The 144,179-nt window shown below is 38.2% G+C and overlaps 7 protein-coding genes and 3 pseudogenes across 20 annotated transcripts; 4 read left to right on the top strand and 6 right to left on the bottom strand.

The window, feature by feature from the left end:
- The window catches only part of LOC121327082, a 2,565-nt pseudogene extending 474 nt beyond the window's left edge, over positions 1-2,091 (bottom strand).
- Positions 2,092-2,366: 275 nt separating this feature from the next.
- LOC121326784 (39S ribosomal protein L37, mitochondrial-like) lies at positions 2,367-12,959 on the top strand. The gene is made up of 7 exons (XM_041270282.1): positions 2,367-2,884; positions 3,691-3,874; positions 4,861-4,976; positions 5,736-5,921; positions 6,217-6,371; positions 8,771-8,974; positions 10,836-12,959. Exons 1-7 carry the CDS (start codon positions 2,491-2,493, stop codon positions 10,848-10,850), a joined length of 1,254 nt encoding a protein of 417 aa, XP_041126216.1. The 5' UTR covers positions 2,367-2,490; the 3' UTR covers positions 10,851-12,959.
- A 45-nt stretch (positions 12,960-13,004) lies between these two features.
- Positions 13,005-51,360, bottom strand: LOC121326783 (single-stranded DNA-binding protein 3). Of its 10 annotated transcripts, none has more exons than XM_041270272.1 (18): positions 51,199-51,360; positions 50,216-50,288; positions 49,939-50,000; positions 48,837-48,921; positions 24,118-24,207; positions 20,149-20,226; positions 19,544-19,603; positions 18,467-18,533; positions 18,203-18,279; positions 17,842-17,930; positions 17,661-17,709; positions 17,478-17,513; positions 16,562-16,616; positions 15,720-15,790; positions 15,184-15,262; positions 14,806-14,834; positions 14,342-14,443; positions 13,012-13,717 (listed from the first exon to the last, which is right to left on the bottom strand). In XM_041270272.1, exons 1-18 carry the CDS (start codon positions 51,252-51,254, stop codon positions 13,607-13,609), a joined length of 1,269 nt encoding a protein of 422 aa, XP_041126206.1. In that variant the 5' UTR covers positions 51,255-51,360; the 3' UTR covers positions 13,012-13,606. The 10 variants fall into 10 exon arrangements, with proteins under 10 accessions (XP_041126210.1, XP_041126208.1, XP_041126214.1 ...); XM_041270273.1 differs by having other exon boundaries at positions 17,842-17,906; XM_041270275.1 differs by having other exon boundaries at positions 13,628-13,777.
- A 12,669-nt stretch (positions 51,361-64,029) lies between these two features.
- LOC121326385 lies at positions 64,030-70,218 on the top strand (annotated as a pseudogene).
- Positions 70,219-70,395: 177 nt separating this feature from the next.
- On the bottom strand, positions 70,396-80,458 carry fam151a (family with sequence similarity 151 member A). Of its 2 annotated transcripts, none has more exons than XM_041269640.1 (8): positions 80,042-80,458; positions 79,267-79,413; positions 78,253-78,402; positions 77,336-77,498; positions 76,367-76,591; positions 75,902-76,041; positions 75,273-75,407; positions 70,396-74,155 (listed from the first exon to the last, which is right to left on the bottom strand). In XM_041269640.1, the coding sequence occupies exons 1-8, from the start codon at positions 80,175-80,177 to the stop codon at positions 73,491-73,493; spliced, it is 1,761 nt and encodes a 586-aa protein (XP_041125574.1). In that variant the 5' UTR covers positions 80,178-80,458; the 3' UTR covers positions 70,396-73,490. The 2 variants fall into 2 exon arrangements, with proteins under 2 accessions (XP_041125574.1, XP_041125575.1); XM_041269641.1 differs by lacking the exon at positions 80,042-80,458 and adding an exon at positions 79,516-79,863 and having other exon boundaries at positions 70,397-74,155.
- Positions 80,459-81,754: 1,296 nt separating this feature from the next.
- On the bottom strand, positions 81,755-87,165 carry lrriq3 (leucine rich repeats and IQ motif containing 3). Its single transcript, XM_041269981.1, has 9 exons — positions 87,102-87,165; positions 86,458-86,767; positions 85,849-86,166; positions 85,520-85,650; positions 84,967-85,114; positions 84,604-84,687; positions 84,186-84,315; positions 82,561-83,284; positions 81,755-82,367 (listed from the first exon to the last, which is right to left on the bottom strand). Exons 2-9 carry the CDS (start codon positions 86,749-86,751, stop codon positions 82,193-82,195), a joined length of 2,004 nt encoding a protein of 667 aa, XP_041125915.1. The 5' UTR covers positions 86,752-86,767; positions 87,102-87,165; the 3' UTR covers positions 81,755-82,192.
- Positions 87,166-87,562: 397 nt separating this feature from the next.
- On the top strand, positions 87,563-105,541 carry LOC121327081 (annotated as a pseudogene).
- A 4,072-nt stretch (positions 105,542-109,613) lies between these two features.
- Positions 109,614-131,483, bottom strand: LOC121326810 (glutamate-rich protein 3-like). 3 transcript variants are annotated; one of them, XM_041270330.1, is made up of 16 exons: positions 130,655-131,482; positions 127,501-127,594; positions 126,918-127,043; positions 126,475-126,546; positions 126,126-126,254; positions 123,049-123,213; positions 122,400-122,609; positions 122,043-122,223; positions 121,516-121,702; positions 120,934-121,202; positions 120,369-120,590; positions 119,438-119,929; positions 118,039-118,179; positions 116,215-116,612; positions 111,009-116,160; positions 109,614-110,793 (listed from the first exon to the last, which is right to left on the bottom strand). In XM_041270330.1, exons 1-15 carry the CDS (start codon positions 130,672-130,674, stop codon positions 111,046-111,048), a joined length of 7,821 nt encoding a protein of 2,606 aa, XP_041126264.1. In that variant the 5' UTR covers positions 130,675-131,482; the 3' UTR covers positions 109,614-110,793; positions 111,009-111,045. The 3 variants fall into 3 exon arrangements, with proteins under 3 accessions (XP_041126264.1, XP_041126265.1, XP_041126263.1); XM_041270331.1 differs by having other exon boundaries at positions 111,009-116,612; positions 120,480-120,590; positions 130,655-131,483; XM_041270329.1 differs by having other exon boundaries at positions 111,009-116,612.
- Positions 131,484-137,712, bottom strand: LOC121326812 (quinone oxidoreductase-like). 2 transcript variants are annotated; one of them, XM_041270334.1, is made up of 8 exons: positions 136,560-137,712; positions 135,890-136,042; positions 135,189-135,352; positions 134,933-134,984; positions 134,710-134,817; positions 133,914-134,015; positions 133,729-133,824; positions 131,484-133,467 (listed from the first exon to the last, which is right to left on the bottom strand). In XM_041270334.1, the coding sequence occupies exons 1-8, from the start codon at positions 136,665-136,667 to the stop codon at positions 133,306-133,308; spliced, it is 945 nt and encodes a 314-aa protein (XP_041126268.1). In that variant the 5' UTR covers positions 136,668-137,712; the 3' UTR covers positions 131,484-133,305. The 2 variants fall into 2 exon arrangements, with proteins under 2 accessions (XP_041126268.1, XP_041126267.1); XM_041270333.1 differs by lacking the exons at positions 135,189-135,352; positions 136,560-137,712 and having other exon boundaries at positions 135,890-136,003.
- Positions 137,713-137,864: 152 nt separating this feature from the next.
- Positions 137,865-143,625, top strand: tyw3 (tRNA-yW synthesizing protein 3 homolog (S. cerevisiae)). The gene is made up of 6 exons (XM_041270332.1): positions 137,865-138,167; positions 138,346-138,422; positions 138,519-138,617; positions 139,028-139,099; positions 139,232-139,365; positions 139,743-143,625. The coding sequence occupies exons 1-6, from the start codon at positions 137,990-137,992 to the stop codon at positions 139,966-139,968; spliced, it is 786 nt and encodes a 261-aa protein (XP_041126266.1). The 5' UTR covers positions 137,865-137,989; the 3' UTR covers positions 139,969-143,625.
- Positions 143,626-144,179: the final 554 nt, after the last annotated feature.

Below are 144,179 nucleotides of genomic sequence, written 5' to 3'. Positions count from 1 at the left end.
CTTATTATGTACTACTGTGTAGGGTTATAAGATTTTGTATTACTCACCTTGCTCAGAACATAGAACGTTTTAACATTCCAGTACAATGACTGCTCTTGAAGAAGTGATTTCACGTAGATGCCTTCATAGGTTCTGAAGCAGCCTGTCAGTGTTACAAAGGTTTCACCTTCTTCATTGTCCGGTCGGTATGGCATAACTTTGTAGCTGTTCTTTTTCACACAACCTCTCAAAGAAGCATTTCTAACATATTTAAAACAAACTGGATGTTCTGATAAAAGTTCCATTTCTACAGTACCTTGATCAAAACCTCAAAGTATCCTTCTGTATTCACTCTGTTAACTGGGGTGTATGCCCGCTGCACTTCCAACCCATCTACAGTGCCTCTGTGAGTACATTTGAAATTATTAGCAAAACAGACACATTGTCACACAGTGTTTTACACTCAGAAAGAGACACAGTACCTCAAGACAAGATGCCGTCCTAAACTCAGCTTCAGGCTGACACCATCTGGCACTCTGAATCTGTAAAGGGAGGCAGCCTCCCTCGGCTTCTTCAAAGACCTGGAAAGCATTGAAACTCTCTGGATTGATCAGTGCGTCATCACTCTTCTGTAAAAATAACTTCTGAAGGTTAGTTCAAGGCTGCTTTCTTTTAAAACACTCGCGTATCCGATTCCGAAGTCTGGGTTTCTTCTGAACGGAAAACAGAAATCAGCACACAAACTAGTCCAGTTATTGTTTTGTTTCTTGGGAGTTTGAGATAAAAACGCTGAAAACCCTTAAAATGATTTGAGCAGTAATTATTTGTACTGGAGGTCCTGCTTTGGTTTTGCGTGCAGTATTTTAAGACTCACAAAGCAGATGGGAATCTATTTTGTCTCCTTTGAAGAACAATCGGCAATATCCATCCTCAGCTTGAGAAGAAAACAATATTATACAGAATAGCATGTTTCCGTTTTTACCATCGGGGTCTTCCTTTTTCCAGCGAGAAGTTCAATGTCCCCCTTCTCTCTTGCTCTGTTCCATTTTTTCCAATTCATGCTCATATATATCAAACACGCAGGGCTTACAGCTGCTGCCACAGCACTGAGAGGGCAAGGGCTCCTTTGGTTTTAATAGAAGCCAGACTTCATCATCACATAATTACAGCTTACAGCAAAGTACACATATGTTGGTTATATGGGGAACAAAATAAATGCACACATTGGTTGATATGATTACAACATTCACTATTGAAAACACTTATGTCCAATAGAAAAAGCAGGGGCCAGTTTTCTGAGCCATAGAGCTCCCATGGGAACTTGCCAGATATAGGCAACCCTTGGGAGACCTAACTTGCTACTAGTATAAAGAACATGGTGTTCATGTTTAGACAGGATCGTACTGTATACCTTAATTCATGCTGTAACAAATCAGACTGTGCGTACAGCTTGTAGCAATAGTTCATATCTTAACAGTGTTTTTTAAATGAAATATTCTTGTTGTCAATCTAAAAACAAAACATAACATTTGAAAAAAAAAATAACATGCAACCTAATAAGTGAGGCTACAAGGACATGTATGCATATATGTATGTATCAACTGAGTTATAATTATCTAAAATGCATTCCATTAAAATACTGTTTTGTACAAGAACATAATTACACAATTCTTGCAACGTTCTAGCAAACCCTTACGGAACGGAAATACATTGTGAATATAATGTAATATATTGATTAACATATTTCAATATATTGAAGATTACAAAATGTATTATAGAATATATGCCTATATAAAACATTATATTGTACAATATATAAATCATGCAAAAAAAAAAAAAAAAAAAAAAAAAAAAAAACAAAACAAAACAAAACAAAAAAACACAAATGAACATTCAAGATTATTAAAAACCTTAAGACTAAAATGATATATGCCAATATATTAACAAAATATATATTTTTTCCGTTAGGGACGACTGAATTTTTTTCATAACACTGTTAAATTATGCATTTACGATGTTGTGGAATTGTATACCTTTTAGCTACATCATCATCATCATCATTGTAGATATATCATTTATACTATAAATAGATGTTTTACCCACTTTTCCCATAGTTCGCAAAACAAGCTTAACAGTGTACAGGTTTCATTACAGTGTTGTGAGGTTTCCTTAGTGGTTAGCTACAGCAGTAGACATTTTCTGTGCATACGTGCATAATACACCCCTCTCTTTTTAGGGTGTTTTATACAAAAAAACCCTCATGATTAATTTTATTTCCCCCAACAAAAATATTTTCCTTCTACAACATAATTTGAATTTCTTCACGGCCCCTTACCTACAATTTGAGTTCAATACCCACAATGCTGAGTGTGATGAAAAATGGTTGCCTCCTGTAGTACATAATGACATTTTGGGGGGTTGGGATAAAGAGGTTTAAGAATAGGTCATTGTGAACACATCAGCTGTCTTCTGATGTGAATTGCTCTGTAATATAAGCGTAACCATTTAAATATGTCCAAAGTCATACAGCACGGGGTTAGGTCTACCGAACCAATGCTGTTAGTGGTTCAAGTAGGTAACGCTGCGAGATCTGCTTTTGGAAACTATTCACACAGTAGAAGATGTGATGTTAGTGGGCGCAGGTTTTTCTCGGTGACATGTGCCTTGTTTGGAAGGGGTCCTCCTTCAAGGATAGAGAAGAAGACCGTTGACATCCCAGGTCTGGAGCGCGTCACTTACGCCGACAGGATGCATTATGTGCCAGGACTGGCAAAACCCGTATTCCCTGACTGGCGAAGAGACTGGCACGACCCCCATCATTATCGGGGACCTAAAAATGAAGAGATGAAGCTGCACAAAGCAAACCCTTGTTACGTATTTAATCAGAGAACAAAAATATTGGAAGGTAACTTTTCAGTAGAGCGGCTTCAAACACTGTATTTGGACTGTCTCCTTCCCAGGAGTACCCATAGTGCAAGAAAATGCCATGTAACCAGATACTGCAGTCATGTCTCGTTTAATTAGGGGAACTTTTTTTTTTTTAATAGTTCTGTTGAAACTTTACCTTTTCAGATAGTTTGGTGAGTAATATATATGTTAAAAGGGGTAACTACTATGCGCCCTATAGACTGGAGATCGCAGGTTTGAATCCAGGCTGTCATTGCCGACCGTGACCGGGAGTTCCTAGGGGGCGGCGTATAATTGGCCAAGCTTCGCCCGGGGAGGGAGGGGTTAAATCGGCAGGGCAATCCATGGTTCACCGCGCACTAGCGACCCCTGTGACATATAGGGCCATTCAGATCCGTGTTGTCCTCCGGCGCTGTAGGTCTGGTGGCATCGCTGTGGATCCGCAGTGCGAAAAATTACGGGTTGGTAGGACCACGTTTCGGAGGACGCGTGCTTTCAGCCTTAGTTACCCGAGTCGCCGGGGTAACTATTACATACTCCTCAGAAATTAACCATGTTCAGTTATTCAGTTTTTTTCTCTCTGGCTGCTAATACAAAACGAACCAATCTACTCATTTAGTTCTAGCAGGTTTAGAAGATGCCGATTTAGACTGTGTTACTTAAACTACAAAAAGTTTGCCCATAGATTTTACTTTATTATTATTATTATTTTTTTACCAGATTAGGCATGTATTCTAAGGATATTGGTAGGGATAGCTAACTTGGCAAGTACAGCACTTACAGGTTTTGTTTGTTCTCATGTAGGTGTCAGACAAGCACTGTGGTTAACCAAGTCCAAACTGATACAGGGTCTTCCTGAACACATCCTGTCATTGGCTGAGGACCCAGCCAATCAGATCGAGGACCAGGGCAAGCGTGTCCAGCAAGCAATCCGCCACTCATGTTTTTGGGACACCACTGCAATAAGACCCAAACGTGACAGATTTTGGTGAGCTCACAAGAAACTGTCTGTAGTGATGTTGAAACTGCGCTCAGCATTACTGTGGTAATGGTTCTGTCCCAATACACAGAAGTTTGATCACCAAGTCTTGCGCTTGTCTGATATTGTTGACTTATCTTGGGTAGCAAACCATTAATTGTGATGTTAAGGTGTTAAATAATCATATATATCCATCTCAGGTGAAATGTACAAGAGAACTAACAATATGGCTTCTACATTGGTTTTCAGGTGAGAAGCTGAGCTTCTTCAAATCAGAGCTTCCCAACCCTGGTCCTGGGTACCCCCTGTGTCTTCTGGTTTTTCATTCCAACTGAGCTCTCAGTTAGTTAACTAGACCCTTAATTGAACTGATAATGTGTTTAGTTAGACCTTTTTAACTGTTATCAGAACCTAAAAAGTTGCACAGTTCAAGTTACTTATAAAATGTTATAGCTAACTTGAAATCACCAGCTTTTTAAAAGCTGAAAACAAATAAAGGTCTACTTAAGCAAATTATTAATTCAATTAAGGGTCTAATTAAGTTCAGTTGGAATCAAAACCAGAAGACATAGGGGGTCCCCAGGAGCAGCATTGGGAAGCCCTGGTCCAAATGCTTTTGGGTATTGGATTACAATTTGGCAGCTGTATTCTATAAGTCTGTTAGCCTTGTTCGGCAGTGGGCATCAACCAAAGAATGGCCTGACTGGCATACAGCCTCTGACGTGTCAGCTTCATAGAGACTGTAGAGACCAAAACCTTCAGTTGTGTGTTTAGATTGATATAATTCTGTCAGAGTCCTTGCCAACATTATCTCCTCAATTTTCAGAAATGGGGAAAGAAAATGATGATGATATAGCATGTTATTGATTAGCAGCTAGCTCAAGACAATCAGTTTTTAGAACAAAAACATTGAAGGAATTATTATTATTATTATTATTATTATTATTATTATTATTATTATTATTATTATTATTATTATTATTAATTTATTTAAGTCCTGTGCTGCTCCGGGATTTGCTGCACTTGTGCGGGACTCTGCAATTAAAACACACATCCCTTTCCAAGAGTATACTGGCTGAAAATTATAGAGTGGCGGCATTGTGGAACCAAGGTTAGACTCCATTTGTTTATTTAAAACTTAATGCAGGGCACAGAGAGGTGAACTAAGTGCAAGGATATGGAAACAGTAGTACACAACACAAGGGAATTACAAATGATTGTGGACTGGTTTGGTCAGTAAGTAATGACGCTTACTTTTGTTTAACCAATAGGAAACCATTGAATATTGTGTTGAACAAACTGACCTACCTTTTATTTTATGCCTTATTAGTTCTGATTCTGCGGCTCGACCTGACTAGGTCAGATTTGACAAATACAAACCAATGCAAGTATTTGCAAAGACCCAGGTCCAGGTAAATACACCTTGCTTACCTGATCGGCTTGTCTAAGTGAAACCTTTACAGCGTACTCAGGTTTCGTTGACATGACCTTACAAGACCGCTCGAAGTGTCTGTGTGTGCAAAGCTATTAAGGGCTGAAGTTTCCAAGTGACTACATGCTCTCGGTTTACAAAAAGGAATGGTGCTTTTTGCAAATAGTAAATAGTTAAAGAGGTAGCTTATTGTAGAACAAATGTTTTATTACTTCATTGAGATGATGGTTGCTGCGTTTAGTATATACAGTATATATTCCTTGGTGTGGTCATTATCTACAAAGCAAACCACCCTAGTTTTCAAGCTGTATCCATAAAGGACCCTCTAAATTATTAGTAGTGACTTACTGCTATTCATTGGAAAATATTTTTTAGCATACAGAATAAATGATCCGACTGTGTATGAGGCAACATGGTTATTTATTTTCTTTACTCTAGAGTCCGATGTTTTCCAAGTACGAGGCCTGATTGGAATGTTGTTGAACATCATGACGCCTTTGCCAGAGGTGATCCAGAGTGGTGAAGTTTTGGCCACCGAAAACCACACTCTGGAGACTTTCTGCCCCATCTCTCCCACCATTGATCTGCAGTCTACATATGTGTACGATCAGAAAAATGACACGGGTAGGCCTTGAAGCTGAATGCTTTCAGAATCAAATTCAATTAAGGATTGTAAAGGCATCATAATATTCTTATTAAGTATCCAATAATTCAGTAGTAAGAACCTCTGTAATTACCGATTATGACATCTCATTGCTATTTAAGACACAAAACATGTTTGGTTCATTACATACTTTGTCCTGTTTGGATTTGCCTTTAGCCCACTGGCAGCAACAAAAAAAGGTTTATACATTTTGCAACCTGCATGAACAAAGCTTATATGATGCACCATTATGTTTTGTACCTACTTGGTTTTCAGGATTCAGAGATGGGTATCCTTATCCACACGCACACACTCTGTTCTTCATTGAGACGGAGGACTCTGCTGCCAAGTTTAAACCCGAGCAACTCCGGGCCAAGATGATCATGTTTGCTTTTGGAAATGCTCTGGCCAGGGCCAAATCTCTCTACGGGGTACGTGGCGACAGCATCTTACTAATGGTCTCAGGACAGTGTAAAATTACAGGTGCAAATGAAGTGTACAGGATATTATTAGTTTTCTGTGTTGTGACTTTTAATCTGTTCCATAATAACTAGGGATGTCACTCGATATAACATTTTCGATTGGTTAATTTTATGGGCATTAGTTGATTAAATTGGTTGATTCATCTGTGCACATTTTTAATAAAAGTAACAGTCTTTTTGCGACTGTTCTGCATAATACTAAAAAATCAATAGAATCTAAAAAAAAAAAAAAAAAAAAAAAAAAGCAGCCTAATGGGAATTTGGTCTTTTTAAAGATGCCTATTGTTATTGTTGGGATTCTTATTCTTTCCACCAAAAGTTACTTTAAAACTGATGAAATTCAGTTGGACGGTAGGTGCTTATGGGAAATGTTAATTGAACATATGTTGTAGGTCACATGGTTTGGCTACCATATTGGATTGAAAAAAAACAATTTTGCCTAAATGTAAAAATTCCTCTTTTGAAAACTGCAGAGTGCTGAAAGTTGGTATACTTTTTGAGGGATAGTCCAAGATTAACAGGTGTTAGTAAGAAGCTGATAGGTTGTGTGGTATGGCGGCCATGCTGCATGATGTACGAAGATATTCTTCTCCCAAACCACTACGCCGATTAAACCAAAAATTGGCACACATTACTCTAGTATAGTTATCTTTTAAGATTTTGTCAAGGAAAGTTGCTACACAAAAAAAACGATGAAAAATCTCTGCTGATTAGTGGTTTTCCACTTTTACTCGGCCTGCTGGGACTATTGATGTGATCAGTGCAGAGACTTGGGGGGGGGGGGGGGGGGGCGCGACACATTTCCTGATTTTTTTAAAAAAAATATTACATTTTTTATTGCGTCGTTTTTTAATTGGTCCGTATGAGTACCTGCGTATGAGTTATGTGAATTATGGAGGTGTTGGAAAGCCATATTCACTGCAGAAAACATGTAGAATACATACTCATCACAGTAACTACAGCCTGTTAGCTGCTTGTTCTTTGTGACCTGATGTCGATGGAGACAAACATGCTGATCGAGTGAATTGTAAAATACACCCCATGATTAAATTAAATGAGCATCTTTTGAAAAACAAGAAGCTGCCCGACATTTGATTCCCATATTAACAGAACGTTAAGTTTAAAAAAAAAAAGTTGTACATGGACCCTTTAAGTTAAAAAAAATAGGCAATTACCCAATTATGCCTCAGCCACATTCCAGGAAAGGACATTATTATTATTAAAGCTCAGAAACAAGGAGAAAGGAAGGTGCCACAAAAATAGAAATTAACAAGAACAATTGAAAGTGTACATAGTTCTTTTTTGACCTTTAACAATTAAAAGGGATTGACTTTCTGATCTAAACAAGTTGCATTTGAGATCCAAAGGAACAAGAACATTAAAAGAAAAGACATGCTGTACAGCATTTATTTCAGCCCTTGTGCACAGGTAAGAAAAAATGGATTTCACTGGAAACTAAATATATCATTTCCCTCAACTTTATTTGACTGGATACTTGCACCAAGTTTCACAGACCCTATTTTGCCATCCTGACAAAAAAAATACCTAATTTTGCTTGGCAGGTGCTGTTTTGTCTCAAGTGTTGGCATCTCTGGGTTTGTGAAAGCAGCAGTTAAAATTCACTTCTTATTTGGTATACATTCTAATTTCAGGTGTAATCTGAATCTAAACTTCGTTCAGTTTGGATTCCTGAGCCACAAATTCCTGCCACTTTTTTTATTTTTTAATTTTTTTTACTTCTACTCACTTTCATCTCTGACCATTACAGCTACGTACTTGGCTTCCTGTAGTTCTGCTTTTATTCGTTCTGAATCTTGTTAGCGGTACCCAAGAATACTGTGGCTATTGACAAGCGATTGCTTAACGTGCTGTCGTACTCCGTGGCAAGTGTGCCTCTTCTCTTCCTGGGTCCTGGTATTTGTCATGTATACCTCCCTTTAACTCTTCAGTTTTCCTGAAAAAGTTCTTGGAAATTGATTCGAAACCAAATCCACTATGATGTCTCTGTTGTCTGATGACATTTGTGGTTTTTAATTTGTAAAAAGCAATTCTAAAAATGACTTCAAAAGTTCAATAATAACGCTCGATAATATTAGCAATATCGCGTTAAATTCAGCTATTCATACACTTACCCTAGCATACTTATGCCCCGCCTCTGCTCACTAATGATTGGACAGCTGTAAAAGCAGGGCAGATCTTTTAAAACAGCATTGCAATGTGAACCACTGACAACAGGAAGCAGACATCTCAGCATCCACACCTCTTTTCTTTGTATGCTGTAGAGCTCCAGTGTCATGTTGTAAGATGAACTCCATTTCCCTCATACAGAGCATTTCTTGTCTCAGCAGGAGCACCCTCAGGTTCTGGAGCAGCCTGTTGTCGTGCAGAGCATTGCCACAGATGGCAGACTGTTCCAGTTCATCGTGCTTCAGCTGAACACCACAGACCTAGGCCCAGACACTGGGGTGAAAAACCTGATTTGGATGGATCAAGATCAGCTCCTGTATGACTATGCAAAATGTCGCCCTTTGATTAAAAAGAAAGCTGTCACAGTAAGTATCTAAAAACACACATTTTTGTTGAGCATAGTTTCTTGAAGTGACTCATGTAAGTCACAAAGTTATCTGAATTAACACTGTGTATTGTTTGAAATTACAAATGGTAGAAACCATTTACAGATGCGTTGCTTTTATTGTAATAGAAATGGGTGGACGGTGAAGTGGAGATGTGAATGATTATTTGTAGGGCTGTGTTCGAAGGTTTGTTTGCTAATTAGGAACTCAAAGGTAGTTTTAAACCTTCGAAGGTTCATCAGGTGGCACACATGCACTGTCCCCCCCCCCCCTTTAACAGAAATCGTTTGACAATGTGTGAGTAAAAATCACACAATAAATGTCAGTCATGCAAAACATTGATCTTTGGATTTGTATAATGCATAAACAATTACATAAACAAAAGCGTTTTTAAAATTCACTACCAAATCGTTATATGTAGCAACTCTACATGGCGCTGCTGCCGTGTATGGCAAGCAGCATCAAGCAGCATCAATTACATGGAAATAAACTGTATTTTTATTCAAATTATATAAACATGTTTGCTGTTTTATGTAACATTTTAAACTACATGTGAATGTTTATATGGATTACCTATAAAATAATAGGACTTTCCATCAACTAGCTCTGGTGAGGTCACCAATACATTATGCAAATTAGTACCATTGAAGGTTCGAACCTTTCTTCGGTAATGTGTTCCGAACCTTCGAAGGTCAAAACGTACCCTTCATTGCCAGAGACATTCAAGAAATTTCTTGCACTGTACTTGGATGGAGCTGTGTGATCCTGTGTGACTTTCTTACCAAAACCAGCTCTGCACCAGGGTGGTGTTGACCTAGCAACAGTGACATTGTGCTTCTCACAATAACCAACCTTCCACCCACCACATTGGAGGATAGAAGAAAATGGATCAGAGCTAAATTGAGATTTTGCACTTGCCATTATTCCTAGAATACTCTGATAATAAAGGCATTACAAAGGGATGCTGTTTCTGCCGTTTTTTTTTTTTTTAACCAATACAGCATCTAAGAAAAAATAAAGTTTATATTTGCAAGTGTTGTGGTTTTAATATCTAAATAAATTTGTATAGTACTGTATGAATTTTATCATAAAAGGTAAATCAAACATCTGTAAATTTACAACAATGAAACATTTGATCCCAGTAGTTAATATAAAATCTTTAGATACATATTTGTTTTTAAGAGCATGAACTGTAAGCTGCACCCTTAAAGTTTACATTATGTAATTAAGCTGCTCTATAACTGTTAACATATAATAGGTTTGTTTGTGTGTACATAAGGACAGCCCCCTATATGTAACCATTTTCTACAGTAAAGTGCTCCCTCATTACTTGACTACAAATTCAGTGAATGCACAGGCCTTGTTGACAGTAAACCGTACATGTAGGTTGCTATAAAAGGGCCCTTCATTAAATCAGTGTTATATGATGAACAAGTCAGACAAAAAACTATTTGGACTTATGAGTGAATTAATCCTACTCTACAATCCCCCCCCCGAGGACACTGTATAACCAGCGCAGAGTGCACTGTAATGGACGGGTTGGCAGTTCATTCCAGGGTCAGTCGGGAGCCAGCCATCCAGGAAGGGGGCGGGGCCACAAAACCAGAAGTCATTGCCTTAATACGGTAGACGATGTGTCAGTCACAGATTGGAGGAGACGTGATTGGCCGCGCCACCGAAAGAGGGTGTGGTGCAGGGTATTATGGTGAAGTGGCCCTAGTGATCTGTTCCTTTGATGTGGTCACAAGATTTGACCAAAAAGGAAACTGACGTAATTATCATGAGTGTTTCGTGTTTTGTTTGCTTGATGTGCTAACTGTTTGTCATTTGTCTTTGTTAGATGGCTAAGCACTAGCCGGGAGCTGTCGCTACAAGCCAGCACTAAACCCGGACTGCAGTGCACCACTTAGTCACAACATGTATGTCTTTCACCACACCTCCACAAGAGCACTCACTAATCGGGAGAAGTGACCGTGCCTGTGATGTGTGTTAAAGCGTCTCGTTTTCGGGACTGTAAACCCTTGTTTTGCACGAAGCGATACACAGGGCTGTGTAGCGCCCGTGCTTATTTAAGTGTTGTTAACACGCATCCCAGCCAAATAAAGGAGCTGTTTTATTGAACTTTAACTGTGTGTTATTATTGCAATACACCAACTACACCTGTGTACAACCAATCACACATACACAGTACTGTACCGCTCTCAGACAATTTGCTGCGTTGATCCTAACAAAGCACTAAGAAATAAGCTGATGTGCCCATGTTCACAGAAGGGACATTGCAAATTACATCTTCTCAAATCATGACTTTCATTTGCTTTGCTTCTCGTTCATGTTACTTTATATCAAGCCATCCCAGCCTGCAATGACCCAAGGATGACCTCCCCCTTTCAATATCTTCCCATATTTCTGCTCAGCCATGATTTGTTGCAAGTTCAAAATCTGCCTGCACACAGCAAATCTGGGGCTACACAAATTTCAGCATTACCTTGAGGCCTGAATGTAGAAGCAGAACACTCTGGTTTGAATGTGTGTGAGCGAGTCCAGCATTAGTCACCCCTGCAACACAGGCAATATCTCAATACAGTATAGAGTCAGCATGTAGTAAACCTGCACAATTGTGGAACAAAAAACAAATGTACATACAGTTACAATAAAACCCTGTGTTCTATAAAAGGTCCTGGAGTAACAAAAACCAGGAACTGGAAGGGTCACCCCTGCTCTTTTCAGATATTACCATGATTCAGGACTGATTTGGCATAACACTGGTCCATAATCAATCCTCGCCAAGACCATTTGAAAAAGAGCATACTGCGAGTCAGACTGAAATCAATTGTCAACTATCTAATCAGCAGCCTGCTAAAAATATTATCCCTACAAAACCAAGGATGATGATATTGAACCCAGTATGCTAAACTGCAATACGCAATTGGAACAACACTGCACATTAGCTATAACCAGACTTAAGATTTCAGTGCCGTGAAAATAAAATAATAATAATAAAAAAACAGGTCTGCAAGAGTTTTTCATCTTTATATTTATTACAGTGTGGGGGAGGGAACAAAAAAAGAAAAAAAAGGTTTCATTCCATCCCAGTCCATTGAAGACAAATAATTTAGCTATTGTAAAATTACATTACCAGGTGATTGTTTCGGTATAAACAAACAAAAAAATAAAAAGCCATAAAAAAATAATAAAAAAGCAACCCATCTTGGAGACCAAGGGTACACAGCAATTCAACAAATCTCATTTTGCATTTTCTAATCCGTCTGAAACGATGAGAATCCCATACTAAAATACCCTCGGCATGTTTAAATGTCCAGTAAAAGCCTACAGACCTAAAACAATAAAATACATTTAAAATCATCCCCCAATTAATAGTATGAAAATTATCTCATAACTTGCACTCAGACACATGGATATAAATTTCTTTGGGGAGGGGGGTGGGAGGGGAGAGGGGGAATGACGACAAAACAATCCCTTGATAAAACATTAACAAATATTGAACAAAACTACAATGTATAATTACTTTCTCTCTCTCTCTCTCTCTCTCTCATTTAACCAGGACGACAAGGTAAGAAACACTGAAACAGCTACAATGTTCAAGAATCAGCACAATGGTATGTCAGGCAGATAATATATTATACACAACAGGATACACTTTATAGAAGTGGACTTTTCTATAGAAAAACAAAACGAGAAAGAAAAAGCCCATCTACAGGCAGTGTACTGTACATAGATTTGCATCTTTCACACTGTGTCAATTTACAGCCGGTTTGTGTTACTGTTCTGTTGAAGTCGATTAACTGTCTGTCTTAACAGCACACCTACAGAACGGCAGTTATAAACAAAATCGGAAATGAAAAAGGACACAAATGCATTACAGGGATATCAGTGTATGAAAAAAAAAGAAATAATAAATGACACAGAAACCCTAAGACAGTAAACATTTTAAATGGTCTCTTAAAATCACTAACTTAAAAAAAAAACAAACACTTATTTAAAAAGATAAATAAAAAGCCAAATAAAAAAGCTTTCAAAATGTATTCATCCCACGTAAAAATGTCCAATGGCTATCACAGGTATGTGACAAACTTAAAACAAAAACAATAAGATTCACCATCCACTTCAAGGCATCTTGAATTTCTGTCCCACAGTTCATTGCAAAGAATTCCATAGGAGGCAGGGTTGTGATGCTTCTTGAAAGAGGAAACCTTGTAGCTAGATGAAGGAGCCAGTTTACCAAAATAAAGACACAATTCAGAATTGCCAACAGTCTGGTTTTTCTTTCTGTATTCAAAAGGAAACCACAGTGCATGTGTAAAACTGTCCAGGTTTTACAAAGTAGCTACAACACTGACAAGGTGATTTCTCATACCTAGACTAGCTTCCCTGCGCGGCACAGCACAGACATACATACAACAGGTTTAAGGACAAAGCAAAGGAGGTCAAGTCAGGTGCTAGAGGCGCTCTGTATTTCGCTTGAAAAGTAAATAATTAAAATAATAAAATGTGTCATGTATATATATAACCCTACCAAATAAGTTTTGTCATATGTCTCGAAAATGTCCTTCATTTTTTATGGAATGCAAGAAGTTCAGCCTTTTGTTTCGTTTATTGCATGAAACTAAATTCGGGGTGTTTCCCCGGTTCCTTGCCAAAATGTTTAGCTGCTTCTTGCGAACTCTCTTTTATCTTCCAGATGATGGCTGACTCATTCTTGTCCTGGGGAGGGGGAGAGGGGTGGGAGGGAAATCACACGCTCATCGTCATGCTGGGAGAATACTGAAAGAAAGCAACACAGGATAACTGGTTTGGAACCAAGCTGCTATACAAATACACAACCACACAGTACAGCAACTCGAGCAGTCTACACAGCAAGAAAGCACACTGGCTTAAAAACACTGATCACTAGCTAAGTCAACCTGCAATAAAACAATTGAACAATACTGGCCCCTGCTTCTTACTAGACTCCCAATCCTTCAACAGATAATATCTGTTCCAATACATGTGAATGACAAAGCCACTTTGAAAAAGCAGCCACACGTGTCCAGTCCCTTAGATCTGTTCATTCAGGTTTTCCTACTACAATTACCATTTACAATGCAGAAACTAGCACTCTTAAGTTGTGCCCCCGCCCCCCGCCCCCCAACACCTGGTAAAATAACTGCTTAGTGCTTGTGGTACAACACCGCCATCTACAGGGTTCAACATTTTGATTAAATGCTAGATTAACTAATACTAGGACAGGTTTACATTAAATATGTACTTGCTGCATTACATTTATTTTACATTTGCCTTTTAATATAAGCACGATGTTTGACAGGAGCGATCTAAGGGTTCACTCACATTGTCGTTTTGGAAGGAGTGGAGAAAGTTGCCTCCAAGCTCGCCATCATCCCTCGGAGTGCCTGGGGGATTGCTAATGCCACTTATGTTGTTTGGAGAATTCTGCAGGGGGCGGAGGAGTGGTGAACACCACAAGAAATCAATACATGCCAACCAAACGAATCAACTGTAGGGTTAATGCAAAATCTTGAACAATTACTGATTGTTCCCATGCATTCATAAATTGTAAATAATCTTGAGTTAATTTAAATAATGTAACCATTTACATTTGACAAAATACAATGGTTGCGACTGGACATCATTAAAGTATTTAAAAATCTAGTACAGCTGTTATTGTTATAATTAAAACAAAATTAGATAAATATAATATTAACAATAAAAACAAAATCCTGATGCTGATCCTCCACTAAACACTGAGAGAAGAAACAGCTTTCAATTGGGGATGAAATAAAAGAAAAGGTTACCTTAGGGAGTCCATCTATATCTCCCGACCCTGAAAAACAATTTAAGCAAAAGGAGTATTTGTTATTAAATACATAACCTTCTGTTTTTTAAAAAACTAAATTTAAAAAAAGGTGACAGGAAAGTGCCCAAATGAAAAACTGCTATAATTAAATGCAGAACTGTAATACTTTGCTTTTCATAGCATTTGTCCTTTCATCTAAATAAAGTAATGATAGCTTTAAAATTAGATAAATTCCTACAATAAACACATCAAGTGCTCTTAGCAAGAACAACTCGCTCCTCATAACAGGCTTCCATTGCAGATCAATAGCACTGATGGTGTGTTGAGCGTCTGCTGTATTAAATTCCGCTCAATCTCACTCGCAGGCTTGGCTTACCTAATGATCCGTTCATGTGGTGTGGCTCCATTCCGCCCATCCCCCCCATGGGGCCGTCGGAGCCGGGGCCCATTGGGAACTGGGAAGGAAGAGAGAGACACGGTCACACAGCCAGCGCAGACGGCAGACAAAGTGACAAATGGCTTGCCAAGAAGAGAGGCCAGGGAGCAACTCAATTAGGTGCAGCTCCCCATGGGGTTAAATTGAGATCACTGTGACCTGAAGGAGTAGGGGTTGCCTTGGATTGAAAACTATTTTTTTGTCACCTTAATGCAAACAGTATTGGTGGATGATGTTTAACACATCGAAGCACTGAAGTGTTAGAAGCCCTGCCCTGTGGTCCAGAAACCAACCAAAGTGGGTGTCAAAAGGCCCTTTACAGCTGAAGGTAACATAACCTTGACTTTACACAGGGTAATGCTTAATTAGCGGCAATTACATTTATGAGTGCAGGGCTTAGCAAGAGTAAAGGAAGTATCTACAGTGGCCATTAAAACTGTTAAAATATTGATTAATAAAGATTAAAAAAAACATACATTTGTTCGGTTTCCTCCTGGTGGTACAGCATTAATCATTGTGTAGATGTTGTCACTGGAATTTGTTGAATCTGTACATCAAAAAGGTGAAGAAACACTGTTAATCTCTTGCTTTAATTAGAACGCTAGAAGCACTTGATCTGAATTGCCTGCATTCCATTCAGCTACCAGAGTACTTGCACGTTCTTGTTAATTAAAACCCAATTGAAAATCCTTTTGATTTGAATAAACTGTACCGCTATTTCAATGTTAAACATACATGCTGTGTTAACATGCATTAAATATTTGGATTGGGGAAACAAAGAAAATAAAAATCTCCCTAAGCCACAGTCCTTAGCACTTCACTCTGTACACAAGGAGCTTTACATCTTCAATGTTCGGACAGTAAACGCTATCGAAAACATTTATTAGAAAATCTCACCCCTCCTCCTATAGAATCGAAAGATTCCATGTTCAAATTTTGATATTTAACGTTTCTAAACTTAACACACACAAGCGGTTATGTTTAACTAAAAACAAAAACACACACATGGTTATTTTTAACTAACATCAATGACTGTCCTAACTGGAATTACCTTTCACATTTGTTTTTAACCTAGGGCATGTGTGTAAAGTGATGGGGTACTAAATCTAAAGAAATAAGAAGTAGAGGCTAAAAATAATGTGCGTTTAAATAAATGGGACCCCTCATTTCCATTACAGTTATTGGGAGAATGAAGTGGCTGCTCTGGGGCATTTGTATTTCAAGTTAACGCAGACCATGTGGCAGCTGCTTGAAAGGAAACGTCTGCATGTAAATCAGAGTACGCTGGCTGGTATAGAGAAAGATTGTAAAGGTGTACCTGCTGGGCTTGGCATTATAGGCGTGCCAGGAGGACCTCCTCCACCAGGGGGACCCTGCAGACAGAGGATTCAAACTACATCAGAAGCGGCTTGGACAAGATTATACACTGCAATAGGTCAGGGGATCGTGCTGCTGTCAGCAACAATGCCTTATCTTGGTTCTCTGCCAACCATTAATCTCTTACCAAAACGCCTGATATGCTACACTACACTGATGCATATTGCATTTAAGCCAATGTGAAAAAATGAGTCTTGTATCCAAACATTATCTCCTGTAACAGACACAACTAAAGAGTTGCACATTCCACATAGACTCTATATAAATACAGGAGAAGCACCGCGGTTGAGATACTGGTCCACATGGGTCAGAGCCTGGCACCTCTGGCATTGGCAGAAACTATCACGTCTCAGCGCCTACTCTTATCAGCATAGCAGTTAATTATCAGCCATCAGTCTCCGGTCTGGTCTACATGTACTGGTGACTTAAAGACTACAATGGTGCAGGAAAAGCATTTTAACCCCATTACCTCCAGTTCTTTCACCAATCAGTCCTTAAATAAGCAGCGATAAAATATAAAAATACAACAGGAGAAGTTTGCATTTGCTGTTTTTGTAATAGATTAGAGATCAAGCAGTTGTGTTTTGGAGTTAGATTATTCCATATTCCAGAGGTGAAAGGGTTAAAGGGTGGTGTTTTTCTATGCTATGGGGTTTTTCCTTTGTAGTGTTGGTTTCTGGGATACTGTAAGAAACTGGAACTCTGCCACTCATTTTTCTCCAGCAGCAGCAGGCTTCTGCAAGTAGTTTTCCCCCCAAATGGGAAAAAAAGTCACTTCCCACAGTAGAGGATATTTTGACTCATTGCCCAGAGAATAGCACATTCTGTCAAAGCAAATAAAAAATTAAAATACTCACCGCGTACGCACCCGGCGATGAAGATGAATATGGGATCTGTAAACAAAGACATATTTTTCACTCTATGACTCTGCATTTAAACTGAAATAAAATCTCACCAAAAGGGTCTACGGAACTGTCTGCAAAATAGAAATTACAAACAGGCTCCAATAGCAAAGATGACCCTAACGCCATTATACTTACTGAATTTGCATTGTTAGGATTGGGCCATGGTCTGCCTGCCCCTGGACCCCTGGGGGAAAAAACCAAAACCAAAAACAAAACAGTCAGTCTGAAAAACACTCCTGCGTTTCAAATTCAGCTTCTAACTGGCGCGGGAATTAGTCGAAAACCGTAATTTGAACACAAAACCTTTGTATCTTACATGTTAATTCCAGGCATGCCAGGGCCTATTGAATTGGGTGGAGGTCTCATTCCGCCGCCATAGTTCTGCAATGATAACCAAGGATCAGACTACCATAACGAGATGAAACCCAAGAAGAGAAGAGAGAAAAAAGAGGGTTAGTCAGGGGGAAATGCATGGGAATGTCAAGATTACAATGCTGATGAATGACTCCTGCAAATAAACCCTGAGAAACCATACAAAGGGATTATGTAGGACTTTTATGAATTTGCATGGAGTCAAAGTTGGTCAGAATCAAGGCTTCTGGTGGTTGATAACTGTAAACTCTACAGTGCTGAACACTGTGTAAATGGATCAGGTTGCACACATGGACATAACATACCTGGGGTCCAGGTCCCATTGGGCCCATTCCTCTTGGTGGATTCATTCTCTGCATTGGTCCTCCCATGTTAGGGTGCCCTGGAAAAAAATATTTCCATCTATTTTTTAAAATGTATTTTATGATACACCCTCCTCAAAAAATAAAACAAAACAAACAAACATTTAGACTACCTACACAAATGCAAAATATGATTTAAAAAAAAAACCAAAAAAAAAAAACCAACATTGACCCAAAAGCAGGAAGCAGCCAGTCTAGGGACCTCACCTTGTTGCCGTGTGGGGTCCATTGTGTTGGGCAGCAGTGGCTGAGCACCAGGGACGCCTCCTGGGGGCTACAAGAGAAAGCAAACAGGTCAGCAACTCTGCGCTTTGTGCCTTGCAGCCTACAAGCCGTTAGGAATCACATACATTGGAAAAAAACACTGATTTTAGCTTTTTAATCCCCACTGCCAAGGGCCAGTATGTCATGTAATAGCTCTGACATTCTACACTATGACCCTTCAGGCAACAAGGTATGTTGCCATAGGCTAGCATTGAGTTTTTAGCTCTGAGCTCAGAGAGTGAGTTTAAACATAAAATCCCAGTAAGGAAAGAGATTCTGATGCTTATTTCCAGCATTCCTTTATGTTATGAAGTACCTCTAGTAGTGTCTTTGGAGTGAACCAATTTAATGTTTAGCAATTTCAGAAGCATTTTTTCATCTCGTAAAGAGGTTTGGTTACAGATAAATAACACTGTCTCAAGGCTCCCACCCTGAAGTAAGGCAAGTTCACATAAGAGGAACAAGCCCCTTTTTGTTTTGCTCTGGATGAGAAAGAGGATAGGTACAAGGACAATTGGAGACTGACCCTTGCAATTTAACCCTAGATTTGATCCAAGAACTCTATGGCTCATTTCTCCACCTAACAGGTGGCAGAAGCTGCACCACCCTTTGCAATTTTAAACAGGTCTCACAATGTTTTGTGGCAGATGAACAACTGTAACTAGCATCAATGTGATTTGTTAAATGGGGTTTAGAAAGTCCTTGAGACTAAATAATGTACAAGAATGGGCTCAGCAGACCTATTAAAAGCTAAATATAACTGTTCTACCAATAATATAAAGTGCTGTGTATAAAGTAAATTATCTGAATTTTGGTAATACAGCCGAAGAAAGCACATGATACTTTAATTACACTGTTGCTTCCCTCGATGCAGAGAAATTAATTGTTTTTCTGCTCCAGTTAGTCTACTTGAAAGTTTGCAGATGGAGATGCAATGTCTTGTTTGCCACTAAGATACTTGGTTTTCACTCATGCATTACTCTAGTCTGTTTTACTGGTTTGATGTACAAAAGACCATACCTGGTTTCCCATTCTGATGGGGGGTCTTGGGCCCCCAGCATATCGTGGGGACATAAAAGGCTACAACAAGAAAGAATAATTATGAATTTTAAAAAAGTCTTGCATGTGTGTAGAGAAGAAAAAAACAAAACCTTCCCATCATTACTTTATTGAGCTCAAACTATGTAGTCTCAGTAAATGGAATCACAACTTAACGTGCTTTCTTAAACACAATTTTTGGCGCAGTGCAATATTATAAGCCTCAGTGCTTACTAGCCACAGCTGGTTACAGAATACACAGTACATTAATCCTGGGCGATGCATACTTTTCATTACTTGGGTCTGAAGAACTCAAACTGAATTGAGATCTTGCTAGATTCTACATTCCAATCCCAGCTTGAAAAAGCATGTTTAATAGAATCCCACTGCAAGCAGAGATCGCCAAACAATAAGCAGTCCCACCTTCCACTGCAAGACAAGTTGAGGTAGTGCATTTATGAACCAGATATGAAGACTGCAACAGTACAAGACAAAAAGATACAGAGAACTCAGACTTTAAAACACACACATTTGAGACGGTGTACTAAATTTGCACAAAGCAAAGCAGGTAGCCTAACCCACATTACCTGGCTGTGGGGTCCCATCATGTTAGGGTTGTGAGGTGGAGGTTGTGAATGTGGCGAGGGCTGAGAGCCAGGAGGTCCCTAAGGGTTAAAAAGCAAGAGGCAGAGTTAAAGCAGACCAACAGGATGGTTTGTCAAAGAAACCGACAGAAGCGAGAAAAGAATAAATTATACTGTAGCTTAAAAGGAAAAAAAAGAAAAAAAAGAAATCCATATTTGGTACAGCTGGTTTGTTTAGTATTTTGCAAGCGTATGCCTTCAATTCTCTGCTTTTTGACAAGCACCTTGAGCTAGACAGAATTTGTGCTGGTCAGTGATGATTAGTAGCTGGAACTCTGAAAACACATTATGAAACACACATTGCACTTCTATGACAAGCCATAGGACAGCAACATTTTCCTTAATTCCTTGAAGTATAAATTAATAGCTGGTCCCTTTCATCTCCCTGGTCGGCTCCCATTTCACTTTTATAGTACAGAAAGCATCCCATATATGGAGACATTTTGACCACTGTGCTGCAATAGAGCAGCAAACCTCTACAGGAGATGCTTTTGTGGTAGTGTATGGCAGGAAGGGTTTAATGTTGAAGGGAAGATTTGAGTTGAATCTTTTGTTTAGCAATAACAACTTATAAAAAAAAAAAAAAAAAAAAAAAAAAACTTCAAAAGATACAGTACCCTCTAGGTCCTATTTTTTTTGTGTGTAACAGTTTTAGATCACCATCATCAGTCCTAATGGCAGGGAAAGCGCATCAGCATCTGCCGTGAACCTGCTATGAAACTGATTTCAACAAGTGCTGGCGCTTAACTGCTGCCAGCTACAAACATGGTTTGTTACCATGAGCAATTTTCTTAATTAACAGACATTAATTAGCCATTTAGCAATTTTGCAGGCATTTGTTTAACAGCTTCAGCAAACATGAATAGCACTGCAATAATGGTACTGATTAGCGGGTACCCTAATTAACAGAACAGGAGCAGAGAAATTGAAATTACGCAAATTAAAAAGGGGGTGGGGGGGTGGGGGGCTAATGAAAGCAGATCCCATTTGCACCTGCAGTTCTTTTGTACTGGTGAGACTCAGCCACAATGAACACTAAGCAGCAAGATGACAATTACAAGATTTGTGGAGAAACAATGGGACACACACACACACACACACACACACCAAGATCTTACTTAAAAATGGGGAAATCCCTACTTAACTTGATCAACAGATTGCTCTGCAGAAAGTAGGTCTGGCAAAGGTAGAAGTGCTCTATAGGGAATGTTTTCTCTTTTCATCTTTCAAGGTTAGTTTATTCTCGCCACACCTTGTTTTAAATTTCATGAAAAATTATACTGATAAGTTATTAATTAAAACACATTACAAGCCAAGAGGTTGGAGATCATGGGTCTATCCCAGGACTTCTCAAACTCGGTCCTGGGGACCCCCTGTGGCTGCTGGTTTTCATTCCAACTGAGCTCTCAGTTACTGAACTAGACCCTCAATTGAACTGAACTGGCTTAGACATTTTTTACTTTTTTCAGACCTTAAACAAATTGCAGATTTCAAGTTAGCTATAACACTTTATAAGTAACTTGAACTCTGCAACGGTTTCAGATTAACAATTAAAAGTCTAGGAGCTAGGGCTGACTGAGAACCCCTGGTCTATCCTAATACACAGAGCTTTGATCAAGAAGTCTTGGGCCTGCCGTTAGTGCAATACGATGAATTGCCCATCACAAACGTTAAATTGACATTATGCAAATTCAGTCAAGGACTGTGTTAGAAAACAAATAAATAATCTGTAAACCCCCCCCCCCCCCCCCCAAAAAAAAAAAAACAGGAAAACCACCACTATGGTAGATCTATATTCCAGTAATAAGCAATGTAAAAACACACAGATCTAAGGATGTTTTTCGCAGAGCCAATATAAAAGCTTCTCATGTTTAGCTAATGTAGAGGTTTTTTTTTTTTTCACATGTTACACACTCCCAGGACACTCAAATATTTGTGAAGCATCATCTTGGCAGGCAACATGCAGCAATGAATCAAGTTCTCCCGGCCGCTTTATCCAGATATGCTAATGCTTATGACAGCTACTTCTGGATAATGTAACTGCAGATGCACGCTTCATGAAAACATTTCTGCACACAGTGGATGTTCTTTCTTTTCATTAGCCAGCCAGGGAGGAGCCCAGTGTTTTCAGAATGTAACAATAACAAGCATCTACAACAAAAATGTAGTAGCTTCCTCTTGTATCCCCGGGGGCCGGGGGCAGAGCCACTGAACTTATAATCAGGATTTTTTAATCTAATCTTCAGTCTAAAAGCACTTCTTTTATATCGTAAAAGGTGTAAGAATAAATAAATAAATACAATTAAAAAAGGAAACTTGAAGTTTGTATTTGCTCTTACATTAGGCATGGGGTCACAAAGAAACACTCATTAGGGTTATCTGCCTTCTTTTACAAGCTCATGAACCAGACCTGGGGTCTAGTACAATTGTTGCTGAGCAATTCTTAATTGCAGTTACAATGTAATTCAAGGTGGTCATTTGTTTGAAAAAAAGTAAGTTCTCTGGTATGTTTCTGTATTTTTCCTGTGACTACTGCTTGGCTATTCAGAATAACCATGTCAATGTGTAGCTGTTTGCTTTATTCAGTGTCACTAATTAATGCAATTACTGCAGTGTAACTAATTGAACAAAATAGCACTGCAATTTCAGCAAACCATTCTGTTGTAATTGTAATTATAAATTAACCCCACGTCTGATATGAATGCTGGCAATTCATTAAAACTGCAGCTTGCATCCCTCCCTTGAATTTCTAACTGTAAAGCAATAGCTGTGCTATTTCATGCACTCAACTCAGGAGGGCAGAACCATAGCTAGTAGAAAAGTAATAAAAAGGTATATTGTGTTACCCCTCTCAATCTTTTTAGATTGCTGATTACACTGCCAATCAGACCGCATGTAATCCTGATAGCAGGTACCATTCTGAAACCAAAAGGGGGCTGGCTGCAAGCTTTTCTAAAGCTAGCAATACACTTGATTGCAAGCATGATGCCCCTCATTGCCCCTCACACCACACCCCATTAATGACTGCCACCAGACTGAGCTTACAGCAGCATTTGAAAATGTACTCCAGAGAGATCCTTTCCTTCATCAAGGTAGCCAATCCAACATGCGTGCATAATAAACAAACAAACAATCTGCTTCTTTTGGTAATATGATAAAAATAATAAATCACCCAGTGCAAAACATTTCTCTATTTACAGGACACTACACTGGAATTATACATTAAAAAGCTTTGTGTTCTATGTTGTGCTAAAGATCTCCGGGTCGATAGATCTGCAAAAGTCAGCTCAGAGAAGCAAGATCTTTGTATCTTTGACCTAAATGTATAAAATACAAACAAATGTACTTCTATACAAAAACACACAATGCCTTTAACTCCACATGCAATTTCTACAGTGAATACAGATGCCCAGTGAAATCACAGCTGACAAATCTGTCCAGGAGGAGGCAGTGGAATTCCACACACACCTACCTTGCATTGTTATTTGAACATATTTCACATTAACTGCTGAGGCATGTCTAAATACAGAGGTAGACATTGATTTATGTGCAAATTTCCATTTCACCGGTGCAAGTAATCCCATTGTGTAAATCATTTAGAAAAGCAAAACATTTGAAGAAAATTGGGTCTATATGACAACATACCCTTTCATACAAAAACATTCTGGCAACTCTGTCGCGGCCCTCTACAGACGGGCAACAAACTCAAAGCGTACAGGCTAATCCAAGGTTATTGTTAGAAGGGTGTTAAGTCTTAAAAGCAAAAATAGCAGAATCAATGGCAATGAACAATCTGGACAAATGTAATAAAACGCAAGTCTTTCATTAAAAGGAGCATGGGGAATGGCAGAGCAGTTTTTCACCTGCTGCTCCACTTTCATTGTGGGGCTTGTACTGTAAAAGAAGGCTTACCTGGAAGAACCCTGGAGGGATCGGACCCCCTGGCATCCCATCGCTGGAAGGAATGTTTCCGAGCACAGGGCTTGGGGCTGCAGCAGCGCTCTGTGAAAGACAAAGACCCAGGTCAGGAGGCATTGCTTCGAATGAGCCAGCGCTTTCCTTTGCAAGACAAGGAAATTGTGCCATTGTGGCACGCCATGTGCATGCTTTCCCCATTAGCCACCATTGACCAAACAGCCACTGCAGGAGATTTGGGGAAACTGCTCTGAAGCAAAATCACAGAATACAGACAGCAGCTCCTTAGAGGTCAGGAGCCAAAGTTTAAATGCTCAGTATACCCCCCTGCTGGGACAGCAAAGTTATTGATGTTGATAGAAAAAAAAAGAAATGAGTTTATGAAAAACTAAACCAAAAACAAAAATTGACCTTTGATGCGTTAATTACTTCCACAGCAGGAAGGCTGTTTGATATCTATAAATAAAAAGAGCACTTGTAAAATCCCCTTGGGCCAACTACAAAGGGGCTATCACCTGAACAAGCATGGTGTACTGTGATGTTACTGATCAATTGTGTAAACCCACACTATCAATTTCCATTTTCACATCAGACACAACCGCAGCCTGGCCCCACTGATCAATCTCATTAATGTACAATTTTTTGGGTTTTCCGCAAAACTGATCGACACAACTGTCAAGAAAGATGATCAGATTTTAAGGAAACAGTACGATTGGGTCACACCAAAAAGGTTCCCCATTGAGAAAAGCAGACATGTAGATTTTAGTCTCTGGAATTAGATTCGGTGCAGCATAGAAACAAACAAACAAACACAAAAATTGTATTCTGATGAGGCCCTCATCACACAACTTGGCAACAGTTGACCTTTGTTAGTAAACTTAATTCAATGCCTTGGGCACATTCTCCAATCTGCTTTCTGTCTGGCATGAAATATTCAGTAAGGTCCTAGTTTGAGAGCAGAAATATTTACCCCAGCATAACTAAACCAAGATAACTCCTGTTTCCAGCAGAGTCATGACTGCAGGCTGTTTTACACCTAGTTGGTACAAAAAAGGTACAAATAAGGAAGTGTAACCATAAATCAAGGTGGGGGGGATGGCAGGGAATTTTAAAGCGTACTTGTCTCATGTATATTAAAATGTGTGTGATTGTTTTAAAAGTAAAAATGAATCTCACCATTTCCGGTCAGTCCTAATGTAAATATTAGAATTTAATATCTTCATTTTCACATTTTAATAAAACTGGATTAAATCTTCTTATGATTTTTGGTGACTGTGTTTAGACATTAATTTACCAAGTAATACTTATTTGAAGCATGCAACAGCTTTTTATTCAGATCAAGCAACATCAGGCAATAACCTCAGATATCTGAACAGGGAGTTAACCTAAATACCCAGGCTCAAGGGAGGTGCTGTCCTTCAGAATAACCTTGCACAAAGACTCCATTGCAGAAAAGATTGTTTGTCAGGGTTCTCAGTCCAATAGGATTCTCTTTCCCTAGAGGTAGCAGATTTTCCTGTCACCTCTCCCTCAACCAAGGTTAGGGTGCTGGTGGCTCAGTGCCCCCCCTGGACCCAGGGCCCGTACGTCACATCAGGTTTGATTAATTCCTGGGGATAACCTGCAGTACTACTCCATCTGCCACCACCTCAGTGAAGTGTGTGTGTGTGTGGGGGGGCTCTTGTGCTGCTACAGGTGCTTTCTCTCACATGAAAAAGATAAAACCAATACCAGAAGACCTTGAGGAAGAGAAGGGGGTAATGACCAAACAAGGGCCTACTTGGACAGAAGCTATTCTATTCTTGCAAACAGTACAAATGAAAACAAAATCTTGCTCTGGTATTCATGTTATTTGTTTTGCTTTCCATTATTAAGAACATACAGTAAGTGGCTAAGTGAATATTTGCAATTGCAAATGTATACCATACACATGACTAAAATGAATGAACAGGTGCGCCTTGTTTTTATTTACCATTTTGTTTTCCAGTTAATCTTTTGCTCCCACTTCCTTCAATGCCCTGCTGTTGGCCTGACAATCTGCAGTTGTGTCGCACATCCTAGCAATGGCAATCTGCCACCAGTTGTGTACACACTAATCTCCCCACTCATTCAACCAGATTTTCAGCAATCAAATCCCCTTACAAAATTGCCCTGATTAAAATGACTGCATAAACTATGAAGGATGCCATCCCACAGTCCATAAAATATTCAAATCTTTCCCCCCCTGTGTTTTGTTTGAAGCAATGTAGAACACTTGGTAACTGCTGGGCAGATAATGTGAAAAGTGCACGTAGAGGAGAATATATAGAAAGAGATACCTCACCACCAACGCCATCAGGTGGGAGTCAGCCACACCTTGGTACCTGTGGGTTTTAGGAGCCAAAACGCAGGTGTCGGAGGGGGGGCTCCACCTTGCTTTCTTTTCATTTGGTGATGAATAGAGTGCAAGTAAATGGTGGCAGATTGATGTTTCTCCAAAGTGCAGCAGGTACTGAATGCATGTGCAGCCGCTCTGTTAACATAAAAACCTGTCCTGGAGGGACCACCCTCTGTTCAAACCCATTGGAAAAACCACGTCTCCACCCATCAATTTCTGACAACTGATCAGAGATCAAAGAGATCCAAATAAAGCTGTCTCAAGTTCCCCTTGTCCACTGCTGTACAGTAAAACCAATCCCCCTTATTTTAAACTCACTTGTACCAAGCAATACAGTTGAACACTTCCAGACTTTAAATCGAAATGCAATTATAGGATGGTCAAGTTGACTTAAACAAAACAAACACAAAAATGCACAACTCAGTACGCAAAAACTGCAAAGGCAGCTTCCGATGGCTCTGACTTATGCAACTGTACACAGCTGTTATATGTAAAAGGGGAGAGGTTAATCAACAGTTTAAAACGGTAAAGTGGTTTAAAAATGAAATTATACCATTACGTGGACGACATTATCAATTAAACAGTATCTATCATTTGCACGTCTTTACATTTTTGTTCTGGAGATACAGAGATCAGCATGTTAAACTAATAAAACACAAAACAAATGGCCTTCCGACTTTTACAACTTCTCAAAGGATTGCGATGCTGAAAATCCAGTAACGGAATGCTTAAAAAATAATAAAAAGGCATGCTTTATTTGTATTCTTTAATTCAATTAAAGTCCAAACTTGGTACGGCAGATGCAAGATTTCCAGATAGATGGCACTGTTGCCTCACATATAACCTTGTCAAAAATGGTTACAGGTTAAGGGTTAACAAAACTGGAGTGAGAAGTCCATTTATCCATAAATGAGGCACTACAAAGTGTAGGGAATAGTGTCGCACACAGCCAGGCCCTAGTATAGTGCCTCAGATCAATTTCTATAGTCACCAGACGTTACTGCCACCATTCAATTCAACTCAAACACATTACTGCTTCCAAAGCAGCCAAGCAGTGCCGGGTGTGGAGCCCTTTCATTTGGCTAAGGATGAAGACCACCAACACATTTCTCAGGTGGACCCATCCTGGACACCCCCTTTAGGGTTTCTGCTTGCCAGCCATGGCCACTGCAGATGGAAGCACCACGGGACTTTTTAAAAATGAATGCAGTGAAAGCTTTTCACAAACTATTTAACAATCAGTCCCAAAAGTCACAAGAGCCAGACAACTGAATCGGTTCGAGCAGCAGTATAATAAATCATTGAATGAAAGTACACAAGAGCGTGGTCGGTAAGGGCAGACCGGATTGAGACACGGGGTGAGGTACAGTGGCAAAGCAATAAACGGCAGGAGATAAGAACCACCCCACCGACGTGGGGAGCCCAGAACACGCTGCGGGCAGCGACGGGGCACGGGGCGACGAAACGGGCACACCGAAAAACCGGAGGACACAACAGGGGCAGCCGGAACCACCGCACAGGTACCCAGCTTTGATAGAGTACAAGCAGGCTGTCACCCGACACTGACAAACTTCAAGTAGTGAGCGGGTACGAGAGGGCCTTGCACCCACGCGGAAAGCTGCGGCCGGACAAAAATGATGGCTATAACGAGCATAACAGGATCGCACATGACGGCCAGGGAGCAACGCACGGGAAAAACGCAGACGGCACGACAAGTGACGGACCGGACCCACGAGGAGGTCACCGGGTGAGGTTCAGAACTAAAAGGAGCCTGTGGGGAGATAGCGCACGACAACACCACATGCGACACACAGTCAACAGCTGGGGCGTGCCAAGCCGGGGCAGAGTGCAGGGGGGGAGACAGAAGGAGAGAAGAGAAGGCGAGCCGACGGGAGTAAACGCGACGACGGCTGCGAAGCACTCCGGACCAAATTACAACCATCCAGGGGACTGGGTAACTCATGGGTTATGAAACCCAGAATGAACAAAGGATCACGCCAAGAGGGCGGGCGGGAGACCACAGCCCAGTCAGCCCACAACACCGGCCACGCAAACCACCAAGACCGGCGAAGCGTCGAAAGTCGGGGAGACCAGCGGCGCCAGACTCCGGGCACGCGCTCCCCCGCGCGCGAGCCACAGGCGCCGGCCCGGAGTGGTCAATACAAGCGCTAAGGCGTTGCGAGGATGACCCCCGCCCGCGGCCAACCCAACGTGATGATCACGGTGGCCTGCGGGAGTTGAGAGCAACGGACAACAAAACCCACAGCACCCACGCCCCCAAAAGGACTCCAACGTCAGCACCCCTCTTGACGATAACGGCTCAAGACAACATGTGCGGGCTGCACAAGAAGCCCGCTCTGGAGGCAGCACAGGGCGGGGACACCGGCGTGAACCGCGGCCGCACACGGGGGCCAAAAACGATGACCACACCTCCCCTAGAATCACGCCGTGAAAGAGCACCAAGCGGGAAACAAAACAAAAATACAAAAACAGATTGCACGAAACGGCGTGTCTAAGACCGGATGTGTAAGACGGTGAACGTTTCCTGAAGCGTTACACTACAGACAGCCCGCCCCCCCCCCCCAGCCCCTTTGTAAAGAGATGGGCGGTCTGGGGATCCGTTGTCGTGTGTAAGAGGTCTACCCACTCCAAGAATCTTACCAGGAAGATATGGATAATCATCCTGAAAACAGTTGAATATTTGTGTAGATGTCACAAGAGACGGGGTGGAAGGGAAGCCCTCCAAAAAAAAAAAACCCTCCGGGGAGAAAAGGGGTGAGTGGGACAGAACAACCAAACAAAAACATAGCACAGGGATAAAGGCAATGAAAAAGAGAAGCAACGGCTGAAAACAGCAATGTTTCCTTCTGCTGGTTTTACGAAGCCCGGTCGTTGGGCTGCGTTAACGTGCGAACAGGAGTAGCAATCCCCTAGTGCTGACCCGGGAATCAGAAAAGCTAGTGTATATGGGAGGCTACTAACGGCCATCACGATCGCGGAGTAAAACAAGGTTGGGTAGGATATGAAAACGCCCCACACACCGGCGGAGTGCACTGTGGCCCCTGCGGCCAACCTACAACGTGGCACAAAGAAGGTAAGTAACAACCGTCGATCAAATAGCAAGCGAGAGGAAGGCCAAACGTCCAAAACACTTGCAGTCGTCATGAGCATGGATAAAAAGACGAGAATAAACAAAAGACACTTTTTCGATGATGTGTAGTGTTGTGCAATCAGGAGCATAAAGGGCCAGGCCAGCAAACAACCATTGTCGACACTAGGGAAGGAGGGGTACCCCCTCCCACTGCACCTTCTCTCCTAAGCATCGCTGGCAGACAACCAGGGTTTATCTGCAGTCTTGTGTTACGCAGCAGGGCATCGGTACACCTCATCAGTCACTTAGGAAAGCAGCACCCACTGTGTGCTGCCAAGCTCTGGAAACTGGCTGCATCATAAGGGGAGTCCAGCTGCCAACCCAACTAGCAGTAATAGGGCAGGGACTCAAAGCATTGTTTTAACTATGAATACTGAATGCTAAATAACTGCTTGCAAAAGGAAGGGGGAACAAAAATAAAGCTTGTGGAAAGTTAATTTTAAAAGGTCAGGTTATACAAGATATTTAGGACTTGTAGTGCACTGGGTATTAACCTCTGAAAGCTTGGGATGAAACGTCCACTGTATCCAAGGTCAGATGGGAAAGGATTGCTGGTTTAAGCTCCCAATAGAAAGTCTCTTCTTAATACCAGCACACAATCTGCTCCAGTGTTTGTTCAAAAGAGACCAAACGTCATTGGAGACAGACCCCAACCCCCAACATCTTCTTCCCCAAAGACAAGGCAAGCACCCTCATGGTTTTGGTTTAACAATTAAAGTACTGCATCAAATGGTTTATATTGAAGGAGACGCCATTCCTCATTTGTTGGTAAGTAAATGGCTTCGATCAAATGATGCAGAATTATTATTTGTAAGCATTCCGAACATTGAAAATACACTATCTACAGAAACGAAGACTATTGTCCTTTCACTGCTTGTCTATGCATTGCTACTATAGACCTAATGATTTTCCCTAACCTGAGCCGAGAGATTTCCACTGCCCATATTAAACTCTGCCCTAATGATGTTAGCCTCAGTTGCTCTGTTACTGCCCTGCTCCCTCTTCCCACATGTGAGCAATAAAAGCCGATTACTGTATAGGTCAGGACTTCAGAGACTAGAAACAGGTAAGACAGTCTTTAATTGGAATCCAGCTAAGCTGTTCATCTTGTTACAGCTGCCCTTATCTCAAGAGACCAAAAGTAACAGTGCTGCCACACCTTAGTGTGGGTACTCAGAGCAACTGATCAAGTGGACTGGCAAGCCAGCTAAATGTGTGCTACTTACATTACAACTCCAGACTGCAGAATCCAACAGGCAGCAGAATCCTGTTGTGTTACAACATTCAGGTCAGAAAGATTATTTTTGGTTTATTGTCCTGTTAGATCCTACAACATGCCCAACCAAATGACAGTTCATTCTAAACAGCAGTGGAACATTGTTGGCCACTGGACAAAGAATTGAAAAAACTATTAAAAAAAAAAAAAAACAGGAGTTACTGGCAACCGGGAAATTAAAAATAAATAACAAATAATTCTTCAAAATAAGAAGCTACTGCAGCAGAGTCGGAAGTTAGTTAGAAAGTAAATGTGAAGATGAATCAATACTTTAAAAAAAAAAAAAAAAAAAAACCTACTCCTGTTTATAAAACCAAGAGCTTCTGCACAAGGCACAGCGTTTAGAATTATGTTATTCGGCTACTTTCCTCAGTACGCCCCCCGCCCCCCGCAGTAGAACGAAGATTGCAGAGAGAACTAAGCAAGAGTGCCACCTAAATCTTACAACAATAGGCCTGAAAGGTTTTAAGAAGCCCCCTTATCTGTGGCTGGGAAATCCCTCCAAATCAGTTACAAGTTAGTAAATAAGGTCTTATGGTTGCATCCCCAGGACATCTGCTCGGCAATCAGGACTGTGAGACTGACTGCGAACATTTACCAACAGCCCCCACACTCACTGCTGCTGATTATGCTTTATCTAAATATATCCTGGTGAGATCATTCAACAGCCTTGTGAAATATCTCAGCAAGTATGTAAAAACAGGGCACGCCACACCGAGTAAATCTTCAGTTCACCCTTTATGAGGGTCTGCCCCTCAAGTAAGCCAACCTTTTCTAGTAGTCATGTACCTTACTTACTTTCATTACTACTAGCCTGGCAGGGAAATAGTTAATCTGTCTATAAAGAGTCTCCGGATTCACTGAATTCATTAACTCATCCCCTCCAGCCCACAGCAAAGAGGGTCCTTTTTCCTTCCCCCCAGCTATTTACAGATGCTCAAGGAGCCACAAGCCTTTAAAAAATGCATCAAAAGGTTAAAATAACCACTGTAAACTGTCAATCTAGAAATGATATGTGCAGCACTATCCCTAGCCGTAGTAGTTGTGAAGAATTGGAATTCAATCTGCATCTCCATAAAGTGAACAGTGTGCAGCTTTGTGACCAACAGCTAGAGATAAATTAATATCATATTGCTGTATGAAACCTTGAATGCACAGCAGTTTGTGCCCATTAACGAACTGGAACCCTCCTTTCTTTAATAGCCCTTCACAGACAGATTGTTGCACCAGCCCCTTTAAAAGGCCCTTGTGACTAGGAGAGATCCATCTTAACCCCTCCCCCCAGGTCCTGGTTCAATATATCTCCACATGCCTGGGTCACTGTGGTAGAGGAATATGAAGCTAAACCCTAGGAGTGCCCCAGGCAGATTTAATCGTACCATTTCCTGCCTGTGAAGTGTCTCTGCAGATTTAATCAGACACTTCAGAGGCGGTGAGACTTTCGCTTTGAAACCAATGGACCTGTAAGAGCTGCAATTTGACAGCATATATAGAAGCTTCCGAACTCTAGTGCTAAGTAAATAGTGGTGCTTAAACGGTTTAATAACTATACTCTTATATACACACACCTTTCTATTATGGACCACTCAAAGAATTTCGCATCTTAGTATTTTGAATGAATAGAAATGTCTGCACATCTAGGTCTGAAAGACAAGATCAAAACCAAATTATGCAAACCCAATGCATTACCAAAACCAAAGATAGTTATTTTTACAGGAAAAAAGAAAAAAAACAAAAGTATAACCAGCGCCACTGCCCACTGGTTTGTTCAGTTTTGTTCTATTGGCTGGACGTGCCAGTCTGCTCTCAATACCTGCTCCCAGGAGTACTCGCCCCTTTAATGTACAGCACAAGGTGCAACATTAGCAACTTGCACAAAAAACATTCAAGTTTTGTGCTCTGCTCTCCTGTCCAACCGAATTGCTTACCGTTTGTCTGACGTGAAAAGGAAATGTGGTAAAGTTGAAAAATTCTTTGGGTCAAAACTGTAAAAATGTAGCAACAACTACATCCGATGGCTAATCTTTGTTCTGCTCATGTCCTGGGTTTTACCCACTTCCTCTCCCCTTAATTCATTTCCTGTAGCTGTCTTCAGATCTGAATGATGGACGAACAAACAAGCCCAGGATAGAAAGAACTTAGAGATGAATAAAGACCAAGTTCCTGTATCAAACTGGCGTATTTATTTCCACAAACTCTTGGTGAGGTAGTACCCCTACCTAAAATTTGAAATTTAGCACAAAGTACACATTTCCAACCATATTTTGAATGACACAATAATCATCAAAAGACTAACGATGCAACAGGGAGGAAAGCTAGTAGTAAATGAAAATGGACCAAAGCCCTTGCAGGAACAGAAGATGGGTTGGGTAAAATCACAGCAGGGGACAAGTGATAAATAGGATACACATTTTTGGCTGGATAACTAATAGTCTTTTTGTCCAGCAAGGAACAGAATACAAGTTTCTTCTGCTGAACAAGCAAAACAACCAATAAATTGTGCAGATTCTCTAAAAGGGGACCCTTCCTAGGTAAAGAACCTCAGAACATTATAGTATTCATCTTCTAAAACACATCCCTGTTGAAATATGTGGTTGGACACTGAACAGTGGAAGGCTACAAAAGTCTTTATAACCAATTCTTTATAACTTGCTTTCATCATTAAAAAAAAAAGTGTTTAGAATTCAGTACTTATATGGCTCATATTTATACAAGTTCAGTTCTGTCTTTAATTCTGAATGTTACTAAACTGTGGTGTGCAAAGCTGCTTCCTAACCCAAGGTCAGCTAGAAAATAGACAACAAATCAATCTGTAGTTGAAGGTATATGCACAGTAGCACCTAAGATTACAACTAACAATATTTAAATTGTGAGATAAGCAATTAATGTTGTTGCTCATGAACATATCACAAATGTTGTATTAAATGAATGATACTGAAGCAGTGAAGAGAACAGCAGTGTTATTATAAACTCTACTAGCTTCCAGAGATATAGGTCACCCACAGCAAAACACTGAAATGAAGCACAGCCTTTATTATGATTCCCAGAAGTGGGGGTTTAATCCATCCCAGCCCCTCCACTACAGGGTAAATGATTTTGCAGAGGAACACCGGTGCGAAATGGCTTACATTTCTGCAAGATTAAACACAATATTTAGAGGATGGAAAACAGTTTATTAACCCTTGATATCACCAACCCCTGTGTTAGCATAATTTTACTGATAATAAAATCCTTCCATCAAACTGACATCTGCAAGTGAAAAAAAAAAAAAAACACTAAAACAAAGCCCTTCTTTGGAAGGAAGTGACTTAACAGTAATCCATCTTCATTTAATTTTTTTGCTGCACCATGCTGTGCTTTACAAACTTTCCAAATGGGTTCTAAAGGTTTTCCGATGGTAAAGAAAGAAAAAGCTTCTATCCTCCCCCCGGCTGCAGCTTTTGTCTTCAGTATGCTACACCAACCCAGACTGGATTTGTTAATGATTGATTTTAGCAGGGCCTCCTTCTACAGACAGCACTGTGTGTTTTGCCTTGAGGCGATAGCAGCGAAATCACTGCTTTTTACAGGGTCATAAATAGGGGGTTGCAAAAGGCCATGTGACAGCAGGGTCTGATACTCCTTTTTATATCAGACAACACAGCACGGGCCTGTTCTGACATTCTAAATCAGCTGAATATTTCATGTTTTGTTCTCATGTTATGTTCTCATGTTTTGTTTTCCTTCCATCTCATATTTTGCAAAAAAAAAAAGAAATAAAAATCACTTCAATAACTTCATTTCTGATTAAAAAAAGATATAAAAGCTTGTGTGGCCAAACTCTGGCATACATTTGATAAACTTTGGAACCACATTTGAAAATTTGTTACAATTACACAGCAAATAGGCTTATCTGAAAAAGATAGGATGCATTGGTAAACTAATTTATATACATTATAAATGTAATATTACACACACAATAATAATAATAATAATAATAATAATAATAATAATAATAATAATAATAATAATAATACAGAATCAAAATCCTGCCAGTTGACCACAGCTTCCAGCTCCAGTGCAGGTGCAAGTGTTTTGTTGCTGCTATGTTTTTGACTCTGCACTAACTGAAAAAAAAGCGCACAACATTATAATCCTTGGAGGCTCTCTGGTTTAGCACACTAGCTAAAGAAAACAGTCAGCTTCAGGGAAATTTTTCCCCATCTGGTACCGTTTTCCAGAGCTACACAGAGCCCCTGCCTCACACCCCTCCCAAGTTGATTGGCATCTGTTCTTCCCCCTCCCCTCACAATCTGCCTTCCTGACAGACATCAACCAAACAGTAACGCGCTAACCACAACACCCAGCGGGAGGCATTTAAGTCAAATGCTGCAGTTACATGAACAAAGCATCGGCCCATGTTTATGATGCTGCCGCAGCCATGCAACAAAATGTAAACAATGGAACTCTGCTGTCCGTAATCGTAAGAATCATCATATTCCTGGATGAAGGCTTTCAATAAATTTTTAAGGGCTGCGAACCCACACTGTGCCAGCTCTCTAGGGGCTTGATGGCGACAGATTGAACATGACTGACAGAGACTTCCATCCTGTCAAATCTAATGCTAAAAATAAAACCCACACACACCCAAAATCTGCCTCCACCACCAGAAGTGACAGCGGGCTTATTTTCTATGTGTTGCTTTTTATCCTTTTACCTGAGGAACAAAAACACTTCATACTTAAATGTGTTTAAAAACACAGTTGTATCCCTTCAGTCACAATTTTTTATTTACTCGAACATTTTAAAACCATTTATTTTAACTGTATGGGTTACGAGAAGATAGGAAACTTAGAGTTATACATGCATTGACTGATGGGGATATGTACTGAACTGAAATACATCTCTGTCCACTCCTTACTATCTAGTGCTGAAATGTTGAAGATTAATGCAAACAAATAAACAGCAGTAATCCCTGTAAACACCCACAGAGGTTCAAAAGATATAGTTCCTGATTCTAACCACCACAGCACCCTTTCAAGTTTACGTTTGTTAAAAGCTTCTAATAATTGGGGCAGAGGCTTTGTGGGCTCAGAAAGCCATGACTCAAGGACAGCATCACCATATAACCATTTCAGTTTACCCCCAAACAAACAAAAAATATACATTTTATAAAGTGGGTTAATTTTTCAATTGCATCCTTAATACTTTACATTTCATTCACATTAAAATAAAAAATAAATGGCTGTTGTCTTAACGCCGACACAAAAGGAGAATTTAGTGCAGCAATGCTGAAAAGAAACAGCAAGTCCCACAGAAGGAGGAGCGTCAGAACATGACCCCTGATAACCACCCTACTGCGATTGCCACAACACTGACCCCAGCCATCTAGAAACCTCTTAAAAGCATCTTACACAAGCAATCGGAAACCAGGCATCCCACCCTGCTAGCTACTTAATGCTTCCCTGCTTGAGTCCCTATTGCATCGCTATAGAAAGATCAGCAACAACAGTAATGGTATACGTACAACGAAGAACAGCAATTTACTAGGAGAGAACATACAATAAATACCACCAGACTGAACTACAAGGCTTCGATCACATCAGGGCTCTGGAAACGCTGTGGACCACGAGAGCGAAGCTATGGAGATTAAGCTGGACTCTTGCTACTATCCATTTCTTCTCTTTACACTGTCATAGCTGGCTCAGTACAACAGACAGAGGTTTTCTTCACTATGAAGCACTGAAGGGGTCATTTTGTGAATGTATTTCTGGTGCTCTTTACTGTAAATTACAACTTTATCTTCACTGTGGCTTTACACTGAAATGTGTTAATTCTGTGTTTGACTGCGGCTTATTGCAGCAAGTATTTGTACACTTGTGTGGGCATCTCTTTGCAAATCTTTGTGTGCATCCAATGCAATAAATAATGGGCAGCCCAGGTATTCAGAGCATAGCAGGTGTAGCAGCAGCAGATCAAAGACGGACAAAAAAAAAAAAGAAAATCGAGGAAAGGTACGAAAGTGTTTAGGATTGACAAAGCTACATTCAATCTTAAAAGGTCTTTATCCTCACTACAGCACCTGTTCAGCAACTACTCAAACTACTGTGCACTGCTAATTATCTCATTAAGATCTATTTATATGTGGCAACATCTTATTATAGGCCTCGTGCTTGTGTCTGCAATTCATCAAGCACACTGGGGTCAATATTTTCTTCTCCTAAAACTCCATACAGAATTGTATTAAATGAATCAAGGTTTGCCTTTACTGCAGGGCAGAGACCAAGTGCCACCTCCATAAGGACTCGGGACTAAACCTGCTACAGAACCAAGGGAGTTTGGTTCGCCAGTATTTGTAGCCACTTAAATACACCTATTGAAAATCAGGTTATACTGCTGCAGAATATTTATCCAGCTTCAAGTCTTTTGACTGTGACATACTGTAGATTACAAGTCCATAAAAGCAAGTATCATTCACCCTGCATTGACACTCAGGATTAACACTTCATGCAGCAAACCCTTGCCAGATTAAACAAACCATATCCTCAGATACAGCGGCTGCCGTTCGAAGGATTCAGAGAGAATTAATCCATCAAGTTTGTAAGTGATCTTTAGGAACGATACGATCGCAATCATGGATTTAACTAGAAGTGCAATTTTGGAAATCATAAATAAATCATATGCCAATTAAGCAGGTAGTTTTTCAATCCATTCTTGACAAAGCATTTACACCTCTAGAGGACAGCCTGGTGTCTGGGATTATGAAGCCAGGTAGTTTACAGTACTTGTAGCCACTGGAATTGGAAGAGGTTTTAGACCAAAAGACTATTACAATAGGATGCGTTCATTATAGCCAGTCAATTAGTGGAAAAGAGTCTGCCTTATTAAACTCTGTTTTACATTTGAACTGCTGTGGGCCAATGGTTAATCAATGCACCAATTATTTGATCAATGCATGCTGTAGTACACTCTTAGTGTCCCGCTGCCTCAGACCGACTGGGAGTCACAGCCCACATATTTTAGTATAAAATGTAAGCATGTATCAAAAAATGAATAAACAAAAAATTAAAACCTTTAAGTCACGCTCTGTAGTGTGCCCGCTTGTATTCAGTTTTAATTGGACTTGCACTGCAATAGTGGGTCAGGCAAAAGTCAACTGATATTTATTAAAAAAAAAAAAAAAAAAACTGAGAGTCAATCAGTGGGAGGGTGTCGATTCAGGGGATCAATTAGCGCTGGATCGCACTGGATCTGATAGGCGAGAAAGAATCTGCAAAATAATAATAAAAAAACACCACAAACCTCTATAACAACCATAACCTATACAATAAAATAAACACTTTCCTATTCCATGAATTGAATGAGAAGTGTACTGTAATTATATATTTCTGGATGTGAAAATTACTAGTTTGTTTGTAACCCACAAAGCAAAGCGTCAAAAAATGAATGCCCTTACCATTAATAGTGTCGTCACTGCGGTTTATCAGATTAGCCTGCCTGCCACTGAAGACTAAAAACATGGCTAGGCAAAGGTTGACACCAAGAGCAAGACATGAAACCCACAAGCAAATTAGAACATAAAGCATATATGGAGGCGACTGCAAATTAAGGTCAGTACATTGGGTCTAGGAAGAAGAATGGTACACCTCTTCTTTAATGACATGTTCCAGAACCTTTTTAAAATTTATAAAATTAACCTAATCCATCAATAAAAATGCACAAAATACTGCTGTTAAGAACAGGTTTTTTTGTTCAAACTAAATACTAGGCTATTTTCAAATGATGTTATTAACCAACTATAATCTTAAAAACATTTCCAGTTGAGTCTCAATGACTGCTCTTTTTTTTTTTTTTACTGTTTACATTACTAGCTGAACACAGCTGCTTTGAACTCTCAAAACAGGCAGCTTAAAAGTAACAGGGTGGGATAATCTATTTGGAATAGTTGCGGTTTCACTGCATTAGACGTTTGTATTATGTTGGTACGTTATTTCAATTGATCTAATTTTTTCAAATCAGGAGATATGTTCATGTTTGAATACTTGTCTGTTTTCATAGCCCTTAAAGTTTCCAAAAAGAGAAGTGGGTTTATAAACTGGCAAGGTGCACTAAAACAGTGTCCGATTTCAACACATATGTAGAAGTCTGTTCAGTCAAGTATGGCCTGTCTAATGGAAACAAGCATTCCTTACGAGTGGCCCCTGGATGCTCATTTTGTATATTCAATACATGAAAAAACAGGACAGTTAAAAGGTCAAGGGGGACTTGGGTCATGACTTGCATCAGGACCTTTCAACAATGCATTCACATGTGAAGGTCACCAACAACACCCAGCTATGCTTGCTATTGGTGGATACCAATGTATGTTATACATGCATCTCTCCCACCTCCCCTCAATTCCACCAGTCTTATGACTAGTTTGTAGTGACAAAGACCAGACATTCTAGCACAGCTAAGTGTGTCAACGCTGGCCGTGCAGGACAGTTACAGTACACTATAGTTACAGGACCCATTATTCTTTGATACAGTAGTTAGAGTGGTACGTTTAAGTGCACGGAGCACACAGCAGGATTAAATGGAAGGATAGTGTCTATGAAAGACGGCTCTGAATTTTTAATTCCTCATTACCAATGTAGAATAAGTTGAAACAATTCCCTGTTACTATGGCTTGTACGTTTTGCAATATTTACACACACAAATTCCTGGAAGGAACTCCTCCATTATTCTGCACGACAAACATTTTTGTAGCTGAATACCGGCAATTCAGCAGACAGAAGCAACAGCTTTAGTTGTAAGAGACCAGCTGGAGAGCCGCAGCCTCTTGAAATAATGAAATGCCAAACCAACCCCTACATCTTCTCCAGTCTCACAGGTCACCTGCCAGATTAAGAGGACTGTTGCTATGGCAACCATATCTTGCAATTGCAAGCAGAACGTTCCCTATTTTAACCCTGCCTTGGTTTCTAATGAAAAAAAAAACACATAATAATAATAACAATAAATAATAATAATAGGATAGATGAACAAAACTACAAACTGTGGTAATATATTGTTTGTTTTTCTTTCAAGATTATTTTAAAAAGGGATGCTTCACAGCATTGTCTTATTAAGTTTGGCAGTTCCAGTGGCAAGATAGTTAAGAATGAACATGAAACATGAGAATCAAAAAGATGCAATAAACATATATTAATCCAAGATATCCAGAAATGACTGTTAAAGTATCCCTCATTTTCCTATCCGCGTGTACTGGGTTTGATTGTAGCTACACAGCTGGAGTAAGTTTGAACTAGAACAGGTGAAATGAATGCAGTGGGTACTGTACCAGGAAGCAGCTAGTCTTTGAAACAGCTCTCATTCAATTTAAAACTGGAAAACACAAATACACAACCAAAAGATAAATCTACAGCAGAAAAAGATGTAAACTAATTCTACCAGAAGAGGCTTACTGAAGCCGTCTGCAACAAGTATAGTTTTCAAGCATTCTTTAAAATGCTGCAGGTAAATGTCAGTTCATCTACATAACAGGGTAAAGAAAGAAAGTTTGCTAAAAGCAATTTGAAACAGGTCTGAAACGAAGTAAGCATCTCAGTTCTGTTCGGCTCATACCCTTGTAGGCAAAACATGTTTATTTTTTTTATTTTTTGCTGACTGGTTTGCTGGTTAGACCAGGCAGTGCCACTGCCTCTAGAGCTTATCAGTGGACTGCACTCAACGCACATTTCACAAAATTGCCAGCTGTTATTATGCAAGGCACACAGATATGGAATACTTGAGAAATTGCCCAGTGGATTCTCAAAAGGGCATACTTAATACACCAATGACAAGTAGTCCAGGCCTGGCAGCTCAGCCAGGTCGACTGGTTGAACTCTTTCTTGCCCTTGTGGTCAGGTTGTATCCTGCCAATGTAAACTTCACAGAGCAATTTGAAATGCAGCCACTCTCCAGGTTAATCTGGTATAGAAATTCCTAATTTAAAAAAAAAAAAAAAAACTTGGGGATTCCAGCCAAGACGGACAAAGACAACCGATTGTAAAACTACTCCTGTGTTAAATTAGGAACGGATTGACCATGAAGTACGAGGTAACTGAAAAGGGGTACAGTCATTTACAGAAATGCAACCCAGGAGACACCAGCTCTCAGTCATACACCCAGAGTGTGCTAATGCAAACAGGGCTTGATCAGAGGATTTTTACCATGGCAATTTCCACCAGCTGTAGTGATGTGTGTGATAACGTCACTGCACCACGGCTCAGTGACATTTTCCTTCTGATGTGAACCGAGATAGCACACTGGTTACACAATGTGCCCTGAAAACATGGTACATGCACACCGCAGCCTGAGACCGGGAGACTTGTTATACAAGTGTTCCAAGCAAACAAGTCAAGGGTAGTCATATAAAACCTACTTTAATGTCCTTGTTACAACCCAAGCTCCCTATAAAACTGGAACTGCTCTCTGAGTGCAACATAGCATCACCAAGATGATGGTTTATCAGGACAACATACAGAGTTCAACACAACTATGGCAAATTTCAAATGTTTCTTTCCTGCTTATGCTTGGGGAGGACTGAAGTTAGCTAGGCACCTGTGCGTTTATCATAACTATTGAATTAAGTTTCTATTAGTCACAAATGCTTTCCATTTTCAAAACTGGCCAAGGCCACAAAGACATTTCCTGAATGGCCATATAAAAGTGAGGTCATACATCCATGTGTTATGGTTACAGAGGATTTAAAAACACAAAAGAAAAAAACACCACACACTAAACCAGCAAATAATGCTGCTGTATTGGGGCCCCCAGATCCCTAGTAGTCCGGTCTCTTGGACACATGAAAGAATACTCCAACCCCTGCGGATTCCTCCCACCTTGCCAAGAAACAAAAGTATACAAAATTCCTATATAAAAAGAAGGAAATTCTTGAGATAGCTTCCAAGTAAATGAGGCCTTAAAGCCAATGCATGTCAAAACAAAGATCAAGTACTATAAAACAGATCTAGAATCTGTATGATGATCCCCCCCCCCCCCCCCCCCCCCCCCCCTAAAGAGTGGTTACCCTTTTAAGACTACAAAAACAGAAAAAAAGTTAGGGAATATGAAATACAAAAGTTATATTTATTAAAATCCACAGCAGGAAATATTCCCCAGGACATACACATACATACAGGACATTGCTAGTGTACTGCTAAGCCCCCCCACCCCCCTAAAAAATGCTCTCCTCTTGCCCTCTTAGCAAAAACAAAACCAGATGACAGCTCTAGCACCGTGCAAGTAGGAGTGCATGTCAGCACGCTGGTATGAATGCAAAGCGTGGGTAGCAGCACTCTGTAAACAGCCATGTGTCAGCTACACACACCGGAGCGACGGGCTGGGAGTCAAATTCCACACGTCTCCCAACCAGCTTTGTCGCAACCCCCCTCCCTCCTCACCCGGAGCCACTGCCATCACTCCAGGCAATAACCAGATATGCAAATACAGAGCCTCCCATCCCTCCGCCTTCACCATCACCTCCCCTCCCCCAAACAAACACTGAGCTGCTGTGCATCTTCTCATGGTTTAGCAAGGCAATGGCATCTTTTGTTAGGCAGTTCACGCTGCATGTCACAGCTATCAGATGTCAATTCAGATCATCAGACACACCCAGCACAAACCATTGAGACTTCAAATTATTAATTTGTTACATGAAGTTATCATTAAATTCAAGCCTCAAAATGTTGCTTGTCGAATCATACTGTGGGAATTATATTTTGCTGAACTAAAACAAATACTGCACAAGCACCCTTTGCAAGCCAGCATATTTCCTTTACATTTAAGCAAACTGTACCTTTTTTTTTTTACTGTGCTTTTGAGGGATACACATTTGTGGGCAGTAATCAATTAACATTGACTGGCAATGTACGAACCTTAAAATAGTTCACTCTTTAAATATACAAAAACAGAATTATTTAGAAATGACCAAAACAGTACTAGCCCTGTATAATGCTGCAGTCAAGTGTGCCATTTGTGTTGAGCCATAGCAAAAGAACAAGTGCTTGTGAAATGGCAATGGGGCAAAAGGAACTCATGAGTGGACCACATTATAACCAGTTCTGCTGTATGAAGGGCCACTTTTACACCAGGCAGCTCTGTAAGAATGAATTACTAAAAACAAAACACCCCACACAAATAAATTATTTATTCTTAGTGTGTGTGTGTGTGTTCACTAAGCCAGAAGATAAAAAGCAGCCTAATGTAAAACCTGTCACTGTGTATTGGATGAACAGCTAAAAACTAGCGTTATGAGATGGTGGAGGACAAGTGCTGTAAAAACAAGACAAAATTAAGCTTTCATGTCAATTGAATTACAAAGAAAATGTTGCATAGAAGATGTGCTTACTGCATTTGCTGTGCTCCAAAAGAGACCATCATGAGAAGTGTGAAATATGAAACATTTAACAGGCTTGGTCTACTTTGTACCGTGTGCTAAACACTTCAAATGATCTGGCTGACAAACAACAAAATGGTTTACCTTTCAACCTCCGAAGCAAGATTCCACTTTAATCATATGTTCAGAAACACGAGCGCAAGGCTAAACTGGCTTCACTGAAGACAAAGTTAAAATAAGAGTCTGGAAAACGTTGTGGTCATTACACATTTAAACTGAAACCGAAATGAGCATGTGTTAGTATTTGCAATTGTCAGTAATAGATAAACTCAGTAAAATATGTGGTTTAATATGAGTCTATCATGGCCATGTTCGTTCTAGTGAGTAAGGGGGATCTACACAGCCACAGAAACCCCACAATGTCAAGTACTGCAGAGTGGAGAGCTGGTGGCTGGCTGTATGCTCCTCCCATCCTGCTGTGTCAGGGTTTGAAGCTAGAAGCTTGGTACAAACCTCACAATCATCAACTCCCCAGAATGAAACCAACCACCCCTTCCCCCACACTGCTAACAGTCTAGCAGCGGCAGTGTCAGTTTTAAAGGGCCAGCGCTTATTAATTCTGCCATCACGTAACCTTCAACTAGTAGTGGGGTATTTACTTCCTTACATTACAAGTCAAAAAGGTGTAGGCTAAAGATTATTTTTTATTAAAACAAACAAAACAGAGAGAATAATAAAGTAGATAGGGCACATCTGTCCCAGTAGTTATAAAAAGGTGGGCAAGATGCATAATCATGTGTTAAAAGCACAATACAGTTGGCTTGATTAAGCAGACTGGTGCTTCTTCACTTTACAGGAATTTCCCCCAGCGTGTCAACTTGGGGAATGCTGTAGAGTTCATGCCAAGATCATGCACCGATCCCCAAAGATCAGTGGAAAAAAAAAAAAAAAAAAAAACCTGGGAATCTTTTAGATTTATTATTAGTAGTCACATCAAAAATAAATAAGCATATTTAAAAAAAATAAAAATAATATTCTTGCTTTGTTTTGCATGAGGGCTTACTGCCACAGCAAAGAGAAAAGCAGTATCAAGGTTTTTATCATTTTATTAGCAGGTCTATAGCGGCAGATGTCCATTTTTAATAGACCCCTTTTAAATAAGCCTTCTCTCAAATTGAAAAGAAAGGTACCCAGTCTTTAGTTTCAAGGGAAAATGTAAATGTTATCCACCCCCTCCCCAATCATCATCCTTTGTTCAGAAGGACAGTGGGAAGATCCTGAACTGAAGGGTCTGCTCGCTTTGTGTTTACAAATTTGCCACTTAGCATTTTGCTGAATGAAGTGACCCCACCCTTACCCCAGACAGGGGTCAGCCAGCCAGCAGTAAAACGTCCTGCTTGGAAAAGACTAGAGACTCGCTGCCACCGACACGCAGACATGTCCCGCTGCTGACATTACAAGCGGTGAAGTCATCGCAAAGCAAACAATGAAACTACAATCCACAAACAAAATGAGCAGGGTGGGTATTAGACTATTTTTACTTTTTAAAAAAAAAAAAAAAAAAAAAAAAAAACAAACAACAAGAAGCAAAATAGAAACAGCACAGCAATTCCTGAACTGTGGCATTTAGCTGCAATTTGGTTTGGCGGTGTAGATTTTCACAGCCCCCTTGTGCCTCAGTTTGCCTCTTATGTCTACAGTACAAATGATTTAACACCTGATAGCCACCTCCAGCTTCAAAACAGGCTCCGAGGGAAACGAGCAGCCATCAATGTGCGATCTTGGGGACAGACATTCTTACTCTGTAAACAGCAATACTCTCCCACAGATTTTTTACCTAAAACTTGGAGACCTTCATTTCTAATGGGTATCAAACAAGATTTGATTTTACACACAGACTAAAATACACACTTTAAAATGTTACTAAACTTCATAGAAAGGTTTTTGAAATTTCTCCAATGTATAGCATATTCTACAAGTAAGTGTACAGGTTTAGCAGACAAAAAACAGGTTACATTTTTGGACAGGTTAACAGCAACCAGCCAAAATGTATGCATAAAAATTCATATCTACCTGATCCAGGTACTACTCCATATGGAATCATACAGTGCATTCCATGTCACACTAAAATAATGACACGTTTCACAAAGAATATGCCGCTAAACAAGTATTAATTCAAAATACACACTATTTTCCATGACCAATTGGCTGCCATAGCAAAATGCTCACACAAACCCCAAGAACATGCATGATTGACACAGGTATAACCACTGGCTTTACTGCAAAGCACTTTTCAAAGAGCATGCTAAATTCGGTGGCACCATGATAAAAAGACTGATCTTTTCAACAGAGAGCGACACAAGGAGACTGCCTGCTTCTATTTTAAACCGTCAGAATTAGCATTCTGTAATTAAAACTCACACCCCCTTCTCTTAATAACCCAAACAGCATGATTCAATAAGGTTGTGCCAACTATTTAATCTAATTGACTAATTACAGATTTTAATTTAGCCAGTTACTGAACTACTGCTGACAATTTGTTTTCATTAGGGACAGAACAGCATAAATATTTAGACTTCTACTGACAGAGAGCTTTTCTTCATTCTCCACTCTCACCCAATACCAGAATTTTGATTCACTTCATGGGCTGCTTCATTTTGCCAAACAGAAGTTTATTAACCACCTATCTATTATACACATTCAAGAACACAAACAGGAATTCACAAGCAATCCAACATTAACACAAAAAAGTCAAGAGGTGCTCTTTGTTGGAAGAGCCACATTTTAGATTTACGAACCAGGCATGCTGTATACTTTGCAGTTATATTATTCAAACTACACTTAACCCTTGACTTGATTTATCATCACGAATTTCATCAATCTTTGCAAGAGATTCACCAGTATCAAGTCAGATTTGCATGTAATAACTTTTCAATTCCGTGCAATAATCTGTAGTGGAGCTAAAGAATGTGTAAAACAGCCTCAGCATCACCTGCATTTATGTTGCAAGCCAGTGGTCTATTGCAGTTGCTTTTCTCCATTTCTTGAAAAAACTTCAACCCAAAACACACACTGCAATATTGAAAACGGCTTTTCAACGCTACGTTGAAACGCTGAACTACAGTCGTGAATCGGACAATCCTGAGATAACATGCCAGTTGAAATTCCCTGTCATGACCTGGGAGATGCGAAATGAAAACTACAACAGAGCACTCCGTCACAAGAGAAACAGTGTAATACAACCATGCTGTATAGGGCCATGCTGGGAAGCAAGATAACTAATGCCGCCGACAGTGATAATGTACAAAGTGTGTAGACAATTCTATCTGCAACAAAGCTCTTCAGCAATTATGGATCCACAAAGTAAGGACTCAAGTTAGATTGCCACTAAGCTCACAACTACCCACAATGGAAGCATTCAACGTTACCCATATGAGGGGAACAAAAAACATCACAGCAGCAGATATAACAAGGGAGCTGCAGTATTCCTTTTCAAAATATCCCTTCCACTTCATAATGCAGAACTTCGAAGTCCCTGACTGTATGCATTTTAATGACCAACACTATTATTCATTTCGGTTACCTAATGAGCTTCCAATGCAAAAAAAAAAAAAAAAAAAAAAAGCTCCAAGCAGTAGTTGAATTTGTTTTTCAAAGAGTTATACAAAAATGAACACTTCCAGGCGATGTGACCTTTGCATAAAGTCCTGTTAATAAAGGAATCGCAGTCCTAGCACAGCAGATTAAAAAGTACAAAAATGTATTCATCAATTTAAAAGTTTAAAAAAAAAAAAAAAAAAAAAAAAAAAAAAAAACTTTCCTACACCATATGCACAGAAACTCCAGACCACTCTAGTCTGGGTGGTTAGACGGCAGCACTGGAAGTAATGCATTCAAGAAGAGCAAGTGCCAGTTTTAGTCCTTGACACTCTTAAAAGATAGAAGTGAGGTTGCCAGCTAATTAAAAAGTAATAAGGCAGGATGAGAAAGCTTTGGGGCTCAGTGATCAAGGATTAATCTATCCAGTCATATGCTGTAAACCAGTGGCCAAACTGTGCTGTTTAAATTGCTACTGGGACTGGAATCATGCAGTGGAACGAAGCAGATCCTATCGCTATCTGGAGCACAAGAGTAACTCAGGAAAAGTTTAAACCTTACACTACATCCACAGCTTCCAAATAACAATACAGATTAACACCAAGTAACTGAAGTGAAAAGTACTGAACGGGTGACTACTTAAAGCTTGCAGTGTTATTTAGTGAAAGACTAGATTAGTTCACAGGCCGCTGTTTTAACTCAAGTTAATTTCAAGAAAAGTATTTGAGGCTAGTAATAAACCTATGAGAGACTGTTTCACAAACACAACTATGAAATTCATTAAAACAGCCTTTAAAATGATCCATTATTCATCAGTTTGGGCTTTGTGAAGATGGACTGTTTCACTAAAAAATAATAAAATCTATAGATAACAAAGAGTAGGATTGTGTTAAAAAAAAAAAAAAAAAAAGCTGGTTAAAGAAAAGACACCAACTTTTTTTGCTGAATTGTCAAGGTCACCACTTATAAAAACACAAGCCAACTTATAAACGAAAACTAAGCAGCAGATGATTTCTGGACAAGAAGTACTTATCCCTTGGTCTTCATATTTAACATTAATATAAATACTTTTATATATAAGGTGATCATTTATAGAAAATGTCAACTTGCTTCATCTTCAAAACCCACTAACCGTGACCAAGGCATGGATGTGCTCCAATGATTAGTGTAGAAATACAGAAATTAGTTTTCATCTACCACCAATACAATTCAACCACAAGAGTCTAGAATAGATAAGGACAAGCAGGGTACTGACAGCATGACATCCAGTACTGTGCACAGCACATTCAAGGCACTATAAGGAAATGTTTTGCAATTTCAATGCCTAATAAAATGCAAACCCCTTTGCAAACAAAGGTGAGGTGTTTATTCAGATGTTCCAAATGCCCAGCAAAACAATTGGCAAGGCTTTCACTGACACTGTAGTTTTAGAGCAACCTAACAGAAGTTTGTTAACTACAAACTTTGACAACTTAAACAAAAGGATTATTAATTTAATTAGAGGTAGCTCACATACGATTAACCATGTAGGAGCAGCTTTGCACAACCACAAAAACACACACGCACATATATTATATACATATAGGGGGTGCAACGATTCATCGACTATTGATATATAAAAACGATCCGATCCACTGATTTTGTATCGCGATACAGCAATAAACATGCCAAATTATACTTTCATTTGTAAACCGATACATTGATCCGCAAATAAAAAGAAAGGGGTTAGTTCCATTATCAGGAAGAGCGCTATTGTAGAGCGGTATCAGCGTTATGCTTTAGTGGGAGAGGTCGCGGGTTCGCGCCCGCCCTCCGCCTGTGTGTGGATTGCCTCGCCCTGTATTATGCATCTGCCTGCGTTAACCTATTTTGCTACTAATTATATATCTGTCATTTAGGAGCAATTTTTTTTTGTTGTTAAAATCAGAGCTACCCAACCCTATAATTATTGCAAGATTAAAAACGGGTTACTCACGTAATCGTGAAAGGCTTTTGCTTCACTTGAGTGTTCGCAGGTATCTCTTCTTTCAGGAGCAGCACAATATAGGTCCCAAAATACACTATCAGAAAAAGGATCAGGTTACTAATTATTACTTGTATGGTAAACAGCAACTGCAAAACAATGTGCTTTAGGTCATTCAGATAGTCTTGAAAGAAAACATTGAAAGAACCACTAATATTAGTATTATGATTACTACAATGACACACATGGCAAACTTTATTTCAAACTACTATTACAACACAGGCTCCCTATTGGCATCTTTGCACTTCAAGAACTTGGTTTAAAAAGTTGGCATAATATCAGATTATAACACAAACAATCACTTACTAATAAGCCAGTTTAAAAAATTAAAATTAACCTCATCATTGTAACAAGACATAAAGCTGCCATGGGGGCACATCACTGTGTATTTAAACCAAGTTTGTGTACAAGTCTTTGGTGTTTTCCCCACAATAATGTATCTTGTTCTTAAACACTAACTTGACTGAATTTAAACACTTTACCAGTGTGTTTGATGAGAGCTGTTTTCAACTTTGTTTTAAATGCATCCAATTATATATTTATTTACAGTGCAAAGAAAGCTAGCTGCAGTGACCTCAAGGTAATCACTGGGCCATCGATACATGGATCTCACAACATACCACTAGGGTCAGGTCTGTAGTCCAAATAACAATACTCTGATAGGCTGTCTGACTGCTAGTGTTAATTCTCCAGCTCAGATCAGCGCGTTGCAGAACTCCCCTCGTTGTCTGCACTTAAATGTAACGTGATAGGAAAACAAAAGTAAAGACACTGGTTGCGTGACCAATAAGGCCAACCATGGTAATGTCTCGTTATTACAACAACACTTAAAGGCCTCACACCACATGAGAACTGCACTCCTCGGAGCAAGGAGGTGCTATATCGGCCTCAGCTGCTTTCACACCAATGTGCAAAGCAAACTAGACAGTAGGCAAACAATAGTTCGAGCCATTAAAAAACACACACACACACAATAACAACTGTTTACAGTCGTTAAGACAGCACTTAATATAACACATTGGGGACCAAGTGAATTATACATGACAATACTCACCACCACCAAGAATGTAAAAACCCAGGCGGCTCCCCTAGCGTGATATTTTTCTCCCATCGGATCTAGAAATACAGGCAACACACACAATTACGCGTGGATAGCTGCGTGCAAAAGTAAAAGAACCGGTTGTGAAACCAACCGACAATAAATGGTAAAAGGTGAGAAAATGAGAATGGAGGCCACATGGACTCTCTGAAAACAAAGGCCATCGCAAAAAGTATGGGAGTCAAGCATAACAAATAAAAGACATCAATTAAATATATACATATCAAATTACCTCCGATAAAAATGTCTGTGCTGATTTCTGTGCTCCTACGTGTAGTAAATATTCATATACATATAAAGCTAATCTGTGGAAATAAAGCAAAAGGAGAGTTTGGTTATTACACTGTATCCAGCATTTCCGATGCAGAATCAAACACTGACTGATCAAAGTGTTGGATGTTTAAGTGCTGAAGAGAAAATATCAAAACAAAAGCAGTTACTGGTATCACCCACACTTACACGAGATGTGCAAGCAACATTCAGAACAGAAGCTTAAACAGCAGGTCCGCGCTTTTATAATTATTAAAATAAACCTTTAAAATATATATTTAAAAAAAAAAGCAAAACATGAACACCCAAAATAAACGACTGCTCAAATATTAACTTCACATGCACATATGCAATATCTGTAAACACAGGTTTATGTTGCAATCATAAACAAACAAACAAAGTCTTACCAGATGCTAAGTTAATTTTTAAATTGCTGCAACAGAATAACTTACACACATATGCAACGTTTTTTTTTTTTTTTAAAGAGTAACAAGGTAACAGATTGCAGTTTGTAATGCGAAAACCGAAATTCGCGCTTCTAGGCAAGCTTTTAAAATGCTTCTTCACTGTTCCTAGATTTTTATTTATTTGTTTTATTTATTTTTTAACATAAATTTACTTAAAGCAATTGTTTAACAGTACCGGCGGTCTATACCCCCTCTGTACTTTAAAATAAAAATATAAATATAGTAACAACTTTACATCCAGCGCTATTGCGTTCAAACCCATTTTCGGCTCACAGCAGCACACCAAAGGAAGAATACTGAATGGGAACGAACGCAGGCTTTCATTCAATTGCTTGCAACAACAGAGGAAACGAGCTTGCAAAGAAACCCCTGTGTCCCAAGAACGCCAGCAACACAAATGCGTTGAGCATTTAAAATCCAAAAAGGGACGGGACGGGACAGGGGAGGGGGGAGGAATCGAAGGGTAGAAAAGTCTTACTTTTCCCGAGCTTGCCCGTCCGAGGGCACCGACGAGCCTTTGCCTTTGGCGAACATGGTTTGCAGTGTGGAGCCGCTCGCTCTTTTCTCTGGATCTTCTACTAGCTGTCAAAGCGTCAGCCCCGGCTTCGACCCCATCACACTGCAACCGCACTGCTCAGCAGTCTGGTCACGCCAGGGAACAGGGGCGGTACCCGTTTTCTCCTGATTGGCGGACAAATTACCCAATCCGTTGGCGAGATAGCCAGGCGAACCGACCCTGCAGCATGCCAATCATTTACAGAAGCCAACCGGAGTCTTGTAAAATTCTGAGAGCCACTCATTTCAGCAGGTTAGTTTAGTTATAGTGTATTCGCCCAGTGGCTTTTTAAAGCGGCACAGCGCAAAAGTAGGAACGCGGTGTTTGGTATGTGCTGGTACTTGATTGATGTTTATTCTTTGACTTAACATGTAAACCGACCTAAAGATTACAGTTTTTCACACACAGTTAACCCATGCAAATGCAATACAATACAGTTAATACAATGCAAAAAAAAAAAAAAAAAAAAAAAAAAAAAAAAAAAATACAGAATATTATGCCTGATATGCAAACCTAATCTGTTTTGTAGTTTGATTGAGCAAATGAATATGCAGTGGTCTCGATAATAATATAGGTAAACAACAAAAAAGGGAATTTTATGAAGCTAAATTAACGCACACAAGCGTTACAGAGATCAGACGTATATTCTAATATGACGCTACTAATTATGAACTCCGTCGTTTGGATTCCTATGAAGGTTCATAATATTAAAGATTAGGTTTAGCACGACAACACAAGAAAAACTAAGGCTTCGTTATGGTTACTTTTACTAGCACAGTTCTTGCTCCACAATAATTATACAATAACAACAGAAAACAGTTTATTATGGGTGCGTGTATTTTATTATTTGTGTTAAAATATGTATTATTTTCTCTTAACAAAATTACGTGGAAGCAGCTTTAGAAACTGTAAATCCGAAAATGACTATACTGGGTTGTCTTATGAATGACACTCTTTAAAAAAGGCTCTGTCTCTTTAAATAAAATAGGAAAAATAGACCTATCCTGATTGGTTGTCGGTTGGATTCACTTTAGGGCGCCTTGAAACCGTCAGCTTTTTTTTTTTTTTTAGACTCGAGCTCTTCAAGTAAACAAGCAGCACGCCCTCCTTAGCTGGCAACTACATAGAGGGCCAGGCCTTCAGTTTCTGTATTTTTCACGCTTAAACAATGAAGTGGAAAAATACAGTTAACTGGCTCGCTTATTTCCATGAAATGAATGCTGTTTGTGAAAACGAGATATACACGTTTATAATTACAAACCAGCGACAGCAATAGTGTCTGTGTGACAGTACAGGGTATTATGAAATTAGGACTACAAAATAATTACAAAACATAACGTGATACACCAAGACAAAGTAAATAAATGTAACAAAAAACCTGCCTTTGGCATATATGTAATATACTCTGCATTAAGAATGCATTTATTCAGTACCTTCTGTTTTTGTTACAAAGTCTGCACCGGGAAGCACATCACATCAGCGCTAATGGGAGAGATTGAAAATAACCCTAATGGAGGAAGACGTGGAAGCACTGTCTTTTTACAGGGGTTTATTGGGTCACTGCCTTCATTTTTGTTAGACAAAGGTTTGCACTGTGGTGGATGGCTACTGCTGTACCAAACTTACTTCCACTACACTAGCATGCATGCTTTAGAGGCAAATTAAGTGACAACCCCCAAATGAGTCCTGTATCCCATGTCATTTGCATACTCCCCCATGCAGCTGATGCAAAGCTGAAGGTTAGTGTCAGTTAGCAGTAGCCCAGTTTTACACCAAGAGAAGTGAAGAGACGGTTTCCAGCCAGGTGTTGTCTGAAATCTACTGCCATTTTGCATTAGAAACATTTCCTGCTCTGTTTATCTTAATCTTGAATTGGTATTTCACTACTACTACTACTACTACTACTACTAATTATTATTATTATTATTATTATTATTATTATTATTATTATTATTATTATTATTATTATTATTAATAATTAATTAATAATTAATAATTAATAATAATAATAATTTAATTTGACATTAATTTTTTGCACAGATACATCAGGATATGTAAAAACGACGACATGGATTTCTAAGTAAACGTACCATTAATACAAAGGCAAAGTAAAAATTTGCCCTCAGAAATATGCAAAGGGTTGTAAACACTGTGTTTCCGGTAAGCTAGGCACTTGTTTAGAAACCTTATTTTATTGTACTGTTTCAATAACAAAGCAGTGTAGGTCAAAATGTTATGTTACTGCATTTGTAAATGCTTTATGAAAATTGTTTTCAAATAAAATGTGTCACAAGAGAATGTGTTTTATTCCTGTGAGATTTATTTTGGAATTAGTAATATTCTCGCTATTCACATGTAATTCTGATACGTCATTTGGACTGAAGATAGAAATGATATATATTTTGCTCAAAAGAACCAACGTCCCAACATTTCAGTATGTGTAACATGCCCTTCTCATTGAAAACGAAGAGTCGAGGTACTTCACTGGCTTTTGATGCCCTGGTTATACGGATTGAATTCACTCCAGTTAAGTTGGAGACCACTATGGCGGTTGGCAGGACTTTCAGTAATTTTAAACCCCCAAAACACCTCAGGAAAAGGAGCAGCAAAAATCTGAAGCCGTACTTCAGCGTTAGAAAATGAACGGTTACACAGTAGACCTTTACCACGATAAGGGATGTGCAATTTGCAATAGCAGCATTGTGGGGCAAACTCAATATTTATTGCAAGCCATCATTTGCAAGGTATTACCTGTACTGCATCTCCAAGGTTATACTGTGCCAGGCATTTATGTTTTACTGTTGCTCCAAACTCCATGCTCTCCCATGCTGCCGCTGCTTGTACAATACTTTACAACACACCACTGTGCTTTAAAAATGTATTACCACAGTACACTTTAAAAAAAAAGTCCTTCCACAAATAAGTAAACTTGAAGAGGTTCCCACATAATGCTTTAGCAGGACAGCTTGTGTGTGTGTGTGTGTGTGTGTGTGTGTATACAGTATATACCTATAATCAGGTAGCATCCACAGTGCTAATTGAGCATCCACAGTGCTATTCTACTTGGCTAAATGGGGTTCACATTGTACCCAATTCTAACTTAAAGGAAAAGAAACTGAACAAAAAGGGTTACAATGAAATCACAGTGCTTGGTTTCATGCTGTTTTATGTTTTTTTATCAAGTGATCTGCTCTGTCGTAAGAATTTATAAGATGGACTATTAGCTTCACTAATGCTCTCAAAGCAAGGGGGTGCTTGGGTGAACAAAATCCTTGTGTGTCTGAGTGTTCTGTGTTAGTGGTAATGAACTGACTTGAACAGGGAAAAATAATTTAACTGCAGCGATACCAATGATAACCATTCGACTGTCTTTCCGTTGCCATTGCCTTTTGATTCCCAGTGCTGAACCCCTGTACGCATCTGCATCACGATAAGCAGCAGGTAAAAATGAAAGAGCAGTTCTAACCTATCATCAGCTTTGTCATAACCTATTCATATCCCAGAAACACTGCGATTTCCTGTTTGTACTCCAAAGCCATACTGATATGTGCTATACATATGAATTAGCAGTTATGCTTTCCTATGACTGATTTGTAAATATATGTAAATAGCACCTTTCTTATCTTCATTTTGTACCTATATTCAAACAACAGCTGAGAGCCTGCACACTTCTTCCATTGGTCAACCTGTCAAAAATGGACCTTTATCGCTTTTATGTTTTCAAATGCACACAGCAATGCCATAAACTGTGAGGAATTGCAGATGAGAGCTATGGAAACTTAAGGACAGTAGGGCCCAGTGCTAGCTTGAAATACAAATCACAAAATGAACAGAGGCTGAGGTGCAATATTTATTTTGATAAGATTAACAATTTGGTGATAATACATCAAAATAAAAGTGAGCCAGATTTGCTCTGTTCGTTGTAATAATTCATGCTCTCCAAACCTCCTCTGTAAGCTATAAGGTAATTGAATTAAGCCCCAAGGGTTTGCACCAGTGCAAATATTTTTTTAAACTGAAAGTGCTGTATACAGGCTCAGTTCAAGTAAGCCATTTTCTGATTTCTGAGCCTGCAGATCATCTCTACAGTTATGAACATTAATCTCATATTTTTACAAAATATTCACGCAAAAATGAAATGCTGTTCATTGTAGATTACAGCATTCATTTATGGTAGTGTAGCGATCTCAGGGTTCGCATCACACCAGCAATCCACACACAGGCGGAGGGCGGGCGCGCACCTGGGACCTCTTGCGCTAAAGCACAGCACCGATACCGGCGTATATCGGGTTTATGTTTTCGTGTGTGTTTACGTCAACTACCAGCCCCGGACTTGCTCGCCAGGCGAGTCTGACGGGTGCGTACCGGGGTACCTGCGTCCATTTCTGACAAGTGTTGAGATCTCGGTTAACGCAAACAGCCTCACTAAACCGGGCGAGACAATCCACACACAGGCGGTGCCGACGCTGTGCTTTGTGCCAGAGGTTCCGGGTTCGCGGCCCGGCCTCCGCCAGTGTGTGGATTGCTTCGCCTGGTGTGATGTGGCAACTGAGATCGCTCCAGTATCACAAACCCGTTTCTCAAAAATGAATTTTTAAACATATAAACATTTTTCTTCTGCAGTACATGGATAAGCAATGAGATATACCGTACGTCTTTCAAAAATGGATGATTTTTTTTTTTTTTGTGATTAATTTAGCACAAAGGGATTGATCACGAACTACAAACTCTCCTAAAAAAAGCCCCATGTTCATCCACACTACAGCGGCCCAGCACAACTCTTGCCTCAATGGCAATGCAGTAGTCTGTGGACTATTAGAGAAGTAATGGTAGCACATGGGCTGCTATAGTGGAGCCCTCAGTATAAAAGCAGCACAGTGTACCATTGTGTTAGTATTGCTGTTAATCCTGAGGTTTACTCAGGGTATTATACAATTATTAATAGTATTCCAGTGATATTCCAGAAGAGAGACTTCGACTGCAGCTTCTGCATCGCAGTCTTTGGTTATTTTGACACAAGCTTTTGTTTAGCAGAAACCGTTTTGATTTCAAATGGATTGATTATTTTAAATACCCACAACAATGGGTAACGAGAAGGTAGTTTAAAATATTGTGGAATGTTTCAGGTGTTGCAGGTTCAGGAGCTGCTCATCATGTACAGTTGCCTGTCATGTAACAACTACATCAGTCAAATTACCTTTACAGAAGCAGGAGCCATCTAGTAAAAAGTTACCAATTGTTTTGCTGGCAATACACTGCTGTGCTCTAGATGGCGCTGATGCTTATTAATATAAAGACACTTTGGTTGACCTAGAATACATTAGACAGGCAACTACAACTGACAAGCAGCTTCTGTCTGAACACATACTGCAGTCAAAGCAGCTTAACACAGGTTTATAAAACAACACACACACACAGCACTTGAGTAATTGCAATAAGAAATGATTTCAGACATCATATGAAAAGGCAAAGGGACCGTGAGCGAGGCCGATAAAATTGAACTTGAAGCTACTGAGCTGTCTCTTGGTACATTTCATTCTTGTCTATATAAATACACCCCTGCACCATTTCATCAAATCAGCAACGTGGTATTATGTAGAACAATCATTTTATTGGAATTATTTTCTCTTAGGAAATATGTATTCTTAGAATCCATAGATAAAAATGCTGTTCGTGACGTTATTGATAGAGCAGTATTTGAAACAAAAGTTAATGTTGATCGTCAAGGGAATTTAGCACAGAAAAACTGTACAGTGCATGCATTGCGGATTACAAAACGTGTGTGTGTAAACGTCTCAGCAATTTTTGTGTTGGAAATGGAGAAGGGGCATCTTGAAACCGTCTGCACGCTGTAACTCATTGGAGGAGCGTCGTGTCGGGGAGTTCCGTTTACTGCGCATCGCCCCCTCCGGAGCGTTCATCCCGGAAGGAATTAACTCTCCTGTTGCTTGGTTGATGCTTTCTTTGTTTTGGTAGAAACACGGTTATTAAAGTTCAGATGAGTTCTGAGCTTCTGTCACACAAGAACAGACAACCAGGACACAGCAGTGTGTGAGATGTAAAAACAGTTTTATTGGATTTAGATAAGCCCCTTTTCACACCGGCATGCTCTACCCGGGTCAGAACCTGCCCGCGTCAGGACCCACTGTCATGCGGGTCGGGTACGCGATTTCACACGGCTTTTCAAACAGCAGGGTTGACACGGTGGCAGAAAATGGGCTTATCAATGCCCTGGTAGCAGCTTGAACTATCAATAATAAATAAACAGCATAAACTAATCAATGAAACGAGACTAGCTGGACTTCTAAAAAATAATCGAGTATGTTTAATTTTAGAAAATCAAATCTACGATCAGCCCTTTAAACCAGTCTTTTATATTTTATATGAACTTAACATTGATGCAAATAGCTTTGTGTGCATTTTGTACCCATATTAACCCCTTATTATTATTGTTAAAGAGGCAATACATAGGTATGGGAACATCCAGTCAGTGTAGGGTTAAAGAATAACGAAGCGTATTCTAAAAACAATGGGTGGTGACAATGACGCTGAGTGCAAGGGGCATACAATTAACCATTTATTACCCAAGCATTTTTGATAGAGTTTAATGTTCAAAGACAAAGAGCAAAGCCTGTTGAATCTTACTCCCAGTTTCAAAGATTGGTGGCGGTCGTTGGTTACAGTGATTAAGAGATGGTTCATGATGCAACAGGATACACTTAAGGTATTTGGAATACAATTATTCCAGGTGTGAGGGATTTAACATTGTCTAAGACATCAGAGAGCTGTGGTAATGTAAGTTTCTAACATCTCTGGAATCTCCTCAGATTTGTACCTTTTAAACATTGAAAAATACGAAGTTACTTCATACTCACTAGTGATCCTAATAGGGTTAGTAACAGTGGAAATGTACTAGTGTTCTTTACGTACTGTACAGTTCAAACCTTCTGTAGTTATGCGGGGGAGTGTGGAGGCAGTAGACCGTTAAGGGAATGTTTAAAGAGGGATAAGGTTAATTCTTCTCTAACCTGTAACAGAATACATGTGGAAAAGATGACAATAGCAGGGCAGGGTCAGAGAAGAGGCTCTGGTCTGATTAAGACTTCAGGGGTTTAAGGGTATGTTTAGAAAACAAATCCCCACATGTCAATAACAACGGGATGTTTAAAGTGCTACCTTCCCGGCCATCTGTGCAGAAACCCCTGCAAATGCCATGTTCAGTTCTAATCACCAATGAAACATTTTGAACCAAATACATTTCTGTTATACAGAGAGGGTATACCGTTTGACATCAGTTATACATGCAAGCACCTACTCGTTTCCTTTAAATACAGAATCTTATATAAAAGTAAATTGATTTTTTACCATACAGTGATGTTACTAATTTGAATATGCTAGATATAGTCAGCATGTTTTTGAGTCATAAATTCTGACAATATTATTTCAACATACATAATTTGGATCGTCCACACCGTACCTTGTTTAAAAGGGAAATTGAAGGATTGCCTGTTGTCACGTTCTTTTGTACAAACAGGTACGTCTTTGTGTCTTAGCTGGATGCTGTACAGAGCAATCAAGATTGAAGACCTTTAAAGTTAGTTTTTAAAGACATTGCTTTCAGAATCTTACCATTATGGGCCAGGTTTAGTTTTGACACAGTTTAATAATAAACGTGGTTACAAAGAGAGAATAATTGTCTACACTCTAACCCTAAATCTTTTTAATCCATTGCATGGCGCTGGAACTTTGTTAAAACACAAGTCCTTGTTGAACGGGTGGTACCCTTGAGCACAGAACCCTCTGTTGGTGAGAAAGGGTAGTGCACGAGAGCGCATTAAAGCTTGAACCAGTGGTTCATTAACTAAGTATACCTTTAAGCCATGCGGCATCGTAGGTATCTCTTAATTCTGCTATATATAAACTGGTAACCCTAATTGGAAACACCCCAAAACACATCAAGAGTGCATAATCTGCACAAGATTATTATTATCTTAACACTTTGTCTTTGTATAAATGCCAGATGCTGTTAAGATGCTTTTCAGTTAAGCTGCAGGTAATAACCAAATCAAATAAATTAACATCCATGCATATTAGTACAGGATTTACAAGCTGTTGGTCTCATCAGGATAAATGAGAGTTATCAAAAGAAGGTGTTGTAAAAGGCTCCAGTAAATATAATTAACAGCTTGTACAGTGCATGTAATTCAAATCTTCATTGGACTTCACCTTGCGCTGAATTCACAATAAGGACCATACCTTTTAAACACAAAGCAAGGGTATGTGAATTCAAATAATGAGGACGCTACTAACACACACACACACACACACACACACACACACACACACACACACACACACACACCTGACTAAGAATTGACAATTTATACCCATTACAATACATACAGTAGACACCTCCCTTTATCCAAACTGATCTGTTATCCGAACAGCGCCCCCCATCATTTTTCAGAAAATGGTAAAAGCAGGACACAGTAATGATACACTTTCCTCATTCTGTTCATGCTTGTACTCATTCACAAATCCCTATTCTCCGAGCCAGTACACTGAAACACCTGCTTTACTGCAGACTGAAGAGGAAATCCTATACTTGACATCAATAATGTTTCCTAGTGTGATGTTACCCTGACATTGCATAGATAATCCCCCCAATATCCTCATCCTAACCATGTACACAACATGCAATAAACAGGAGAGGCTTGATGCCTAGGCCACTGCGTGTAATTACTGCTTTATTGCAAAGTAATAGCAGTCAGGTGCAATAGCTGCAAAGTGATCTACAGGCCCTGCTTCCATTGCCCCTCCTCCTGCCCCTACACCCGGTTCTTCTTCAGCAGCGATTTGCAGAGTAAGAGCATCATATTTCAGCCTATGACATATCACAGCTGCCATCTGGAAATTGGTGCTCTTGGCAGGACGTAAACCTCTGACTCAGCAAAGAGCAGTAAATAAGTCAATAGATGTCTCATGCAAGTTGATGAGGTTATTTTATTTAGCCCACAATCACACCCAGTATTTTATACAGTGCACTGTACTTGATACACCTGCACAACTAAAATGGTGCTGGTCAGAATGCAGGGTAGGTAGGAAAGGACTATGAAAGAGCCTGTAAGAAGGCATGTGACTGAATATAATAATAATAATAATAATAATAATAATAATAATAATAATAATAAATAATAATAATACAGCATGAAGCTGGAATCGGTTGTGTCAATATTGAGAACTTTTGAGCTATATAGATGTTCTGATTATTTTTAGTACTGTAGCAGATGGAGTCCTTATAGTGTAGTGCCTAAGATTCTGTGAATGGGTTATGTATATTAATATACTAGCTGAAGTACCCGGCGTTGCCTGGTGAAATTCAATATTTCATGTATAACAAATTGGGGAACGGTAGCCTTATGGTTAATTTTTTAGACCTTTTTGTTCTTTTTATTTATTTATTTTAGATTTTGTGGGTTTTTTAAATTTGAGATACACGCCTACTGCAGTAATCCAGCAACGGGGTTACTAAATAAAGTACCCCGGGGGTCAAAATTCTGGATCCAAACATAGCCCTCGACCTCCCCCTGGATGAAGGAGGAGCACATGCAAAGTTTGGTTGCACTGCGGGGTCCGAATGCATAAAGGAACAGACAGACAGACAAACGTTCTTCTTTGTATATTATTAAGATTAAGATAATATACTACATATATAAATGTATTTATAATCAGAGGGTTTATTTGCAGTTTAATTTAAATTACACTGTACTATTAAAGCTGAAATGAAAGCTTTTTAAAAAAAAATTCTTATTTTTCACTGTACCCAGTTAACCATACTTTTGATTTGAAGTTGTAAACCTGAACAATTTGAAAATATGTGGTACTCAGGGTTAGTCGGACCAAAACATGTAATATAACTTCAAACCAATGAAAAATTATTCATAACGCATGATTGCTGTTAGAGAAATAGGACTACAAAAGATTTACAAGTGAGTAGTTTTTCGAGATTTACGATTACATTGTAAATTTACAGTATAATTGTAAATCTCGAAAAACTACTCACTTCTAAATCTTTTGTAGTCATTTTTGTATTACTTTAGTATAAATACATGTTAATTTGGATTCATATGTTGTTTTTTTTCTGACTTTATGTGAACGAAAAGACACAAAAGCTCCCGTTTTCTCATTGGAACTAGTGATATTTCAAAATATCACTGTCCTGGTCACAAAAGCAAAGTTTGTGTGGGATAATAGCCATTTTCTATACTTTTGAGGCATAAGCAATCAGGAAATAACACTTACTACCAAGGAACAACAACAGAAATAAATAAATAAATAAATAAATTGTTACATAGATAACACCTCGACTTTTTGACAGATTTGATCTGAGATCGAACAGTAAGGTATCGAGGTAAGGCGATCTGGAGAAGAAAGGGGATTGAAACAGAAATAAGCGGATCTGCCGGCGGTATCTAATTGATTTTGTTTCCATTGCTGCCCCGTCATTGCACACACTAACGTCATTAAAACAATATGTTAAAGAATGAAGCATTTACCGAAGGATAAACACTTGAATGCTGGTAAACCACAGCTTGTCAGCACAATTTATAACTGCAGGATTTGTCACACTACGTGACAAATGACAAGTGAGTGCTTCCATTCACGTGATGCGGTGGGCTGTTGAAGTCTTCCAAATTACACCCAAGGTCAGGACTGGCTGTACAGCCTGGCAAAACACATGTTTTTCTTAATTTACACAGTAACTAATTTCTGACGCAGTTAATTATACTGCACCATGTTACTTCTTGGGTAGTGTGGCATCTCTAATTGCTCTGCCTGCAACTAAGCACAGTTTTTTGATTCCATCTCTTTGGATCCCAGACTCATTGCATTTCAGAGGACTTTTGAAGACACAACTATTTCTTCCGTAGTCTCTAAAACTTTGCGTAATTGTGATGCTGTGGTGTGTGATTGTAATAACAGGGGAAACTCTAATTGCGTTTGCCTGTTTATGGTTCATGATTATTAAAGAGAGATTTGCAGGGGATTTGTATCAGTATTTATGTCAATATTATTATCTTTGTTCTGTTAAAGTGCATATCTTTTTGGGGAGTCCTAAGAATTGTGTCATAAAATTCACAAATTAACGAAATATAAATTCACCAATAAAACGCAAGGGGGGAAGGATACAATGACTATTGTCATAGGTAAAGTACTAGCTTTAGGTAAAGTACTAGCTTTCTACTGGCTGTGGGTTTACCTTGTCTCTTATGTTGTTTAATTCAAATACATTTAGGTAACTAGATACTAACAGAGCTGTACAGTGCTTCAGCAATTAAACATGCTAATCTATTGGGAGGTTTGTTTCCAATGTTGCATGGTTTTTCTGTGAAATATACAGTGGTGCTACAGACTACATTGCTGAAGCCCAGAGAGGTATGGTAAATAAAGTGTTTAGAGCTCAATTCATGTGTTTATTTCCAAAGTGTTTCCTTAGTTATGGTGCCAGGTGTCAACCCTTTATATTTGCCAAGGTGTTATTCTAAGATGCCTGCCAAACTTAAAAGAAACAATGATCCCAATCCACTTTAAAAATTAGAGGGCAGAAACTTTTTTTCTTTTTGCTGGTGGGATTGATTGACTTTTTGTAGTTCCTCTTCCATAAAACATGCATTTCAAATGTATAGAGCTGAACCCATTTCAGAGGTCTCCAACCCTGGCCCTGGAAATCTGCTGGGTCTTCTGGTTTTTGTTTCAACCGAGCTCTCAGGTACTTAATTGCACCAATTATTGGCTTAATTAGTCAAGATTAGCAGATGCTCTAGATCTTTAACTATTGATTTAAAGATACCTAGAAAACCTGCAGGATTGGGGCTCTCCAGGACCAGGGTGGAGGTCCCGGTATAGAATGAATGAATGAATGAATGATGCTGCTTTATGTTTTTCTTTCACTTTCACATTTTCCTAGGCCTATAGTAAATGCGCCTGGAGAGGTTTGTCACTGCAGAGGTGCCTGTTGTTTTAAGTTTTACATTTAAAATCTACTAATATCCATCTTGGGGCTTATTCCTACCTGATGTAAGATCTGCACAAAACAATTATTCGGATAAGCTCTTTGCAGGTAAGGATCGTTGGTGTTGCCGATGCTGGTTTACCATTCCAAGTGAAGAAACAGCTGCATGGATTTGTGTGGATTGCTGCACTCCAGAGTCTAAAAGCAGCAATCATCACAAGACAAAGCAGCTGATTCTTCACTTGTTTCATCTGGAATGATAAATTAGCCCAATGAACACCACTGACCTCACCTGTGGAGAACTTAAATAATGGAATAGTGGTTTGGTGCAGCACTCCTAGAATGTGTCCAGTAAGATGGGCTGTTGATTCTGTTTGCTTTATATGGGTAGAAAAAGGAGAAACGATGTGGTTTGATTTGCAGTTTGTCAATAACACGCAGGTTATTATCTCGGTTAGGTGTTATTTTCTTTCTTCTTTTTTTGTACTATATTTGGATGCATACCAAATGTTCCGTAGCATCACTTATTGAATAAAGCCTTAAGCTTGCCTTATCTTACTAAATGGGGTTTGTGTACAGTCAGAATGTACTGAGAGAGAGCAGGGTATTGTTAAGCTTTCACATTCAATTGCAGCAACTTAGAATCCAATGGAAATGTAACTGGAGAACTTAGATATGAATAACTCACTGGTTGCACTGCATTTGGTTCACCACAGGGCTGTCTGTACAGTTTTCCAGCAATGATGTCAGGCTTCCAAGACTCGCCAGTGCCTGAAGAACCCTTGCTCATCCTGGAATATGGGGAAGCTTACAAAAATCTGACTGAAGTGAAAATGAGTCATGCTGTCCTGCCGTGCCACGATAACCACTGTAACGAGTTAAGCGTTGGACCACTGCTAAAATGGATGGATACCACAGCCTGTCTAATCTGTTTAAGGTGACTCTAAAGAATTCATAAACTGTAGATATTTAGATATCATTTGTGACAGTGCATTAGATACATATGTTCTGCAGGACAATGAAAACTCACCCTATTACTAATGATGTGCTTTTTGTTGGGGCTCAAGTGTTTGGCATTGCACTGCTTGTAACAGAACACTTCTCTAACACAGCTCTGTTTATTGCATGGCACTTCATAGCTTTGCCTATTCATCACATAAGCACAAGCTGTTGTATGCAAAATGAATTAATAATTAAGCAGCTATTTGAAGGGAATTGAGGTAGTTCAGTGATTATTAAACATTGAAAAAAGATTGTAGCAGTTTATATTACTGGGATTGTTTTCTGTATACACACTTACATTTTTGGCAACATACAGTAAAAGCTGATACTTAATCATGAACTAGTTATTATAAAGCCTAATGATACATGTCTTGCAAAACCTTTTTAATCTAGTGTGGTCCAATGCTTAGAGAAAGGATTTATTACCAAGAGGTTCCCAGTTTAATCCCAGCTCAGCTACTGACTCACTGTGTGTGACCCTGAACAAGTCACTTAACCTCTTTGTGCTCTATCCTTCGGATGAGAAGTTGTAAGGGACTCTGCAGCAGCACTTGTGATGCATAGTTCACACTCTAGTTTCTAAGCCTCTTTGGATAAAAGTGTCTACTAAATGACTAATTAAGTGTTGCTTGCAACTCCTTGTAATATAAAACATGTCAAGAATAGAGCTGTGTTTGTATGTACTTCTACAAATAGTGGGTAGAATCATGTCACACAAGCTTATTTCTTTCCAGCTGAAAAGCATGCTGGCTCCCCCTGTATTACAGCATCGGTTGATGACATCCATTTCAAACACAGTATCAGGTAACCGATTCAAACCAAATGTTTTTCACGCTCCACAGTGTAATTGTTTAACTCCTTGAACAAGGATGTGGAATGACCACAGACATTACAAAGGCATTGCAAATGATCTTGTAAGTGGGATTACTTAATTATTAACTTGCAATGGAATTGCTCAAGAATAGTTACTTGTATAAAAGGGTTGTGCTATTTACTGCAGACAATTTAAGGTAATGCAGCTCATATAAGTTGTAAAGGTTATAAAACCAGTATGTCACTTTGAACTTCGGCTATGGAAAAACACACCCTTGTTTTTTAAGATACCTGATAAGGTTTGCTGTGTGCCCCTTTAAAAACAATGTTCTGCTCTATGCCACCCTCTGTTTTAATGCCAACCTCACATTCCAGCTATTCATGAACCACTGTGCACCTGTATAAACCGCTATTATTTGCCCCTGATAAACAGGTCTTGCCAATCAAATGCACATACATGCATTGCAATCGCTCTTACTTTATCACTGGCAACCAATTAAAATGCGGAAAATATCTGCTTGAACTTTGACATGTTACCCATCATGTTGTTTACTGTACAGAACTGTAACTGAGTGGATACAGGTGCAGAGGTGATGCAGTGCAGGAATGAAACAAACAGACTGTAATCCGGTTTGGAAAGGGTTGTTTTATTTTATTCTAGGACTGGTGACCAACAACAATAATGGCAAACAATAAACAGGTTTGCAGACCCAAACAATAATAACCAAAACACGTATCTGCCCCTCAATAGCACATACACGGTCACCAGACTACAGACAGCTCACTTGTAAATATGACCAGGTCGCAAACCGTAATAAAGACTTTCTAAAACCTGTTCATTGTCCCACAAGTAAAACCTTTGAACACATTGTGGTAATGCTATAAGAACCCCCAGCTGCTTGCTAAAACTGTCATTTGTTAAGCAAATAAAATTTGAAGTCACCGACTCCTTTACAGCCAGTCCTAATTAGCTCTCTGGAGTAGTGTAAACCACGAGTAGTCCTAATTAATTACTGCAGCTGTTGCTACTCTGGGGTGGGGGGTGGGGGGGGTGGGGGTAATTACACTTCGTACAATTCAATTAAAATGTCAAAACAAGGACACCAAAGCAAAACTCAAAGTCACGCATCTCACTGATCTCTGGCTAAAGGATAAAAACATCAACATGATTAACCTTTAGGCTGCAGAGGAGACTGCACTTCTTCATTCGCGTTGCTGCCAGCCGTGAACGATTCTGGCCGAGATGCTCATTTGAATAATGTGTCTGCCATTAAATGCGTATTTTTAAACAAACTGTGATGGAATAGAATGGTATCCTCATTGTGTTTGACTACATGTACAACAACCACTGATTCAAACAGGTTCATGCGATACTTTTAACATTATATTCCTTTCAAACTGATTCTCAAATTATTATTGTTTTTTTAACATTTTCTGAACAATACATCTGCTAAGTGTTCAGTTATTCAAACAGGAGTGTCTGGGTAAATACTCGTCTGCAGTATTTGCTTGCACTTGTTCTTGCTTATCAGCAGTTCTTTTGTGATTTGTCACAAGTTCAGAATTGTCACAGTGTACCTAGCCCTCTCCATGCAATGTGCATGTGTTATTCTTGCATAAACTCAATAGTTCAGAGACTGCAAATAAACATAAAATAAATAAAGGTCAGGATTGAGTACCCAGCATTGCCATGCATTTCTTTCTTTTGTGTCAGAGGGACACATGGACGACATGAGAAGCAGGGTCTCTAGTGTGAGCTATACTGTATGTTAAACAGCAGCTTAAGTTGTGAATTATTATCCGTGGGCAAAAAATACAAATAACCTGTTGCTTTTTGTAGACTGCTACTTAGAGATAATTAGATGTTTGTGCTTTTGTCTTACAAGCTTATTTAGACCGATGTTTTTTTTGACCTAATTTAACATAACCAGTTTCTCATGGCGTGCCTTACATATTTTATGTCTTTGCTTGACAAGATTTCCGTTCTTATGCTAATTGGATGCTAAATTATTAGGGCCAAAGGAAGGCCCTATTATCTATTGGTCTTGGTGTGGCCAATAGATATCAAGACGTTGGTATAGGGGAGAAGTCGTTATGCACTGATGAAGGCACTGGCTGAAACATTGTCTACTCCAATAACGATTGCCTTCTAATCTGTTATTTTAATGTTTTTGAAGTTGTGGATGAATGAGACATTTCTTCCAAGGGAAATATTACTTTCTTCTTGCAGCATCGGGCAAGTTGTAAACATCAAGGCAAAGGTGAACGGAGCCTTCAACAGCAGCGTGGAGGTTTGTTCTCTGTTTTTACAGCAAGCCTTTTAAAGCCTGGAGCTTTTTGGCGGGCTTCCAGTCGTACTAAGAGGGATCAAATCAGTCAGAGAACATGGACAAAATCAAGACAAATCAGACAGTTCATTGAGATAGTATACTGGTTATTAATGAATATAATGTACAAGTGAACATGTTTATTAACTCTTATTATCGTCATTAGCATTATAAAATTGTACTTTACTGTTCAGGTTGAATGTAAAGTTGGTAAGCCATTTTGCACTGCTGTTATAAAAATAAAACAACAACATTGACAGCAGAGAAATGAAACCTGACAGGGGGAGACACCAAGTGGAGGTGAAATAGGATTCTACTAGCCCTGCAAGGGCTCATTATTATTATTATTATTATTATTATTATTATTATTATTATTATTATTATTATTATTGTAGTTATTGGTTTGTGAACATCTCCACCCAGGTTTTATAAATAATTTACAATTATATACTGTATTTTTATAACCAGGTAGCAGAATAATTTCTAGTGAAAAAAATTGGACTGTTTTTTTATTTTTGTTTTATATCTGGTTCTGTGAATGACCCAGGTGGGGATACTGGTGAGCTGTGAGGATCTGTACAGTGGGAACATGTGGAGAGTGTGCAAGGCATTTGTTACATTTTTGGCCAGACCTACCGATGCAGGAAAGGTAAGACAATATAAATTACTGTTGCATATGGATAATTGCTCGGGTAACATGAAATAATTTGGTAGGTTTAGAGAGTTCAGCATACAATATTTTATAAATGAAATACTTTACAGAATACATTAGAGATGAATACTGTAAAAAGTATGAATAAAAAAAAATGGAGAAATAGAAAAAGTGATAAGGTGATACATCAATATGACCTTAAAGTAATACCCATCTTCTGATAACTTTTTTTTTTATAGGTTCGCTCAAGCCTTTAGTACCCAGGACTCAGCAGGAGCAGATGGAGTACAGCATTGCTGCGGAACATCGGAGAATGAGATTAGTGCATGCAGACATTATGAAAGAACTGCTTAGCAATGGCACTGGGAACTGAAAATACAGGATAGAAGATAGAAAATCTTGAATATCTGGAGTACTACTATGTTTCTTGTAGTAATACTTGCATTATTACATTTTAGTTATTAGTCAGTATAACTCTGTAAATCCTGTTGAATCCCAGACAGTATTTGTCAGGAATTCAAGGATTCGGTGCCAGCTGCGAAGACGAAGGTTGAGAGTGCTGAGCTGGTGCTGCCCCCATATGCCAGTCATCAGGGGTACATGTTTGGTGGGTAGATCATGGCGTGGATGGAAAACGTGACCACGATAGCTGCCAGTTAACGTTACCTGCTGCTGCTTCTTTGTATATAAAAGCAGCTTCTTGCAAAACTCTTGTGGCTTAGCATCACAAATACATATCTGTGTGTACAGCTGTAGCCAAAAAGTTTAGCATCGCCTAGAATTTTGAGGCCTAATTAAAAACAAAACCAAAAAAAAAAAAACTATATGAACATCGTGTGGATCTTTTATTTAAACTGAACAGGCATTCTATGAAAAGGGTAAAAAGTTTACTGTGTATTGATAATTGCTTATTGTCAGTTTTATCATTGGAAGGAATTTTATTAAATTGACATTGATTATTATTTATATGAATGTATTCGTTTTTAGTATCTGTATCTACCTTGTTCTCCTCTGGTGTCCACCAGATGGCACCCTTTCATTACCTGGGACAGGATGACCTTTTGAACTAGGGAATAATCCCTGGTTTTCACACAGATGTCAAAACGCAGAGGCAAAGAAGGCCTCCTGTCATTGCTGTGCACTTGCTTTCCAGCTGACCTGTGCAATGCTCAGAACCATCAACCATGTTCCACTTCAGGGGCCCATCGCAAGTGGGGGACTGGCTGGTTTAAAGGCTATTAACAACTCGTTTAAGAACATGTAAATGTATAATGCTGTGTTCCAACAAGAAGACATTCAACCAATGATTATTTTCACTATCGGAAGCCGCAGCAAAGCACGTGGTAAAAATGAGCGCTGATGGTTTAGAGAGCTTTATCTAACATTATGTGTTAGGTTCATTTTGGATGCTTGCTCAGTGGTGGGGTGACATTGCTAGAGGATTGTATATGGGAAATGTTAAGGTCAGGTATAACTAGGGTTGACACCTGGCCCCATAATTCCGGTACACTGCAAGGCAGAATAAGATTTCGAAGTTGCCTTTAAACTAAAGGAAATCAACACGTGCATTGAGCGCTAAACCTTTGCTAAATTGATTCTGTTGATTAATTATCTTGAGGCAGCATGACAATACAATAATAGCTTTTAACAAATTAAATAAATACATAAGTACCATCTTCAATATGTACCAGCTGTTCATTATTCCTGAGACCAGACAGTGTGAACACCTGATCAGTGTTATTACTTAATTGGAAGTCAGTGTAAATTAGGGCTATAGATTACTAAGTAAATTCTTTCTAAAATAAACATCAATCTTAATCGTTGATTTAGCAAAAAAATCCAATAGTAGCAAGCCTAATTATAAGCAATTTTTAACAATCTTTACCCTGACAGAAAACTGAGTGCTTGTTTTTGTCAGTTACCATCATCTCGGTATTCAGCAATATTATAGTAATATATGGTATAGACTTTTTAATGCTCAAGCATACATTTTCATGTTTTGTTTTGCTTTTTATTTTTTTTCTTCCTTTGTAGGAAATGTGATTTGATCTGCCAGATAGATGAAGATGGCGTGATCTATCATGGGGTTAAAGATGGCAAGTTCTAGGACTTTGTCTTTCTGGAGGCCCAGCGACAAAGGGTAGGCGCTTTACTGGTTAACTCCAACAGATGACCCTAACAACATGCAAAGACTTACAATATAAAGAACTGTCAGCACGGGTTAGCAGCCACATCATTAGTGTTATCACTTTGTGCCTGCCGGGTGAGCACAGGTACATCTCAATAGTGCAAGCACCAGTACAGAGAGAGAGAGACCGTTGTAGACCATACTCAATAACATCATGATGTAACAATAAAATAATTCCAAACAGTTACTATACAACCAAACCATAACTGAACTCCTTGTTCAGCACACATGAACACATAGTTAGTCTTGTTTATATGTGTTTTTGTAAGGTGAAACTGCTCTGGGCATTGGCTGTCTCTGGTTCACTGTTCTCCCAGTGGACTGATTATGTTATGATTATGTTATATACTACTGACTTCAGCAACAGTGAGGGTGCATTTCATACTGTTGAAAGTCTGTCTGTTTGTACAAGTGTCAGTTTACTATGACCTGTCAAGCACTGCCTCATATCGCCAGCTTTAATCTGGGAGGGGGGGATTCTTCTTCCTCTTATTATTATTTTATTTATTTGACTTATTTTGCTTCCTAGTGGCCCTTCCAAGTGAAACAGCTGCCTGGGTTTGTGTCAATTGCTGTTCTCTAGAGTCTACGAAAAGCAGCAGTCAAGTCAACTAATCACCAGTGGCCCTTGCCTGTGGATAGCTTGTCTGAAATATTGGTTTTGTGTAGCACTTCTTAAGTAACCATTGAAAAGTGGTCTTCATATCCTGCCCTTGAACATGGGAATCATACATACAGGTTCTTTGGATGACAAACTAGGCTATATGATAATGTTAGCTTTTGAACTCATGAAACTGAGCTCTTGACATGTGTGGGTTGATTGGAGCATCTTCTATGAAGGTCAGGGTCAAATATCTCCAGGTATGCAAAGTGTTCTTCTTTTAACCAGGCTACTCCTGGAGTGCTGTCCTACATCTCCAGAGACATTGCTGGACTCTCCTCCAGCTTTGGCACAACATTCACTTCCTGTAGCAAATTCCTTGAAGGAAACCAGGATTCCACACCCACTCCTGCTTCAAAGTTGTAACGGAAACTCTGCAGTGCCAAAGGAGAAAAAAAAAAGTGTTTACTGTACATTGCCTGTTCATTTTAGTATTGGGGTTTAGTAGTAAGGGATTGGATAAACTGGACAACTGTTTCTTATAATAGGCCATTTACTGTCACACAGAATTATTATCCCTCTACAGGTTTTATCTTTCGTCTCCTATACAGATCATAAATGCGGCTTAGAATTAGTGTGTGTGTGTTTGTGTGTTTGTGGGTTTTCTTTGTTTAATCACAGTTCCCTAGTAAAGAATACAAAAGATGTTCCATATGTAAGTAAATATTCCATATATAAAAAAAATCTTCCATCACTTGCTGTTGAAGTGGTGGCCTGGGACTGATAACCCTCAAACAATAACCTATCCATCCGTCCATGAAATTCTGTTTGTCTTCCATTGCTTTAAATGGAGAAGTTAGATTTTGTTGTGTGTGTAATTAGCAAAGTAGTCATGTATTTGATTTACTTGTTTTTGCATTGGAGTCCAAGCTTTGCATGTAGGTTCAAAATTCAAAACGCTGTACTTTGCAATAATGTAACTTTACCCCTGTGCATGAATGTACTGATGCCTATTGCTCTGTAAATAGGACTATGTGTTCAGGAGATGCTCTTCAGTTCTGGTTGCCTGCTACACAGGCACAGTATGTAATGCTGAGAACAATAGAACTTTGGTTTGGGTCAATGTAGTCCAATGTCATTTCTGAGTTGTAAAGCCCTTTTAAAGATAAGGTCCAAACATACCAATCTGACTTATTATAATGAGGTATCTATGATGCTGTTGCGATAAGAATGTGAAATATTTTCATAACCTTGGCTGTTGGTTCTCGTTGATTCAACCTGCCATAGCCTGACAAGTTATCTGAACAATAAGTGCAAGGTATATGGAGGTTACAAGGAGATTACAGATAACAGTCGGATAAAGTCCATGACCAGAGGTGACACTTGCAAGAAGTCAGTTGTCTAGAAGTCCACTTAGTGCATCCTCTTCATAGCTGTTATCTGTTTTGAACTTTCCTTGGCAGTATGGTCTGAATGGGACCCTGTGATCAGAATGTGAAGAGTGCGGTGTACAAAGAGATTGTCAAGACAGTAATTATCTCCCAAAAGAACGCCCATGTTTATTTTAAATACTAAACAAAAAACACCGCCTCCCTACCAATGATGGTATCGTCTATGGGAACACGTACCACCAACCCCACACAGCGCCCTTTCTGGTGTCAGGAGATTTACAGCTTAGATACTTTCTCTTTCGATCACAGGCCCCTTCTGATGTTTATCAAAACTGTACCAAATCCTGTAATTTCAGTAAATTGCAGAGATTCAACTTGCATTGTAGTTTAGATCATGCTGCTGACACAGACTGTGGACAAAATGGAAGTATTCTTTGCAGCAGACTACGGAACCTAAACACTAAGTTTATGTGTTTACTTGATAGAAATGTGTTTTTATATATAAAAAATAATTGGACTCCTATTTCTATAGCAGAACTGGTCTTTTTTTGTGAAGTCACAATGAATAATGCTGATTTGATAAAACATTGTAAACTTACTGTTTATGGGCAGTAACTTTTTGTCTGAGAACTTCTATAGAAAAGTGATGTGTTACAGACTGTAATTTGCAAGCTGACCCACAATTGTCATCCATTTTATGAAGTTGGTTGGTCTTGCTCCAAAAGTGTCACAATTGTTGAATACCCCATGCAGTAAAGTAGAAAGAAATGGCTATAGTCCCAGCCCACCAGAGCCACCTCTTACTTAAAATAAGCAAGAGTTGCATATCTAATAAATAGAATAGAAATGTCAAACCATGTGCCATGTGACTTGGGCTGCATAGTAAATTCAACCATTACTGCGCTATGTAAAAAATCCCCATCAAGAAAATGCAGTTACGATTTTTAGCCAGGGATGTATATCTTAGGTTTTGTAGACCTTATACAGTTTGATTTGTAAGTTTTGGTAACATAATTTATTTGTTTAGCTGGTTTGTAAGGTTTTGCCATTTTAATTCCAAACATATCTTTCAAATTGTATTGTCACAACAAAAAAAGCATCTCCCTTTGAAAATGTGTAATACTTCTAAAACTGCAGCTTAACTAGAACATACATTGATTTTTCAAGACTTTATAATATTACACTTTTTAATAGTAATTACTGCTTGTGTTCATAACCATTCCACTTCTAAGTAGTAAAGACGTCTCTTGCGAAATTACTACTGTAGTCCTTGTGCAGATTGTAAAAAACTTTGGCTGGGTTCCTTCCACGAACTAAGATCAATCCCTTGTAACCAGTCATGTAGCTCCCCTGTTCCATCTGGTGTTCCACTGTCAAGGAATGTCGAGGGGAACTCTGTTGTAGCATTTGAATTTCCAACAATGATTTACCCAGGGGCACAGCTTTCAGCTGGTATGATACCTCTTGCCATAGACCCTTACAAAGACTTACCATATCTTCCACTAGAGGCTTTGTATAGCCCTGGACCAGTAGCTCTTTTGGCCAACCAGGAGCTATAGTTACATATGGAAACACCTTGTTAATTTCCTTTATAAACTGATCCCCACCAATATACCCAGGAGTTGCAAATCTTCCATAGGAAACGTCCATGTTTATCCAAGTTGGGTTATAAAGGAGTTTCTTCTCATTTAGATGCTTCAGTAAAGTGAGTGCTGGTGTGAGTAGTCCTTGAGATTTGATCTTCAGGTATATGCCCCATGGTTTGGCAGATACAAGTATAAGATCTAAACACTCCTGCAGCTGAAAATCTGAGTCTGCGCCATCTACCACTGGAACCCCAGGACTGCTTTGTGCTTCTCCGATTGGTACAACAATCATGCCGCCATCTCCTTCTGCAAAACAAAAACACCATTTATTAGTCTCACGCCAATTTCTGTCTGTGTGGCCCACGATCGTGCCAGATTTGTCATCCACCAAGTAATACATTAATGTTAAATCTGCAGTACACATTGTTTTCTGTAGATTTTAAAATACATAATATATATTGTTCCCAGTTTTACACAAGTTAACTCTCCCTCATATAAACTTACCCAACAACAAATAAACATAATAGCTTTTTTTATTATTATTATTTTTTAATTGCATCAGACAGATGCTTTGCTTTGCAGAGTAGTCACGATTGCTAAGTGTTGGTTGGTTGACTGTGAAAGGTCACTGTGCTGGGTTGCTATTGGTTTAAAGTTGCTGTGTTCAGATTGTTGTGCAGGTTTCACATGGAATTAGTCGCTCAGTTTCAGACTAATCCCTTGCATACATGAAAGCACAAAGAAAGCCATGTAATGCTATTATTTTGGCACATTCAGCAATCCTTTCTTCTAGGAAGGCCCCAGAATGAACAGTTCTAGAAAATGAATTGCCATTTTTATGCCGATAGCAAGTTTTTTCTTCTCCCCAGGTAAAAAGCCAACAAAATCTGACAATGGACTTAGGCTGTAGATAAAACCGACTTTATTTCCCAATGATGGGAATACCACACATTAAAATCACTAGAAAGGATGAGTTCATGGTAATTAAATCATTTTCCTTGTGATGTTGACAACAGCACCATGTTTTCATAATTTCAGGACTTGGCACATGGTAAACATAAAAAATGCTTACATTTTGATTTTTATATATATATATATATATATATATATATATATATATATATATATATATATATATATTAATTTGTTTCTATAAATGTGAATATGCTGATCTATGACAATGCCCCCAACTTTAGAGCTGGCAACAATGTTAACAAAAAGCAGGATTGACATGAAGTGAATGAAATATGAAAGTCATCTGATAGGTCATGACTTCTGTCACAAACTGATCATTGCAGCTTCACCTGTAAATTCTTTTGATATTTGCGATTTGACTGAGAATAAACTGGCTCGTTCAAGTAGGATGATTGTTTCATTAAACCGATTACAGTAAAGGCAGTTCTTGCTTCAAATGTTCCTTTACCTTTAAGCAAAGCCATCAGTGTGATCCTGTTGTCAATGCTGTGCCATTGGATGTAGATCCCATCTGAGTTCCGAGGCTTAAAGTAGTCAATCAAGTTTCCTCCGGAGTAAAACCGTCTACTCCTGTTTGGCTGAACTGTGGGAATATTGTATAACACAGTGCGTGTGTGTGTGTGTGTGTGTATATACACCTAAATATATCACTGAATTCATTCCGCTGCCAAGACCACACCAACATTTGAATGAACTTGACTCAAACTGGTTCACGTACGGCTGGATGGGTGGCCGAGTTCAACCAGTTCAAATGAGGGTGATAAGAAGAGATTTCTGTAAATAAAATGTAAACCGGCAATAACCCTGCTGCTAATACATTTTCTTATGCTCTCCCTACTGTTTTTGGTGTTGATTTAGTTTTCCACACTTTTTTTTTTGGCTCAGATGAAGCCAATGTATAAGCTTGCTTCCTTTGTTAGAGGGAATAGGGCCCCATGTGATCATTTTCACCAGATTCTAAGCTGCACACACATGAGGAAAAGATCATATTACCTCTAACACAGGAAGTGAATGAGCTGCACATTTTTTGTTTAAACCCTAGATGGCTGCACATTAAACATCCTGCTTTATACTGACATGCCACTTCTTTGAAGGCTGATAAGACTGGGTCGTAGATGTCATAGTAGATCTGATCTGGCTGGCTGTTATCCCGGATGAACAGAAGGTCCTCCACAGTGACAGGGTCGTCCTTTCCCTGCCACAATGTCAGGCTGTAGCTAAAAATAAAAGAACCACGACAGTGAGGAATGCATATAAAACCAGGTCACATAATACTACAATGGCAGGGTCCTGGCAAAGGAATAAGGGTTCTAAAAGAACAATGAATACTTAAACTGAAATACAGATATAACCCTGTTGCATGTAGTTCTCCTTCAAACATTAATACAAAATTACATGTGCAGCTGGTTGCTGTAGTCAGTAGTTCTGCTGTGTTTTATGTCTGAATTGCTGTAGAACAGCTCAGCCTGTAACGAGCAACAGAACGTACAAATCCAAAATAAACAATTTCCCTCTGCAAATGGCTCTCTGTGTAACTGTTACCTGGGGGACTGTTCCAGCAGCCATTTGAAGTGTGGCCAGGCATTTTTACCCATGACAGCTCGAATAGGGAAGGTCACTTTTTGGGTAAGATTCTTCAGGAGTTCGTACATATCTTCCACCATGGCCCGTGTGTATGTCTTATTGGGCAGCAGGGAGACATACAGCACCTTCCAGCCAGGTGAAATTGTAGCATTGGGAAACTTCTCCTGAATGAGGTTCAAAAAACTAAAAAAAAAAAAAAAAAAAAAAAAAAAAAAAAATAATAATAATAATATCTCAGTCATAGGCATGCTAAACACAACTTAAAATAAAGATTTATTAAACTGTATTCAGTTGTTCTTGGTAGTGTCTTTTTAGGAAACTGCATATTTATTAGAAATTCTTCCGTAAATAAACTACCTGTTTAATGTCTATTTTCTCAGTGTCAAATATATTGGACACTGGCCAGCAAAGGGTTTAACGTGCACTTTAATGACATGATTTGAATGGGATGAGGAATTCGGCTCAGTCAGTGGCCGTTGAGATCCATTTCTGTCCGGGTCAGATGCTAAATTAGTTCACTGAACCTGCTAAAAACCCAGACTGGAATGGATCACGAGGGCCAGTTGGGCACCGCTGTTCTAGACAAACTCTAGGCATGCTCAAAACCCGGTGAAACCAGAACCCAGAACCACTCAGAATTACCGCAAACACCATAAAACATTAAGAGACATCTAAAAAAGCAATTGAAATGACATTAGAAGCCACTTGGGGCCATTTTTTCACAGCTTTTACAATAGTCTTTAATGAACCCCAATTATTCTACAGTAATATACAAAACAGTGAAACAAACAACTTGGGAGTGCGTAAGAGACCTTCAATGACTTTGATATTTGAGTTTTGTAAAGTCTATCAGTGTTTTCCTCCTTTAAAAAACTAAAACAGAAGACTGGAGTGAACTCAAGAGGTAAAGGGCCCAAGCACACTTACCTAGTAGCATTCACTACTCTTATAAACCCAGGAACATTTGGGCCATGGAGAATATCCGCATTCAACCAGACAGGTCTGTTAATGCCACTTTCCAAAGCTTTGTTTTTTAAAATATCCAGAGAGGGGCCAACTGACTCGATGGTTTTAAAATCCAACTTAATACCTGTTCAATACATGAAGGCTAAACTTTATAATTGTGCACGGAGAGACATTTCACCCTGTTCAGTAATTTCAGCTGTAATCAAGAAAAAGCCCATACCTGTATGTGCAGGCAGGGCAGGTGTAACCATATTGGCAGAACAGGTGGTCGCCTAGGGCGGCAAATTGAAGGGGCAGCAAAAATGGTACATAACTACATTTTATACTTCACATTTATTAAGTCGTAAAATGTTCAACATCTTAGATAACTGTTTCTGTTCTGGGAAACGTATTGCTGATGATACAGAACCATATCATGAACAGTGATTTAGTCCTAAATCTGGAAGTATGGGAACGCTGGGGTGCAAAACCTGGTCTCCCCTGGGAAACAGGCTCATGGTCGTTGAGCCTGTTGCTAAGCAACGGATGCATTGAAGTTCCTTGCATATTCAGATGGGACGGGGCATTATTGGAGTTCATTTAATTACTGACAATGATTCTTATAAAAGGACGTTGCTAATACAGGATAATCAAAATGTTTTACCAATTTTATATCTCTAAATTTTACCAATTTTATATCTCTAAAATTCTGTGCCATTTAAGCATTTTCATAACACATCGGTAAAGATTCTTTAATTATTTAAAGTGAATTCTTAAGTCAAGGATCAGCCTATAGAAAATCCTTGTGCCGGCCCTGTGTGCAGGTAGCATTATAAGTTTAAGAATTAGTAAGCAAAACACGATATGCACATGAAGACAGACATCTAGTTTGAGTTCACCTTTATTTGACTTCAGAACAGCATCCAGCCACTCCTGGAGAGTGTTATCACTATAGATGTCAGGTGGGTGAGCCATGATCGGGGTGCTTGTCTGGCCATCTGTGTTGTAACCTTCAATGTTAACATCTGCCTCCAGGACCATTGCATCACCTTTTGATAAAAAAACAAAACAAAAAAACCAAAAACAAAACACAGTTATAGGAGGCAGTGAAGAAAACACTAATAACCTTCCATAGACTGTTCACTGGGCACAGTAACCAATAACAACAACAATAATCATAACAATACAATGTCTTACCACAGGCAGACCCAATGTTATGCCTCAAAAACATCTGAATATATGTTCTGTCTTCAAATGATCATTTCATGGTGGACTATTTTATTGATACTAACTATAAAACACACTTATTCTTTATTTAAGAAGCATTTGGTGAACTAAAACTGGCTAGGATATGCTTTTAGGCTTGTGTCATAATACCCTTATAAAAGTGTAGCATAGTAAAAGCACAGCAAAGTGTAAAATAGTCAAAGCATTGATAACCACTGTAAAGACCGCCAAGGTATGGCAAATCATATTAATAACATGGAAAACCAGGGTAAACTATAGGAAACACTGTATAACCATGGGAAAAGCATTGGAAAATTACAAAGATACCATGCAAAAATACTAAACTTTTACAAGGGTACAAATGATACCTACCTCTTTTACGATACAATGAATCATGACACACAACGAATATGAAAAAATGATTAACATGATTTACAATTATCTGAGACTGAAGTCCATTTTTATACATAGTGTACCGTCAGAGCTGTTTCAAAGTTAAGAAAACTTGAAATGAAGAGTTGAACTCAGTGTAAGTGTGTGGAGGTGGGTAAATATATAACACCTCTAATTATTTACAAAAACTTTAATCACAACCGTAGCTTAATATATAAGGTTCATAATCAATTTTTTTGTTCAGTATATAAGCTGGCCAAATACACTCCACCATACCACCATAAAAAAGTTACTTTTCAAGGCTTTCTCCATCTCACTCTTGTTGTTAGCAGAATGATACCAGGACACCAGCAACCCATCCTTCTTTTGTATGAGGCTGAGATCCAGCAGGTAGTCCAGCATCTCTCCATCAGTAGGGAATGTAAATCCTGGCACATGATCTACAAGAGAACAACAATCAGTACACATTCCATTGGCTGAAATCTGCAGGTAAAAGACAGGTTTGTCCTGACTGATGCACAACTACAAAGAAATACACTCACCCCGACCAGCTGCAGATTTACATTAAGGCAGGCTTTTACAGCTGATAGAATTCGAATAAGCAACGATTCAAAGAGAACGTTTAGTGTGTTAGAAAGAATGTACAGGTGTACACTGGCCGCCTTTCTTCACCAGGCAAAATGGTGGCCGTATTTCTGCACATGCACCTTACCTATGTACACCGCATCGCCTAACCCTAACCTGATCAACAGATACTTTAGAATACATGGAACGCGAACGACCACCTCGTTAGAAACTGGATTTCGCTAGTGAAAACTAAAACGAAATTTAATTGAATTAATTTGCCACATAATTGGTTCACGTTAGCAATCGCATATTGCACCAGATTCACTGGTAACTATAGCAACAATAAACATAATGTTGTCCTTCTCTAGTAACGGTCGTGATGATTAAACAATATTAAACTATAAAGATAATTCAATAAACACTGTTATTAGTTATGCACTTAGAAACATAACAGCTCCCTTTTGTTTAACAAAAACGTATACGTGCTACATAGAGAATTACCTGGAGAAAAACTTCCGTTCATGGAAAATATGGTTACAACCACAAGGACCAAAGCCACAAAAATACCAACAGCGACCATCGTGCAATCTTGCCGTGATATACAGCGCTCCTTCTTCTCTACGACCCCTTTTTTCATTTTCCTGTGTTCTACACTCGCCTACACTCACACGTTCAATTACTATTGTAATCAGTCAGGATGTCTGCCTCTCTATATCTGCGAATGCTTATCTTTTGAATCATTTCCCCTTTTCCGTGTTTGTCGGTCTACCAAGTAAACACCCCTTGCTGCCCGTGTAGTATTCAGTTGTCCTTAGTCCCTAAAAAGTGCATACTGCCAATCGTCAAAATGTGATAAACATAATTACTTTTTATTCATAAAAAACACTGGTTGAAGCTAGCTGACTTCGGTATTTGTCGAGTCGACAGTAACAAGATGCAGGTCTAGTACTAGTTCGTGTTTGAACCACTTCTGCATTTGCTGTACGTAAATTTAGAGGAAAGCAAACAGCAGTGTTTGAAATTTAAATACAACAACTTACCACAGGCGTTGCAAATAAAAAATCTGAAGAAAAGATTACACGTTTGCACACATGATAAAGTACAGTTCATCTTGCATTCTCATTATGTTACATGTGTTTCGTTGTGTTGCTATACAACACGTGCTGCATTACACAATTATCACGTAATAATTATCCAAGTAAAACCATAGCATATTATAGGTCTACCTTAGTATGACAGTTCTAGAGGGTGTTTACGTCACTCCCACTCAATCACACATATGCTACAACATGTGTGTCAGAATTTACTTTGTGCATTCTATCAATGTATGTATCTTTAAATGTCGAGTTGCCTGTTAGTCACAACAGTTATTACTGCTTCAGCTTTCAATAGATTTGGATTTACAATAATCCTTACAGTGCCATCTGTTTAGCTTGTGGGGAATCTATTTCCGTAGGGTTGCAATTAAATATAGCATAATAATATACTGCAATAACGTTTTAATTCTTTTAAATGTTTTTATCAGTGTAAAATGAATATTTTTACTTTCAAACTTATATAGGCATTTTTCTGCTTTAACAGAAAACCGTAATTGTACAGATGAGCATAATAAGGGCACTGTAAGAATCCAATGGTTGTGTGCTTATTTTGATTTACAAGTATAATTACCATTAAAGGCTCTTAATGGGTTTGAAAAGACTACGTCAACAAATAGTCTTTGGCAGAAGCTGGTATAGCTAAAATTGCTGCTACTCAGTCAGCTATTGGTTTTAGTAAACTCATTTCATGTCAGTCTGTTCTAGTTTTACAGTTATATTTCTTAATTGGACTGGTGTCTAAAAAAAATACCAATATCAATTATTCAAATTTTTATAGGCATGACTGATATATTTTAAATGCAGGCAATAAATACGTTAGTTTATAAAGTAGCCACATTAAAATCACAGGGGGTCAAGAAGAGCTACTTCCTTGTAGTGACCCCTGGGCAACGTCTCCGATGGCAAAAAGCTCTTCAAATCAAACTTACCATGCAATGTTTAAGCAAAGCAATGTGGGGCTTGGTTAGTACTTGGATGGGAGACCACCTGGGAATACAGAGTGCTGTAGGCTGCATGTTAAACTTGTATGAATATATATATATATATTAAAATCACAGATGGTAATTTAATAAAAAAAGTGGAAGTAATATATGTATATTTCATCATGTGCATTTCTTTATGTAAAACACATTCAGGTTGAACGTTACACATTTCTGATATTGGCATCTGTCCTTTTCCCTTAAGGTGTGGTCTTTCTTTTCTACCTTTTCCTTACCAACTGGTGTATCTACATATCACTATTTGGGATGGAGACACAAGACAAACCATATAAACATTCCTGTTTTCTGTGCTACCATATATGTTTATCAATTTGACTTACCCTGCGAGTGAACAATAGGCAAAATTACTTCAACAAAGAAAAGCCATGTATTTAAAACAATATAATTTGAGTAATTTTCAGAAACTCCACAAAGTTGGTATATCATAGTTCTTTCTTTAAGAAAAAACATGTAGAAGATTATATATTTTTTAATAAACTTCAATGCACAATTTCAGCATTGTATGTGTAGAGATCACCGTCATTTTAATGTCTCATCAGTTCTTGCACATATTATCATATTGGCACTTGATCCACTGGAATTGGTTGCATAGCCACCATGGCGGCTCGGTGAGGTCTCTGAGATGCCACTTTAGCTCTGACTTGCTGCAAATGGTCATTTGCTTGTTGCACGAGACGATTGTCGATAGCCATTTTTTCAAAGTGGGCTTCAGTCTCAATGGCAAATTTCCTACAAAAAGATAAAAATGCGGTCAGTTCAGATTTGTGTAACAACATGGTCAATATGAAAACTGCATTGCCCCCCCACCCCCTTCAGATATCAGCTTACATTGATAAATCAGTTTTATTACAATTTTTCAAAAACTATTTTGTTCGCAAAACAGAATATACAAAAAAAAAAAAAAAAAAAAAGATAAGCCAACCTATGTTCCATGTACTTATGGACCAGCTGCATTCGCTCTTCCTGTTTCAGCTTACAGGTCATCACAAGGTCTGTCTTCTCTTGTCTGAGGGCGTACTTTCTCTCTTGCATTTTGTATTTCAGCATTGTATTGCTTATTGATATATGCTGTGCACTGAAGTCCTTTACTTGTGCATTCTCAGCAGCCCGCTGTTTCTTTTCCTCCAGAAACCTTGCATGTCTTTGTCGTGCTAACTGAATCAGCTTTGAATCATTTGTCTTGTGTCGCTCCATGGCTTCCTGTAGCTGTAAACTATCTTTCTCAGATTTATTGAGAGCATTGCTGTTTCTTGTCTCGAGATACCCCCTGATGTGGTTCTGTGCCTCAACTCTGGTGACACGGGCCTGAGCGACCCAGTCAGCCTTTAAGTTCTGGTTTTCAGCTTTCTGCCTATCTCTGTAGGCTTTTTCAATGACCTGAAAAGGAGTGAGACTTATGGATGCGTAGGACCTAGCGATCAGCCTTTTCTCCATGCTCACTGGTGGACAATAATTAATTTTAGGCTTTGCAGCAGCTTCCTGGCTTGCTGAGTGGAATTGGTCAATGGCAAATCTAATCTCCCTTCCATTCTCCCGATGGGATATCAGCATTTCACTCACTGGGTCAGCTTTATGGAAAAAAACCTTAGATCCGGGAAGCCTGAAACCTAAATCATCCAAGTCGTATTTCTCAGAGTCAGACTCACCTGTAATATGACAATTAATTTAAAAAATAATAATAAAAATATTAATAATTGATTGGGAGATGAAAAAATGAATGCAATTAACTTTTCCTTCATCTGTTAGATATTTCATTTAGTTAAAGATTTATTTTATTGCTGTATAAAAAGGTGAAAGACATTTTTTAAGATTTATTTTTTAAAAAAAATAAATTAAATGTGAGGTTTTTCATTACATGGAGTTTTCACAGATAATGATATATTACAATTCTTCTGTGTTTTTGTTTCCTAATCATGCTAACGAACACTGAGATTTGAACTGAAATACAATTGCTATATGGCACAGGTTTGCAACATACAGTAATATGAACCCTGCTTGACTTATGCTTTGCAATATTTATCTAGCTGTTTTTTCTCCTTTACTAGAAGGAACCCTTCTAATCACATGTGCATGATGTACCACTTCAAAATGCACTGCTTCACTGAAATTCTTAATCCACTTCTGCACCCCTCAGTTGTCAGTGCAAACAGTATAATACAAACAGAAACCCTAAGTAGCTTTGTTGTGATTCTGTGCAGAAAATATTCATTAATTCATTGACTGCAAAGGGTAACAGCACCTCCGACAGTAGAATATTGATATTGCAGCACAATTGTTTTAAAGGGCAGGCATCTCTTGAACTGGTGTGCTCTGTGTAATGTAAGCATCTACAAATTGATGAATCAATAATTCAGCAGAATGTATTTAAATACTTATTTTCATTTCTGATCAGAAAAGCAATTCTGGAGGCAAATGGCCAACAAAGCTGAAATATATTAAATGACTGCTACAGAAAAAACAAAACCAAAAGAAAAACAATACTGGATTTTGGACTTTGAAAGATAATCAGCAATGAGAGACTAGAAATCAAAATAGAAAGTTTCATACCTTTGTTCCGCTTGGGCTTCGTTTTACTGTATTCAAACAGGCGGCTTTGCACAGGAGTGCAGTATGGAGTATTCAGTTTTAGATTGCTTTCTGAGTTTAATGAGTAAGATTCCTTTTCACTTTTTTTAGCCTAATTTGGATAAATAAATATTTAAATCGAGACATGAGATTAAAAAAAAAAACAAAACATTTTATTTCAAATAAATCCAGAGTATTCACAAGATTTTGGGGCACATGCCACATTAATGTCTGATCTTGTTCAATATTGTAGATGGAATATATTTTTTTGTATGGCTGTTGGGTTAGTTTTGCACATTACACACACTTTTTCAGCACTGAATACAGAATATAAACCGTTTATACAACCACAAACAAGGAGAGAAAGTTAATGTTTTTAAATCACGCATACGCACTGTACCTGTACAATGTCTGATTGCAGTAGTTTCTCCAGGTCTATAGCAATATTCTTTTCGGATCCACAGGATGGAATGCAGAATTCATACTTTAAATTATAATATTAATAAAACAAAGGTAAACAAAACATTTATTGTATTTTCAATCTGTTTTTGACATTTCTGTATAGATGTTTTTTTTTTATCATGGCAACACCATAATCTCCATGACTGTAATTCATTGCTTTATTATTTTCAAGTGAGTCAAGAAGGGGACTTAAAAAGAAGGCAGTGCACATAAATAACGCAATTCCCCAAAGATATAAATAATGACATATTACAGAAGTCAGTGCAGTCTCATAAACAATTTGCATGCATATGGATTTTACCTGCTTAGTTGGGGTAGGGCTTGTTCTTCGATTCCTTTTAAACCCAGTTTGTTCCAGGAACCTATTTCTGCTGCCCAGTGATGGACTGCTGGTTACTTTCGACATGACATGGGATCTTTGCGGTAGTCTTAGATCCCATGAAACTTTTCTTCAGAATAAACAAAACGACAGCACATTGTCAATATAAAATTAAGAAAATCACCTCACCTACTTGTTTCAATAGTTCTATTAAGAAGAACACCAATATGTTGCATTCTTTGTGGCAACCTATATCGAGCACACATATATATTTTTTTCCATGTCTTGTTTTATTGAGTGGGTCTGTACAGAAAGAAACAGCAGTACCCCCAAGTTTAGTCCTCTCTCTCTCTCTCTCTCTCTCTCTCTCTCTCTCTCTCTCTCTCTCTCTCTCTCTCTCTCTCTCTCTCTCTCTCTATATATATATATATATATATATATATATAAAATCAGACCGTAATACATTAACAAACTCCAACAAAAAGTACAAATCCCTGTAAAATGTACAAATGAACAAACACAATCACAGACATACCCAAGTCTTTTCCGTGTTAGATGCCCCCGAATCCAGCGCTGAATAATTAAAACTGGTGAATAAAAGGCTAGAATATAGTTTATCTTTGAGATGATATCCTTTACCATTTTCATCTCATCTGTAAACGACTCCTGATTTGTAAAACAAAAACAATACACACTATATAAAAACATTGTTATTTTTTTAAAATTCTAAATAAGATGCTTTAAAAAAAAAAAAAAAAAAAAAAAAAAAAACACATTTTCTAAATACATTATCACAAATTGAAAAACAGAATTTGGGATTTAGCTTTTCAAATAAATACAGCCATGTGGAAAGTAGATACCCACCATTTCAGTGACAGGGCACAGATCTACAAATAAGTTAGGTGTTTGTGCTTTGAATTTTTGAGGAAGACACCAGTTTTCAATAATCTCCTCATCAGAAATGACATAATTATCCAGTGCTTTCAGGGACCATATACTGTTGATAGTACAATGCCTGTAACTTTCCCTCAGACTCAGTGGGGTGTCATACAATGTTAACCCAATGAGGCTCTGGCAGCTTGACAGGAACTGAATATTGTTTCCTATTGCATTGTCATGAAGGTTGAGGAACTGTAGATTCTTCATCCCATCCCAAAAGTAGCTTCCTGGAAGCTGGGTTATCTGAAAAGATGTGTCTGTATGAATCCAGTTTAAGATTTATATTTACAGAGTATAAACCTTACATTTCCAGCAATACATGGTTTTACATGAACAATTTAGATTAAATGCAGCATGAGCTTTCAGTTTTAATTATTTTCATTCCTTAAAAACAGTAAAAAACAAACAAACAAACAAAAAAAACGTTCTAATTGACTTAAAGTCAAATGTCTATAACTGTATCAAAAAGTTTTTTTTTTTTTTTAAAAGAAGAAATTCATTCAGTTTCAAAGGAAAAACATACACACACGTTACCTGGTTACCATGAAGATCTAATTTAACCAATTCATGGCAATTGGACAAGGCTTCTATTTTTGTGATGTAATTGTTGGCCAATATACAAATTTTCAGTGATCTGCAGTATTCTATGTTGTTCAGATTCTTCAATCGCAGGCCAGCCTGCTTGACCATAATAATGTCTTGCAGTTCATTCCCAAGGTGCTCTTGCCTCGCAGTTCGTCCATGCTTAAGTATTAATGATTTGGAGTTGGACACTCGAATGTCACTGGGCTCCAGTGGGGGAACACCTGTCATCATCTTGAAGTTCATCCCGTTAACGAATAATCTATAAAGCAAAGCAACAAACAAAACCATAAAAATGTGTTCCATGGCAATATTTATTTGTTGGAGAGCATAAATAGTAATTATAAAAAAGAACAAATGCATAAACAAACATGTCATACTTCCCATGTATCAAAAACAACACACTGACTTTAACACAATAAAAATAAACAGAAAGTGTAATTTACTTAATATTTTAATATTTTCTCAATAGCTGTTCAACAGATACACCGAAACGGGTAACGTTTTATATGGGTTGCTCGGGTTATGAGAGTAAAATAAACTCATGACAAGCTAGTTAACCCAATTCATTTACGATTAAGTGCATCAGAAATTACCTCGAATATCTACCTTGTAGCACACGGTAATAAATTAATTTCGAAAGTATTATTGCACTGTTTATCGTATTACTTGCCTGTGAACTTCACAGTGTTGCGCCTGTAACTATGACGACGGTACAACTACGGAAAGCAGGACACTTCCGATATGTATATTTTAAATATTATTCATTTTTGTCTGTTGGGATCACTTTTTATTTGTTTTTCATTTGTTTTTTTGAATACAATGTAAATAATTACGTATGTATTTTAATACAAATAATTACCCGTTTGTTTTGACCCGCATAAAGATGGCTTCGGTGAAACATGTAATGAGAATATATTTTTCGTTGTTAACATCAGCTACACTTTAGCGTACATTGGATATCAAGAAGCTTTATAATGTAACGAGACTCTTTGCAGTTGTTAATATCATATAAACTGTAGCTCTATTAAAAAATACACATTTTACCCTCACAAAAATGGCTGCCGATACCATTTACAGCAGCTTCCGGGATATTTTGCGAGTGTGCCTTCAGAATTTCCTTTGCGAAATGCTACAAAGGAAACACTTAACAAGTTTGATAAAATTAGAGGTACCTAGTATTGCTTTTTCGTCAGTCATGTAGAAATGTACAGATATGTAACTCGGTTTAGGAAGTTGTCTTGAATCGCAGTTGCACTGAGACTCAAAGATTTATTCCAAAGTGTTTTTCTTACATGATCGTGTTCCCAGGAACAACGTCGATATGATACGCCAGTTGTATTGCACTGCAATTTTGTGATGGTTGTAAAATATATAATAACAGTCTTTATTTTTAAACCGTGCCTTTCATAGTGGACCACCATCACAAAGCACTTTACAAAATATGAGTCTAGGGTGTGTAAACTATGCATCAGCTGCAGGGTAACTTACCAGAAAGATAAAGCACAAAGAGGTTAAACGACTTGCTTGGGGTCACACAATGAGTTAGTGGCAGAGTTTGGATTTGAACTGGAGACCTCCTGTTCACAAGCCTGTTTCTTTAACCACTAGGCCAACATGTGGTGTAGGCCCACACACTCACCAGTGGTGAGGCTGGATCTTGAGCCAGCATCGTAGGGAGGATTGGATACCCCACAAATGCGGAGAAGCCAAAGCAACGCAGACAAAAAGGACAACCTTCTAGGCTCTAACTAGGGAGGCTTAGTGTTTTAAAAGGGCATTGCTTAGGGGTTGTCTTGGGGCAGCTGTTGCTCCACCTTATTACAATTTTCTCTAGTTACTCAGCAAACCAGGGTGTCTTGGATCTTTTTTTTTTTTTTTTTTTTTTTTAACATCTTTACATATTTCAGCCTACTATGGTCAGAAACAGGTAACCTATGAATTTATTTTGAGAACCTTGGTATTTGATTACAGTGTAAATGCAGTAAAGCAAACTGTTTGTGTTGCTATCATACTATTGTGAACTACTTTATTAGATATTAAATTTTAATCAACATGTTGAGAAAGAGAATATATTGGTGCTGTGAGGTGCATGTCCTTGTCTGTGTAAGACCCCCTTCACCTGGCAGCAGCCAAAGGGTATGTGAATATCGTCAAACTGCTAATGGAAGAGGGCAGTAAGACTGACGGTGAGACACACAACTTCTCATTGTACTGGAATATTATATAAATGTATTAAACAAAAGGATCCTGTTGATGTGTGTTCAATTTTTATCTGTTTGTTTAATTTTTGCCTTTCAGTTACAGTAAGTAGCAGCATGTCTGTTTTAGAAAACAGCAGAGGGAGCACTGGAGCCAGAAAAAAAACAACATTTTTTTTACAGTACTTCCTACAGTGCTTGCAGTAAAGAGCTTCTGACAGCTGAAAAAAAAATATTGAAAAACAAGATATGCTTTGTGATATGATACGTTTTTACGGGGGTTTTGTGAAAAAAAAAAAAAATGAACAGAATGAAACACAACCTTTTCTTTAGCTAATGCCCAGGATAATGAAGACCACGTTCCGCTCCACTTCTGCTTTCAGTTTGATCATCATGAAGTTATCTGCTATAAGGTCTTTTTTGTTATAAGGAGTGGAAAGTAGAGTCCTGAATCCACCAAATTGTACTTTGTTTCATACAGTGCTTGCACCTATGGAAAAAGCATTGAAATGGTGATGTTTCTGCTCAGCCAGAATGCAATGAGCATTAATCACCAAGATGGACACACTGGTAAGAAAAAGTCCAGACCTGCAATCCAAAATATATGTACCTTTTTTAAAGGGTATATATTTTCAGGGCTGCATAGTGCCTGTTTTCATGGCCACATTTGTCTGGTCCAGTTCTTGTTAGACAATGCAGCCAATATGAATCTGGACGCCTGTGACCCCAGCCGATCTAGTGGGGAATGATGTGGGCATAAGAGAAAGGTATCATTTGGACAAGCTTTCCCCCTCTTGTGGCTGGTCTGAGTATTCCTGTACGCTCAGGGATCAGTATCATTTGTCTGAGTTCGATGAGTCTGCCTTGACTGTCTATGTGTGGGCTGAGATACTTGATGACATCACTTTCATAGGAAAAAAAATATAACACCTATAAAGTGACACTCTGCGGGGCAGGCAGCAGTACATTTTTTTTTATAGCTTTTGTTTAGTGTCTGAGGGACAGCAGAAAAAAAAAAAAACTATATTCCTGACTGTACATATATTTCTAAATCCATTTTAACAACAGAGCATCACTAATTATTCCACTAATTACAGCTGGTTTGGTGTTGTAGGTCAGGATGTGATTGTCACGTTGCTTAAACACTACACAAGGCCTCAGGATGAATCTCCTTGCAACAAGTATTCACAACCTGGTGGAGGTTAGTGCCAAGGCCACTCTACGCATTCACAATGTGCCCCAGAATGTACCCATAGGCTTTACCTGTAATACAGTGGAATGTAAGGGTTCTGTTATTGTGTAATCTGGATTATTCTGTTTTTGCAGATGGATCTTACATCTCTGTCCCTTCCCCTCTGGGAAAGAGCAAGAGCATGACTAAAGGTACACATGAAACGATATAAACAATGTTATAAGATGAGGCACAGTAGAAGACTCGAACTTACCGACTTATATTGACCCCATGCACAGTTGTTCAATTGGTGATCAATGTAAATCATTTAATACGATGTTAAAGCGTAGTAAAAGCTATGGCTTACTACAGGACGTTTTGAAATATCAAACTATTTAATAAGATGTAGTTCTACAGAGCAGTATTACATTTACAAAGTGACTTTTACATTCTAAATTTAGAATATAAAGATGAATTTGTTCATACAACACAGGGTCACTTGGTCTATGGTTGCTGTACCATTGCCAATCTCCGTTGCACCCTCCCATCTCAGTACCACCTCCAGCTGTCAGAACTTGAATTCAGTGAAATGATAGGATCAGGTACATATACAGTTTGGCTGACTTTTTTTGACAGTTCAGTTTCTTACAATGGTATAGAAAAAGGTAACTTCCAATGCAAATCTATAGATTTATTTGGTTCATTTGGAAAAGTGTACAAAGGACAATACAGGAACAAAGTTGCAGCAATAAAACGGTAAAAAATTTTTACTGATACAGAAGTATATTTTGTAGTGTGGGTGACATTCAGACAGAGAAATCTGCACATGCTGTTCCATATACAATGGTGTGATGCTAGTAAATTCTTTACTGTGGGTAAACTAACCTATTTTGAGACAATGACTCACAGCACTGTGCTACCCATCAAATATGATTGTCAAATTAATTATTATGTGCAGGAGCACCATTGTTGCAAACCTGAGCCCCAAAGCCCAGATGACAAATTCATACGAAGAGCATGGAAATCCAATATATTTGTGATACACGTGATGGATCCTAGACTATCAACACACACACACACACACACACTGGCTCTAATCTGCAAAAGGACTGAAAAAGTAATTTGGTGGTGTTTAACATGTCTCTTGTTTTCATATTTTGCTTATTAATAATCTATGTGAAGATACATGGTCCTGAATTGATACTTCTATAGCTGTCTTAATTAAAAAGAGAAATGCATACTATTCAGTATGCCTTAGCACACTACAGCCCTTTTTAACAGGGGAGAGATGGACCTGGGCAAGACCTCCCCCTTCTTCGACGGCCTTTGTTTTCAGCAACTTCATAGAGAAGGTTCATCTCCAGGTACTGGTTGTCATTCAGCAAGTCCTCATCACTTGGAGCCTGGGCACTGCAGCTCTTTTTATATCTCCCCAAGTCAGAAACAGAACTAAAGGTGACTGTCTCCCTCCTGGCTTTGCCAGTGGAGAACTGTGCAGGTGGAAGGCTAGATGTTCTTTGCTTCAGAAAAAATAATCTGTTTAATTTGTCTGTCTGGTTTTCATTGCCAGGAAAACTGTGTTTCATGCCGCTGGGAACATAGGAAAGTTGGGTTCCTACTTTATTATTAATTGGGCTCAGAGGATCCTCACTTAGAGCTCTTTTTCTCCTGATTTTATTTTGAACAGTAGTCGCGACACGCTTTGGGCCAGTGTCCTCTTTACATTGTTGGGGAGTCTCTGGGAAACAAAGGCTTTCAAAACTGTAAGTGTGGGAGTCAGTTACTTCAGTGACTGATGTAAAGCAATTAATCATGCTTTCACAACTGTTCATACTCCTGACAGATTGCTTTTCTGAAGGACTACAGTTATATAATCCCAGCTCTTCTTTATTTAACGGGCATTCTTGTCTTTGTCCTCTGAAACCGCACCTGTTTGTCATGGCCATGTTATCTGCTGCTGCCAAATTAGTATCTGAAACATTCATTTGTTGGACATTGTAAGGCTCATTGAAAGCAATGCCTGGTTCTGTGCCTGCCTGGTAGCATGCACCCGGCTCTCCTTTGCTATCAGATTCAGTTCTAACAGCATATGTCTCTGGCATCTTCTCACGAGTTAGTTCTTCACATTGAGTATCTGCTTCATTGTCAGGTAAATTGACACGACTAGTGGACAATGCTAGGGAGGCACTGTCTTCAGAAATCCCATTCCCATCACCTTCACCTGTCTTTTCTTCTGCAGAGGTAAGTTTTTCTGAACTAAAAGTTGTCGCACTCAGTCTGATTTCATTTTGATCCGGTTCAACTGGACGTGCTTCATCTGATTCACCACCTTTATTATTTGGAACAAAGGTAATGTTGTCAAACGGGTTTTCTTTAGCTGCAGACATACGAGACATCCCTTTAACATTAGCTGCAGTTAAATCTGAATCTCTATGGTCCTGTAGCACATGGGCGCTGAGTTTGAGAGGATGTTTATCTTCCATGGAGCTGTGTGAGGCTGGTGTGCTATGTACAGGTGTCTCGGCACTAGTGGTATCTTTACAGGAGTCATTATAATATGTGGGGAGACGCTGTGAAAAGCAGAGCTTGTCCATTCTGCTGGGCGGATGCTCTGCCATGCTATTTTTGTTGCTTTCCTTCTGCTCTGTCTGTCCATTGGGATGTCTTCTACTCTTCCTTTTCTTTTTCCCAGTTTTTGCCCCTGATTCTTTTTCCTTTGCCTCATCCAGGTCCTGGCTCAGGGTAATGTTGCTGTCTGACTCAGGCTCCGGGCTAAATCTTTCTATGTGTTGATTCTCATCTGGATACCCAAAGAGTTTCTTTTGGGCTGTAAGAAATAAGCAAACAAACAAATGTTTCAAAGGACACTATGTTGCGATGGATACAAAAATTCTAACTTCATCATTTTTGTTGCTCCATTATCTACAGTTATTTTAGCATTGAGACATTTTTTTAAAGTGAACATAATATGAACATAATTTTTTATTTAACATCATGTAATCAAAGAAACTACAAGACGATAACAGTAGTATAGTATTTCACATTGTACAGTAATACAGTATTTCAAGTTAGTTTTTCGAAATGTGACATTTAAAAAATGTTGTCAGTTTTTTGTTAAGTACTGTATATGGAAAACTACAAAGCGGTATGCAATTCAGTAGGTTAATGTAACATTATTCAGCAGGTTTCTTTTGACTTTAAGAAGCAAAATTAATTAATTCTATAGGCCAGAGCTGTAGTAGCCATGCCATCAAAGCGTATAAGCACCTCCACTGTTTGTTTTCAAACATAACTTTCCAAAACATTGGGAAGTTGGCTGTTTTGAGCAAAAACGTATTTATTTATAAATATATTTTTAAAGAATCACTTACAAACTTCCTTATTGATCGGGTGTTTGCAGTCATCTTTCCTGGTTTCACTAGTTGTTGAAATGTTGTTCATTATCATTGCATCCATTTTCTCAAGGTTTTCTGTCTGCAGCTGCTCAGTAGTTTTGGTTGTTTTGAAGACTGAAGCATTGCTTTGATTCGGGTTTGCCTGGGTTCGGTTACAGTTATCTGCCACTCCACATTCTAGGTCTTTTTCTTTTGGCTGAACGACCTGCTTTTTTCTTGAAAAAATCATCCACAACAGCCACAGACATAGGAAACACAGGACTGAAAGAGAATAGAGAGACAGCTAATTGCGTGATTGTGGCTCAGCTGGGCTAGTGGTTTAAACCAGTGTTAGGGATAAACAATACATACTCAGTTTGCCATTTACAAAATAATATACTGCTTCATTTGTCTATCTGTTATTAAAAAAAAAACTGTTGCATGCTGTAATTAACAAACAAGCCTTACCAAAAAAGAGGAGCATTGAACCAACTATGATCCCAGCTAGGGTTCCTTGACTCTCTGCAGTGGTGGTATGTGTTGTGATGACATAATAGGCATTTGAAAGAGTGCTTGTGATACACATATCACTTAAATTCCAAAGGGCTAGTCCAGCTACATTCGGAGGCTTGGCACACGCTGTGAGCAAAGAGTTGGACAGTGTCTTATTTCCATTCTCCGACGTGAACGTTCTCAGCCATTGGATGAAGTCCGTCAGCTCACATTCACAGGTCCAAGGGTTACGGGACACATCAAGTAGTTTAAGTTCTAAGCCATCAATCCCATCCGCATTGAGAGTCATTAGCTGGTTACTAGAAAGATCAAGTTCTTCAAGTCCCTGGAGATTCCTGAAGCTTCCTCTTCCAATAGTCTGAATCTGATTCCCGCTCAGGTTCAGTCGCCTCATACTTTCTAAAGGTGGGAAAGTTGTTGATTCTATGGTGCGGATCTGGGTCTGGCAGATCACCAGCTGGTGAAGGGTGGTCATGTTGGAAAGCCAGTGCTGTTTGATCGTAGTGATTGGGTTGGAGATGAGATGTACTTCAATCAGGTTGTGTAAAGAGGAGAACACATGGTCAGGAAAGTCCTGGATGCCTGTCCTTCTGATAGTGAGTTTCTGTAAGGATGTGAAGCTGCTGTCTTCAAACGCATTTGCCTCAATGCTTGTGATGGTATTTCCGCCAATAAACAGGCTTGTGATATTGAGAGGCAAAACTGCAAGAATGAAAAACAACACAATATAACTAAAAAATGTTTAAAACGTATTAATTTACTTGCGCTTGAATGAATAACAATAGCTAGGTAATAAAAGTATTATATTATTTAGCTGGTAGAGTGGCTGAAGCATAAAAGCTCACAATAGGAAACCAAATAACAAATCTATTTGTTTTTAACAACTTGCATGCTTTCAAATCATGCAGCAAACAAGGTAAGGAAAAATACATGAAAATCTCAGGGGAGTCTTTTAATTCCTATTATGAAACTCACTTGAGAAAATATTAAATTTTAATAGGGTATAGTGTTCAAGGTTGTAAACAAGCTATAGTGCTACATAAGCAGAAATTTGTTTACACAACAGGTTCTCAAATAAAATAACATACTGTTTATAAGGTAAAAACCGAGTGTTACAGCATTCATAAAGTACGTGTTTTTATCTTTAATTTCATAGCTTTTGATTAATAAAAAAAGATGATTTTGGGGAAACCAACAGCATTTCAATGATTTTCTTACTACTAGCAAATTTAAATGTTAGTCCTAGATAAGTGATAATCAGGCTATGTGTAACCAGCTGATACTACAGAATTCTATCCTTTTCATGAAACTGGATATAAGACCAAATTAAATGTAACGATGAAAGACAAACTGTACAAGTCAGATTTTTGTTCCCTACCTTCAGGTACAAGTCCATTCAAGCAGTAGAGTATGCCAGTCGCTTGTGACTCTCCAAATTCTCCACCTGACCAGCACAACTCAGTCAGCTGGGTCTGCATGGCAGACTGGTGTATAATACTCAGCACAGCCAACATGAAATAGGGGAATCTTGATAGTGCCAAAACCCTGTGGTACTGCATTTTAACCACAACAGACCACAACAGTGTGTTATGAGTGTTTAGAGAATAATGTGTTTAGTCTTTACTGGTAGCCACGGCAAGAGAGTCTTTAGCTATAGCACTTGACCTCCTCTGCACATGTTTTTTTGTTTTTGTTTTACAGCATGTTTTATCTTGCCTTAATATATATGTGTGTTCCATCCCACTAATTTTTCAGGCCATTAATGTGACATATTGAACTGACTGCAAGGGAGTGGACAGTGTCAGCCTCAGTGGATGTTACTTGGCAACAATTCTCTGAACCAAATATAAATAAAATATCTTTTTTTTTTATTGGCTTTTTATTCACAACCAAATTCCTGCAGTTATATTCAAAACCTTTTCTTTAACAGCCATAATCTCCTGCTTTATGAAGACGGCCTTGCTGTGGTTGCCGATTTTGGAGGTATTATCTTCTGTTGTGCTCTCTGAATCATTGTAACGAATTATAAAATCCTTTAAAGTTATTATATCTGTTATTGTATTGTACTTTTAATGATTGGCCGCAGTTTTTTTTTGTTTTTTTTTGTAGAATCCAGATTCCTTTTGTCTATGGACGTGGACAATATGACCAAACAGCCAGGGGTTCGTTTCAGTTTCCTGCACACTTTTTAAAAATGTATCTATGTGAAAAGATGTGTATCTATCTATAAAAATGCAGTATGTGGCACAAGGTAGTGTGTAGAGTGAGCACTGAACAAGTAAAGAAATTCAATGATCAGTGTGTGCTGTATATAATTCCATTATGATTCCCTTATTTCCACACCTTGTATTAAGTGAAAAAGGGGATTTATTAAGTTTATTCTAGTATTTCTGAAATGAAAGGGAGATTTTACACTTTGTTGAATAGCAGCAGAAGGAGAAATGCATTTAAATAGATTCAGACCACAGAAAAAAAAATTAAAAATAATAATAATAATAATAATAATAATAATAATAATAATAATAATAATAATAATAATAATAATAATGTCTAAAGAGGTGAAAGCATTGCTTATTAGACAATAGTATTTGTTATTGCCATTGTACTGGATGTGCAGAACCTGGTTAGCCCCGGAGGTGTTCACACAGTGTACCCGCTACACAGTCAAGGCTGACATGTTCAGCTTCGCCCTCTGCCTCTGGGAGTTCTTAACAGAAGAAATCCCATTTGCACACCTTAAAACAGGTAAGAGAAGTTGCACACTGTAGTTCCTGGTGTGCACCCCACCTTTCATGTTATATATATATATATATATATATATATATATATATATATATATATATATATATATATATATATATATATATATATATATATATATATATATATATATATATATATATATATATATATATATTATATATATATATATATATATATATATATATATATATATATTGTATCTCAACAGTAAAAGGGTCAGCACTGCACCTGGTTGAAGTACAGTCCAGTAATTTCCCCTTTACAATCACTTCGAAAGCTGCCAAGAGCTAGACTGCATATTCAAAGAGTCATTAGTTGTGATATTTTCAGTATATTACACTTTATTTAGAGGAAAACATAGCCTTGTATATGGACCAACAGCCAGTGCCTTATTATAAATATACTGTATTATGACATTGCACTAGAGTTTCATAGTTACTTAATTACCCTGTGGACAACACATTTGCAAACAGGTTATGTGGTGACAACTGATCACATTTTTCAAGGATAATGCACAGTGCAGTAATGTACTGCTGCCCTATCCTAGACGAACATGGTTCTCAGAAGGATCTGGGATCCCCCATTAACAGGCCCCCCAATTATATTGCCGAGCAACAGGAACAATATTACAGTTCTATGGCATGATGTATCCACAGTCGCAGAAAGAAATAACTGGCCTGAGATATACTGTAAAGGTCTGATTACACTGGGAGCTGCAGCGGAAAGCGGTAAACCGTGCGGTTTTTCATATCACACTGGCAGCAGGGAACCTCGTGGTAAATGTATTATCACATGAAAAAATTAATTTGATAAAGAAATAAAGGTTAAATATATTTGTGTATGCTATATTTGTGTATGTATCTTTATTTAAAAAAACATGCAACGTTCCACCTGTGTAGCATTCTCCATTCTTGTTTTTCTATTTTTTTAAATCACGTCTGAACCAAACAATGTTATTCCGCACCATATAAAGACCGTGCGCATTGCGTGACTGAATTGTTTATCTGACATGGTGAATCCAAGAGTTTTATGACAATATCATTTAAAAACCTGTACCAAAACCTCCATGAAATACTACATCATTATTGAGACCTCTTTTATTTGAACTTCGAAGTGTTTTGCTTGGAGGTCTTATGGCATATAGCACGCTGTAAATTGCATGTTTTCCGTTGCTATGTAAAATGTAAATATTTTTACTTGACATGTCTAGTTTGGCTGCTGTGGTGTTCCAGGTGTCTTGCATCTTGAGCGTATCCGTATAATTTGGACGGGACTAATCATACAGTTGAGGGCATTTTTGTACCATGAAAAACCAGTCTTTTCATTCGCCATTACTGTACATAGTGCAGATAACATCACACAACAACTCTAGTTGATTGGTCTAGATGGAAATTTTTCTAGGTGGAAAGATTCTATATTTTTTTGACGCACGGTTTACCGCTTTCCGCTTTCTGCTACTGTGCCCAGTGTAATCAGACCTTAAGCGTGCAACAAAAAGAATTGAGCAAATAAAGACATTTGTATGCAAAATCTTAGTAAACTGGGCCTATGCTGTGTCTTTGGTGGCAAAAAAAAAGTTCTTATGGTTCTTGAGTGTTTGTTTGTGTGGATTTAATTCCTGCTAAAGCAGTGCTTATTTAAATTTGAAAGATTACGTGATAATTGCAAGTGAATGTAATAATTAAGGCAAATGCTTTATGCCTTTATTTTCAGACAAAACATAGCAAAATTACCAAAAACTCCTGTCCTTACTTTGTCAAGATGTATTTTCAAAATATATATTTTTTACAAAAAAACTTTAAAAACAGTATTGCGTACTGTGTGTACAGTATTACACATCAAAACAGTGATTATTTGTAAGCTACTGTTGAAGTCTGTGAAATAGATACATACCTACATAAATAAGAAAATAAATAAGTAAATCAACCAATAATAAAAGGCCACACGTTTTTCATCATACAGTCCAGGTTTAGTTGATAAAGGGACAGCCAGTGAGTCCAGTCTGAGGCTGTTCTAATAGATGTAGTCTACCTTATTTTTTTATTTAGTGCATTTTGTAGCTTGTTACTTGATTGTTCAGGGAGCACAAGGCAGATTTTCTTTTTGTGAGTGCCCTCTCCTGAAGGAACTTCTATCTCTTGTAAAATGCTGAGACTTGTTGCAGCTGCCTTGCCAGTGTATTTATCTGGCTCTAAATTGGACAGCAGCACATTAGCTATAGGGTTGTCCACAGCTACTGGTCCTTTGTCATCTTCTTTATGTGTCAGAGAGAGTGATGAATGGGTGCTGTTGTTGTTTGAATGGTTTCTTCCACTTGGAGCAGTTTCTGCATGACTTGTGCTAGTAATTGTTTCAGATTTTGACCTGTCTAGAGATGACTCTGAATTGGGAAGGGCATTATCCGAGGTAGTGTTTGTACTGTCCGTCATTTGATTTTGAGGAATCATTCCTTCATGAAACTCTGAAGCTACAGGCACTTCGACCTCGGGATCCTCTATTTTATTGATACTTTGACTGTGAGAGATAATGTTTCTTACATCAGAACCTCCTTTTAAAATGTCATTGCAGGTTTCATAGTTGCTGATTTCAAGAAGACTATCTGATCCTGGGATTCCTTCATTGGGAACTGCAGCAAGTGATGTCCTGTTTTCACTTTGGTTGATTGTTGGTTCCTGATGTGGATTTTCAAGAGCAGGAATGCTGAATTCTTGGCTTTCCCTCTGCTCTCGGACCTGCAGCTCTCCTGAATTCAGTACCTGGGAATCTTTTCCATTCTGGATCTCTGAACCCTCGTCTGCTCCAGTCTCATTGGTTTTGAGTGTACCAAGGTTCGGAAATACAGTGTTTTGTTCCTTGGGTTCATCAATATCTGAATGAGGTTCTACTTTTCGATCAGTCAAGGTTTCTGTTTCCAAACCTCTTTCGTTTAAAGCTGTGACAGGCAGTGTTTCATTATTCTCCACATGGCTCTCCTCCCTTGTGTTTTGGTCTTTGCCTTCCTTTACTTTCACAACCTCAGACGTGCTTCTTTGAGATTCATTTGGACTGTCTTCTTCAGACATGTTTAGTATGGGAGGTTTACCAGGGTCGGGTACATCTTTGGCCTCCTCTTGTGGGGTACTGGCTATTACATCGTGCTGGGCTTGTAACGGTGTTGCATTGTCAAGCTCTTTTTCAACTGATGTAGAACTTCTATCCAAGTGCAGCGACCCATGCTCAGAGTCTCTCATAGTCACTTTTGTTTGATTCAGAGTGGCATCTATTCCAGGTAACATTTTGTTATCCTGTCTAAGTTGGTCTTCCTGTTTCTTGGTCTCTTGAGCCTTGTGAGTTTTAGATTTCTTCTTGTTAGGGTGTTCTACCTCTGGGGTGGCTACTTCTATGGGGTCTTTCTTTTGTGTAGATTTTGTTGTTTTACTTTTCTTTTTCAATGTCTTTGTTCTTTCTGGTTTTCTGTGAACCTGTTGCTGCTCAGCCTCCTCTATGCTCCCTTTCCTACTAGGATGAATTATATTTTTCCGGAAAGGATCTAAACTTATCTTTACCTTTAATGAACCGCTCGATTGTGTCTTGTGTTTGGATTGGATTCGAGTCTGCTTATCCTCTTTGGAGCTTCCGGCTTTTTGATTTTTCGAGGCCCTTTTAGTTGAACTCACCATCCCCTCTTTAGCTTCGTCAATAGGACAGGTGTATTGTATGCTTTCCGCCTCTACATTGGTCTGTTTATGACTGCTCTTTCGTTTATTTTTCCTAAGAGCTGCTATCTCTCTTCGAGAAATGAAACGCACACTTGACATGCTGTTGGCGTTGGGTAGTTTAAAGGATACAGTCTTTTGTATCTGTGCTAGCTTGTTTTTAGGTGGTCCAGTAGGGGTTTCTTCAATATAGTCCCTGTGCAGTGTTGTTTTCCTGTTCACTAATGCTTGATTTCTGTGTGCCAGCTCTTTTGTCTTTTCCTCTGCCAATTCTGTTTTGATGTTGTTATCTTTACTCCCCTCTTTCCTGTATTCAAAAGTGGTGTGACAGTGAACACAATTAATGGTGAGGTAGTCTGGCAGCGAGTGAATGTTTTCAGGGTGACCTTCTTGTATAGAACGGTTAACATGATATTCTCTCTGCATACAGCTTGTTCCCAATCTGGAATGCATTGTATTGTACTGCGTGGGTTTATTCCCTTTTGCTCCTCTATAGTAATGTCCCTTTTCTCCTGCTTTTTCAAAGATGTGAGTGATCTGGTCTTGACATTGACCTGGGTTGTGACCTGCATGGCTCCACATATGTTGTCTCTTGTTTCTGGCATCTGGAAAAGGGAGTTCAGTATGGTTAATACCAGATTCTGACAAGTCATTGTCCGGGGGATGTAAAGTTGTCCTTATGGCAAAAGTGGTACTGGGGCGTTGACTCAGGCAGGGGTGAAATTACAGGCATTATTGCAGAGGGAGTATTTTTAACATTAGATAGATAGATTACATTTACAATTAAGCATATTTAAAATCAAAAGGTAGAGCATAGCATACAGTCACGCTAAAGAATCAAGAAGTGCAGTTAACATATTTATTGACTGGTGAAATACAATTCAAAGTTTCTGCAGTATGTCCACTGTTTCGGAATTTTAAATCTTTTCACAAAACAAACATTAAACTTTAAAGCTTCAGTCTCCATTGCAAAAGCACATCATGAGAAACCACATTGGTAGGTGAAAAAAACGCTAAAATAAAATTCACTAATTTAAAGAAATATATGAACATGTGAAATTTTCGGTCTACTAAAATAAAGAGCTTTATATGATCTCTGTAAGTAAGAATTTGCCGTGTCCAACACAAAATAATCAAAAGTAGCACTGTAACATTATCAATACAAAGAAGTGGGCTGAGTTACAAGCTCTAGCAGTGTCTAGAATAAAATATATATCCAAAATATGGCTTGTACCATAACAACAGGAAAGCATAATCAATCAGACTGCAGAGTCTGTTGGCATTATTTGCACATGGTTATTCAAAACTGGAAATTAATGGTGTAAATTTGACTTTCAGCTAAAAGTTGGGGTGGGGCGATTGGGACTGGGTAGGAACAAATCTTTTAAGCCACTGCTGAAACTGGAGAAACAAAAGTGAGTTTTACCTTACTTTTATAAAACTTAAATGGTAGCAGTAGTGAAACATGCATTAAAGAAAATTAATTTTGAATGCTAGAGAGTTTCGTGGGACATGGACTGCTTAATGAGTAAATGCAGGCAGGAAGGCTGTTATTACATGCTTACCTTCATTATTATTCGACGCGGGATGCTTCAAGTACCTCTCCGTTTCCTCCCTCTGTGCCAGCCCTCTGTGCTCGCTGAGGTTAATTGTTACCCGACTCAGATTCTTCAAATCAACGCTCCCCTTATTATCAGCTTTCTTTTTCCCAGGTGCGCTCTCAGATACTGACTGTACCAATCTGCAGTTGAGACATGCAAAAACATTTCTTGCAGGCTCGTCGCTTTTCCGTGACCAGCAGTAGTCTGTCCTTGCCACAGCTCCTACTGTGTTTTCCTGCTTGAGCTGGGGCTTGTTTCTGGGGTGCACAATAGACGTCACCTGCACTCCATTGTCTTCAGTGAAAATGCACTCAGGGTTTCTCCTAGAAGACCTATGGTTTCTCATACGAAGAGCGTTAGGAGTGGCTTCCTCCCCATGCAGTGGGCAAGGTCTCTCTTTCCAGCACCGCTGCCCTTTACTTTGCTGCAGTTTGTTGTAAAAGAAGAAAAGCCCAGCCAATGTAAGGCCCACTGCACCTACAATTCAGTCAAGAACAAGAAAACATTAGTTGGCCATTAGTTATAAGTATAATGTTTAGCAAATCTAATTTAAAATGAAAATGCCAAAGACTGCAGTTCCCAATTGAAACATTGTCATGTTTTGCCTAACCACTTAAACCTTTAACATTAGAATCTCAGTATATTTAATAACACTAAAGAGGCCACAATATCGATAAAGGGTTAATAACAAGGAATTGTGTAGCAGTTGGAAACCCCATACTACCCGCTGAGATAGAAATAGATACCAACATGTGACATCAATATCCCTTAATCTTCCTTGCCCAAGAAAATGTGGTATTTTTTTTAGATAAATTCCTTACCTGCAAAGCAAAGGATGGCTGCTAAGACAACATCCCTCACGTAGTGCTTGTAATCTTTGTTTCTTATCATGATGGTGATGTTTTGGTTGGATGGCACACAGTTGGACTCTGTCAGCTGCAGCACGGTTTGAACGGCTGGGTTCTTGGTGTTCTCACAGACCAGCTTCTTGCCATTGATCAGGACCTGGTTTTGGTTTTTGATGAATCGTCTGAGAAATGCAGAAAGCTGTTGTAGCTCACAAGTGCAGTTCCAGTGATTCATGTCCAGGTTCAGAACTGAGAGCCAGTAGAGGGAGGAAAAGGCATCTGGTATGACGGACAGGCTGTTTTTGGACAGATCCAAACTGTACAGCCGGGGAAGACTTGCAAAAGAATCTTTGCCAAGGTAGCTGATTAGATTATTAGACAAATCCAGACTCCTAAGGTTTTGGAGGTTAGAATCTGCGAAGGTACTGTTGTCCAGCTTTGTAATCTGATTCCCTTCTAACTGTAGTGTCAGTAGGCTTCTCATATCTTTAAACCAGCTTCCATTGATGTTCTGCAGAGCATTGCTACCCAGCTGTAGGGCTTCCAAGCTTGGGAGCTGTGTAAAGGTGGAATCCAGAATAGCAGTACTTGTGATTTGGTTGTGGTCCAAGAGCAGAGTTTTCAGGCTTGTAAGGTTGTGGAAAGCATTCTCCTCAATGTTAGTGATGACATTATTGCTAAGTCCAAGAAGTGTCATGTTGGACAGGTGTGAAAAACTGGTGTCATGAAGAGAGCTGATGTACCCATTGGTGAAGATCAAGGCTTTAGTGGTTACAGGAATGGCTGTATGAAGATGAACACATCACACATAAGTTATTGTGCTAAACACTCACACTAGGTTAATTGCTTTGTCAAGATTGTCTAGGTCAGTGGTGCTCACAGAATGAGTCCACAGTCCACACGCAGCCCAAGGTGTGTCCCATTCCTACTAATGTTAGTTTTCAAATCGCCCTAGTGTGCCAGATAGTGGCCAGTTTAACCAGTCTACAGATCTGTAGCATTTGGTGCTTACATGACTGCCTGTTTTAATTAACAACCAATTACTTCTATGATAGAAAAGTGAGAGGAATTATGGAATTGTAATGTTGGGGTATAAAAGTAATTATAGCAGAATAATTAAACTATCATTCTCTGTCCCCCAACAATTTTGTAACAATACCTTTGTCTAGCTGCACATTGTCGGTGAGGGTCACTGATCTAGTTGCTATTATTGCTAATGCATGTAAACCATGATGAGGATATTGTACTATTGTATAGTGTTTCCATCAGATTAATATATCTCAGAACTGAATTGAGTGAGATCATTATCATAATTTGATATCATATATAATATTTGGGTTGGTGCTGTTTCTGTCTGGTTCCTTACATATGACACTGGCCAGCTTTTGGCATATTGTTGCATCTTCTGAGCATACCACACAAGAAGCAGGACAGAAATCCATTAAGTGAGCATGCGTGAGGGAAGTCAGGACCACGAGCAGCACACCTGGAGAATAAAAACAACTGGTTACAAAAGGAAATGAGATGATTCTGTACACACTAATCCATGTGTTTTGTGATTTCATTTTTAACAAAACACTGTTTGAATCCTGCCGTTAGAGTACCTGGATGAGCCTTCTTTATGCTTTATTAAGCAGCATGCTGTCTGGGGGAGTGCATTGTAAAGGGGCTAGTGTTTGGTTGAGGTTGTGATGAACAGCATTTCATTTCCGTTCTGCTCCTCTGCATGGCAGTCAGCTCGTTTCAAGAACCTTCAAGCTTTGACTTTCTGCATTTACTTTTAATGGTTTGTTGATTTTAGGGCGTGCTCATGCCAAGTCTGAACTCACATTGTAAAAATGTGGTTCCCAGCTTTGGAGCCAAAAACAGTCATTGCCAAAAGAGCAGTGACCCAGTATAACTTGGGATAATCCTCCCCAAGACCCCAATACTTCCCAATCTCTAGCCCTGATGGGATGAAGACTTTGAAGAATAAATAATTCACTCTGGAAACAGACAATAAAAAACAAAGATTAGTTCAACTTACTTTTCATTTTTTACTGGTGTCCAGATAAAAACATATTGCAGAGTGTGTTCGCCCACAACAACCAAGAAGTCTGTGACTGGAACAGCTGCAGTTTGATGCATACTGCATCTTTTACCGAGTTAGCTAACCGTTGCAGACCTGAAAGAAAAGTCCAGTCATTAGGACTGCATTCTCCACCTGCAGCCAAAGGTTTTTGTTATTTACATACCAAATATTTGAATAACATGTGAAGCTTTAGGACTGTATAATGTCTACTACAATGCAGATCAAAAAATTAATTATGGTATTTCCATCCAACATGAAAGGCCTGTGTTTTCTGAAGTGGTTGCCAGACTACCAGCCTTTGCAACATTGAGGTAAGGATATATATTTTTTTCTATATTTCATCTATTCATTCAATTGGGATATAAGCATGCTTTACTCAGGTTATTATTTTGCACTGCTATTGATGTGGCAGGTTCCTTTCAAGGATTAGTCACTCAAGGCTTCCTCATGCTTAGACAAGGAGCCAATGCTTAGACAGTAAGACCAGTTAACTCAAAATCATGACATTTGGAAACAACAGGTTGACGTTTAAGTATTGGTATGGGATTTCCAGTGATACTGATGTTTGTTGTGCTACTCCTCATGTAGCTGATGTCTCCAGCCTCCAGTAACAGCAGTGGCTCCCTGTCTCCCTCCTCCTCATCAGACTGCCTGCTGGCACGTGGAGGGCCGGGCCACAGTCAAGTAGCTGTCCTGCGCTCCCGCTTTGAACTGGAGTACGCCCTTAATGCCATGGCCTACGCTGTGTGGTCACAAAGATAGGACTACCTGCTATAAACCCTTAGGGGCTTAGGGTCTCTAGCAATATCAAACCTGGGGACCTCAATCTGTCTAGAACAGGGGTGGCCAACCCTGGTCCTGGAGAGCTGCAGGCTCTTCTGGTTTTCGTTCCACCAGTTATTTTTCTTACTTAGTCAACACTAAAAAAAATGTCCAGGTTATTAGCCATTGACCATTTAAAGATATTCAGAAAGCTTGCAGGATTATGGCTCTCCAGGACCAGGGTTGGCCTGCCCTGGTCTAGAATGTGGGCACATACAAATGTTGAATTGCTGGACTGTTCAGGCAAAAGCTGGCCGTGTGGCAAGCATAGTTATAATACCCGATATGAACAGGTCACAGACGCATTTACACCAGCCGAACGTATTGTTTATTTAACACCGTGGTTAAAACCCCACACATATTTCCCTTTGAACTGTTTAACAGCTGTTGCCCAGTGAGACAGGACAGAAAATAAATAAAAGTAGCTGTAATAAAACATGCATGACCTCTCTACTGATTACTGGTTGCTGCTCCCCCGTTTATTTATTTGTGTTCCCTGACTGCGACAGGCTAGCATGGTAACAGTTTCCATGTGTACAGTAACAAGAAGTGGGAGACACATGTTGGGCTCTGGTATTGCTCTGGTCTGGCAAATGTTGTTCTTGGAGACGTCTCTCTCACATATGAGGCAGCATCTTTCACGGGTGACTGGAGGTGCAGACCCACTTGGTTTGGTGTCCATGGTAACAGAAACACTAGCTACCACCCACAGAACTCCCTGTCTATACCAGTTAAACACAGACCAGTAGCAATTACTAGAGCTGACCACAGGTTACAAACAGGAAAGCTACTAATTAGACTACCTTAGAAAATCTAATGCCAAGCCCCATTTGATTGTCTGCCTGTATGTGTGTATGTGATGCTTGGCCTATTAAACGACTGCAAGTGTTCAATATACCTGTTGTATTTAACCGTTAAATAATAAGAGAATAAAAAGCTATAAAAGCCATACAATATGTAGCAGACTGTACAAAATATGACTTCCAATGTATATTTTACAGTGCCACTGTATGTTCTCCATCCTCACTAAGTATTAAGTGATTCTCAGCCTCACTCCACTTAACCCAGACAGTAAGGTCAAGCTAACTTGGTGTCTTTGCAATGTGTGAAGCTTTAGATGGTCAACATGTTATAAACTACAACTATTTATATACAACAATATCAGCAAATTATGTAATATTATGCAGGTATTAAGCTCATGTGAAAAACAGCAAGTTTAGTTTTTTAACAAGTTTGTGGATTAGTGGATAAGGCTTTCATTGAATGGTATATTGTTTGTTTAAGCAGATAGCAAACAAAATATCTAAAGTACCTTCATTATTATGACTTAACTTTGCATAGCTCTAAAATGTTTTTTGTGGTATACTCTGTACTATATTTAGCTGGTGTGGATGTTTTTAAAGCAATGTGAAAAGCCCAGTAAACAGGAAAGTTGCCAATTTGCTTTAATTATCACAACGAACACGCTTATGTAATGGATCAGTAATGTGGTATAATAAGGGTAAAATTCTGGTACATTTAATTGGAGTGTTGCTAGCTAAAAACAACATTAAGTACATTTAGAGAAACTAAAGGAAACTCAAGGAAAGACACATACTGTACAAAGATTTTACAGCGTAGTGAAAAAATATACCTTCATAAATGTGTTGAGCTTACCTCCCATGGGATGACTGTGGATCCATTAACTTAATGTGCTGTCATCCTAATGTTCTCTCAAAGCATTGTGCCATTGCCACCATGACCTGTTATCAGGCAGCCCTGAAATAGTTCAGGTAGTCTCAGACTGTACTCTAGCATCCACTGCATCAATGCAAACTGAGTTTGAAAAGAATTACGAGGGTCATATTTCTAGGGTTACATTTGATCTGGGCATGCTCAGCCCATGACAGATGTTACCTGAGAACACCAGGCTAGACTGCCTACTTGGAAACACAGCTAAAATGTACAAGCACTTTGTAACGCAACTTTAATGAAATATACTCAAAGGCACATTAATACCAATTCAGGACTGCTTTATAACTTGCTGAAATAAATAGCACATGACATTGGTTATATGTAAGCACTTAAAGAAGGACAATTATGCAATTTTTTTTTTTTTAGCAGTTTAATATCTGGTGAAAAGTATGGTGAGCCACCTTTAACATTGTTAGGAGTAACATGTCATCTTGTGATGGTTCCAAACGCATGCATTATTGATTGTGAAATATCAGTTATATATCACTTCAGTCCCCTCTCCTTATGGAATCCTGTGTAGAGAGGCTGACTGAACTAGAGAGTTTGCTTGTTCATGTCCAAGTTATTGTTCATTGCTACAAACTATCTATCAATGATCAAGTCAAACTTCATCATTAGACTGTTTGTCCGTTCCTGTCAAAAGCTCAACACGGTATTAACACGTGTTACTTATTTTACAAATGATTCATGAATCAGCTGAGTGCTGATCTTCGCAAGGACTCTTATTGGATGAACTGAGGAACGTTCGGGCCACTTTGTATAGGTTTCCAGTAAACTGAGTCCCCACATACAGATCAGCTGAAGTTTTGCTGCCATATAAATTGTAATCCTCTTTATATCTTTTTAATGATGAGGGCAGTTTATAGTACATTAAGCAATTAGCAGCTGTTTAAGTTAGTGATTATATAGACGATATTTTATTGTTAAAAAACATAGGGGATAAGAGGTATGTTTGACAGTGTGCTGTGGGTTTTTACAAGTGTATACTGATTTGCTGCCTGTACTGTATAATTTCCCCTGTGCAGCAGTTTATAGATTGTATTTTTTTTTATCTGTGTCTTGTATTCTCAGGTTATGTAGGTACTTTTATTTTTTAATTTTTCTAATGTATTAAAAATGGCCCTTACGTTATGTATAATGTGGCTTGTATATAATTTTTACAATAGTCAGAAAAAAAGGATTGAAAATAAGCAGTAAAATGTTTGTAAACAGCGCATACTGTACTTCAAGTTTGTACTGACTCCTTTTTCAACAGGGTATGTAACTGATCCCATGAGCACCATGCAATTCCATTCCTGCAGCAGTAATGGTAGCTTTGAGGACAGCAACTGACTTTCCAGCAAGAAAGCTGGTAACATTTTGGAAGGCTTTCATTGATCTTTTCAGCGTGATGCTTACTCTGAATAGCATGGTCAATAAAACTGTCAATCTGGTGGGAGCCAAAGGAAGTGTATTTCAATTATTTTTATGTTGTAGGGTTGTTAAAAAAGTAAAAGTAAAAAAAAAAGTTATTGATTGTTTTTATTGAACACAAATTTTATAAGCAATCAACAAAGTATGCAATACAATAAACTGCATTCAGTTTCTTCAAAAAACAAACACAAAAACAATACTTAAGCTTGAGAAATATATACATAGTGTGTGTGTGTATATATAAGCCATGCACACACTATGTGCATGCATGGCTTATACTTTGTCCCACTATTAAAAAAAGTCATCCAAAATAGCAGCAGCAGCATTTTAATGAACGTATTGTACCTTTAGTACTGAACAACTGAGTAATCAAAAATGAAACAGTCTGCACAATAAAGTACAATAAAGGACATCAATTATGAAAGTATACAGCTAGTAGAATGCAAATGTTTCTTTATGTTTTCAGTATTTATCCCATGTTTTGAAAGGGCTTGTTTCAGATACCAAACTGACACTGGAAACAAAACAAAAGTGACACAAAATGTCTGCAATACACATTTATATTCAAGTAGTCAGAATTGCAATCCTAACAAAGGAAAATTAAAAACACACACAAAAAAAATAAAAAATCGTTCCGCAATAATAACTGACAGTTATTATAAATATGGAGGTAACATAATGTGATTGTATGTATGGCCTGCTGAAAAATGTGTTCTTATGATTCAAATACATTTAAACATATGTACTATGAAAAAATACTTGTAACCAAACACATATACACACACACACACACACACACACATACATATATATATATATATATATATATATATATATATATATATATATATATATATATATATATATATATATATAATTGTGTTGTTTTTTTCCCAGTAAATATAGAAATGAATAAATGCATATTCATATATTACTATTTTAAGGTTGATCAATAAATACATTAACAGTATCTATTAGAAACACTGTTTTTGCAAACGGGTTACTGTTACAAAGGAAACGGGAATAATTAACCTCAATTACATTCAGAAAGTTAGGTAACCACTCGTCAAAGTTTCTAAGGCAGAATATTGCACAATAAATGCACATTATTTACTTGTTTTGGTAATAAAAAATTGAATACTCCAGCCTTCAGTAAACAATTCAAACATATAAAAATACATTACTCTTATTAAGTTGTAGAGCCTGTAGATTAAGGGCATAAGTGCACATCATTGAGTGTATTTGTCTCTGAATACTACAGGTAAAAAGTGCTATTTAGTGCAAAATATTTATTAAAAAAATAAAACTGGAAGCTTTGACCTTCCTGCAATTTTAAAGAAAAGGGCAAAAATCTCTAATTCAAGTTTTTCATTCGGTTTCACTCTTGATCAAGTCACAACAAACAAAACATTTTTTCCCCCACAGCACAATCACAAATAAATGTGATCATTAAACTACGTTGTTGTATTTCAGATCGGTACAGTATTACATGGCTGCAGTGAGGTATTGATTGATTCATACTAATAGTTTCCAATGTCCAGTATGAGTCAAGCTGTACAGAGGAATTTCAACTTTCAAGGATCGTATTCCATGCAGTCTTAATAGGTTTGATAAGGGTTAAAGAAATACTTAACACTAATGGTATAAAATGGCTACAAATTGAACATCTTAGATTTAAAAAAATGAAATAGCAACTTTTACATTTATAGAACCTACGTACAATATCCAACTATTCGGAGGTAAACATTTTGGTGTCAGGTAATAAATGTGTTCATAATCACGGACACTTTTACACTCAGATGTGACAACTTCATTTTAAGCCTCCGACTTATTTACTGCTTTCAAACCATCTTACTGTACACATTTCATAGCCACTTTGTGTTTCAGAAAATAAATGAAAATAAGTACATTTAAATGTTTGGTTCAGCTGAACATTTTTAAAAATTGGTCAAAGTTGTTTGAGCATTAATAATCCATATTGTATTATATTGTATTATAGCATTACTAATCCAGTATTGTGCTTGAAGAATACACCAAACCTTCCTCTGTGTCTCAGTCAGAAAACAACTCTTGTTAATCAACCTATGGAACAAAAACAAATCAATAAACAAAAAGGCACCACGAAATTCAAAATAGAACAGTAAACGTTTTTTTTTTTTTTTTCTGGCACATTTCAGCACCCACACACTTTTCTTTGAAATAAAAAATAACATGATTCATTATTACTATTAACAGATGATAACTGAATATTTTTAAGCAATAATGGACTTCAAGTATACAATAATTGCAATTATTACCTTGTGCCTGTAGTGGGAGATTTCAGAGGGTTTTATATTACTCCTTTTCTAGGGCATACCTGTCCATCTTGTTTTCTTCCCTTTTTAAGTTATTGTCAGATTCCAGAGATGTGTTTATTTCTTCTACAGATGTTTCATAATCCACAATCCCAGGCTTTTTGGTCTCAAAACCATTTTGTATTTTTCCAGTAGACTGTTCTTTGACGTCCCCGGATTTTATATTTTCTACTTTAGTCTCTGATTCAGATTCATGTTGTTCTGCCTCTTTTAGTTTACAGTCATAATCTGCCTCAGCTTCGGTCTCTTTCACTTTAGCTTCAGCTGCTTCAGCTCCAGACTCCACACTTTCTGTATTATCCACATTCTCTGTCTTTCCTTCTTTAGTCCCAGATTTAAACGTATTCACTGCCTTATCATCTGAATCAGCCACTATGTTAGCCTTAGTGACTATTTCTGGGTCTGCCTTTGCTTCTTTAACATCTGCCTCTTCTGCCTTAGCCTCAGATGATGCCTCTGTGTGCTTATCTGACTCTACTGCTTCTATAGCCTCAGCCGTTTCTACTTTTACCTCAGACAGTGCCATTTCTTCTTTAGCCAATGTCTCTCTCTCTTTTACTTCATCATCTGGCTCTGGCACTAATGTTTTAGCTGCAGGCTGTGCTTCTGGTGCTTTACAATCTGCCTCTTCTACTTTAACATACAGCTCTTTTGCTATCGCCTCAGGCTCCCCTTCTTCTGCCTTAGCCTCATCCTTTTCTATTGTAGCCTCAGACTTTGCCTTTTCAACTTTAGCATCAGCTTCTTCTACTTTAGCATCGGTTTCAACCTCTTCTACTTTATCGTTAGTATCAGCCTCTTCTACTTTATCGTTAATATCAGCCTCTTCTACTGTAGCACCAGTTTCAGTCCCTTCTACTTTAGCATCAGTTTCAGTCTCTTCTACTTTAACATCAGTTTCAGCCTCTTCTACTTTATCATTGGTATCAGCCTCTTTTACTTTAGTATCAGTTTCAATCTCTTCTCCTTTATCATTAGTATCAGCCTCTTCTATTTTAGCACTGGTTTCAGCCTCTCCTACTTTAGCATCACTTTCAGCCTCTTCTACTTTAGCATCGTTTGCAGCCTCTTCTACTTTATCATTAGCATCTGCCTCTTCTACTTTAGCATGACTTTCAGCCTCTTCTACTTTAGCATCAGTTTCAGTCTCTTCTACTTTAGCATTAGTTTCAATGTTTTCTACTTTACCATCGGTTTCAGCCTCTTCTACTTTGGCACCAGTTTCAGCCTCTTCTACTTTAGCATCAGTTTCAGCCTCTTCTACTTTAGCATTAGTTTCAATCTTTTCTACTTTACCACTGGGTTCAGCCTCTTCTACTTTAGCATCAGCTTCAGTCTCTTCGACTTTAGCATTAGTTTCAATCTCTTCTACTTTATCATCACTTTCAGCCTCTTCTACTTTAGTATCAGTTTCAATCTCTTCTACTTTATCATTAGTATCAGCCTCTTCTACTTTATCACCACTTTCAGCCTCTTCTACTTTAGCACTGGTTTCAGCCTCTTCTACTTTATCACCACTTTCAGCCTCTTCTACTTTAGCATTGGTTTCAGCCTCTCCTACTTTAGCATCGGTTTCAGCCTCTTCTACTTTAGCATCAGTTTCAGCCTCTTCTACTTTAGCATCGGTTTCAGCCTCTTCTACTTTAGCATCACTTTTAGCCTCTTCTACTTTACCATCGGTTTCAGCCTCTCCTATTTTAGCATCAGTTTCAGTCTCTTCTACTTTACCATTGGTTTCAGCCTCTTCTACTTTAGCATGGTTTTCAGCCTCTTCTACTTTATCACCACTTTCAGCCTCTTCTACTTTAGCAATGGTTTCAACCGCTTCTACTTTATCACCACTTTCAGCCTCTTCTACTTTAGCAATGGTTTCAACCTCTTCTACTTTAGCATCACTTTCAGCCTTTTCTACTTTAGCAATGGTTTCAACCTCTTCTACTTTAGCATCACTTTCAGCCTCTTCTACTTTATCACCACTTTCAGCCTCTTCTACTTTAGCATCAGTTTCAGCCTCTCCTACTTTAGCATCACTTTCAGCCTCTTCTACTTTAGCATCGTTTGCAGCCTCTTCTACTTTATCATTAGCATCTGCCTCTTCTACTTTAGCATGACTTTCAGCCTCTTCTACTTTAGCATCAGTTTCAGTCTCTTCTACTTTAGCATTAGTTTCAATGTTTTCTACTTTACCATCGGTTTCAGCCTCTTCTACTTTAGCACTGGTTTCAACCTCTTCTACTTTAGCATCACTTTTAGCCTCTTCTACTTTAGCATCGGTTTCAGTCTCTTCTACTTTACCATCGGTTTCAGCCTCTTTTACTTTAGCATCACTTTTAGTCTCTTCTACTTTAGCATCACTTTCAACCTCTTCTACTTTAGCATCACTTTTAGCCTCTTCTACTTTAGCATCAGTTTCAGCCTCTCCTACTTTAGCATTGGTTTCAGCCTCTTCTTCTTTACCATCGGTTTCAGCCTCTTCTTCTTTAGCATCACTTTTAGTCTCTTCTACTTTAGCATCACTTTTAGCCTCTTCTACTTTAGCATTGGTTTCAGTCTCTTCTACTTTACCATCGGTTTCAGCCTCTTCTACTTTAGCATCACTTTTAGTCTCTTCTACTTTAGCATCACTTTTAGCCTCTTCTACTTTAGCATCGGTTTCAGCCTCTTCTACTTTAGCATCACTTTCAACCTCTTCTATTTTAGCATCACTTTCAACCTCTTCTACTTTAGCATCACTTTTAGCCTCTTCTACTTTAGCATCGGTTTCAGCCTCTTCTTCTTTACTATTGGTTTCAGCCTCTTCTGCTTTAGCATCACTTTCAACCTCTTCTACTTTAGCATCACTTTTAGCCTCATCTACTTTAGCATCAGTTTTAGACTTTTCTACAGGTTTTAGTTCTTCCTTTACTGCTATAGCTTTAATTTCCTCTGCTTTTACCCCAGACTCAATTTCTTCTATTTTAGTCTCAGGCATATGCTCTGCCTCTCCTACTTTATCCTTAACCTCGTCTGCTTTAGCATCAGTGTCTCCCTTTGCTACATTAGTCTCACTCCCTCCCTCTTGTACCTTGAGCACAGCCTCTGCATTTTCTACTTGAGTCTCATGCTCTGACTCTACCTTTACCATTGTTTCTAGTTTTGTCGCTTGTGCTTCAGATTCTGCCTTCGCTATTTTAGGCTTAGATTTTGCCTCTTCTGTTTTGATATCTACACCAGCTCCTGTATCTTCAACCAGATGTATCTCAGATTTAGTTTTTATCTCTTGTACTTTAATCTCAGAGATAATATCTTCTGTATCTTTTACATTAGCCTCAGATGCTTCCTCTTTTGCCTTAGCCTGGGGCACTGCTTCTCTTGCTTTACCTTCAGTCCCCACCTCTTCAGCCTTAGACTCACTTTTAGCTTCTTCTGCTTTAATTTCCATCTCTGTTACTTTATCTCCAGGTGCTACTTCTCCTGCCTTTATCTCTGGAATGACCTCTCCTACCTCTTCTGCTCTTTTAACACCTGCCTCTTCTACTTTAGCTCCAGACTCTGTCTCTTCTGCCTTAGCCTCAGGCTGTACCTCCACTGTCATAGTCTCAGGCCCTGCCTCCCCTACCTTAGCCTCAGTCTCTGACTCTACTACTTCAGCCTCAGTCTTTTCCGACTCAGCCTTAGGCTCTTTATACACAGATTCTGCATCCATTACCTTTGCCTCAGGCTGTGTCTCTTCTGCCTGACCCTCAGATTCTTCCTCTGCTATTTTAGTCTCAGTTTCTTTTGTCTGAGCTTCAGGCTTATCCTCCACTGTCTTGGCCTCAAATCCTGTCTTTTCTGTCTTCGCCTCCTCTGTCTTACTCTCAGGATCTTTCTCTACTGCTTTAGTCTCAGTTTCTTCTATCTTAGCATCAGGCTCTTCCTTCAGTGTCTCAGTGTATGCCTCTGCCTCTTCTGTCTTAGACTCTGCCTCTGCTTCTGTGTTAGCCTTAGATTCTGTCTCCACTGTCTTAGACTTAGACTCTGGCTCCACTATTTTAGCCTCAAGCTCTGTCTCCACTGTCTTAGCCTCAGGCTCTGCTTCCAATGTATTAGCCTCAGGCTCCATTTCTATCTTACCCTCAGGCTCAGTCTGTTCTGTCTTACCTTCAGGCTCAGTCTGTTCTGTCTTAACCTCAGGCTCAGTCTGTTCTGTCTTACCTTCAGGCTCAGTCTGTTCTGTCTTAGCCTCAGGCTCAGTCTGTTCTGTCTTACCTTCAGGCTCAGTCTGTTCTGTCTTACCTTCAGGCTCAGTCTGTTCTGTCTTACCCTCAGGCTCAGTCTGTTCTGTCTTAACCTCAGGCTCAGTCTGTTCTGTCTTAACCTCAGGCTCAGTCTGTTCTGTCTTAACCTCAGGCTCAGTCTGTTCTGTCTTACCCTCATGCTCAGTCTGTTCTGCCTTAGCCTCAGGCTCAGTCTGTTCTGTCTTAACCTCAGGCTCAGTCTGTTCTGTCTTAGCCTCAGGCTCAGTCTGTTCTGTCTTAACCTCAGGCTCAGTCTGTTCTGTCTTAACCTCATGCTCTTTCTTTTCTGTCTTAACCTCAGGCTCAGTCTGTTCTGTCTTAGCCTCAGGCTCAGTCTGTTCTGTCTTAACCTCATGCTCTTTCTTTTCTGTCTTAACCTCAGGCTCAGTCTGTTCTGTCTTAACCTCAGGCTCAGTCTGTTCTGTCTTACCTTCAGGCTCAGTCTGTTCTGTCTTAACCTCAGGCTCAGTCTGTTCTGTCTTAACCTCAGGCTCAGTCTGTTCTGTCTGAGTCTCATGCTCTTTCTTTTCTGTCTTACCTTCAGGCTCAGTCTGCTCTGTCTTAGCCTCAGGCTCAGTCTGTTCTGTCTTAACCTCAGGCTCAGTCTGTTCTGTCTTAACCTCAGGCTCAGTCTGTTCTGTCTTAACCTCATGCTCTTTCTTTTCTGTCTTACCTTCAGGCTCAGTCTGTTCTGTCTTAGCCTCAGGCTCAGTCTGTTCTGTCTTAACCTCAGGCTCAGTCTGTTCTGTCTTAACCTCAGGCTCAGTCTGTTCTGTCTGAGTCTCATGCTCTTTCTTTTCTGTCTTACCTTCAGGCTCAGTCTGTTCTGTCTTAGCCTCAGGCTGTGCCTCCACTGCCTTAGTCTCATGCTCTTTTTTTTCTGTCTTAACCTCAGGCTCAGTCTGTTCTGTCTTAACCTCAGGCTCAGTCTGTTCTGTCTTAGTGTCACTGTCTACTTCATATATGTTAGCCTCTGCCTCTGTCTCTTCTGCCTTTGTCTCAGGCTCTACATTAGCCCCTGACTCACCTAGTTTAACTTCAGTCTCAGTCTTATCTATTTTAGCTTTGGGATCGGTCTCTTCTGCCTTATTCTCCTCATCATGATTATCTCCTACAGATTGCGTTGCTTTCTGAGCTTCTTCTGGGGATTCATCTTCTTTCATTTCAGTGTCTTTAGCCAATTCAGTTTGATCCTCTTTAACAAGTGCTTCATCAGGGTTTACTGCTGATTCTTCTTGATTTTTCATCTGCATTAATGAAAAGGCTACTGCATCTTCCGCTTCATTATCTGGAACAAAATGTGAACAATCAGCTCTGGCAGTAGTTTTGTTCATTTACATAAGACACACAAATTGATCTGTAACTAGCCAATACTTCTGCTTAACTTCAGCTTAAATTCTGCGTGTTAACATTTTTTTTATTACAGTATGCAAGGTCACTATAAGCAGTATACAAATATGTAAGCTATAACCCAAGATGGGGTACTTCTCAAGCAACGATTTTGTATCGCGTTCAGTGATAGGCTTCTTCGCTCAAATTTAGACATAATTTCGGCAAGGAAATGTATTCCAACTGGTTCACAGGAGTACCAGTAGGGTATGTTGCTCAGGCTTTGCTTAGGGGCTTTCAGTGTGTGCAGGGAAAATGCTGCTACATATGCTACATATATATGTGTGTGTGTGTTTTAAGTTGTCCACCCTTCAACCGGTGTTGTCAGGCTTTGCAAACATGAAACCCTGCAAGTTTTCATTGTTAGGATCAGCCACTTGTTTTGTCCTAGTTTTATGCTTATGACTGACAGAAAGACATTATGCTGTTTAAGCACTGTTAAAAAATATTTTCAGTCCCGCTCTCAACATTAAAAAACTAGAGACTGTGTACTGGTTGCCAATTGTACTTCTTACACTGGTATAAAATTCCCTCAGAATGCTCTTGAATTTTTCGGGAATTATTTCTTTAATATTGTCCATATTTTTTCATTAAGCGTCTTTAGAGGCATTAACAGCCAATGTTGTAGTTTTTTTGTGCGTTTTTTTTGTCTGTTTTTTTATTTCTTTTGTCTGTGCCTCATTTCTTAAATAATTGACAGTTGCTGTAGTACAGGTGGACTGCTGTCTTCACTGAGAAATTTGGTGCTGTACCATTTATCTCCCAAATATATCAATGAAAAATTGGTGGTATGTCACTCATTTTGTGGCAGTGGTTTGATATTAATAAATGGCAGTTTGTGATGGCATTTTAAAATGTTGTGGTGTGTAGTGATTCACACTGTGCGAAGCGTCTCATTAGCATGTAAGCTGTGTGTATACACAATTTTCCAGCAGTCACGTGATGCAGTTTAACCAGTCAAGGGTTGTGATTTTCCCAAGCCGTTGTATAAAGTAATTTATTGTATTGCAAAGTAGTTAAGGCCTTTATTAAAGTGAAGGTAAATTGTCAAGACCATCTTTTTACTTTGCAACAGATTTTCATTCGGACCTGTGCAAGTTTGCAAGTTATAGGTTTAATTTTTTAACTAGAACAGGGAACATAAGCCAATACTCATGGCTCTTAAGGTCAGTGGTACACATTTTGTTTTATAAAATAAAAACGCACACATGCTTCTCTTTCATTTTCTGTCTACAAGGCATAGTCTCATTACCTTAAAATCAGTATTCTCTACTTTTTTATTTTTAAAAACAAGATAATCTTGAGCTTAAAAGTAGACACCATACCAATATGTATTATATATGATTTTCTTGCTTGTCTTGTCGTTTCATCATCCTCATCAGTGCTGGAATCACTTGGTTCTGGTTCAGAACTGCAACGTGCCTCGTTTATTATAGCATCAGCAATTTTCTCCTTTACTGATTTGGCTTTTTACAAAATGCAGCGAAAATAAAAAACAAAGAGCAGACAGACGCATCAAAAATATTAAAAGAGAATACTACAGGCTGACACATTATCTGCTAACAATTATGGATAACATTCAAGTAGTTTTCATGCAGGGGTAAATCCACAAACTGAAAAAAACCACAACTAGAAGCCAGAAAAGTCTTTTTTTTTTATGTACTCTTTTGTTGCTAATGCAAATGTTATAAATGCTGTTTTATAAATTAGTGAGCAAAACAAACATTCAAAATGGGATACCATAATTTTGTTATTCTGACTATCTATGTTTCTCATGTAACCACCCCGGGCGCTATCTTTAGTAAATATTTAGTGCTTGGCTTTCAAAATCAAGACCTTCTTCAGCTATTACTTTAGTTTGTTATGGTTTTTCATTTTGTTTAGTGATGGGAAATAACCACTTGCACACAATCATGAAAGAAGTTTAAATTAGTTTTGGTCAGTTTACATTTATTATTTGTTCAAAATAAGAATCCCATAAATGAATTAAATATACATTTTGTAAAAAAAAAAATCAAAAAAAAAAATCATGTAAACACAATTTATAAACTTCTTCAGAATTATTATTATTTTTTTTTTTAATTAAACCAGCTTTGATGTTGTAAAAAAAGTGTTATTATAGACAACAATAATCCTAGGAATGTACATAATTTGAAAGCTCATTCGTTTAGATAACATTACAGGGATATTGAGTTTTGAGTAATGTATGTATGTAGCGTATGTAATGCTTCATAAATGTGTCCCTCAGTGAAAAATCCATAGAAAATATAGTTTAACTTTATTTATATATTATAACAATCCACAATTTTGACTCTTCTAGGTATATGCTTTACTGTGTATTACTAGTGGGCATGAATACTAATGTCATTTTTTGTTTGTTTGTTTGTTTTTGGGCCATAATTGGCTTATTTTGAATTTGAGTTGTACACAGAAATACATGACTTATAGAACTGAAAGCCCAAGTCTCCCACAGCAAACAGCAAAGAGTGAAATTATAAAGCAGTAACATCAAAACAAAATAGACATGATTTTTACATAACATATTATGATAATTTAGATACACACATTCAATCTTCGACAAATTAGTGGGAACATATTTTACATGCATAAGAAAAATTAAAATCAATTTACAAAACAAACGGCACACAGTAAAGAAAAAAAAAAAATCTTAAAAGCCAGGTCACATGCAAGAGTCACACAGCTCTCATGAGCCAGTCTACTTACCACTACCCTGTTTTTCAGCTTCAGCAGGTTCAGCAAAAACAGCTGTCTCGGTTTGCGCCTCTGGTTTTGAATCTGTAATGCCACCCTTGTCTTTTGCACTCTCTGGCCGATACATGCTGTCTGTTTGTTCAACAGCTTCATTTCTTTCAGAAACAGTGAGCCCAGCACTCTCCCTTGGTACCTCACCAGTTTGTTGGTACTCTGCAGAAACCTGATCGTTGGTTTCTATATTCTCAGCACCCTCGATTTGTTTCGCCTCTTCGTGGGTATGTTGTTCTTTGTCATTGTCAGATACAGCCTGCTCATTTTTTACCTCGTCCTCCACGTCATTTGCTGACTCCGATACACTTCTTGGTTCAGTATTGAGTACTTTGATTTCTTCTTTTTTCACATCATCTTTTCCCCCTTCACTGTCACTTTCTGAATCTTTTCTGCTGCTGCTTGAAGAATACAAGCTACTAGATGAGTCAGATGGCCTTGCTCTCCTGCCACCTATGTAAATAATACATACTTTTTTTTTTTTTTTTTTTAACATTTGTCAACATTCATTAAAACTCTGAACAGAACTGAGCAGAATAAATAAAAATAAAATTTGAAGGACTGTGTCAGGCAATGTTTATAATTTATCTATACTTATCAGTACTTACAATGAAAAGATAACTAGAGACTTGGATAGTAAGACACTGATTACTTCTACAGTTCATCTTCTCGGGTCAGATTAAGAAAAAGGCCCTACAGAAGGACATCCCTTCCTTTTAGTTTATGTGCAAGCCAAAAAAATAAAACGGAACAGGAAATAATTTTGCAATGACTCCACTAGTACAGGTGCTTTGTACTTTCTACAGGTTTCTGAAGGATTCATTACTGAAATTATACAGGGACGTTTTCAAATCTAAGGGTTACTTAAATATATCAAAGAATGGTAATCTACCTTGTTTGCTATCCTCCACCTCACTGTCAGAGTAGCTGGCTCTATCATCATCACTGCCAGAATGGTGCTTCTGTTTCTCTTTATATTCGCTCTCCCTTGTATCAGAATTACCCCTTTCATCATCAGAGGGGGCTGGTGACCTTCCATTCATGTCAGCCTCTTCTCTGTTCTCTTCTTTTGCATCAGGCTTCGCTTCATCTACTTCAAAATCGTCATCATATTCTGAAAGCAACATGTTATTAATTAGCTGACAGCAGAATACAATTTGCTTGCCTTTTTTGGACAGTTGTTGAATGATTTTGTTGTCTCTTAAGTCTCTCCTTTCTGAGGTTTGTCAGTCTACCCTGTGTAACATCCCATGGAGGGCATGTGGCTGAGGTAATTTCTTACAAAATGTTTGGTGCTTATTGTTTTTCTCAAGAGAACTTGCATTAATCTTGCGTTACCATTCACTATGTAATATAATAATAATAATAATAATAATAATAATAATAATAATAACAACAACAATATTACTGAGCTCTGACTTAGATTAACTGGAACATGAAAAATGACTTTTTCGTACCATCCTTTAATTTTTCATCGTCATTAACTTCAGGTATCTCAATCTCTTTGGGTTCTAATTCCATCTGATTTTCCTCCTCTACATCATATTCACTGTGCGGAGATCTCAAGGAGAAATTTGATATGCTCTCTTCTTTAGGCATCTCTTCCTCACTGCAGCTCTTGTCTTCTTTACCCCGATCTCTAGTCGACTCCTCTTTTTCTACTTCTTTTTTTATCCGTTTTGGCGGAGGGGTGGGTTTCTTATCTAAACCCACAGCAATGATACATCTGAAGACAAAAATACAGAGGTGCACATATATAGTACAATACATAGTATATTACGGCAGGTACAAAATACATAGAAGGGAGATTTATACAGTGCAGATGTTGACCTGTTGTTGAAATGAACCTAAATAATTGATATATAATTAAAACTTTTGTAACAGTAATTATTGTATTTTTTTTTTTTTTTTTTTGTAAAACAATTGGTACAGAACCTCAATATAAAGATGAATAGCATTTTTTTTGGCATAGTAATTTATGTTTTAATAAAGAGTACATACTGTATAGTTCTACTGATCACACTTTTGGAAATTCTTACCTGTAGCAAGGGGAAGCTCCTTCGACACTGGCAATGCCAAAGTGCCCATGTTTTCCTCCCAATCTAGCGCCTTTACGATGTTTAAACTCGCAGCAGGAACTGAGCCGATCAACTTGCATTGAATTCAGGAAAAAGGTAAGACTGAAAGGAAAACCATGGTGGCGTCTGGAGACAAACTGAAAAGTTTCTGCAACATAAAAAGAAACTCTGTATTGTACCTCAAATAATTTTGTAGATTGTTATGCTCATCTGTATAACAAGGCCATGTCAAGAGCTATCAAAGTATGGGGCAATTTGCATTATCTTGTTCTAATGTTTAATATATAACCATACTGCACATAGTAATGGGCAGCTTGGAACACATCAGGGTAGAGTCAGCAAGGGCAGCTGTATTTAGATGTGACTCTGTTGAGATGATTAAATAAACTCCAGTGAGTAAAGACACTATAGCTACAATACATAAACAACTCTGTTCAGTTTATTTGTTTCTGGTGAAGCTTGATTTAAGTAACACTAATGCTACTGACCTCCTTCTGCGAGTGCTCCTTTGTAAACACAGAGATTTTCTCCACCACAGTGCTGCTGGTAAACTTTAACTTCATCTCTAAAGTCCGTATCATCATGAGACAAATGAACACTCTTTCCGAAATACACCATGGTGACAGCAACGTTACTGTGCACAGATGTCTTGTGGAATTTAGCAGAATCCTGCACAGAAAATAAGTAGATTCAGAAATGTCACAAATCATGTATTTATTTTTTTTTTACTTTGTTATCTCTTCTTTCAAATGCATTACCTGACCCTCAGTTTGCAATCAAATGAAACAAAATCAGTAGTATTGTAGTACCATATACTGTTTTATGCTGATATCATTATTGTTTACCTTCGTTTCTTCAATTCCATTTGGTGCAGTTGTAGGTCGTAGTCTTCTACCCCTTCTCGTTCCATTTGAGGTTCCTTTAAAGTTTCTGTCCCTTTTTTGGGGGGGAGGTGGAACTGGAGTTACATAATTGTTAATAACTGGAAGTCGGTAAGGGGAGATTCCACTGGCAAAATCTGTCACGGCAATATGCCTCCTTGCATCTCTGTCAAGCTGTAAAATAACAACGGTACAGATATTTTTTAAAAACTAACTGAACCCCTATCCATTATCTTCTGATGTTTTAAATCGCAAGTAAAATGTATACAGTGCTCCCTTTGCCATATGACTTACTTAAAAAAACAAAACCAAGAAAAAAAAGAGGAAATTAATGAGTGAATGGTCTTTGCATTGTATTACAGTGCATATACATTTACTGTCACCATGGCCTGACTGTGAATTACTGAATCAATGCACTGTATTTCTTATTCTACTGCCTCACGATTACATCATCAAGCTTCAAAGGTAAGGCAATACTGAATCTATCATTCATCCTGAACCTAAACATGCTCTGAGGGTAAAAACATGCAAGCTTTAAGAGCTCATTCACTCTGAATAAATCCATGAATTAAATGAAATGTAAAACAAGGCATCTTAGTAACAAGCTTCTAACCGAATAGATTAAATGGTGTTCTGTCTTCTCACTGTGGCCCTTCTGTCTGGAGCCTGGAAATGTCCTTCTGGCAGGTGCTGCAGTGCCATTGCTCTGTATGGGCTGCAAGCGAACAGGCCTTTGTATTTTTCCAGGTGCAGTGCACGGTCGAGAGGAAGTAGACTTCTATTTGAAAAAAAAAAAAAATTCCTGCAATTCACAGCTTAATAGGGCTAATAAAAAATACATGGCCAATACAATTCTGTAATAACTTGCAAAGCATGCAAAGCAAAATGTAGCTGACCACAAACACACAATGTGTTCTGTCAGCATACAGATATTTGCAATCTGAAATGACAAATGTGCAAGGAACTTGAAGTCAATTATACTTATGGCTTAATTTGTATTATGCATGTATAATATTTCAGCTATAAGCCTGAAATGTGTTCCTGCTATACAGCATAACAGATTATAAGGTAACACGTATAATAAAGCCAACACTTTTGTCTACTTGACTTACTGTTTTACCAATTACATAGGTAGGTCAAATTTATTTCCTGCTTTCCAATGAAAGTTACTCTGCATGCTGTATATACAAAATATACCACAGCTATAACTAATGTGGTCTTTAATATTGCATACCATTCTTCAGAATCACAGAGGCCTGCCTGTACATGTCCATACCAAATATTTGTGTCAATAAACTTTCTGAATTAAAGACAGTGTTTAAAGAGTAGTTATAGAACACCCTGCAATATTTACATGAAACACAATACATTACCTTTGCTGTGCTCCATGTTGTCTATATTGCAGCATAATATTTTTAAACATACTGACTTATTACATTTGTAATCACACATAATGGGATCATAAATAAACCGGACAACGCATTTCACAATTATTATATTGTGAGCATTCACAGAGAGAAAATTAAAAAAAAAAAGCTTCAAAAGGAAGTCAGTGTATCCAGATCATGCTCCTAACAACTGGCTTCTGTTCCCACAGTACGCCACTCATTTCAATTTTTATCCTGCCGCATGTTCCTGATTAAATGTTGCAAAAAAAAAAGTAATTCTCTGGTTTACTTACCTATGATGTGCGTGAATAAAAAATATATAAAAACTATCGGGAATATGTTGAAAGAAATTGCTGTGATATGGATGGCATGGAATACAGCCAAGGTAATGTGTTTCTTGTAAACACCGCAGGGGGTTCTACAGTATAACATTTATTTAAAATGTGTTTTTGGTTATTAGCAGCAGAAAACAGATTAACCCTCAGTATGCAAGATCTTTTTTTTTTTTTTATAACATACCTGTATGAAAGTACATTTTAATGCAAAGTTTGTTAATCAAATAGAGCTTACAAGAAAGAAACTAACGAGACTAACACCACATGTGAACATACAGTACAGTGAACACATGTGAACTTACAGTACAGTACTTCTGCCTAATGCTAAAGTAAACATTGTATGTTACATAGCTAATCCTAGTATTTACCACAGGAATCACATTAAGCATTTTGAAAAGGCAGGGTAAACACTTGAGGTGTACATACAGCTTTTATTTATGAATGGTTGCTCTGAAAAGGCACACAACAATCATGCAACCAGGTTACAATAAAACTTCCAGCTATCTTTTATTTAGTTTTTAGTTACTATTTCCAAGGAACTAGTTACTATTTGCTTAACAGGAAAACACAAGCGTGAATGTATTTCATTTTTAAATGACTCTTTCCTTTAATTTCTGGTGCATTTTCTCACTTCCCCACACAATGCAAAATAAACTTTATTTGGACATGCATGGGTGAAGGTGGCCAATGATAAATTTGACTGAAACTCCAGGGGCAAAACCGATTAATTGCAGGAAGGACCAGTCAATAGTTGGTTCTTGTTTTATACCATTAAAATGGTCTTACTGCTCTAAGAAATTGTGTCTTTGCTTTTGTCTGCTAGTGCAACAAGTCATTTCCTGCTAGCTTTAAAATATTTTTTACTTTAATATTCAGGCAAGTTTTACACTTGGTTCAGATCTAGTATGTTAGTATATCTTTAACCAGGGCTGAACGGCAGGGAGAGTATAAGCAAACAGTTTGATTACCTTACGATTCAGGTGTGTGCCTTAAGATTAAACTATTGTCATTATTTATACACAAATAAGCTTACTTGACTTGAAAAATGTCTTAAGCAAATTCTTACTTGGTTTGCTTGAATGAGTAGTACACAACAAGCTTCATTCAAACAGGATTCTGTTATTTTGCAATACCACAGCTTCAGATTATTACCAGTGCTTAATAGCAGTAACATTTTATTTAGAGCTATTGTTGAACTTAAACCTGTTCACGGCTCCGCAGCAACACGAACCTACTAACGTCCTTATTTAAAAAAAAAAATACATAACCGTCTGAATATAATTCAATTAACAGAGAATAAAACCAACTAAACTAACAATACCTAGCCTATATTTAATTAATCATTTTTTGTAGTATCCAAACTGCCCAGCACCTTCTGTTGTAGTCACACCCCTGCTAACTTTAGCTGTTGTCAATAGTGCAGAGCGGACTATGACGGGTCAAACCAATGTTCGTGTAGGGTTTTTATTTATTTATTTTTAATCTTGGACTTATGGTGTCTTATGAATGACTTTCCTTTTTTCTTTGATTTTTTTTTTACATTTTAAACCATAACAACAGAGAATAATAATGTTTTTACAAGGAGCAAAAAAAGTAGTGGCAATATATAGTTTGCCTCCCCTGTGCTCTATGGGTTAGGTGCCTATGGTCTTAATCAAGTTACAGGTCAACAGGAGAAAAATATACTAAAAGTTCACAAGTCATCAAGTACATGCAAAAACATTGGTTTTACACCCCATCCCCCTATTTCTTTTGTCATTTCAACACGAATCATAAGAATGGACCTGGGAGAGGCCATTCTGACGGAGAACTTTCACCCATGGGCATGCTAAATTATTCTATCGAAGCTTCTTATAATCCTTTAATGAAAAAAACTGTAAGCAGAAAAATACAATTCAATAGAAAATAGTTTCCCAACAATAGTTCTCTGTGCAGCTTCTTTGTAACATTTGCAGGACATGACTTACGGGTTCTGAAGATTCAGACTGATTAGCCTCAGGTCCAGAGTGTCCGGCATTGCCATTTTTGGGGGCAGTTGGTGGTCGTGGGGAGAGTAAAGGGACAACATCTTCATCGTATCTCTTTGATCGATCCACCTTTAAAAGATAAGTGCTGCAGTAGAATTCTGTTCCATTTTCACAATGAAAAGTGGTTTAACAAGTTTGAGGGTAACATCAAATAAAAACTAATCCTATGTGCTTCATGGATAATGTTATTGATCTCATAACTCCAACCTGCAGAAGTAAAAGAAAGAAAAAAAACAACTAAAAATAAAAACAAAAATATTTACAAACATAACCTTCTAAGATAAATTACCTTGATCCTCTGCACCCGTTCTTTGCGTTCAAAATCTTCTAATTTCCTTTTGATCTCGATTTGATTGCATCTCTAATTTGAGAAGACAAAAACATTCAAATAGTTTATTAAAGTTAAAGAACATTTCCAATCTACATGTTTCTCACAACTACATGTTGAACTTCTGTAACTTTTCAACCTATTTATCTTGACCTCATTGCTTTGGTTTTCAGGGAAGCCTGAATTTTCTTTTCAGCAGTCAACTACAACTAAAGTACACTCAATAAAAAATCAGAGGGGCCTTCTTTGTGTGAGGAATTTAAAATCTGCAATTAATTTATTTTATATTTGTATTAATTCTGCACTAGTGTCATGCTCGTAATTTATTTTCTGTATTTGTGTGTATTATTTAATTACAGTCATATAAACAACAACGGTATTTAACAAAAATATAATGACTTTACCTCCATGTCAAGCACCTTGTGAAAGATGGCTTGTGCTAGACATTCTCGCACATATTTTTGATGATCCCTCCTCATTATGTTATATCTGTACTCTTTGTCTGGTACAATTCTTCCATGTCTTGTAATCTATAGTCACAAGGCATAAGGATGTATTAAAATATATTATGTGACATACTGTATTCCTAACAAGTACACTAAACTAGACTCAATTAAATTCAATAGAGTTGGGACACAACCAAGCTGTGGATGAAAGGTGTTTGTTTGGTTGCAGGTAAACAAATCCCAAAGATGATGAATGTAACAGGAAAGCCGGGTGAATCTGATGAACTGTGATGTAGCTTTAGCCTCTCTACTGAATATCAGTCAGGCGTTTAGGTTGTATTTTGTAGTTTTGTGAAAAAATTGAAATCCTCAACATGTCTCATTTAAGTTTCATTATCTTCACTTCCACATTGTTGCACATTAAATACATCGCCATTTCTCACTGCTTCCCACTTGATTCTCTCTGAAAATAATTTACCTTTAAGGATGAAACATTAAAATCTGCAATTGTGCTTCAATGTATCAAACTCAACACACATACCAGTCCAACTTTCTGAAGATGTCTCCTTATTCTTGTGTTACTGAAATACCCAGTCAGGTGTCTATCCGTTAGACTGTTGTACGCAGCAAGTGTTCTATAAGTGAAATATAAAAATTCTTTAGAGCATTTATACTCCATATAGTCATACAAGGAAGTATTCTTTCAAACTAGCTAATGCTAAAACTTATTAGAAACTCATTAGAAACTTAGAGTCATGTAGACAAATGTATTCGCTAGAGCCTTCTTTAGTGTACACCTTATAATTCTTAAGATTCCAAGTTCAAATTAAATGTTTGTGACAAACGTACTGTACGTTGTGCGACCAGGACAAGATCTTTATTATTTAAACAGCCTGTTCATATTCTGTCTCCTAAGTAATCTTATCCACTTTAAATAAGCAATTAAAAAAAAAAAAAACTCAACACAGATAAGCCACAGCTTGTGATTCATATGCATTATGTTGCTCTGTTCTTTGTTCCATACAATGAGGACGTGTCTTGACTTATTAATGCTGCTATCTGCCACCAGGAAGTGTTTTTGGAAAAGCTGTGGTTTAAGAATCATTAGTTGACACAGTAAAGCATCTGAATATGATGATCCTGTATTAAGGCTATGCACAAGATGCCTAGAAATCCCACGGTAACCATAATTATGGTGGCACTACATGCTGCAATTCCTTACTTGTGTAACGTGTACTAGAAACTGACTGCTTAATATCAGTCTAACAACAGAACAGTAATCTTCTTTAGTTTTACAGGATAGCTCCAGGCCACCACTGTGTGCCATTAACTAGTGATGCCTTGTGTAATAATACAATAAAATGTCCTCATGCGTTTTTTACTAAACATAGCCATTTTCTTATTTTTTTCTCAAATAAGAGTTCATATAAATGTTAAAGGCAATGCATTTAATACAAAACATACTGTCATACTAAATGAAAGCTGACACTATGAGGAAATGTTATTTTTTTCCATTTGTTTTAGGACCCTAGCAACAATTAGTGTGATACAATCTGTTTGCAGTCTTGAATACATCCATGTATTTGAACTTTGAAACAGCACCTTAAAATGTATTAGTCTCTGGTATTTTGTTTGCTTTTAAAATATATTTTTTATTTGTAGTGCTGGTTAAATTATAATCTCAAGAAGTAAGCAACATCTAGCTAATGAATAATACTATACAAATAATGTTGCACCACTTTACTGCAGATTTCCCTCCATGAACTATAGAAAGGGTTTGTCTTGTTTAATGGTATTCCCTGGTAACGGCTCCTAAGGTCATACAATTGGTTAGATCCTAAATCTTAACAAGTGGACCAATGCACATTCCTGGCTTTTTGCCTTTCGCTACCTAGTTGCACTACTTTCTAATAGTTCAGTGAAGAAAACCTCTCTAAGTTCCCACAACTGGACAAAGGGAAACAAAGTTTAAAAGAGATACAATCTGTGTAAAAAAAAAAAAAAAAGTGCAAGCATATAAATCTACTGATTGTTATTATCTGCTATGATACTACTATATAACAAAACAAATACCTGTACAAGAAAAAGTAAACACAGTTCTGCCACCAGCACTACAAAGCTTTTATGACTGACTGAGCCCATATTTAACACTTCCATTTGGATTTCTGTATACTGTATACAAAAACATTTGTTCCATATATGACAGATTTAATTTTTACATTTTTTTATTTTTTATTTAGTCGTTGCCAATGATTTTTATCCGAAATTCAGAATTGCCAACTGTGTTATTAATCCCGGTTCACCACTGCAACCAGTTGTTTTCTGCAGGACCAACAAGAAACACATAATGTATAGTCTGATTTGGGGTGTACCCTGTATTTTTATTTTGTCAAAACACCATCAAACATGTTTCCAAAATGAGGGCAAATAACTGTATTCTTGTTTAAGCTTCCAGTCATGTTATCCAGTTACCTCTGGATGAACTGTACTAGTTCTCACTCCTTTCTACTCTGTTTTAGGTCAAAGTGTACTGTATACACTTTATAACTATCGTAATCATGATGCACAACTACATTGTATACTGTTACTTTTCCCTTGTGCACTTATACCTTTTCCCTAATGCCTGCAACTTTACTGGAGAAAACAGGATCTAAACAATCATGTCAAGTATAAGATTACTGTATCAGATAACCTGTGCTGTATGAGCAAAGCTGGAAGAGACACTTAACCCGGGAGCTCTATGTGTTTATATCTTTATCCGTCTCGCTATTGGAGCCAAACAAAAAGAAGAAAAAAAAGAAGGAAAAAAAATAGGATCATCAGTGAGCAATTCTGGAAAAAATAAAGGGCAATGGAACAAAATGTGTTAAATTTGCTCAATTGTACAGAGGCTTTCAAAATGTGAGTTTTACATTTAGATGTTAACCTGTTTAGCAAATGCAGGAGTATTACATTTTCATACAACTCTCACCTGCGATTTTGAGATAAATTGTTAAAGTGACATCAAGCCCCACATTCACTAATTAAAACCACATAACTACAGTAGACCTTTGAAAAGAAACTTAATATCATGCAGTCTTTTTTTTCATTAACTGTGCATAATTTGTATTTAAATAACGTTTTAATCAAAATACTGACATGCTGTTGTTCTCACATAAATTATAATACAATTATTACATCAGATAATATAACCAAATGTTACTTCACAAAAGTCTGTTATTTTTGGTAAACAAAACTATTAGTACTGTATACACAAATAACATTAAAAAGGTTAACAAGCACATTATCTTTCTCTGATTCATACAAAACGAAAGTAGAAACGTGTTTTTTGGTTATGAACTATAACTATGACTTTACTATGCGTGTACAGAATGACTTCGATTTCTAAACTTGGCATAATTTAGAAGTATACATATTTGTAAGATAAACCATTCCACTCAACCACAAAAACAATAATAATTTAAAAAAATAACGGTTACGTACACGTTTATATTATATACATATATGCAGTGAAACGTACACAATCGTTTGAAGCAACGTTAACATGAACACAAAATAAATATGCAATGCGTGTCTTATTATTATTATTATTATTATTATTATTATTATTATTATTATTATTATTATTATTATGTAAAATTCTCATTAAACATTTTTTAGTTTTTTTTTTTTTTTTGGTTTGGTTTTTTGCTTACCCGGGGTTTGGGCGACTCATGTTTTCTGAAGCCTGCGCCCTTTAATTTATGAAAATGTGTTACACTTTCCAGTATTTTACTCCCCTTACTTACAAAATAAACACATTGCTACAAACAAAACTGTGGCGTACGGGTCGAAATTCCTCTCAGGACACTGAACGGTCTGCGCAAGAAACTCCTCTGACTGCAGCCTTTTTTTTTTTTTTTCGCAGAGACAGCTGACATCCACCCGTTGCTAAGGAAAATCACGTGGTGATGCTTTGCACTAGGCGGTGCCGTTTCATTTCTCCTCCAATTATATGTGTTTTCTGTATAACAAAGACTCCGCCCTTGGTGTTTTGCCGCTGCGCTAGTGAGGTTGAGTGGATACTTTGTGCCGTCAGTCACTTTCTTCGTTTTACTACTGTTAGAGCGTGGATAACGGACTTTGTTGACTTTGCACTACTGGATGTGATTTTTTTTTTATCATTTCAAACAATACAAGAATCTCCAGCCAAGTGAGGTCTTTGAATGTGACATTTAACACTTATGTCTGATGTAACGTGTAGAGGTTTAGCATTATAGCGTGAAGTACAATATTCTAAATTGATATGTAAGCTGTGTCAAAAACAGTTTATTTCAGACCTCCAACAATGAATATGGACCACGTTTAATAAAGTGTTCATACAAATACTTTTCATCCTGAACAACCAAATCTGAATGAGGAAGAAAGCTAGAATGCTTCTTCCGGACTAAACTGTGATACTCTATCAGAGTCATCTATTTACAAACTACAGGAAATGAACTGTAGAAAACATGTCACATCTATGTAAAGTTGGTAGTCCCAAACCCCTAGAAACACATTGCATTGGAAGCCCGTGAAAGAAAACACACCAGTCAAAGCCGAATGCAAATAACTATACCTTGTGTTCTTTCACCACGATCACAAACTTGTTGCTGATGCCTGATTAAAATAAATATTTTGGTCAAGGCAACTGATGAGACACATGCACAGAACCAGCCATACTGACAATTAAAGATACTAGAATACATTGATGCATAATGGCCAACAGCAAGACTAATATTAGATTTGGTTTTATCAAAAAAGGGTGACAGCTGAATTTTAAAATGGTGCCACTGCACTCCCGAGTGGCGTATCTAGTAAAGGCACTCCGCGTGGAGTGCAGGATGCAACCTATACCTTGGAGGTTGCTGGTTCGGGTCGAGGCAATTCCACTGCCAGCCGTGGACGGAAGTTCCCAGGGAGCGGCGCACAACTAGCTGAGCGCTGCCCGATGTGGGGAGGGCTTAGGTCGGCCTGGGTGTCCTTGGCTCATCGTGCACCAGCAACCCCTGTTGACTGTCCGGGTGCCTGTGGGCTTGCCTGCAAGAGGCCCAGGGATGCATGGTCCTCTACCGCTGCAGATCTGAAGGTAGCTGTATGGCGGGCCTGCAGAGTGAAAAGAAGCGGACGGCTGCCGACACACGTTTCGGAGGATGCGTGTGCTCGTCTTTGTCCCTCCCGAGTCAGAGCAGGGGTTAAAAAAGTGAGCATTTCAAAATTTGGGAGAAAATGGGGTAAAAAACAATTGGCAATTCCAAATTTGAAAAAAACAAAAAGTGCCACTGTCTTGAATCAGACAAATTAAACCAACTGGTCACTAAATGCACTATACATTAAAAAATTGTTGTTGTATTTCAATTATTACACATATTTACTGTGCATATAAATATTTAGAAACTTGCATGCAAGTACATATGATTGAGAACTTCACCCTGGCCTTTCCAGTCAGTTCTGCCCTGCAAACAAACATGTTCTTACAAGCAGGGTGTTTATCCAGGCATAAGGTTTGTTTGCTGCAGAGCAAACACCCAGGTTTCCCTTGACAGCACTGTGATAATGTGCCTGTTGTGTGCAGATGCTGTCAGTGCTAATGGACAGTGATTTTTTTCCCCAGCATTGAATCCAGATTTATAATATTAGCCTTGTGGTTCTATTTCATTACAACCAGACCTTAATACACAAGCTCATTTCTCCCATTACAGTGAATACAGAAACTTTACCAAAGGTTTAATACTGTTAACCTCACACATATCGACAGCAAACCGGTTGTTTAAAGGCAGTCTGGTCTCAGTGGTCATTAATGACTGTTACGGGAATTAGATCCAGTAGAATCTGAATCACAAAAAAGGGACCACAATTATTCAGAGTTACCACATACATGAATAACGTGTTGAAAGCAGGACTGTGAACAGGGTATCAACTCCACACAGAACATCTGACTAACATTGAAGAAGCTCAGTAAAATAAGTAATTCAATAATTTAATGTATTAAATAATAATTATTAAGATGACATAGCTAAACTGGTATTGTTGATTAATTGCAATAATTTAATAAAATACATGTCAACTGATTTATCTTTTTAGATGTCCACAAGGCAAGAGTATCCCTCAGAAGGAATACAAGGGGTATTAACACTTAATGCAGAAAACCTCAGCTTGAGAGAGGGACCTGGTTATTTTATTAATTTTTTATTTTATACAACTGAAACTAATTAACAGCAATATAAAACTATGTGGAGACTGTTTGAATAATTGTTGGTGCTACTGTAGCACTGTTATTTAGGGTTATATTTAATTACCACTTGTCACATGCAATGCAAGAAAGGGATCACAATATCAGAACCATCTTTCCTAGGGCTCCAGAGCTGCTGATAATATCTTCATGAGCCGGAGATGCCTGCTCCAGTGGATACTCAGGTCCAATTACTGGAGATAACAATCCAGCTTTCATTCCTGCAAACAACAAAGCAGATGACGCTGCTCTTTCCTCCTGTACAAATGGACAGCGCAAATGGTTAAGACAGTAATCCTGGCAAGGCTTTTTAACATGCCATGTACAATACCTCATGCCAGCAATGTTAGGTGATTCCATCAATATAAAAAGGCACCAGTGCATTTTGGTCTGCTTCCTAAACTTATCTTAGGTAAACAGTCCAAGGTCATTGTTAATCAGGGTCTGTGAAACCAAACATTTATTTATTACAAAAAAAAAGAATGATAATGATGAAACTGTAGTATTATACTGTCTTACTTTTGTTGCACTGAACAGAGACATGCCAATGATGCTAGTTTCCTTAGCCATTGTGTCCCTTGGGTTTATTTCAATAGGTCCTCGACAGCCCACAGTCTGCAAAACATAATTGTGTAATCGGTAAATGATAGAATATACAGTAATCTCAACAATAAATACTCTTAAATGCCTGTTTTAATACTCACAATCACCCTGCCTCCAAATGACAGCAGCTGTAAATCAGCATTAAGGTTCATATTAGACAGCATTTCAACAATCACATTCACCCCCTGTCCGCAGGTAGCTTCCTGAAACATACAGTCAGTGCAAAAGAAGGAAGACAACTGCATTAGTAAAGAAGATCTTTATAGGAGGCTGTGAGGTCCAGTGGTTAAAGAAATGGGGTTGTAACCAGGAGGTCCCCCGGTTCAAATCCCAGCTCAGCCACTGACTCATTGTGTGACACTGAGCACGTCACTTATCTTCCTTGTGCTCTGTCTTTTGGGTGAGATGTCGTTGTAAGTGACTCTGCAGCTGATGCATAGTTCACACACTCTAGTCTCATATCTTGTAAAGCACTTTGTGATGGTGGTCCACTGTGAAAGGTGCTATGTAAAAATAAAGATTATTCTCTATAGTAAGAGTGACAGACAGTTTCTTGCTTAAACCCTATTTTGAGGGGTATGAAACCGATCCGGATGCCATGTGGCACGCTAGGTGTCCGTGTCATATATATATAAAGACAGCTCTGCTAAAAAAAAATCTAAGAGACAGCTTATGTATAAAATAGATGACTGTTTCAGTGGGCACCATAAGAAATGCAATGCTTTTATGTTGTTTTTTTCAGCACAAACCTCAGCTCATAGCTCAACCATGACTGTCTTTTACCACTGAAAGATGAACAATTAGATAAATGCAATACATTTAAAGCAATACAGACATTTACCGAGGTGTTCTGCTAAACACACTATACATGTACAGTGCATGTTTGTGGTTAAAGACCTGATGAGCTCCATTCTTCAGTGCTAGATTGAGCCCTTCACATGTCCCTGCTATACCCAGCAATTTCATTCCAAAGGCCCGGGCTATCTGACATGCTGCCACCCCAACCTAAAAGAAACAATTCATCTCAGTCTTTTTTACGATTAATTTTACTGTTTGGCGACAGGATTACTAGAAATATAGGCACAAAAAAGGCATCAGGTGTGCTGTTCTGTATACTTACCCCACTGCTCGCCTCGTGAATAAGCACTCGCTCCCCTGCTTTGAAATGAGCCCTAAAGAAAATAAAAATATATACAGAACACTAAGACTGCCACATTTATATATTTTTATAAACTGAACTGCACCATTTAAATGGAAAATAAACGGTATATTAAACTTATGTAAAACAAATATATATTGTAGGTTCTTGATAAAATGGTCAATCCACATTCTGTATCAATCTGTGCCTGTGCTGTTTGTTGAAATAAACTCTACTGTTATGGAAGAGCGCCCGGTATGCAGTGAAGTATGGGATTCCAATGGCAGCACCTTGCTTGTAATTCAGATTGTCAGGCAGTGGGTGAACATATTCCTCTGAAGCAACTGTGTGTTCTGCATAGCCACCAGTAACTGTGCCACTTGTAAAGACCCAGTCACCTGCCTTGGAGGAAAAGATCGGCAAGTAAGAATGTCTTAATTGTAAACATACAGCACAACCACACACACATATTGTGACACGACCAAAGCCTCCAGCATCTACCACGCCATGTTTTGCACAGACTACTGACAGATTGGATTAGTTACAGGGACACAAGTGGAGTATTGGTAACACATTGTGTTAAAGACAATTGCAGCAGTTAACATTATATCCTCTTGGAGCCTCCAGTATGCATTTTGTAGTGTACAGTATATTGCATGGTGAGGTTCCAAGAAGCTATATAGAAGAGCCCACAGTTTGAGTATTGCTCTACTAGGCACTTTTATGTTTGTAATGCAATACTCTGTATAGACTCAAGTCTTGCACTGTTTCAGAAAGGAAATTGCTCGTGTATAAAGTTACTGTATTCCCTGATCGCTCCTGTGGCATCTAGTTTCTATTTCAGAGAAATCCCCCGAGTAACTGGGTTAATCAGATTAAGTAGAAATGCAGTAATTGTTCCTATAATCCAATGGTTCTGTTTGCTATGCAGTAGTTTACCTTGAAGCTTTTAACATGCTTTCCTACTGCCTCCACCTCTCCTGCCACATCTGTACCTGGGGTATATGGCAAATTTGACTTCCCAGCATAGGCACCTGAGCGGATATGGGTTTCAACTGGATTCACTCCACAGGCATGGTCACGGATCAGAACCTGTCAAAAAAAAACAAACAAACAAACAAACAAACAAACAAACAATAGGAAATGAGGAAACCTCCATTACAAAAACAGGGACAGCATTTTCAAAGTTTTTAAACGTAGCTACACTTCTTATATGGCTGGAGAGAATATGCAATACACACAAGTACAACTAAACAAAAACGTCTTTGTTTAGAAGTCATATCATAATATTATAAATCATCTAGACTAGAGATGCCACCATAACATGGTTTCAAATTAACAAAAAGTAAACAATTACTCAGTGGATTCCTGCTATGAGGTCATTCAAACTGAGCAGTGTGACTCAGACAATTTAAAACAGCTTCAAGTACAGAGTCTATTTTTTTTTTAGTTCATTTGACCTACTGTCCATTTAATGATTTTGGAAGGCAGGCAGTGAGTCATTTATGTCTGATTTAAAAGTGACATATTATCTTCAGATGGTGTCTACGACTGCTTCCTTGACTAAATAATGACAACACAGCAATACATAAACAGACATTGCTATTACCTGTGTGACGCCTGGATTGGGCACAGGAATGTCTGATTGGAACTGTAGTACTGACGGACCACCAAACCCGGACACCACCACAGCCCGCATTAACTTCCTTGTTGCCATACTGCTATCTGAGAACAACAACTCGAATCCACATGTGATAAAGTTTGACAGTTTCTACAGCACCTACTGTATCTGCATCTATTTGTTATACGAAACTTAAATGTACCAAACTTTGTAGGCATAATGGAATTCTGTCAATAGATGCATGGTCATGTATAAATTATGCCGCATTTCCGCACATATAACTTAAGAACGAGTTTTTTGAGTCACGTAACAAAATACATGTATATCGCGGCGGCCCCGCTGATGTCTATTGCAAAGTTGGAGCCCCCGTACCGAAAAAAGATTATTGACAAAGCGCGTGTGTTGTGTTTGTTACAGTGTATCACAATTTTTTTTTTTTTTTTTTGCACTGTAATTTAGTTTTCTAACATCTATGGTGCTGCCAGCGTTGTCGCTCGGCGTCAACAATTTAACTGATATGATGGCAATCATGTTATTGACACTGATAAACACAACGCCAAAGCCACCTTCTCTACAATGCTTCTCAGTTAACAATTAACTACAGCATTTCCCTTGACTCCGGTGCCCCTGTAAATAAATCCGTACAGAAAACGTAATACTGTGTCGGTGTTCCATGGATTAGATAGCATCGTAAAGGATACCTGCTTTTTCCCGTTGCCATGAATCTAAAACTACATAAAAACGAATTATCTATTGCGCCATGATATTTCACTTTTGTCTAAAACTGAAAAACACTTATGTTGTGTTGGCGTAAACATTGTGAATAAACAGGTAGGCTCAATAGACAGACTAACTGGAAGCACACAATTGTACAATTTACAATACTGTACAATACAATAGTTTCAATTCATATTTAAACATAATGGTTAGCTGTAAAAATATGACACAATAACAAGTGTTTCTATCATAGGATTAACTGCACACGACACTTCAAAGTTATGCAGTATGCACGATTACACAATATACTGCAATAGTAAGTTTACTTTAATCTCTATCCATATAAATATTATTGAGTCATAAATCTCTTCATATCTTGACATGAACGTTTAACTGGAAATCTGAGCCGCTTACCACGAATGGGCATCAGCCTGCATTTCAAAGAACTGCAAAGCGACTGTAATTGTATAGCAGCTGTTATTTCTAAACAGACCTGTAGGTGGCGCAACTAACTCAACTAAAAAAAAAAAAAAAAAAAAAAAAATTGAATTTGTTCTACTAGTTTTGTCCCAGTCGGACACCTTACAAACATGGTGCTGCTCCGTACAATATTTATGTGATTCTCAGGAATCAAATCCTATATTGAAAAATGTGTAGCACGGTTTTGTTTTTCAAAATAAAACTGTAATTTGTGTTGCAAAATGGAAGCGGGAAATAACTTCAAACAATGGAAGAAACAGTGTCTGAGTAAGGTAGATTTCAGCAAGAAGGGGAGTGTGGATGGGGAAATCGAAAATATTGTCAGTTTTATCAACGAGTGCCATAGTTATTTCACCACCAGCTCCTGTTCTGGACGGATAATATTAATTGATGGGGTAAGGGTTGAAATACCACATTAATGTTGGACAACGTCAAATGTTTGTTGAATTGCTTGAAGAACTAAGTTGAAAAGAAAACGAAGATCGTGTTGCTTATTATTATTATTATTATTATTATTATTATTATTATTATTTATTATTATTTTTTTAGGTTTCACTAATGTGGACTTCATGTCTTCGTGATAACACTGAAGTACAGAAGCAGAACTGCTCCTGGTTATTTGTCACTCATCAGAAGTGTCAAAAGGAAGATGTGGTGCGACATTATTATTATTATTATTATTATTATTATTAGCCTTTGTAATAACATTTGTCGTTAGGATCCTGTAACATTATTGTACCTCGTCCACAGCTTTCAGGACTACAGAAAGCCTGTGGGGACGCTGTCTTCAAATTTGAACCATTTGTGCTCCACGTGCAGTGCAAGCAGCTGGAGGACGCCCAGCTCCTGGTATGGCTAATTTTTCTCAGTGTACTGGACTTATGAACATATGCCAACTCAGTTTTTCTTTTAGTTTTTAAGTTATTTTCCAACAAACAATGTATGTGATCTAAAAGTTACTGGGCACATTTGAATATAATATGTAATTTCTATGTTTATCCATTAATAAATGTGTCCATCCCAATAGACTTTTGTGTTCAGTGTCATCCAGTATAAGAAATTTGGTTACTTCTAAAGTTATATTTTTAAAGAGACATTTCTGAATACTGATATACTGTACCTCAATTTTTTAGAATATTTAAGATATTGAATTATATTTTGTATATTGTCTCACATTTAACATTCAGTAATCTGACAAAAACAACTATACATTTTGGACACATACACGTCTGATTCAGTTATTTTTAAATGCTTTACAGCACTCTGTGGCCATAAACTCTGGATTTAGAAATTCTGGGATAACTGTCGGCAAGAAAGGAAAAATAATCATGGTAAAGTTTTTAAGTTTTTTGATAAGTAATATTGAACTGTTCCTTCCAAAAATGTTGTAACTTGCTAGATATATTGCTTTTGCTCCCCTCTCAAAATGAGCATTCATGTTTTCTAATGCTTTGTGTCACCAGGCTGTGCGAAGCACCCACTGCTTGGAAGTCCCACTTAGTCATAAGGGCCAGGTTCTTGTTCAAGAAGAGTATATTGACTATGTGGTGCAAGTAGCCAATCGGAAAATAGAGGAAAACCGGAAAAGAATAGAGAGGTTGGTTGAGCTTCATGCAAGCAGTACAACTGACAATCTAGAATGGCTTAGATTTGAGGATTGTCTATATAAGTGGAAGTGATGAATTTGTTTTGTCAGACTACAATTGATTAACACATTATATACACATTTTACATAGATTTTTGCAATTACAAGTATTTTTTATCTGTACTGTAGCAAATAAAGTCGAGTAGCTGTTGGGTCTTTTTCAATTAAGCTTCCCCTTTAGAATTGTTAATGCTCATATCTCAGAAAGCAGATATCTGCAGTTTTAGATTTACATGATTAGTTGATTCTAGCAGAGGGTTGATACTCTGCTGTAGATCTATAGTACTCATTATGTACAGCACTGTTCATTATGTGCTGTTGATTTACAGGTTCCATAGTTGCCTACTGGCTGCAGTGGGTGCAGCTGAAGGTTTTAGCAAAGATAAAGTGGAGGAAACCAAAGCTGAGTCTGGGTACACTCAAAGAAGAAAAAGAGGACAAGAAAAAACTGACAGTGAAACTGCCTCTCCAGTTCAGGGTGATGTCATTCTGCAGAACGGTGATGAGGACAGTCTAGAGAGTGAACTCCATTTGTTTTGCATGGAGACCTGTTGAGCTACAAAGGAGGGCTTACTGTATCCATTTTTATGGGAAATGTAGATTGAGGAGTTTGATGTCTGATCACAAGACTGTAAAAAATGGTATTTTTGCATTTTATGTCATGAAGGGGTTTGTCTCTGGTATGACATTATAAATAATAAATGTGTTTCTTTTCAAAATGCCATAAAATTGTCAGCTGCTATCTCAATCTAATATTACCGAATACTACCCTTTTCCTTCCTGTATAAATTCAACTTTTTGAACTTAATTTTACTTCCTGATATTTTCCAACTTCACTGAATTCTGCATTCTCCCCCCACTGCCTACATGGCTGCACTTTACCTAGCAATACCTGACCTGTTCACACTTGCATAAGTCAATGTTTGAAATGTGCAGAGCGGCCCTACATCTTAATTTCCTCCATTAAGAGTTGTTCACACTTTATAATTCTGGAGTGGGGACAGTGCTGAACTGAGAGATGTAACAATGTGATCTAAAACTAATCTCCCCATCAAAGACACTGAGAAAGACTTCTAGATAGTTTCTTTTAGTATTACTACGTATCGTACCATTGAATATTTTATATTAATGGATGAATTTTACTTGTCACATTTTTATCTTTGGCATAATGTTATTTTTTCTTCTTTTTCTTCAGCTTTACCCTACACAATTCCAGCCCGCTTTAAGATCTTAAAACTGATACTTTGGTGACAGCCTAGTAACAGCTCATTAAGAGCATATGCTTAATTTCATGGCTTTCTAACATTAGAGGAGATGCGGTTGACATTTAATGAATTTGTACAGATTCTATGAATTCTATTGGTGATCTGTCTTGTATTACTACCTATTTTCCGCACAGTTGATGGTCCATTAAAATTAAATACTGCACACTCTTATCTGAGACTAATGAAAGTGGTTGTGGGGTTTACAAATGTAATCCTGATTTTGCAGTTGTGATCTAGTGTCAAGTAAAATCATTAACATACAATTAATTGAAATGACTGAAATTGATGGTAATATAGTATAGAAAATTTTGCCTGTGATACTTTCCGTTTCCATGACACTAGCCTTCAGCCTATCAATTTGGTTATTGTAATACTGAAAAGGCTCTGTAGGTGGAGCAGATATTCAATTAAGAGCCTTGTCAATAGAGAGTGACAGAAGGCTTAAACTTGTAAAATGATGTGTTGAGTAAGATTGAAATCATTAAAATAGGACCATCCCTGGCATATTTCAAGTTTGTACATAGAGAAATAACTACAGAGATTTGCATGCATTGTTACATTACCCTAGAACTGAGAGGCACTTAGAGCTCTTAGACGTAACAGTTCTTGCTCAAGAAACATTTTTCTTGTGTGTGTGGTGATGAACTTTAGTATTCATTAATATTCCTGGTTTGGCAGCAAAGGAGCCCGAAGACTGTTTATTTAAGAAGGAATAGCACAAGTATTGACAAAGTGAGATTCCCCACATTGCCTTATGAGCATGCATCAAATCTACCCACAGGGAATGGGAATGAACAGCTGGCTGTCCTTGGATATCCAAACACTGCCCTTTCATTTCCAGACTGCTTGCAAAGGTTCAGAGTGCTAATTGTGTAATCTAGTGGTTGATGCTGTCTGCTGTTGAGGCTTTCTTGAGACCACCAAAATATATTGAGACCACTAACATTTTTTTTAAAGAGAACCTTGCGAATTAGATGACAATATTAATAAACATTAATAATCCACTCCAATAGCTGAAGTTAGATGATGATGATATTAATTAAAATATTGATCAGTGCATGCTGTGACTTATTCTCAGTATCCTCCACATTTTTTAAAGATGTAGTACTGAAGCAGTCCTGTGGGTGTGGAACCAATTTGAGGTAAATTAGAAGCAGTAATGCAATCTGTAAAATCACAAATCCAGGATCTCAACATGCGTACCATTCCCTGCACGCTAGATGACTTCCAAAACCTCTGCAGCTTGGCCTGGGAAAAGAGAAAGGAGAGCGTATTGTTAGGAGTTAAAACACACTTGAAGAAAATTTGAATTGGTCTCTAAAATTAAATAGGCTATATCAGTTTCGTAATGCTGAAAATGGCTTCTGCATCCACTATTCCTGCATTGTATTTGGATCATTGTTAATTTTAGTGTTAAAAAATGCAAGATGTCTTCAATATAAGCTGTAGGTGACACTCAATATATGTCAATTAATCAGGTTATATGGGTATAATAGATTTAAATTGACTCAAAATGGCTGTTGTTTATATCAGGTTTAATATACATTAATCCAAAAACTACTGAAATAATGCATTTTATTACATTTAACCAATAGCTTTAATAATAAAGGTCTATATTCAATGTTTAGTTTTTGTTTTTCTTATTGGTCTACCCCCGCCATAAAATAAAAAAAAAAAAAAAAAAAAAGAAAAGAAAAAACAAAACATACATCATTCAGTGGTGGCTTCCACCTCAGACTATTAAATGAGATCATTACATTCACAAGCAGGCCAGTACATTGTAATGGGAATTCACAGCACATCATTACAAACAACAATAGTTTTTCTATTGGTCTGTTAGTAGCTGGGGCAGCGGTTCTGTGCTTTGTGATGACGAACCCTCAGTAAAATCCAGATTGTTTTTGTTCTGTACAGTAAGACACATGCCTTACAATGTTTTCAGTTAGATTTTGTTATGGCTGATTTTAATCTAGTTCAGACAGGAAGTGTTACATCTTTACCTCAGTTTCCAAGCACTAGGGTTCCCACACTTGTGTGTGTTACCGCCCTGACACCAGCCAGAAGAGTTACGAACAAAAACATTGGACCCTGTATGCTTTTGTTTGTATTGTTTATCAAAGCAAATATGTATGAATCATATACATGTAATGTCCTGTATTGCTGTACACTGAATACAGTCCGCTGTGACTTTGAATTAATTTGCCCTATCAACTATGGTAATGAGATGACTTTATCCTTCAACCATTGATAATAATAGTTATATTTCTGAACTCTTAAATATAGAGCTGCGTGGAGATACACAATGCAATGGGGCCATGCAGTGTATCCGCATCATACTGTATGCAAACAGTTAGCTGAAATCAGTGTTATATTGTATTACAACGACCTTTCATGTATTTACTTTGTAGCTGCACAGGTAGTTACTAACCTCTTAGCCATTATTTACATGGCTGTCCATTTTGCAATAGCAATACAATGTCATCAATTTGCAGGGCTCCTTCAATTGTGACAAAGTTTTGCACAGAATAATGACTGTATATGTGTGTTGCCATGTTTTTAAAGAGACAAGTGTGCATTATCAGAAATGGACAGGGCCAGTGTACAAACTGGAGGAAAAAGGGTCTGAAGCCAAATTATGAACATCTAATCCGTTGACTGCCTAATTTAATAATTATGATTCTTTCTTTTGCACTGCATAGTGATTATCACTTTGAAAAGCTGAAATCTTATATTCCACTTTCAATTCCCAGTATCTATCAAGACCACAAGCAGTTGGACTGGATATTGCATGCCAGTCTTTTTTCACCCAGTCTGGATATCTCTCCCTGCTCAATCCCAGGTATACAGCTGCAATATAGATAGCCTACATATTAATATCCAGAAATACAAAACAAAAACGCTTCATAAACAGTTAGAATTCATTAGAGGCCCTTGTAAAAGCAATGACAGCTAATACTTTTTAAGCAATTCCTTTATATTCATACTGAAGCTTCATTTCCTGTTGAATCCTTGACGGGACTATGAACATTTTAACATGTAAAGAGAAACCTCTGAATACTATATCAGAGAAGCTTTCAACACATTGAAATGTCTTCATTTGTATTTCAAGGACAAAGAACACAGTCAGTTCCTAGTTTAACTTTTACCATTATATACATAGCGTGTTCTTTGAGGCACTAAATCATCTCACAATTTAAAATCTCTACTCCTGTGTTAAACTGCATCTAATCACATGGAAATCTTTAATAAACGCTCAATAAAAAATTCCAAAGCAATTAAACACCAAAAGGAGAGTTTGGGGTTATTATAATTTCTTTTCAAAATTATTACTTGCTCCAAAGATTAGGGGAAAAAAGAGTTTTAGCAATCAGTCCCAAATGGGAGGATTTTCTGGTAAGAAGTGCTTGTGTGATTGTGAAGTGGGGCCATTACTGCCTTGATTAAGCCTTTTTTCAGCTTTCTCTGATTTGGCATCGAGGGGAGCACATCACTCACTGCTCA

Source organism: Polyodon spathula, chromosome 14, assembly GCF_017654505.1.
Source record: "Polyodon spathula isolate WHYD16114869_AA chromosome 14, ASM1765450v1, whole genome shotgun sequence".
NCBI classification, from domain to species: domain Eukaryota; kingdom Metazoa; phylum Chordata; class Actinopteri; order Acipenseriformes; family Polyodontidae; genus Polyodon; species Polyodon spathula.
Note: the sequence above shows the minus strand (reverse complement) of the source record. Positions and strands in the feature narration are given on the sequence as shown.

What these genes read in the sequence shown, in the direction of transcription:
- LOC121326784 (XM_041270282.1), top strand. Translation starts at nt 2,491, where the DNA reads ATGTCCAAAGTCATACAGCACGGGGTTAGGTCTACCGAACCAATGCTG. An exon ending in GGCGGCATTGTGGAACCAAG is followed by an intron (nt 4,977 to 5,735) that starts GTTAGACTCCAT and finishes TCTTTACTCTAG; the next exon opens with AGTCCGATGTTTTCCAAGTA. An exon ending in CGATCAGAAAAATGACACGG is followed by an intron (nt 5,922 to 6,216) that starts GTAGGCCTTGAA and finishes CTTGGTTTTCAG; the next exon opens with GATTCAGAGATGGGTATCCT.
- LOC121326783 (XM_041270272.1), bottom strand. Translation starts at nt 51,254, where the DNA reads ATGTTCGCCAAAGGCAAAGGCTCGTCGGTGCCCTCGGACGGGCAAGCT. An exon ending in CCATCAGAATGGGAAACCAG is followed by an intron (nt 18,534 to 19,543) that starts GTATGGTCTTTT and finishes TTTCTCTTGTAG; the next exon opens with CCCCCAGGAGGCGTCCCTGG. An exon ending in ATATAGATGGACTCCCTAAG is followed by an intron (nt 14,444 to 14,805) that starts GTAACCTTTTCT and finishes CGCCCCCTGCAG; the next exon opens with AATTCTCCAAACAACATAAG.
- fam151a (XM_041269640.1), bottom strand. Translation starts at nt 80,177, where the DNA reads ATGAAAAAAGGGGTCGTAGAGAAGAAGGAGCGCTGTATATCACGGCAA. An exon ending in GATGGAGAAAGCCTTGAAAA is followed by an intron (nt 78,403 to 79,266) that starts GTAACTTTTTTA and finishes TTTTATCAAAAG; the next exon opens with GTGATGCAATGGTCCTGGAG. An exon ending in AGCCTTCAAAGAAGTGGCAT is followed by an intron (nt 75,408 to 75,901) that starts GTCAGTATAAAG and finishes ATATTCCCACAG; the next exon opens with TTCAGCCAAACAGGAGTAGA.
- lrriq3 (XM_041269981.1), bottom strand. Translation starts at nt 86,751, where the DNA reads ATGAACTTCAAGATGATGACAGGTGTTCCCCCACTGGAGCCCAGTGAC. An exon ending in TAGATCTTCATGGTAACCAG is followed by an intron (nt 86,167 to 86,457) that starts GTAACGTGTGTG and finishes ACATCTTTTCAG; the next exon opens with ATAACCCAGCTTCCAGGAAG. An exon ending in TGCAATCAGACATTGTACAG is followed by an intron (nt 84,316 to 84,603) that starts GTACAGTGCGTA and finishes TATCCAAATTAG; the next exon opens with GCTAAAAAAAGTGAAAAGGA.
- LOC121326810 (XM_041270329.1), bottom strand. Translation starts at nt 130,674, where the DNA reads ATGAGTCGCCCAAACCCCGG. An exon ending in AGTCTGAATCTTCAGAACCC is followed by an intron (nt 123,214 to 126,125) that starts GTAAGTCATGTC and finishes TTTTTCAAATAG; the next exon opens with AAGTCTACTTCCTCTCGACC. An exon ending in ATGGAATTGAAGAAACGAAG is followed by an intron (nt 122,224 to 122,399) that starts GTAAACAATAAT and finishes TTTTCTGTGCAG; the next exon opens with GATTCTGCTAAATTCCACAA.
- LOC121326812 (XM_041270334.1), bottom strand. Translation starts at nt 136,667, where the DNA reads ATGGCAACAAGGAAGTTAATGCGGGCTGTGGTGGTGTCCGGGTTTGGT. An exon ending in AGCATGTTAAAAGCTTCAAG is followed by an intron (nt 135,353 to 135,889) that starts GTAAACTACTGC and finishes TTTTCCTCCAAG; the next exon opens with GCAGGTGACTGGGTCTTTAC. An exon ending in TGAAGAATGGAGCTCATCAG is followed by an intron (nt 134,016 to 134,709) that starts GTCTTTAACCAC and finishes TGTATGTTTCAG; the next exon opens with GAAGCTACCTGCGGACAGGG.
- tyw3 (XM_041270332.1), top strand. Translation starts at nt 137,990, where the DNA reads ATGGAAGCGGGAAATAACTTCAAACAATGGAAGAAACAGTGTCTGAGT. An exon ending in AGTGTCAAAAGGAAGATGTG is followed by an intron (nt 138,423 to 138,518) that starts GTGCGACATTAT and finishes CCTCGTCCACAG; the next exon opens with CTTTCAGGACTACAGAAAGC. An exon ending in AACCGGAAAAGAATAGAGAG is followed by an intron (nt 139,366 to 139,742) that starts GTTGGTTGAGCT and finishes GTTGATTTACAG; the next exon opens with GTTCCATAGTTGCCTACTGG.